Source organism: Pristis pectinata, chromosome 11 (genome assembly GCF_009764475.1).
Source record: "Pristis pectinata isolate sPriPec2 chromosome 11, sPriPec2.1.pri, whole genome shotgun sequence".
Classification (NCBI taxonomy): domain Eukaryota; kingdom Metazoa; phylum Chordata; class Chondrichthyes; order Rhinopristiformes; family Pristidae; genus Pristis; species Pristis pectinata.
The window spans coordinates 20387993-20532171 of NC_067415.1; the positions used below are offsets into that span (position 1 = coordinate 20387993).

Here is a 144179-nt window from a genome sequence, read left to right on the forward strand (position 1 = left end):
CACACTTTTTAAAATTTGCCATGTTATTAAAATTCATGTTAATACCGACGGTTTCCATAGTGGAAACAATTGCCTGGACTACTGTCCCTAAGGATCAATCTAGAATCAATTGAACCATAAACTTTTTGATTAGAGTCGGTACATACATGCAGTTTGTCAGGAGTTAAGAGTAAAAATGAATTGCGAGATTGTTCTTTATGGATGTATTTATACAACATTTGCATAGTGATAATGTCTAGGTCTGCAAATAAAATAGGAAAAATGTAACTGTATCAGTTTGTACATAAAAACAATCACAATTAGCTGCTAACAATTCTGTTGGTTAACATCTGGTGACAACAGGAATTTTGCTCTGAAACTAGGATCTGGAAACATCAACATTATAATTTCTGCCAGTTTGCTGTCTTCATTAGAACCTAGAGTTAATGCAAAGCATCACTGTAGCTATGAGCCAACAGAGGTCCTAATGAGGAATGTTCATGGAGTAATAGGGCATTGTTTTCACCCTCCTGCAAAAATAGGGAATTCTTGAATGATTGACTAAGACATATTATGAGACAATGAACCACTGAGAGAATATCTGATTTGCCTTTTGCTATTCTGGTAGTAAAATTGTACAATAAGTGAGTATAACTGAAGTTATTCTTGTGGTATCAATGCTATTGGACATTATTAGGATGACTTTTGTGATGTTAAATCCAGTGGTCAAAAAAAAGCATGCCTAAACAGCCAAAGATTGACTGAAATTATATATAATGGATCCCTCATAATTTTGCTCATGGTACTATGCAACCTCTTGAAGACTACTCCTAGAATTAGTCAAATGTTTATTGATGCACCACAGAAGAATAAACCAATTTACCAATTTAAATTGCAGGTTGTAACTGCATGTAAACTTCAGGCAGCAGTTCTTTGACCAACTTTATCTTTAACATTTGAAGATTGTTATGCATCTGATAACAAAATGTAATATTTGAACTGAAAGCACACTGAATACAAAAGTTTTTTAGAGTCAGAACATGGAGATAGCCCCTTTGGCCCATCAAGTTCACACCAACCATGAAGAATCCATTTACACTAATCTCATTTATTCCCCCATATTCCAACCAACCTTCCCTAGATTATATCATTCATTTACACTGAGGCCAATTAACCTACCAACCCAAAATGTCTTTTTTTTAAAAATCTCTATTGTGTTCAGGTACAACATTATTTTTAAGTACAGAGATGTTGTACCACATTATAATGAATGAAACGTTATCATCCATGAATTGAATTAGGAATAATTGCAAAAAAAATAGTTAAAAAAGCTTGATGATAAAAAGCTCTAAGTTTACATTAAACTGATCTTCCAGGGAAAGCTGATTCCTATGTTTTTGGAATTACTAGTGATGGTGAAAACATGGGGATAATAAAATGGGATTAGTGCAGGATAAGGGTAGGTGGGTGCTTGATGGTGTTACGGATTAAGTTACTATTGGTGAATGTCCCTTTAAGACATAGTACAATTGTGTGTGTGTGTGTGTGTGTGTGTGTGTGTGTGTGTGTGTGTGTATGTGTGTGGTGGGGGGAGGGGGTGGGTGGCGTGATTACAACAACAGGAGATAAGGACGTGATGATGTTTTTGGAGCGGTCAGTCAGAGAGAGAGAGAGACCTGCCTGCTGGTCTCTGTATCAATGGATGAAAAACAATAACTCCGTCTGTTACTACAATCCACGTATGGATTTTTGGAATAATCCAGTGGAGTCCACTTTGTCGTTAACCTGTAGAAGGAAACAGGTATTTGTGTGGATGGCCACGTCTCGAATGCCTTTCGGGGTGGCAGATACTTCGGCAGAACAAAGGAATGGAGATCATCAGTGATTGAGTGTCATATGAGTTCCATTGTGGAACAGTTGGATTTCGTAATTACTCTCTATTTTCCCTCTACATTTCCTCTTCAGTAAACAGTGGCTTTGCAGAAGCCTTTGCTCACGTTTCACCTTACGGCTTGCTGAACTGAACTTTGAGAACTATTCCTGGACTTGGAGTTTGGGAATTTGCCACACACACACTGCGAGTTTAGTTTTGGGGTTAATGTTTAAGATCTAGCATTTTTACTTTTATTTTTCTTATTACCATAAGTAGTTATTAATAAAATAGTTTTAACACTTATACATGACTCGGTGTGTTTCTTTTGTTGCTGGTACGTGACAATGGTCAGCATGGACTTGGTGAGCTGAAGTGCTGTATGACTCTGTGGAAATATGTGGCAGCTACCAGGGGGTTTAAATTTGTCCTTTTTAGTTGCAGTAGGCATGTCATGCACCTGGACAGATTAAATCTGGAATTTTGAGATAAGCTGTCAATTGGTGAAAGTAAATTGCCTTTATAAAACAGCTGGAGCAGGTGACATTTTGTGCAGTAGGACTTGCCAGCATTTCCAGCTTCCCCAAGGTCCATGCAGACATCCATCAAGTGCCCATGCAGGCTCCCCTCAAAAACCTGAGGTTCTTCATCAATAGAAAGGGCTTCTTCTTCCTCAGTGTGCCGGTAATTGTTGAACATGAGACGAATTTTCTCATGGTCAATGCCATGCTTCCAGAGAGCTGGAACGACTCCTTCATCCTTATGGAATCTCCACAGCCTGGCATCTTCAGTAGACAGCACTGCAATGGGGCATGGATCCTGGTGAACAACAACAACCCATTACATCCATGCTATTGACACCATTGTGTACTCTCACCACCCCATTTAAGTGTTGATACAACAGCCACAAAACGCCCAGAAAAGAAGAGGATAATGCATCTGGGCTCCTAAAGATGAGATTCCATTGGATCTGGTGTGTTCACATTGTTTTAGTCTCCTGTGTGCTCCATAACCTGATTGACAGATGACAATAACTGATGCCTGAAGAAAACCGGCCAGTAGATTGGGCCAGGAAACATAAGATGAAGACCAGTAGAAGCATGGAATGACGATGACGACTCTGAGGCAGATTTTCCTTCCCAATCACAAAAGCTGAATCATCACACAGGGCAGGAAGGAGGCAGCATCTGGATACACTGTAAGAGATTCTCTTATGGAAACAAGAGTCACATAACAACCTCCACAATTACTGAGTTTCTCCACAAAAGAAGTGAATTTCTCCACATTCCTGTCGTAACCATCAACACTAAACACCAATAAACTGCCAAGAGACCCAAGATGCCTATGCAAAGTGTGAACAGGTGCATTGAAGAGGCAATTGTTTCAAGCCATTGAAATCCGTCCTCAATCAGCAATGGAGAACTCATGTTGAGTCTTGAGGTTCAGCTGAAGCTATTGAACCAATTGACCAATGCAAGATACACAATGGGAAACTGATGAAGTTTTAGGGGAAGAGGTGCCACGTTTTACTGATTTCAAACCAATCAGATATAATTCATTTGCTCTAACACTATATCTAGCACTTCCTCACTTCTGACTAACATTATCTTACCAGTGCATAGTAGCTTTAAATCCCAAGCAGAAATGAAGGCTCTTAGAAAAGAGACAGCATTGAGTTGGTGTTTTGCTTCACCAAGCTCCCTTGGTAATACCATTCAGCCTCTCACTGAAGTTTCTTCTTCAGAGAGTACCATTAGAAGTTGTACAGCAGACCAAGCAGGGAGAAGAATTCAAGGACAGGAATAGACTTTTCCATCAGAGGTCATACTCATTCATTGGCTGACTTATGTGGTAGGTATGACATCAGCCTTAATTATTTCACCCTCATGTGCAGCTCGGTTGTGAAGCAGCCCTTATTCATTGAAAAACATCCCTCCATGACTATCAGCAATCAACAATGACTTGAGCCATTTGACTTGAAATGTATGACATCAGCATCCTTACCCGGAGAGGCATCACTAGGAGTGCAGCAAGGTCATCAGTTGCAAGCCCACTGTGACTTCTCTCTGCACACTGCAAGATGTTAGAAAGTCCTCACTAAAAACACAATTACATGATTTGCAAGTACTTTAAGACAAAATGAAATCAAAGTATACACCAATGGAGCAACGAACAATCTGCTGGAGGAACTCAATGGGTTTAGCAGCATCTGTGCAAGGAAAGGAATTGTCAACATTTTGGGTTGAAACCCTGAATCAGGACCATCGATTATAACATTTAGTTTTCAAGTTGAGCACCTTAGTGCCCTTCCCATTAGTCTACCTTATGGATGGACTTTATTCACCTTGTTTACATTGCTTTCCCCCACCCCATGACTGTATCCTGTCTGCTGGAAGGTTGCTCCCTTTCTGCACATGTGTCCTTGATAACCCATGAGAAGGTCTTGCCTTAGGTGGGCTAGTTCCAGACTGCTGGCCCTAGTCAATTCAAGGAGCAATACTGGAAGGTTGATTGTGTGTGACCCACATGAGTGTGCTGCCTGAGAGGCCATGGGTTTGAAATGGTTGCCTCAGACGGTGAGATCAATGTCTTAAACATATCCATAGCTAAGTTCCCAAGGGACAGGGTAGACAATGGTGCAAAGATCTGCTGGTACCAAGACCAAACTACTCTTGATCCAACGTCTAGGCCTGAGCTGGCCAATGGACTCGAAACATTTGGTGCCTGCTCCCTACACCTTCACCCTTGTATTGGTGTGGTTGCATAGCCTTTTTTTTCCACCAAATTCATAGTGTTTTTCATGGGAAGGAGAACTAATTTGTTACTGGAGCTACATTCAACAATGTTTTAATGAACCAAAAAAGGTGAAGTCAAATTTCTAGGCCATTAACTCATATTCATCCCTTATGACTACCTTCATGGATATGATTACATTCCACAAAGGTAACAGGTTGAAGCCATTTCTTTAAAAAAGGCAATACTTGAATTCTGGAAGAAGTACCCATCCCTGAAGCTCAGTCAGCTTCACTTCTACCTTCCATTCCATATCTGTTCAATTCAGCTATGAAGGAGATCTGTTCTTGATGGATTCGCACACTTCAGTTATAAATTCATCAATAACTAAGAGCAGATCTGATTTCGTGAATATGTTGAAGAATATGGTCAAATGTATGATCCTAAGCAGTACCTGGAATAATGCAAGCATGATTCTTAGTTACAATGGGACTTACTCCTGGTCCTGGTTGGTTTTATTTTATCAGACATTATCGAATTTTGTCACATTGTGATTATTAATTGTTACATTGATATATTTGTAAATTAAACCTTAATTTGAAGAAATTACTGGAGTTTTTACCATAAATATTACAGTAGCTAAAATGGTTCGGGTTACACTGGAAATATCCATATTCTTGAGTGGGGGCTGCATAATTCACACCTCCCTCTCCTCTTCATACATCTTCCCACTGACACAACAGGACAAGAGTATTTTAAGTTTTTGTTTTGTTTATCATTTTTCCAAACAGACGTATCTAAAAGAGAGCATGTCTTATGAGGATAGGTTGAGTGAGCTAGGGCTTTTCTCTTTGGAGAGAAGGAGGATGAGAGGTGACTTGATAGAGGTGTACAAGATGATAAGAGGCATAGATCGAGTGGACGGTCAAAGACTTTTTCCCAGGTTGACAATGGCTAACATGAGGGGGCATAATTTTAAGGTGTTACGGACTCGGTGAATGTCCCTTTAAGATAGAGTAGTAGTTGTGTGTGTGTGTGTGTGTGTGTGTGTGTGTGTGTGTGTGTGTGTGTGTGTGTGTGTGTGTGTGTGTGTGTGTGGCGTGCTTACATCAACAGAAGATAAAGGACGTAATGACGTTGTTGGAGAAGTCAGTCGAAGTCGAAGAGGGAGAGAGAGAGAGAGAGAAAAGGGAGAGAGACACCAGCCTGCTAGTTTCTCTGTCGATGGATGAGAAACCATAACTGTGTCTGTTACTGCAATCCACGAATGGAAATTGGAAGTAATCCGGTGGAGTTCACTTTGTTGCTGACCTGTAGAAGGAAACAGGTATTTGTGTGGACGACCACGATTCAGATGCTTTTCGGGGTGAGGAATTCACTACCGAGTAAACACTGAGGTGTTGTTTGGGTTCCATCGTGGAACATTTGGATTTCATAATTACTCTCTATGTTCTCTCTACATCTACGTCTTATCTTCAGACAACGGTGGTTGTTGAAGAAGCCTTTACTCATGTTTTACCTTATGGCTTGCTGAACTGAACTTTAAGAACCATTCCTGGACTTGGAGTTTGGGACTTTGCCACACACACACGGAGAGTTTAGTTTTGGGGTTAATGTTCAAGGTTTAACATTTTCACTTCTAACATACTAACATTTTTACTTTTATTTTTTCTTATTATCGTAAGTAGTGATTAATAAAATAGTTTTTAACACTGAATCATGACTCAGTGTGTTTCTTTTGTTGCTGGTTCATAACAAAAGGGGGCTCGTCCGAGATTTGAACCCGGGACCTCTTGCTTTTGTTGCGAACCAGCAACAAAAGAAACACACTGAGTCATGATTCAGTGTTAAAAACTATTTTATTAATCACTACTTACGATAATAAGAAAAAATAGAAGTAAAAATGTTAGTATGTTAGAAGTAAAAATGTTAAACCTTGAACATTAACCCCAAAACTAAACTCTTTGTGTGCGTGTGACAAAGTCCCAAACTCCAAGTCCAGGAATGGTTCTTAAAGTTCAGTTCAGCAAGCCATAACGTAAAGCATGAGTAAAGGCTTCTTCAACAACCACCGTTGTCTGAAGATAAGATGTAGATGTAGAGCGAACATAGAGAGTAATTATGAAATCCAAATGTTCCACGATGGAACCCAAACAACACCTCAGTGTTTACTCGGTAGTGACTTCCTCACCCCGAAAAGCATCCGAATCGTGGTCGTCCACACAAATACCTGTTTCCTTCTACAGGTCAGCAACAAAGTGAACTCCACCGGATTACTTCCAATTTCCATTCGTGGATTGCAGTAACAGACACAGTTATGGTTTCTCATCCATCGACAGAGAAACTAGCAGGCTGGTGTCTCTCTCCCTTTTCTCTCTCTCTCTCCCTCTTCGACTTCGACTGACTTCTTCAACGACATCATTACGTCCTTTATCTTCTGTTGACGTAAGCACGCCCCACACACACACACACGCACGGTCACACTACTACTTTATCTTAAAGGGACATTCACCAAGTCTGTAACAAAGGTGATTGGAGGAAGGTATAGCTGGGATGTCAGAGGTAAGTTTTTTACACAGAGAGTGGTGGATGTGTGGAGCACACTGCTGGCAGAGGTGATGGAGGCAGATACATTAGGGACATTTAAGAGACTCAGGCACATGAATGATAGAAAAATGTGGGAGGGAAGGGTTAGATAGATCTTAGGGCAGGATAAAATATCGGTACAACATCGTGGGCCGAAGGGCCTGTCCTGTGCTGTAATATTCGAAGTTCTAAAAGATACTGCCGCTTCCTCCAAAGAGAAAACCAATTTCACACAATGACAGTGCTAATAGACTTACTGTCATCAAAGCCTTTACACTTCCTGATATCTGTCATGTTTATGAATCCAAATATGACTTGTTAGTTTTAACTACTAAATGAGAAGTCTTTTAAATTCAAACAGCCTCCCTCCACCCAAACATCTTCAAGCTATAATGCTTCTAATGCAGGAGGTGGAGTTTAGTTAATCGTTTGTGCAGAGATGCAGAGTCATTGAGTAGTTTCTTACTGTTTCCGTTTTTCCTATTGAACGATGAAACGATATTATCCATTACTACTGTCGCTCGTCCTTTCCTTTGGTTACCAATTGACCCTGGTCTACGCTCAATCCCTGGCACGTGATTCCCTCCTCACAATTCACATAAAAAGAAATCGCTTGTAGGGGGTGCTGTTTTACAATGGAGAAGTCCGGGGAGATGGATGTGGCTAACAAGCAGACAGGCAGTATTGCTCGGCTGAAAATGTCATGGGCAAACTGGAAGGCAAGAATCTTTCCTCTTCTTCGTGGATCGATGGGGGGGGGAGAAACACCAACCGGTTCATTTTTTTGTGGAGAACTGTTTTAACCCCTTTAATTGGATCACTTCCTTGGGGATAAATTGTATTGGCATTTACAAAGCCTTGCGTTCGTGTTACCAAATTAAACGTACGTGTTTTGATCATATTTTTCTTTTGTAAATGATGGATTATGTCTTCCCAAGAGGTACGGAAATGATAACTTTTTTCCGTTTATTTTTATCTGCCCAAATAGCATCATGTGTCCAATAAACTAATTTGAATTTGGTGTTGCTTATCAATGGTAGGAGAAGGTTAACTAAAGAGGAGTTCGCCTAGCATCTAACTGGTAAATAATTACTACCCTTCACCCCCCCCCCCTCAAAACACACGTACACACACTCTCTAAATAGCTTAAAAAAAGTAGTTATGAAAAGAAAGGTAAATCTCCTCCCCCAATGAAAATTTTGGCTGCAAATTCTGGTTTGAAATGCAACAGTGATTTATGACTTAATTGTATCTTGGTTATAAATTCACAATGTTTTGGTCTACTTTTAAACTTGTAGGTTTAATAAAATTAGAATCAGACAAAGGTGATGTACATTCTACTTGCATATTCAGTTCTAGAGTTAAATAGAAGACTGCACATTTTCTGGAAGTTATTAGTAGTTTATCATCTTGCTGCATGTGTATTTAATTTTTCAAGGTTTTGCTATATTAGTGGATTATAATAGCTTTAATTCTTCATTGCCTGTAGTGAACCTACAGCAATTCATCTAATTGTAAAGGTTGAGTTTATTGTCATGTGCACAAGTGCAGTTATGCACAGGTGCAATGAAAAACTTGCAGCATCACAGGCACACTGCATCATATAAGCAGCATTCAGAAGAAAAACAAATATAAATTGTGCACAGTCTTTGAGAAAGAGCACAACTGGAATAAAATGTCCATTTTAATGCAAAGTGACCATATTATTGCTAAATTGCAATGATTTGGGTTGTGCTGGTTGGTTCAAGAGCCAAATAGTTGAAAGGAAGTAGCTGTTCTTGAACATGAAGTAGCTTTTGATGTATCCTCCATTTTAATCCTGTTTTTTTGTAATATGTTTATTTGGTCTGAAAGCTCAAGCTACAAATTGTTGCAAGATATTAGTTTTTTTATATATTGCTTTATGATAGAATTCATTTTTTCAGGATGCAGGACTTGGTATAGTAGTGTTGTGGTTGTCCAACTTGCTTAGTAGTCTGTTCAAATCACAATATGGCAGTTTTTAAAATATAAAATAACTAATAAACTGCTTTATTAAAAAAGGCATAGTGTAGATGTTAAATTGTTCATCTATAAAAGCTTGTGGTGAATGATTTCCCTAAAGCAATTCCAGCATTACTGAGGCACGAGTCAGGAGTGTGATGGGAGGTGTTGCACTTGCCTGGTTGAGTGTGGCTCCAGGCTACTAGACATGTCTATGTCGGCATGACTTGTGCTCTGAGGTGGTAGTATTCCTGTAGTCACTTTGTCCTTATTGATGGGGATCTGTTGAAGTTCATGTTTTGATGCAGCACAGTCTGTTGATTGTACATGTTGAAGCAAGATTATTTTTCATACTCCTGGGATACGACATTGCTGCCTAGAACATCATGTACTACTTTCCCCTAACTGCCATTGAACTGAGTGGTCAGCTGGAAAGTTGGTAGTTAACCATATTTCTGAGTCTGGAGTAATGTGCAAGTGGGTTTTCTTCCTTCAGACACATTGGTGAACTAGATGCGCTTTTGTGATTAACTGGTGGTTTCAAGATCACTGATACTAACACCACTTTTATTGCAATTCCTTTTTTATAAATGTTTAAATTTAGTGTCATAGGATTTGAGCTCATCTCCAGCCCAATAGTCCAGTATTCGTAGGTTACTGGACCTGTAGGATAACCACAATGTCACTCGTCTGCTGATGGATGGGAATGAGACTTTTTTAAAACAAGGTAGTATGTAAGGTTCTACAAGAAGAAAAGAAAACAAAATTGACGAGGTTTGAAACTGAATTGAAGGGAGAAGTATTCACATTTTCAGTGTTCCTGTTAATCTCAAGTTGAGTTTCTGGTCCACATCCTCTCCATTATAGTTGCCTGTTCCACCTCCTGTAAAAGTTTCCTGTCTCTGGCTCTGTGTCAGCCTGTCTCTGTTACATTTATAAACGACAATATAAGATTGCTGATGTAACAGGCTTTTAAAAGCTTTTGCAGCTGCTTCTCTGTTGAGGAAGCTCTGTTCAGCAATCTTTACTGGCAGTAGACAAGCATTGCACTAGAAGTCTGGGTGAATTCTGAAGCATCTTAAGTAAGTAATTCATTAAATAAGAAAATAAAGGTGGAAGTCTCTAGTGTATGTGTCAATGAGTTGGAAAAAGTGTAGTCAAGCATAACTGATCACAGCTCTCCCACCTACTATCCACCCCTCCCCCAAACGAAAGGAAAAGCTTACTGTGGTGGGAGGTAGCTAAAATTGCGATTGAGCAGTTGTTTGAGATTTGATGAGGAAGTTTGGAAAAACTGTTGTGTCTGCAGTCCTTTGGAGAAACAAGACTAGTTTATGAAAGTGTCCAATAAGAGATTTCATTCCCAACCTTTGTCCTCCTAAAAGTCTGATTCCATTCAAGAGGCTGACTTAGTTTTAGTTGGAGACCTTCCTACAGGAATAACAATGAATAGTCCTATATTAGAAGCATAGATTCATTACGAGTTTTGAGATTATGAAATTTGTGATTTTGGCTGTGACTAAGATATTGGCAGGAACTCATTTGCTGAAAACACTTCAAACTGGGTAAGATTCTTAACATGTTTGTTCACCGCAGCTAATGTTTTCCAGCTGTTAATTTTTGCAATCTGTTTGTTTTTTTTTCCAAGAATGTTGGGGTCCAGCTTCAAACCACATTTTAAATTCCTGTTGTGTTTAAATGTGTGCTTGTCCCTAATTGGTGAAGAAATGAGTTGCAGCCAGAAGTATTGAGCTAAATGGGAATCAGAAAATTTACTCATCCCAGGACGTTTACTTCCTGGTCTTGATCTGCATAATAAGATTTTAAGTCCCTAAAAATGTGTAATTTTTTAATGCTTGCCTTTGGCTGGCTTGTGGCATAGATGTGGGTGATAAATTATCCTATCTCAGCATACTAACATTTGATGCTAGTAAGATTCTACTATGTTAATAAATGAATTTTATTTTGCTATTCATATTTAAGGCTCAGAGGAATGAAACTTTTTTCTTTAAATATTCATTTCCATATGGTATACATTATAATTGAGTTTTTCAGAGCTATTATCCACTTTAGCAACAGTATATTTAAGTTAGGTGTTGATTAATCATGAGTGTATCCTTCTTGCTGCTGTTTATCATTTCTCTGCATTGGAAGAATGTGGGAAATTGTCTCCTCCACTTTGGATTCCAGTTTGGTCTACAGTGAAGGCTTATTACTTCAGTATATTTTTGCACATCCCTCATTCTCTTAGCCACATGAATGATAGAAAAATGGAGGGCTATGTTGGAGGGAAGGGTTAGGTGGATCTTAGAGTAAGATAAAATATCAGCACAACATCATGGGCTGAAGGGCCTGTACTGTGCTGCAATGTTCTATGTTCTCCTATGAGCATCTCAGTTAACATCACTGAGGATGAAAACTGGCACTGTGTGCTGTCCTGATAAGGCAGACTGTTGGAAATTTGGTATTGTTTTGGATCTGTTTGGTGGTTGCTATGAATTGGAAATGCTCAACTGGGCAATTCTTCACTGATCTTGATTTAAATGCGGTTTTTGTAGAGATTGTGCATGCGTCCACTGAAGGTGTGGATTGTTCTCTGCACGGAAGAGTACATTGGAGATTGGACAAAGAGGCTTTAACTGCTGGTGGAGATTCTAAGGAGGAATAATGTCCTTTACCTTTGAAAAGTGTTCTCTGTCCTATTATTCATGGCTAGTCCAGCAAGAGCCCTGCTTACGACTTAGCACTTTGCTCCACCTTTTCAGTCATTAAGAGATGCAGCATGTGCTATTTTGATAGAATCTCCAGTGTTGAAATCTTGGCAGTTTTCCATGAATGCTCTAGGTGCATCCAGAGATCCTTCTCTTGGCACCAATAGACTCATGAACGTGAAATTGAGTGTCTTTGTAAATGGTACCTGGAATCTGTCAACACTGTTTACTCCAAAACAGCTGGTTGTTCCTGGGAGAGGGCTTTGGAAGATGAGGAAAGTCATCTCAAAGGGTCAGTTAACCCCCTCAATGAGGTGGTTGATCCTAGTTCAAGATTGTTTGTCACAACAAGTAAAGGAACAATGCTGTTTCTGAGTTATAACTTGGACTCTATCTCAGCCAACTCCAGCATTAGATGTCTTTAGCCTTTGAATATTCAGGTGAAAACTTGTACTGACTTGCAGGTCCCACTTTAGTGACAGTGTCTTCTGAGGCTATGAGTGCAAACTGCCTGAAGTTTGAACTGTCTTGATTTGACCATATTTAGCAATCCCATCCCACTTTCCCACCAGGATAGTTGATCCAAACACTGCAGCTGCCATCACTAAGTTGTCGCTCTCTTTTCCACCCCTGCCCCCCCCCCCACCCCCCACATTTTGCTTCCCCATTCCTGGTGCCACTTTGCTGTGTTTTGCACCACTACCACCTCTTCACAATTCTTGTCAAGAACCAGCCTTCCAAGCAGTGCAAGTATTAATCTTGAGCATATCCATCACCTCTGGACTGAACATGTTTTCATTTCTGGTGACATTAACTTGTTTCTGGGTCTCAAGCAAAGCCTGTAAATTCTGGAAGTCTCATTTTGACCTGAAACATTGCTTCTGTTTAATTTAAAATAGAAACAGAAAATGCTGGAAACATCTGTTAGGCAATGTCTGTGGAAAGAGTGTTATTGCTTTGGGTCAAATGCCCTTTGTTAGAATTGGGAAAAGAAGAAAACAAGGTAGTTTAAGTTGGTAAGTAGATGGGGAGGGGGGGGGGGGATGGATAGACTGAAGGGAATATCTCTGATCAGGTGAGGGCAGGATGGCCAGAGTGGAAAAACCATCTGGTTGATAGATTATTGAGAAACATAAAATGGGTCAGGGCTGTAGGAAATACCCATCTGATCAGGCAGTGCTAGTGGAGAGAAAAAAATGATTTAATATTACTGATTAACAGCCTGTTATGGAAGTGGCCAGTTCTGGTGTGTGTATATATAGAGATGGCATGTTAGTTGAAATTGTTGAACTGTATTGAATCCAGAAGGCTGTAAATAATCAAGTTTACATTGGGCTTCATTATGACTGTACTGGAGACCACAGAGAAGTGGGTCAGAGTGGGATGGATAATTGAAGTGACAGGTAGTTGGAAGTTCAGGGTCACCCTATAGGCTGAATGCCAGAGAGAACGGTCATCGCGTCTGGGTTCAGTTCTTTCAATGCAGAGGGGACTATATTGTTAACGGTACACTGGATTGAAAGATGTGCAAGTAAATCACCTTTCTGCTGCTGCCAAGGAGGCCCAATGTAAATGTGAGGAACAGCAGCTTATCTTCTGTGTAGGCAAGCTACAGCCTTCTGGACCCTATGGAATTCAACAATTTCAAGTAACTTTCTCTTATGTTTCTTATTTACTGTCTACTTCAAATTCCTTATTGCAGTTGTTCTGTGAATAAATGCTTCATGCAAAAACTCAATGAATTTTATCGTGAATTAACATCGTACCTGTAAGAATGAATGCAATTTTCACATTTGATTGTTTGAAACTCAAGTATAATGAGGTGTAGCTTTTGTTTGTTTTAGTTTTATAATTTTTCTTAATTTCAACCATGTGGTCTAAACAAGTGTGGGGGGAAAAACAGACTAATCTTTCAGTCAGTTTGAGGTGCATGTTATTGGAGCAGCATTTCCAGGTGAAACATTGTCTACCTATGAGCTTGCTTTCAAATAAAGATGATTTTAACTGAGAACTTTGAATGTAAAACTGGCTGCGGATCCTACATGAGCAGTTGGATTGTGAATACATTTTGATTCCCTGTTGAAGCAGGCTTTCTTTTTTTTAAAAAAATGCATAGATGTAAAATTAAAATGCTGGAAATAAACAGCAGATTTAGCACCAAACATAGGCTAAGTAAACGATGGACAATCAAATGTTAAACTCCTATTTTGAACTTTCTGTATGTATATCTTCTAACCCCTTTTGTTGTTCCCCTCAGGGTGACAACTGTGGAAATAACAAACTGGGCCTCAGTGACTCCAACATGTCAACTGTCCGATACAACCCTCGATTTGAGATTGAAGAAGATAGGTAAGGGCATTCTTTACTGCTTGCGCACAGGAAGCATGACTGGTTAAACTGTATTTCCTCCCTGAAACATCTACCGAGTCCTCAGCATGACAAATGGTCCCACCCCAGCTAATGACTACAGTAAATATGTCGAAGAAAGCATTTGACTAAGGTGGAGACTTTATCAGGGCATTGTATTGAAACACAATAAGGTGGCACTACTTTTGCTTTTGGATCATGAGTTTCACTGTTAGTTGATATTTTGGGCATAAGTCAATCCCTGCATGGTGATCCTCTGGTGACTTTTCTAGGTTCATTTTGCAAAGAAGGGACTTGTTTCGTCTTTCGGAGAGCATTTTAAATAGTTCTATCAGGAAAGTATCTTTAGATTTGAATGTTTAAAAATGTTGGGGAATGGGACTTGTCACATTTCCCCAAGAGCCATCATGGACCTGAGAGACTGAATGGCTGCCTTTTATGTTGTGAGAAATTAGTAAACTCTGTTAGATTTTTTTTAAATGAAAATGAAATGTCATTACATAGAATAGTCACAGCACAGGGAGGCCATTCAGACTGTTGTGCCCACACCAGCTCTACCAGAGAACTTGCCCCCTGACCTTTTTCTGTAGCCTAGCAATTTTTTGTCATGTGTTTATCCAATTCCCTCTTAAAGTCCACAATGGAACCTGTCTCCTTAATAATATTTGCAAAAGGCATTGTACCAAACAGTGTTAGTATACCTTGTGCTTTTTAAAAAAAAACTAAAGTAGAAGGCAAGTGCTGTCTTAAAACATTCTTCTTTCTGCTAATTTAACAGGAACCTAGTATATTTCTGGAATGAAACTTCTGTTTCTGGAAGACTTCACACCCCTGCATAAACTTCCCTCTCAGCCTTTTCTGCGTGTACCATGGGCCAGACTGAGATTCTCAATGACAAGAATTAAACCTATAACCATGCAGCAGTCATTTGTGTGTGTTATGGTGGCATTGGTTTGGCAAGAAAAGAAAACTTAACTGCTACAGGAATGGGTGAAGAAGGAAAAAGGCATGGTTAGTAAGTTTGCAGATGACATTGTGCTGTAGACAGGGAAGATGGTTATCAGGAATTAAAGGGATCTTGATCAGCTGGGTAAATGGACTGAGGAATGGCAAATGAAGTTTAATTCAGATAAGTGTGAGGTGTTGTACTTTGGATAGACAAATCAGGGTAGGACTTTCATAGTGAATGGTAGGACCCTGGGGAGTGTTGTAGAACTGAAGGATCTAGGAGTACAAGTACATGGTACCCTGAAAGTGGTGTCACAGTTAACAGGGTAGTGAAGAAGGCTTTTAGCATGCTGGCCTTCATAAGTCAAGGCATTGAGTACAGAAGTTGGGGTGCTATGTTGCAGTTGTGCAAGGTGTTGGTGAGGCTGCATTTGGAATATTGTATTCAGTTTTGGTCAGCCTGCTTTAGGAAAGATGCCATTAAGCTGGGAAGAGTACAGAAGAGATTTACAAGAACTCGAGGGACAAAGTTGTAGAGAGGTAGAGCAGGCTACAGCTTTATTGATTGGAGTGTAGGAGAATGAGGGGTGATCTAATAGAGGGGTATAAAATCATGGGGCATTGGTAGAGCATATGCACATTGTCATTTTCCCAGGGTTGGGGAATTGAGAACGAGAGGGGAGAGATTTAGTAGGGACTTGAGGGGCAACTGTCCAGAGGGTGGTCAGTATATGGAATGAGCTACCAGAGGAAGTGGTTGAGGCAGGTAAATTAACAGTTAAAACACTTGGACAGGTACATGAATAGGAAAGGATTGGAGGGTTGTGTGCCAAATGCTGGCAAATGGGATAGCTTAGATGGGCATCTTGGCCTGCATGGAACTGATGGGCCAAATGGCCTGTTTCCTTGCTGTATGACTCTAGAGACTAAAAAGGGGCCTTTAGTTGAACTTGCTATGAAACTAGTGTCACAAACTACTTTCTTTGAATTGTGGTTGAAGCTGTTTAATCTCTTGGTGTTTCACTCTGTTTAGAAATCGTAGGATTGGTCCGACACAGTTTGTCTTGGTTGCACTTTCTCACTTGAATTGATTTTGGGAAGTTTTTATTTGTTGAGACCGTCACCTGTCCACACTTGGCCAAACACAGAGCAGTTATTTTAACCTCTGCTGTTGTTCGGAACTGGACAAGCTGCCCAGTTTTTATGAACAACAAAAGCCACCTGATTAGTGTTTTTCCCCAAACTAAGTCCAACCCCTTACTGTTTATTGTACACCTGGTCTTGCTTAATTTGATGACTTGACTTGAGTGATTAAAGCACTCTATTGCGACCAAGAAACTTAAAAGGTGAGATTGTAATTCAAATCCTTTGTTGTGATGTGAATAAGAAATTGAGCTCGGCTGTATTGTTCTTGCCCTCATTTAATATGGATTGGCTTTAGTGTACTGAAAGTGTTCATGTTGCAGGTATCATGCTTTCCAGTTAGTTGTCATTGTAAAATGTTAGCATTGTAGCAAGTCTACTCAGTGTTGGCTTAGTAAAGAAAAATTGATCATCCCAAAGTTCTTCAGTATTTATTGCCTAAGATTTCAAATGTAGTTTACTAAATTGGTTTAAGTATTAAACTATGTGCAGTCCAATCTTGATATTCATCTCAAGCAAGATTGCTAGTAAAAATCCATTGTAAACAAAGATACCAAGTGTTTTTTTTAAAAAGAACTTATTTGAAAGTTTAAGTCTTCACTCTATAGTGTGTGTCCAAAGAAATTCTCAATTTATAAGCACAAGTATCCTTCCTTGACCACAAGTTTTATCCTGGCCATGTACTTTTGAGAGTGCTGTAGCCATTAATTTTAAAGTATTTATTTACAGTATAGAATGGCAGGAACAATGCTTTTGCATTTCTGATTGTTATTCTTCTGCAGTTTCAGTGATGACATGGAAACCAAAGTGCAAATAGATGATGGAAAAATGGAATGTGTTGGACCAGACACCTGGTACAAGTAAGTGTGAGTTTTAATCTGTGACGAAATGTGGTCCTTGAAGTTCTTTGTTTCTTCTTGGAATGTTGTTAATTATTGTAAACCTTTTAATGCTCTAATGATGAGACAATTTAATGAAGGAAGCTAAAAGGAATTGCAAAAATCCTCAAGTTCTTGCTGTACAGCAAGCAAAGCTTCTCGATGTATGTAATGGGAAGAAATTGATAGGAGAAAGCAGTGGGTGACTGAGAATTTTGGTGAGAATACATAATGAACTTAGTCAAGTATTTACTATTGAGTTGCATTATTGATAAGTTAAGAAACATGCATGAAGAGGAAGTGGGTTGAATGTGATTTTGGTGTCTTTGTATAGCTTCCTGTCTAAATTGTCTTGGACTATGATTGGTAGCATGGCACAGCATTACACTAAATTTAAGAGCACTCTTGACTGCTTCACTGTTAGATTTGAAAGTTCATCAGCATCTAGAATCTCCAAAACAAAGATGCTGATACAACTACAGGTTGAGTTTTTGTCCAATGTTGATTTGTTACATGTAGATCCCTCTGTTAAGTCCAGGAAGCTTTACTATAACTGGGTAACAGCTACATTTTTAGATGAAAATCATGTAGCCAGTTAATAAATCAGAGCTTAGTCAAAATCATCAAATGCCTGTTTTAGTTATTTAAGGTTACAGGTTGTTTCTGTTGCAATTTACAATCATCAGACAATTATCTGGAGTTAACTTCAGTTCCCCTCTCCAAAACCTACCCATCAATAGATGATTAAAAAAAGAAAAGTTTGTATTGCCTTTCACAACCTTGGGACACAAATGCTTTACGACTAATTAGTTATTCTTTTGGGAGTGTATTCACTGTTGTAGCATAATTATTTGTGGCTGCTGCATTTGTGTTTTCTGTTTAGCGCTGTTTGTTGAAGGACAAACATTGAGCAAATCACTGGAGACAACTGCCCTGCTTCTCTTTGAAATAGTGCTATGGGTTCCTTTTTATTCCTTCAAGGACATGAATGTCAGCACTTCTGACTGCACATGTACCCTTCTTGCTTTTGTGTACGAGTCTCTGGACTCTTTGAACCCATTATCTTTTATAGTACTTCTAAATCCCAGTTGACATGCATAGAACAGATTTGAGCCTTCAATAGATGGACGATAGAGACTAAATCTCCTTGAGGCATGTGGGGGATTGCTGCTTAATGTAAAGTGTGTGCATTGCTGTCTCACTTCTGGTAATGGCCTGGACACCTGTCAACAGATGGTTCTGGTGGACATAAATTGGTGCTTCGGCAGTATCTGTTTAGTCCTTCCTGTAATGTACCAGACCTTGTATGTGGATAGTTGTTGCTGTACTTAAATATTTGGATTGTGTTCAATCCAGCTCACTGCAGAGCTATTCCTGTGACTACATATATTGTGCCCACCCCCTCCACCTGCAGGTTGGTTGTCCTCAAAGCTTGTCTACTGCTTGCTGCTGTCAGAGGTCTCTGACAGAGGCATTCAAAAACAAATTTCAAATTTAAAAATCTTAATTTTAAAAATTCATAAACACACTTGATAGAAATTAACTAGAATCATTAAGCAATATAAACAGCACAAGCCACCTGCCTGCCCTTTTACAATCCAGGTCAACAACTCCATTTGGATTAATGGGACTGTGCTATATATACCAGCCAAGCTGGCAGGTTAGATGCAAAGTGCATGCACCCACTTCTGCTCAGCACATCTGATCATTGTCCTAGGGCTCTGCTTGAAGGGCAAGTCAGATGTGCAGGTATTTGATCTCTAGTTTGTCCCTGGCTTCTACATTGCAATCACATCCACAGAAACTGAGTTGTGTTGACCTGCACACTGCAACTTGCTGGAAGACCATTTAAAAAAAAAACTTGCTGGCTAGCAAGCACAAGCAGCATGACCCAGTTCATTATAACAAGCTACTGGAAGAAATTCCTTGTCTGCTGGTGGCCAGTCACTTATTTTCTTTGAGATAAAAGTACAGCTTGTGGCATGCAAATACCCATAATGCAGTTTTCCACTTCACCCACTTTTCCTCACCATCACCCATCTGGTACAGGAATGTGCTCACTTTGGCAATATTTTCCCTCCTTTGTACTGAGTGATGGGTCAGTTTTGCTCCCTAATGCAACAGTACCTGGTTTTGTTTCACACAAGTCTGCATAGCAAGTCTTGGATCTGACCAGAGTTACTAACTGCCTCACAGTTGCATGCCCAGCAGTCTGAACCATGATTGAAAAGCTTTGGGTTGCATTTTCAATGCCACAAATTTACCCTGTATTGCAGTTTGTCATTGGAAAAATAATGCCCCTTAAGTGGGGTTCCGAAACAAGGAGCTTTATAGAAATGTAATAAAGAAAAGGAGCTGGAGTAGGCCCTTGGGGCCTGTTCCACCTTTAAAAGTGATCATATCTAGTCACCCATTTCAATGTCCTTCTCCCACATTCTCCCCATATCCTTTGATATCTCTAGCATTAAGGAATACATCTACCTCCTCCTTGAAAATATTTAGTGACTTGGTCTCTGTTGCCCTTCTGTGGCAGAGAACTGGAAAACAAATAAAATTGCAGATGCTGGAATCTGAAACAAAAACAGAAAATGCTGGATGAACTCGACTAGTGAAGCAGCATCTTGGAAAAAGGAACCAGTTAATGTCCATGGACTCTTCCTCAGGACTAGGGGAAGAGTGGAGGGCTTAGTTTTCAAAACTGAGCTTGGGGGAGGTGTAAGGTGCAAGGCAAGAGGTTGAGAATTTTATTGGTTCACCATCTTCAGGTGGGGAAAAAAATCTCCTGATCTCTGTTCTAAATGTCCTGCACCACATACTAAGGCTGTAATCCCAATAATCCCAGGTTCTGGGCTCCCCAGCTGTGTGGAATGGCCTCTCTGCATCCAATCTCTCAATCCTGTTAGAACTTTATAGGTTTCTCAGTTTCCCCTCTCATTCATCTAATCTCCAGAGTATATAGGCCCAATCAACTTAATATCTCCTCGTATGTCAGTTCTGTCATCACAGGAATTGCTCTGGTAAACTTCATGGCATTCCCTTCATTGGCAAGAACACCCTTCCTAGGATAAGGAAGCCAAAACTCCATGTGAGGTTTCACCAGTGCCCTGCATTGCTGCAGCAAGACATCCTTGCTCCTGTACTCAAATCCCCTTGCAATTAAGGACAACATATCATTGCTTACCTAGCTGCTTAGTGTACCTGAACACTTGCTTTCAATGACTGGTGTACAAGGACACCCAGGAATTGTTGTACTCCCTCCTTTCCCAATCTATTACCATTCAGAAAAGCACCTGGCTTTCTGTTTTGACAACCAAAGTGGATAAACTCTCATTTATCCACTTTCTACATCATCTGACATGCATTTGCCCTCTCAACCAATTTGTCTAAAGCACATTAAGGCCTCTTTGCATCTTTCTCACAGCTAATGTCCCTCCCACAACCCTGTTCCCCTAATTTTGTCATCTCTGAGCAGACATTACATTTAGTTCCTTCCTCCAACTCATTGATTATAGCTTGTCAGTAGCTAATGCCCAAACAGCAATCAATGCAGAACCTCACTAGTCACTGCACTCCAGAAACAGACCAGTTTGTTCCTATGGTTTCCTTTCTGCCAACTAATTCTTAATCTATGCTATTATATTACACTTAATCCCTTGTGCTTTAATTTAGCACACTAACCTCATGAAGCACCTTATAAGGCTTCTGAAAGTCCAAATGCACCATGTCCACTGCTTCTCCCTTATTCTACCTATTATATGCTCAGGAAAAAACTCCAGTAGATTTGTTGGTCATGATTTTCCTTTCGTAAACACATGCTGACTTTGTTCAATCATGTTAATACTTTCCAAGTGTACTATTATTGCACATTTTATAATGGATTCCAGCATTTTTCCATTACTGATTTTTTTTTAGGTTTACTAGTCTGTAATTCCCTAAGTAGTGGGCTTTCATTTGCCACTTGCTGATCTGTAGGAAGGTGGCTACCATTGCATTCATTATTTCAGGGCCATGTTCTTTGTTGCTCCGGGATGTAGATTATCAGGCCCTGGGGAATTGTTGGCTTGTAGCCCCATGAATTTCCTTAACACTATTTCTTTACTAATATAGATTTCTTAACTAATTTGTAATCACCTGAAATCATTCTCCCCCCCCCCCCCCCCCCCAAACCAAAAGGAATTGACAAAAGAGACGGTGGCACTCTGTATATTACAGAGACAAATCAACATCCAGTCTCAAGCTTTGTATGTTTTTCCAGCATCTTGAGACAACCACTAATATATCCGACCAGTAGTCAACTGTTTGGGTGGTAAGATTGCAAGATGCCTTGAACATTATACTATTCTGTAAAATAAATGCTACAATACATTCAGGAAAAAACTCTTACATTGCTGCCTGACAACATACCATTGATAAAGACTGTGCAGTGTTCCCCTATTTTCGGAATTTCTTTGGGTGAGCATCCTATTGTTGCTATGATTACCGTGCGGCAAGAGTATTTTCCTTTCTTGTGATCTTAAGTCTGCCTCTTCCCTACTCCTTGACAGATGAGGGAAAACTGGCACAACATCAAGGCCCTGCATTGTGGCCCATGACTAACATTTGCAGTTCCACCAGATTTGAGTAACAACTTTAATGTCACTGCTGGTGGGATGATGTGATTACAGTATGAAAACTTTTTTTAAGAGGATGGAGCAAGTAGTCTCTGAATACTTTTAAATATGAGTTTGATAAGTTCTTGAAAACCATGGATGAAAGTTCCTGGGTAATAATGGGAATGTGGAGTTGAGGTTTTGATCAGATTGGATCTTATTGAATGGCAGACTAGGCTTGAGGGATTAAGTAGCCTACTTTGTGTTCATATGGAAGCTCAATACTAACCAATGGACTCCCTCAAAATTATTCCACTATCCTTGATTTCTCTTTGTCTATATTGATCCTGGATTCCAAAAGACTGGATGCTAGACATTGGCTAGTAATGATACCTTTGATAAAGGGACAGGAAATTTATTGAACTGCTTCCCTCCTTGAACTCCATCTTACCCCTCCCTTCCCAACCTCTTGTTCCAAGTCCATAACTCCTCGGTATTTGAAGGTTATTATTTTTAATTTGAATAGCTTCAGCATAATTTGGGTCACTAGACTTTTTAAAAAAAAATTAAACTAATGTATTGCAGGAAGGATTCCTATTTGTATATTTTTAAGCAACACAGGAGGACACCAGTCAATCAGGCAATGATCTCTGATCAATCCCACTCCCCCACTTATTTCCTGGTAACGTATACTCTCTCACATGCCCATTAACTCCCCTCTGATTCTCCTGCCAACTACACTGGGGGATAACTTAGTGGCTAATTAATCTACCAAGTGGAAGGTTTGTATATTGTGTCCAACACTTAAGACAACTGCCAATGTATCTGACCAGGTAGCCAACTGTTAGCATCTAGTCAACACTTGTGGAAATGTAGGAGGAATCTGGAGCACCTGGTTGGCAAACTTCATGGTCACAGGGAGAATGTGCAAACTCTACATAAACTGGTGTTGGTGTTCACAGTTCACTCTGGTGCTGGTGGGCTATTTTCCCAACATCATTTGTACCTGTAACGATGAAATCAAAGTCCATGAGCACACTTCTGACTTGCCCATTGAAATTGGTCAGAAGTTCGTGATGTACAACTTTAGTTCACTGTTGAAATAATGAGCAAATAACAGTCTGGAACCATACATGATCTAAAGGGTTCCTGCTGGGGCAAAGATTTTGTATTCACTGAGTCTCCCAGATTTATTTTCAAATGCTGCCCTTAGCACTAAAGGTCACAACATCTCTGCTTCTCTCTGGACAAGATTCTGCAGTTTGTGGTCATGAGGCTGTCATTGTGCACAGTTTTGGTTGTAACATGGAGAGCAATTGGTCTGCCCTATAACATGGGGGTGTCCAGTGGCTTTCTTGATCATATTTCTCCTTTCCCGCACCCCCCCCCCCCCACAACACACCCCCTCCTTCCCCATTTCTTATTTTCCCTCTTCATGGCTGTCTTTATGCTCCAAGTGAGGTTGCTATGGTGCTTGCATTTTAGCTGAGCTGACCTGCTTCCCAATGGGTGACCATTAAAGCTCCTCCAGGCTTGGTAAGCAGCTGCCATCTATAACTGCAAGTCTTGTTTCACTGCTGCTAAATGTGAGAAACCATGATGGTACACTCAAGGCATGCGTGTCCCAATTTTGTGATTTTATTTTTGTGCTTTGATATTGATTTGATTTCAAGGTAGATTTCTGCACCCATTTAGTGAAGCAAAACCAGGTGAAATCCAGGGTAATGCCTGGTACAGACAAAAGCAGGCAACACTCGGGTTTAAGTAATGACTGTGGAGAGAGAAATGGTGAATATTTAGTTAATAATTGATTTATCATATAACCAGTTATTTCCAGCACCTTTAGTTTTCATTTTAGATTTCCAGCATCAGCAACAATTTGCTTTAATAATCCAAAGAACATGGCATCAAATCCCACTTATTATTAACTGGAAATTATTAAATGAAATAACCATGATACTGTCTGCCACTTAAATACCCAGGTGATCCACTAGCATCCTTTTAGATAATATTTCTGCCTTTGATTAATTTGGCCTATAAGTGACTCCATTAATATCAGCGTAATTACTCCCCTCAGTGACTCAAAGCTTTGTCAGACTGGGCAACGAGGTCAGGTCTTGACAGCAGCAGTTGCACCCAAAGTATGATTAGCAAATGTAAACTGAATATTTATGCACATTTTGATTCATTTTTGGACAGTTTCAAGTTTTCTCTTGCTTTAATGCCTTATTTTTGATATAATTACATTTACTGGACTGAAGAAGTAATAAATTTATTTAAAATTTTCCATTTTGGAAATACATAGAATAGTACAGCACAATACAGGCCTTCAGCCCACAATGTTGTGCTGACCTTTAAACCTCACCTAAGACTATCTAACCCCTTCCTCCCACATATCCCTCTATATGCCTATCTAGTAATTCCTTGAATGTGACCAATGTACCTGCCTCCACCACTGCCCCAGGCAGTGCATTTCCATGCCCCAACCATTCTCTGGGTAAGGAACCTTCCTCTGATATCTCCCTTGAACTTCCCACCCATGCCCTCTTGTATTGAGAATTGGTGCTCTGGGAAAGAGGTGCTGGCTGTCCACTCTATCTATTCCTCTCAATATTTTGTACACCTCTATCATGTCTCTTCTCATCCTCCTCCCCAAAGAGTAAAGCCCTAGCTCCCTTAGTCTCTCCTCATGATGCATACACTCCAATCCAGGCAGCATACTGGTAAATCTCCTCTGCATCCTTTCCAATGCTTCCACATCCTTCCTATAATGAGGTGACCAGAACTGGCCACAGTACTCCAAGTGTGGTCTAACTGGAGTTTTATAGAGCTGCATCATTACCTTGCAGCTCCTAAACTCGATTCCTCAACTTATGAAAGCTAACACCCCATAAGCTTTCTTAACTACCCTATCCACCTGTGAGGCAACTTACACATTGCTTTGCAATTCTTTGTGTATCTTTTTCATGACTGAGGGCCTGACCCAGATATTTTGATGACAGATCTGGATTAAAATAAGTTTAAAAGTTTAAGATAGAGAAGATATCTTTATTAGTCACATGTACATCAAAACACACAGTGAAATGCATCTTTTTGCGTAGTGTTTTGGGGGCAGCCCGCAAGTGTCGCCACGCTTCTGGCCCCAACATAGCATGCCCACAACTTCCTAACCTGTACGTCTTTGGCAAGTGGGAGGAAACTGGAGCACCCGGAGGAAACCCACAGACACAGGGAGAACATTACTCATATTCATGCATATTACAGTTGAAAGTTTGTGGTTTAATAAGAATAGTTTTTTGACTAGATTAGCAGTGGTGAATGCTATTTAATGTATTATTTTGCTTGTATTATATAAATCTATAGGGTCTCTTTACTGGTTTAAGTGTTTATTCCTGCTCACATCCCCAAACTCCCACTTCAGCAAATGGTCTTCCTTTTAGAATTTGTATCAATGAATATTATGGACATAATTAATTACATGGAAGTAAAAACATTGCATGCAATAAAGTTGTCAGTGCTGTTCAACCAACACAGGACTGTGTTGAGATGAAGTTTGCTTATTATGTAAACAGAATTAGTGTATTTTAAACAGTGTTGAACCACTTCAATCTCATGGACTGATCTTCCAAATAAGGTATTACACTGTCTTATTAGTGCTGATCTTTGTAAATCTGGTCATTCTGTATATTCATTGGACTGAGAAGGACTTGTATGCTTCTCAAATACCCATGGAGGGGAAATGTCACTTTTGCCTAAAATGCATTTCTTGCCAGATGTCAGTTTTGAGTTATTGACTTTGTCACAGGGCAATTTTCCATCTATTTGACTTTCCTAAAATCATAGTGAAAGTTTGTAATAACAATATTTACTGCCCAACCCACAAACCTACTTCTGTGTTTAAGCACTGAACTACTGACCCACTTCAGTTGTAGAAGGAACCACAATTCTATCAATTGTACATGGTTAATATAGGCAACAGCAGGAAAACCACAGAATGACCAGTATTGTAAGGATAGGATCTTGATGTGAGCTACTGTTTAAAGCTGTATCCATTCTTCCTCCATGTCACCATTCCCTGCCCCAAACAACTTTTTAATATTTTTTTGAACATCTGTCTGCATGAATTGTTAGATGGGGTATTTTTGGAAAATATGCCTGTATGTATATTGCATGCATTGTTAGACAAGGTACTTTTAAGTTGCATTTTAACACTTGGATCATTTTGCTTAAGCAGCAAGTATTAAATTCTAGCTCAAAAGCTTAAATTGCTGGAAATACTGAATTGATCAGGCAACATCTTTGCACAGAGTAACCATTTTAAGGTCTGTCTTCAGACCATGCAGGTTGATAAGTTGTCATCTGAACTATAATGTTAACACTCTTGACCTGAGTATCTCCAACATTGTTCTTTCCATATTTCTTGAAACTGCATTACTTTGCTTTTATATCAAATTCTGGTATCTAAGAGTTGGCCAAGTCAAAAATAAAATTGACCCCTTGATGCTCCAGAAGTTATTTTATGGTTCAACCTTGAATTTGGCATGAGGTGTGTGATCATAAATTTGTGCTTCCCAAAGGTGTCAAAATCTTTAAGCTTGCCTTGCCTTCAAATTATTACAAATAACTGGTGTAATCATGGTTTCTAAGAACATTCAATTCTGTGAAATGGATTAAGGATTGCATTTTCCCTTGTGAAATAAATGATTAAAAATCTATTGTGAATGTGTGATGCAGGTTTGATTGTTCAGCAGAAACTAAGGTAGCAAGAAATGAGATTCAATGATGCAAATGGCATCAGATTTTGTATCTATTTAAGGTAAGCTGAGACTACCCAAGTTCCCAATCCTGGGAACATTATCTATTTAATGAAGTGTGGGTGTCAATGAAGTTGTTAGAACCTCATACTATGGGTCTGGTGCAGCAGTTAAATTGCCAGACAACTAATCCAGAGGCCTGGAACGACAATCTAGCAAAATAATGAGTAGTTTTGGTAATGATGATGGCAAGCTCTACCAGATTGTTATCAAAAGCAGTGTCTTCCATAGGAAGAAATTTGCTCAACTCTCACAATCTGGTTAATGTGCATCTTCAGATCAGTTCCAAGTGGTTGAATCTTAAATGGCCTTTGCAATGGTCTAACAAACCCCTCCATTGTAAATGGCCACTGAAAGAGGGGTAATTAATGTGGATAATAAATGATGGCTTTGTCAGCTGCACCCTGATCCTTAAATGAATAGAGGTGATTTGAGAGTGCAGTTTTACAACTATTCTCAGAGATAACTTGGCAGGTGGTAATGCATGTATTCTACTAGAATAGCATGTGATACAATAATTATATTGTTTTGTTGCAGTCAGATCAAGAAAATAATTGCACCTTATGTAATGTCCTTCTGGTTTAGGTAAGTGGACCATCTGTCATGTACAATCACTGTCTTGAAATTAATAATATCTGCATGCACATCATCCATATTTAAATATTGAGATTTTTAGGAAACTTTGTAAAGCTGACTTGAATTGATAGAATAAAAAACAGAAAATGCTGGAAATACTTGGGACAGGCCATACCTTTGACCTGAAACAGTAACTCTTTCTCTTCAGATGTGACCTGATCTGTGTATTTCAAGCACTTTGTTTTTATTTTAGGTTTCCAGCATTTGCAGGTTTTTTGATTTCCATTGAATTAATAGAAGTAGGTAATTGTTGAAGCATTCAAATCGACATAAACTATTGTAATCGTTTTGCATCTGGATATCAAATTTGTATGTTTTGTATACTTAAATATTTCGTTTACCTTTATTAATTTAACATTATCTTTGGTGAAGCTATGATGTTATGGAACATTTTTGTAACAAATTACTTGAAAATCCAAAGAAGTGATCTAATGTTACACTTCACTTTTAAAGAAGTCAGAAAATAAAGTGCTTAATATCTTTTTCATCGTTTGGCACTTTTTCAACAATAGGCCAAATGCAGGCAACTCAGACTAGCTCAGTTAGGCCACTTGGTTGGCATGGATAAGTTGGGCCAAAGTGCCTGTTTTCTGTACTGCATAAATCTGACTCTAACAACATTGTTTAACTCTGTATTTACTACCAAGGCTATTCACAGAAGTTTTGCCAAACACTAATCTGCAGGTATTAACATTAACAGTATTTTAATTTTTTAAAATTTTATTTACAGCGTGGTAACAGGTCCTTCTGGCCCAACGAGTCTGTGCTGCCCATTTTAAACCCCCAAATTAACCTACCTGTACGTCTTTAGAATGTGAGATAGCTTGATGGGCTGGGTGAATTTTTTTTTTTTTTTTTTGTTACAGATTTTCTAGTTTTAAAAGGAGTGAGAGGTAAAAGATTTAAAGTTTTGTGATTGGGAATGGTTGTGGAAGGGGGTCTAACAATTGAAACCATGTCCACCAGGGTTGGGAGTGATGAAAATCAGATGTGCAAGAGGCCACCCTTGTAGAATGTGAGAAATCTGGAAGGGAAGGTATATTGATGGAGGATGTTGAGGAATTGGGGAGTTTGAAGCCATGGATGGCAATGAGGGTTTTTAGATATTGTCAGAGCATGGTGATCATGGATTTGTGCATACCTCTGTTGTGGGAAAAGGTTCGTTTGGGTCTTAAAGATGAAGACTCTGGACACAGTCTTTGGATCTTAAAACGTTTAATCACAAAGGCAAATGGGACAGAATGAATGGGAATGGGTGCACACTCGTACACAAGCAGGAGATCGTGAATGTGGGGGAAATTGCAACAAGGGTTGTGTCCTCACACCTACTGGGGTGCCCCTGAACCTCATGGCAGTGCCCACTCTTACCAATGGTCTCTTCAGCATTATTCCATGATTCCTGGGGCAGTCGAGAGGGACAGAGCCAGGAACATGTGACACTTATAGTGCTGGAAGGCTGGGTGGAGCCAGACCAGGTAATTCAAAACAGGCCAATGGTTTGGGTCAAGGACAAAGGTGTTTATCAAAGCCAATGGTCAGGTATGCCCAGGAACAAAGTGCTCACCGAGGCCATCCTTAGGTTTATACCTAATGGGTGGGGTGGAGCCAAACCTTGATTGACAGTGGTGTCACTTCTGACCCAATGAGCAATGCTGTCCTCTGACCAGAGGGGTCAGTGTCGTCACTGTCACATGACAACCTCCAGAAGTGAGGGATGAATGGGACTTCCTACAGATTGGAATATGGGAAGAATGTTGTATTATCTCAAGTTTAATTCCTCTAGTCTTGTGCTTGCTGACCAGTGCTAAATTGGCTGAACTATGGTTTATTTCATTGATTTTAACAAATCTGTTGAGTTGGCAATCTGTGCTGTTGGGAAAAGATACTTCTGAGCTTTATCACTAGTAATTGCAGCAGGCACATTGTGGTGATACTAGTGCTAACTAACTAAAAGTTCCTATGGGTTCATTGTTGGTTTGAAGTTAATTAGGTGGCATCAGAAATAATTGTATTTTAGAACCTGGCTAATATTTGGGTGACTGCATAATTCTAGATTAATCTCATTCACATTGCCTTGACACACCTGGCCAATTTATGGCATTCCCAAGTATATTAATTTGTTGTGCAAAACATTATTTACTAATTGTGCACTTTAGTGTTGTATGGACAGATTTATTTTTGGTTGAATGCAATGTTACAATCATCTCTAGAGAATGAATAATTTGTCAACCTTCAATGAAGGGTGCATTTTTTTCTTGGGCATCTAAACTGATTTAAATAGGATTAGTGACAAAGTTCAAGTCAGTGGTTTCCCTACCATTGCAAGGCAGTTGAGCACCAAATACTTCATCCATCAATGGAAATTTGAGCTTCAAAATTTACAATGAGGAGCAAATGAACAGTGGCCTGTAAGAAGTTAAGATCAAACTATTTGTGGGAAAACAGGTCTAGATTAGTAAAGCATGCCCTCCACCCACCATTTAGCATAATATTGCTGAAATATTTCTTCTTCCATCTTCCCATCTCCACCTCTTCACAACATAGTGAAGCCCTCACCCATGCTTTAATTAGATTCAGATGGACACTGCTATCCTGCCTACCGATCTACTTCTCAGTTACAGTAAACTCAACTTGTATATTGATAAACTTGAAGCATGGAAGGAGGCAATCTGGGTCACTGTACCAATCTGGGCCATCTATGTTAATCTTGTAAAACTCCGGTAAATCAAGTTCTGGTCATTTGGAAATCCTGATAGTTTGGCACCTGGCGCAAGAAGTAATGTTTCATGCACCTGCTTTCATCTTGCTGTGGCCTTTCAACTTGCCTGGTTCACTGGATGATTTATTATCATACTGTAACATCTTAGTGATTTAACATTGAGGCATTAAGAGAAATAACATTCAATTATACAGAAAACCTGCCTATCTAGCCAAAGTTTCTAACATGCTGGATTATCAGTGTTATTGTACTCTGCTTTTAATGCACTTTGCAAATCCCTCATGGGGAAAAAATGGAATGTGATCAGTTCATTTTACCTTTTTGTTTCTTAGCAGGATTTTGGTATCGTACTTATAATTGTTGATGTTGTTCTTGTAATTGTGGATTTGTCAACTGCAAATAAAAGTAAGCCCTTCAGACATGGAATTGTAGGTGTGTCGTTGGCTATATCTTTCTTCTTCGTTATTGATGTTCTCCTTCGAATCTTTGTGGAAGGGTAAGGAGTTTAAAAATAATAGCTCTTAATGTTTAAGACTTAATAATGGAAGTAACCTTCACCAAATGATATTGGACCAAATCAGTTATAAAAATTAAATTCCTACATAATCACTGCATTCCCTCAATCTAATGTCCATTTCACTGTACTCCACAACGTTTCCCTTTTAGTCCAATAACAAGAGTTCAAGGTCTATTTCATGGCTTTTACATTAAAGAAATCATCACCTGTTGTCCATTATTTGACAAGCTTTGGGCATAGCCTCCTTCAGTGAGATATTCATTCATTGTGGTGTAGCTTCAGCTCCCTATTGTGTTATCGTGAAGTGATCAGAATTTGAAAAGGCTAGGGATAGAAAATTCAAGAGTGTAGAGCAATATTTGTGTATGTAGTGGACAATTATCAGAATGCTAGTCACACACTTCATTCACAATTGTTCCTGGGTCTTCCCTAATAAAATGTGCCAGGCAACCAGACATGCACAGCGGCACCCAACAGCACGCAGAGTGACTGAATGGCATTTCTGGAATTTAATTTGTGTGAGTGGCCAGGAATTGGCATGGACTAGTGACAAATGAGGTCTGTTGTAGCAATCTGTAAAGGAGACCTGTTTAAGCAAGTCCAAGGTTTTGGGGTCGAGTGTTTGGAATTATCCGCACCATATTGCGCTGACCTGTTTATGTCCAATTATAGTGAATGAAGACCTGAGCTCTAATTCATCCCCTCATGAGAAGAGCTAAATATACTTCATCTCATTCTGCATGCTGATAACCCAGGTTTCTTCATCACTGACTCAGTGAACGAATCAAAAATTATGTTCCAAAATCTATATTTTATAGTTTTGTTTTTTTGAAACAGAATAGTGGGGGGAAAACTTCCAAACTCCTTCCTGTCAGATTGGGAAGAGGCTATGAAGATGTGGAGAAATGCAGCTTTATAGATTTCACATTAAGCTTCATAAAATGTTATGCGAACTGAAATTTACAAACGTGGAGCTTCCACTATGATTTGCATATTCAATCTGTGTATTTCAGGTTCCGTGTGTATTTTCATTCCAAGCTTAACATTTTGGATGCTGTTATTGTGGTCGTGACCCAGGTTATTACAATGGTGTATGCCTTTTCTGATTTGAGCGGAGCAACTCTCATTCCCAGGTATAGTGATGTAAAGTGATAATCTATTGAAATCAAAATATTCTGGTGTTAAGCTAGATATAGGCATGCCTCTAATTTGAAAACTTGAACTTAAAATGTTCTAAACAAGCTTTCCTTAAACAAGGAGATGTTCTTCTTTATACCCTGAGCTTCAGCACCAAGTGTTAATTTAAGAACTTCCTTTGCATCCCCTTGATGTTAAAAAGTTCTTTACAGCCCATTGAAGTACTCTTGAAAATGGTCATAGATGTGAAGTAGAAAAGCTCAGCAAACAGCAAAGTCCTTAATATTAAAAAAAACATTAGGATAATGAGCAGAGAGTCTTCGATTTTGATGGGAAGATGATTCCCATGCTGTAGTTCAGAATAGTGCCACATGGTCACTTAAAGTGAGGAACCTGGTGGGTCATTCAAGATGTTATCTGGAAGATTGTGTGTCTTCCAGTAATGCAACACACTGCCTCAGTAATGCATTGGAGTGTCAGCCTAGATTTTTCTGCTCGTGTTTCTGGAGCAGAAGTTGAATTCCCAGCCTCCTGTTTGTGAAGCAAGTGTGCTGACACGTACAACTGGGCAGTGCAGATGGAGCAGCTTATTGATAATGTCATAACTGTTAATTCTGCTACTTTGATCACCAGTTGCAGACTGTCTCATCCCAATGAAAACTATACTCAAGAAATTGACTCTTTTGTCAATTGTATGGTTGAAGTGAGGAAGAAGTGGAGAAAGAAAGCAACAGCTTTAACTTAAAACATTCCTCTTACTTGCATCTTTATGGTAATTAATGAAACCAGCCACTTTTAATATTTGAAGATTTTTGCAGCACAAAGGACCAACTAGCCCAACAAGTCGTGCTCTGCATTAGTGTGCTATCCTTTTTTAGCATTTCTCGTATTCCCATATTCTCTACAACATGAAAGGAATTGGTCATTGAATCTAAACCAGTTCTTGGAGCAATCCCATCAATCCTGTTTCCCCCATTTATTTTCCTGTAATCTATTCTCTCATGTGCCCACCAACTCCAACCTGATTCTCCAACCATCCACCTACCCTAGGCCCAATTAACTTGCCAACCAGCATGTCTTTGAGATGTGGGAGGAAACTGGAGCACCAGGGAAAAATCACATAGTGAAAGGGAGAATGTGCAAATTCCACACTGCACCAGAGACCAGGATTGACGGCATTGGGACAGCTGCCCTACCTGCACTACCTACAGCACCACTGTGACACTTGCTGTGTTAATCCCAAACAATATATCATACTCATTCTCATTAACAGCACTTTGAGGGTCAGGATCAAGCTCAAGCCATTGCCTGCCATGCCACCCATGTCCTTAAATGCAGCTGTGCACATCATTTCAACATCTGGCTATACCACAAAGTTCCTATCTGGTTAGAAGTTTCTCCTCAATTGATTGTTGCATTTGACAGTTACCGTTTTGCACTTTTGCTCCAGAAATGAACTCCATTGCTTTTCTGTTTTTTTTGTGTACTTGAGTCACTCAGGCTAGTGAGCAGGTAGCAGAATGGTCTGTTCCTCTCCTTCAACCCCTTTGTGTTCCCCAAAGATCACTGACGTTCAGTAACAGCTGAGAATTTGGCTGTGATAACTTGACCACCTGTATTCAGTCACAAAAAAACTAGGCCATTTATATGTATTAATGAGAAATTGTTTGTACAGCAAAAAAATATAGATCATGTTTAGGCAGTCTTTAAGTGTTTGGCTTACTAAGTACAACAGAATATTACTTAATGCTGTATCTCTTTTAATTTAGAAGATGATAAATTTTGGATTTTTAATGTGGATAATTCCAGTAATAAACTTTGTTCCTCAGGGTGGTTACGGTCTTTCGAGTTCTTCGAGTTGTCATCTTGGTTAGAATTTTCAGGCTTGCCTCACAGAAAAAGCATCTTGAAAAGGCCACAAGAAGAATGGTGAGTTTTGCCACAGGAAAGACTCTCAGATGCTGTGACAGAGGCTTGGGTCCCTTTATGGTGCGGTCATTGTACCTGGATTACTAAGCTTGTATTTCTTGGTCAACTGTTTATTTTCCTTTGACTAACAGTTCTATAAGCATATTACAGTTTGTAAATCATGTTATGGAGTAATCCATCTTTGGGTAGGGACTCAATTAATCTAAATAAATGTTGACCATTAACATTTTATCATTTAAATTTTTAATAGTGGTTATAAAAGTTATAGATTATCAATCCCTAAATTATCAATAAGGGAGAAGCTCCAGTAGGTTATCAAAGACAAGTAGCCCTGACTGCAAAGTTTTGAATTAACTAAAATTAACTAAATTTTAGTGTGGATAAGGTTGCCTAGAAACAGTGATCAGTGAGTGGTTCTGGTCTGGAGGAGTGCTGGGTGCCAGTCTGTAATGCTGTTGGAGATAAAAATAGCTTGATTTTGCTGCTTGTATTTGATCTGCCCTTTCCTCCCATCCTCTCTCAGCCTGGCTACTTTACTGTGTTTGGTTTCTTCCCTGGATTTGCTTGGATGGTAAGAGTCCTTTGGTTGAGCTAATTAGGGGGGAAAGTCTTCAATGTTAGAGTAGAACTCGTGGAAGGCAAATTGTATCTATTCATTTAACAAACTACTCATTGTAGAATGTGATTGTTTTTTGGATGGAATATTTGTTATACTTTGCTTATGCTCCCTTAATGCATAGATGAAGGCCACTTAGCCCATTGAGTCAATGCAGGTTCTCAGGGCAAACCTATTGATCCCATTCCTGTAAATTACTCGCATGCCCATCAACTCTGATTCTTTCACCATCCACCTCTACCAGGGGTAACTTCCCCTCGCTAGTTCACCTGCCAATCAGCATATCTTGGGATGTGGGAAGAAACTGGAGTACTAGGGAAGCCCATGATAATCACATGTGAACTCCACACATGCAGCACCAGAGGTTAGGATTGAACTGGTGGTGTTGGAACTGTGAGGCAACAGCATGGTGTTGCACTATTGTGCTACCCTGATGGGAACTTGGCTACTTTGATCTTTCAATAGGATCCTGGTTGCAGCAATCAAGTATATGGATGTAGTTTTGTTTTGCTTGCTGTTTTTTTTTCCCTCCCTTGCATGGGAGATGTCTGTTTTAATTTAATCAAATCCTTTACTGAAAATAGCAGCAACTTGAAGACACTAATAAATAATGAAAATGTGCTTCTTCCTTTAAGTTAGAGGACTGTTTTTGTGAGCTTGTGTAAAACATGAAATCTTTAGTTTTCTAAATATCTCTACAAAAGCAATTGTACTAAAGGGCTTTCTGTCTAAATACAGAGCACAATACCTGAGCTATCATTCAACCTTCCAGAATTTGTCCTGCTTTAAGGCAACCTATTTTTTTTGATTCCATCATAAAATGAACAAATACAAAGTTCAGCCATAAACATGGATCATATGCCATTTTTCACATTGCCTTTCTGTGGTAGCTTAACTTGGGAGCAAAGCTACTGGGGCAACTGTATTAAAGAGACTAAAAACTTGCTACCTAGATTGTCATTTAAGTCTTGCTGAATTGGTAAGACTAGTGTCTTTAGGAAGCCTGGATAAATGACTGTATATGAAAAGTGGATTTTTCAAGTTTGGTTATGGCAAGCTCCGACAAACTTTTTTTTGATGCTTGGAAAGAAATGTATTATGGTGATTCTGTTAGTGATAGTTCACAACTATTTTGTTTTCTTGATAGAAACTGATGTTATGCATTAATTTTGGAGTAGGCCCAAACACACCTTTGGCTGCTTCATCAGTGAAGTTCCTTCCATCATAAGGTCAGAAGTGGGGATGTTTGCTACTGATTGCAAATAAAGTTGAAAGTTGTGCAGTCATCAGCAAATGAAGCAGCTTGTTCCTTCATGCAACAAGAACTAGACAGCATTCAAGCATGGGCTAATAAGTGGCAAGTGACATTCATGCCACAAAGTGGCAGGAAATGACCACCTTCTCCAATAATATAACCATCTACCTCTGATATGGCTGTTACCTTTTTGGGTTCACCACCACCAATATCCTGGGAGTCACCATTGTCCAGAAACTCAAGTGCACCAGCCACAAGTGCTGTGGCTATAAAAGCAGGTCAGGGGTTGTGTATTCTGGGGATGACAACTTGCCTCCTTGCATGCCAATTCCTTTCTGCTATCTAACAAGTCGTGAGTGTTCCTGGAATACTGAGTTGCTGGCATTGTACTCATCCAGGCAAGTACAAAGTTCAACACTATCCAGGAAAGGGCAGCTCATTTGATTGGCACCCATCAACCACTTGTAAACATTCATTCACTCCACTGCTGGCACACAATGGCTGCAGTATGTACCATCTACAAAATGCACTGAGCTTTCTTGTGTAGGCTACACTGACAGCCAAGCCCACAACCTCTCTTACAGGGAAAGACTAGGACAGCAGGTACATGGTAGCATCACCTGCAGTTTCCCCTCCAATTTGTACGCCCATCCTGTCTCACTGGCTCTAAATCCTGAAGCTCCCTCCCCAACAGCACAATGGGTGCACCTTCATAAGAAAGTAGCTCACCACTACCTACTTGGGGCAATTATAGGTGAGCAATAAATATTGGTGTTGTCAGATACCGAATAAAACACAAACCTTGATAACATGAGACTTCATTAAGGCATATCTAATCATCAAATAATCTTTATTTAATTATTTATTAACAATTAAATTAAATGGTGGTTATTAAATTACTTCATTTGCTTCTAAGAAATTATTTGACCTGTTGCATCTGCTTTGCTGTTGGCTTATCACTGGAACTATATAATGTTCATGCATTTTTGTTTATGGATATGGAGAGGAGGGAGAGAGAGAGAGATATCTATAAACCTGTATTTTTCTCAGCTGCTTTTGCATTTCTCCCAACAATTAACTTGCTGGCTTGAAATTCAGAAGCATACAGGTCTTTGACCATCATTAACTCTGTGCTGTCTTGTGGATTCATGACTACAGAACTAGCCTAACTGAATATATTTTCTATGCAAAGTGGCAGACCTCAACCCACAACCATCCCAGAAAATACTATAAACACTAGTGGGGCAGTTAGAACATGGAGTAAAATAATGCAACTAACATTCAAGTGAAGACCTTCCAGAAAATGTTTGTTTGCTTAAGTAAAAGCAGTACAAGTAATGTCATTTTATTATGCTGCATAAGTAGATGATTGATGAAACACTTTACTTGCAGGTGTCTGAAAATAAAAGGCGCTATCAAAAGGATGGATTTGACTTGGACCTTACTTACATTACTGGTTTGTAAAACTTCTCACATTCTGCTCTGAATCTGTAGTTAATGGAAGGAGGGAGATCAGCCTTTTACCTTGGCTGTTGGTTTGAGACCAGCTGTTGCTTATTCATCCCAGGAATGAATCCCCCTTCCTTTATGGGGGGAGGTTGATTTTCCCAGAGTGATGCATGTGAAGTTGAAGATGTGGAGACTGATTAATTACTCTGGATTGCTAACATTTTTTGTTTGTTTCATGGTGGTAACGTGACAGCTATCTACTGAGTGTATTAAGTTCTAATATTGGACTTGTGTGCTGTTTGCAGATCGGGTCATTGCCATGTCATTCCCCTCCTCTGGAAAGCAGTCATTATACAGAAATCCAATTGAGGTATAGTAAATGATTCTTAATGAAAGTGTAATATTCTTAACATTGGAAGAATATGCCCATCTTGTTTGCTGGGCCAGCAAACTAACATTACCTCATGTTCATGTTCTGGATTTGCTGGTGTTTTATCTTGTCAGATTAAAGGTTCTATAATGCAGCAATATTAAGCAAACGTTTAAGAACTGACATGAGTATAGAGTAACTGGTTCCATTTTGTACATGTGGTTGAAAATATTGTGCACTGTTTTGCAACCTGATCATGGTGGAAAGATAGTTTATTGGCATGATAATGCTCTGAAGCCTATCCCAACATCTTTATCTCTAGTCGTGTTAAAGTGCTTCCTAACCAATGCAGTACTTCAGCATAGACACTGTTGTAATGCACACAACAATACATACATGCCAAGTGTGTACACAATAAAAGGATTTCCATTAGCAAATCTAAAGATATTTGATTACCAAATATATCCATTTTAATTAGATCTGGCTAGGTGAGCTTCATCAACTTCACCAATTTAGCACCAAAAAGAACAGCCTTGCTGAAATCCGATTGAGGTGGAAAATTGTTCCATGTGTAGAGTTGGGGAGTTATAACCTTTAAGGCCATGTAGAAGGAACTTTCGTGCCTTTAATGAACTATGCCCAGTTTGAGAGCTTTAATGCTTAAAAGCTTTGAGCACAAATGAGCCCCCAAAACTAAAATGCATCTGAAAGGGTATCCAACTAAATTGAGAAGTTGTTGATACAAAAATCTTTGGCAAAATCCTTCAGTGTCAGTGATTAACTTTTAAATTGCACCTTTAATGTTCAGTCATTTAGAACCCTCTCAAATAAATGGAAGTGGAAGATAAAGCACCACAATATAAATAAACCCACCTATGTATGTGGTGCATATATGGAACAGGCTGCCAGAGGAAACTGTAGAGGCAGGTACAATTACAATGTTTAAAGGGCATTCAGGCAGGTACCTGGATAATAAAGGTTTTGAGGGATATGGGACAAATGAAGGCGAGTGGGACTAACTCAGATGGACATCTTGGTTGGTATGGGTGCTATAACTCTGAGACTTAAAATCACCACCATGTAAACATGATTTGGTCTTGGAATGGCATGCTTGGAAATTGGAAAGGAGATTATATATTTAAAAAAAATTTTAAGGCTCATGGAGAACTATATTCCTTGTTTGGGGGTTGAGTGGAAGGATCATGGTGGAGGTGAGAAAGAATAGCTGCATTTTCGGCAATCATTCTTTTAATTATTCCTAATAAATCAAGAGATATGGAGTCTGCTCAGTCACTTCTGTGGAACATTTCAATTTTATATTTTCACAAGGTATGTGAATTTTTACAGTGTAGGGTAGAGTTCTTTTATTGCATTGAGAACCTCTAAAACGTACAGTGCTGCCTCAGCATTGCAAAATCCTACTTTCTTGCCTGTAGGATTGATGCTTTGATATACTATAGCTTGCTAGAAATCATACTTGCATGTTAGACAGATTGGATGAAATAATTTTTCTCAACAATTGACTGTATTTATCATTAGCATGGAAGTTCAAGTCTCAAAGCTTTTGGTTTTCGTCAGACATGTCTGTTGAAGACCCATTTTTTCAAAATGAAGAATGTAGAGCATGGTACTCCCAAGTTTTTCATTATTTCAGCTCACTTCAGTTAGTCGTCTGATTTGTTTTTTTTTGGAATTATTTACCCATACTGTGAGTGACTCTCACTTAGTTCACATTCTGGTGAGAGTTCTTTCTATCTGCTGATCTTTAGATTTTATAAAGCTGGTATCTTGCAGTGAGTTCAATCTTCAAAGATGGACACTTTGTTATCAAAATCAGTGTGTATCTGTTTCATTTGAAGAGGAGTTTTTCCAACTTATCTAACCAAAAGTATTGTTTGGATGCTTGTACAAGTTCCCATCCTCACTTATTTTTAGATGACTTCTATGTTGAGAATTTCATAAATCAATTTTTTTAGATGGTGAAGATGACTGACGTGTGGCCTTGACTAAAACATGTTTGTGGTATGGAAAGTTTTATGCTACGAAGAGCTAAGTGCTTAAACAAGGAGCTAATAAAATTAAAGTGCTTTGTGTTGGTGGTAATATACTGGTGTAGATTGGTTGATGGGCTGAAAATGGAGAGTAGGAACATAAACAAGTTCATGTTTTGGTTTGGTGGTTGTGACCAGTAGGGGAGTCACCTGGGATTGGTGCTGGGGCTCCAGTTGTTCAATGTATGTCAGTGATTTGGATGAGAAGGTAAACTTTTGTTGATAGTCAGTAAACAGTCTGGACTGAAGGCAGAGAGGCTAAGTGAATCAGAAAGGACCTGGTAAATGGACTATAATGTGGACAAATGTGAGGTTATTCAGTTCAGGAGAGAAGAGAGCAGAGGAAAGACGCTGGTGTTCAGAGGGACAAGAATGTCCTTGTATCTGAATCACTGAAAGTTAATGGACAGGTCCAGTAAGCAATCTGAAAGTCAGACACTACACTGGCCTGTATTGCAAGAGTATTTGAGTACACAAGCAGAGATGTTGCTCCATTCATATAGAGCCCTGGTGAGACTGCATTTAAAATTTGTATCTGTTTATTTATCTGATCACTCAACTTGGGGGAAGGGCACACTTGCAATGAAGAGAGTTGCAGCAAAGTTTCACCAAACTCTGTGGAATGGCAGTTCCTTGTATGAGGAAAGGTTAAGGAGATCAGGCCTCGAGTTGAGAATGAGAAAGGCTTGACAGAGCTGAAGGCTTGGTGTTCCCTCTAGTTGGTGTGTCTAGATCAAAAACCCAAAATAAGGTTTTGGCCATTCAGGATGGATGAGAAATTTCTTCACCCTTTGGAATTGTCTACATGAGAGCTGTGAAGACTCGATTGAGTATATTCAGAATGCACATTTTTGGATATCAGGGACATGGAATTAGTGTAAAAGATCAGCCATGTTCTCTCGAATGGTGGAGCAGGTGTGACGGTTCAGATGTGCTGCTTCTATTTTTTTGTGCTTTAATTGTGACTGTATTAATTGGCATTGGAATAAGGTGGCTCAATGTTTAATCTAAATTGTTGTGCTAAGCAGTGAGGCTGTGCTCCAGTGTTTGATCTAGAAAAGATGTGTATTCTCTTGAGCTGCTAAATTTATATTTTATTATTGTTCCTCTCATCTTTCCTCCCCCTCCCCCTACTCTAAGCTTTCTGAATTGTGCCATCTCAAGTTGGTGCAGTGCATGTTTATGAAAAAATTACTGAAGAGATGTACACAAAGCAATTTTGTATTTTGAAACACGCTGGCAGTGAATGAGGTTGCTGTCTAAACAAAACCTATGCTGGTCATAACTGAGAAGTCTCAAATTTTGGCATCTCGAGGAAAGGGGTAGGGGGTGGGAATACCTGTCAGACCTTTCTGCATTTATTTGGAAATGAGCATGTTAAACCCCAAAATACCTTTGATACACTTTTGAGCTCAGACAGTGGCATTTGTATTTATAAACTCTCGGGTGGGGATGGGAGTGAACAAAAGTATATTTTTGGTAAATTGGTTTATCATTGTCGCATGTACTGAGGTACAGTGAAAAACTGTTTTGCATGCCATCCATACAGATCATTTCATCATATCAGTACATTGAAGTAGTACAAGGGGAAAAACAATAACAGAATGCAGAATAAAGAAAGGCAATGCAGGCAGACAATAAGGTGCAAGGCTGTGATTAGATTGTGATGCCAAGACCCCATCTTATACAAGGGGGAACTGTTCAATAGTCTTACAACAGTGGGATAGAAGCTGTCTTTGAGCCTGGTGGTATGTGCTTTCAGACTTTTGTATCTTCTGCCTGATGGGAGGGGGAGGAGAGGAATGTCTGGGGTAGGTGGGTTATGAAGTTGGTGATAAATATTTCAAAGATTTTGATTTGTGCAATTGCAAAAGCAAAATGAACTTTTTAAATGGTCATCTTCTCAAATGTGGATCTGAAATTGATTTCTCTTGATTTTTACATTGCTCTCCTCTCCATCTAATTTGCTCACTAGATGGTGCACTAAGCTGTATGTCCTCCTGGGTCATTCTGGTTCTAGGCAGAAGTATGTATTCGCAAGCAGTTAAGTTTCCAGCAAGGTCTTGTTGTGCAAGACTGTACTATGTTAATGCAGCAGCTGTCTCAATTTAAAATTTGCAAATGATAGCCAAGATATCTTTGTACACTCAACTTTACTGCTGGAGTAACTCAACAGCATTCCTAACCTTGCCATCTTCAATTGCTTGCTCAGTAATCTTCCTGATGTCAAGAGGTTGGGAATGAGCCTGTTTGCTCAGGTTTTGTTTAAGCTCTAGTCATGGCTCTAATAAGAAATCAACTCGTTACCATTCATAAGTCATGAACAAATCTATTCAGGTAATGGCCATCTTCAAATAAAACTGCTTAAATCTCTTGATATTCAATGGCAACATCCTCTGTTGCCATTTGACCAGCAGTTTAATGGGACCAGCTATATCTTGACCAGTTCATTTAATACCTCTCCATCTTCACTAGACACCTTGATGCCATTTAGGACTAAACAGTTTTAGTTTCCTCTGCCCCTGAACACTCCTTGCTGTTTTGGCTGTAGTGCACTGTAAACTCCTGAATGCACTGCAGTAAACCTGCACTGCAGGTTTATTTCAACATACCCTTCCAGTCTTGCAGCAAGATTGAAGAGTAGTGGTGTCAAATGAGCACAATCACCTGCAAGTTCCTTTCTGGATCACATATCATTGCCACCTTGTACATGCCTAACTTCCTTTGCCTAAAATTCCCTGTATAACATCCTAAGAATTGTTTAAAAACTGGTGGAAAAGTCCCAGAACCATCTATGGTGAAAGTAGGACTGGCATTAAGGACAAGCTGATGGCATTCTTTGCATCACAAAAATGTTCTGTGCAAAGTACATCTAACCTGTGTGTGCTTTGTGGCATAAATAGTGTCTATATTTGGAATTAGTTTTCACATGAGTCACACATTTATGATGAAGGATAGAATGCTGCTTTCATGATTGTGGTACTTGTGCAACCTGTGACCCCCAAAGTGGATTTGGGCTCTGAGAGACTTGCCACTTCAATCCACCAACTCAAAGAAAGTGACTTGGAAATTTACTGAAATGGTCCCAAGTGTAACACTTGTGTGTCTGTCTTTGAAATCATTGCTGCAAAAAGTTTTAATTGTTTAGTGGGTATCCTGTCATCCAAGCAATCAATCATTTTTACATATCAATCAGTCAGAGCTTAAATGATGACCATCTTGTATTAGTGTTATGGATGTGGATCTCTAGGATTTTTTCCTTTCCTCTTGATGTCAGCATTAAAAGGTTATTTAGCACCAGAATATTTGCAGGCTTGTTTTATATTTTTACCTTCAAACAATATATTTACTCCTTTTGTATCCTCTTCAATAATTTTAATCCTCATGGCTGGTTATTGCAAAGAAGTAACATGCTTTGGCATATGTTGCTTAGGTGTAAAGTTCTACTTGCACTATTAATGATGATTTGGTAGCTTGCCATCCTCTCCAGGAAGTAGCTCTAGAAGAATTTTGGTAACTTCTGAGCTCCATTTTTCCATGTTGCATTTTATTTCCACTTGCTCTGTTGCCTAAAATAAAAGCAGAAACTGCTGAGAATGCTCAGCAGGTCTGTTGGGAGAGCAACAGTTAACATTTCAGGTTGGTGACCCTAAAGAATTCTGATAAAGGGTCACAGATGCTGCCTTATCCGTGAACTATTTCCTACATTTGCATTGTTTTGTGTTTCTAATGACTGCCCTGCTCTCTAGTTGGGATCTGATGCCTTGTTTTGCTCTGAGATCAGGGTTTGTGATATCCCATTGAAGCATATTTTTGTTTGTTGAAATGCATTGTGAAGTTTGTGTTTGGATGTTGGCCCACCTTATGAAGTGCTTAATAAAGTCAAAATGGTAATCTTTGGAGTATGACTGGGCAGTAAGCAGGAGTTCCAGCTGTGTATCCACTTGAGTTTTTGAATTTGACATTCCTATTTTAAGGCTGTCCAAAGTCTGTCCTTGGTTTCTCCAAAGAGGATTTGTGGATCTCTGACTTATGAATATTTGCAAAGTAGGTCATTTTGCTTGAACCTAAAGAATTTGAGATAAATGGAGTTTACCCTCTACTTGCAAAACACATCACAATGGAAGATAGGACATATGTCATTAATTTCTCTCAACTCTTCCACTTTAGCTGTGTTGAAAAGGGATTTTTTTTTTAAAGTCGGGGTATTGTCCTGTTCTAACTTTAGTATAAGGGGTAGTTGGTGGTATAAGCAACTTCAAGTGCTTTAATACATTTTTTCCAATGTGGACCTGTTTGTCATTGGGTTTGCATGGAGCTTGAATAAAGAATGTGATTAATCAAAGCTTCATACTGACTTAATGAAGTGAAAAATCAATTACTACTTTTTCCCCTCTGGAGAAATAGTGGTCTTTATTGTTTTGTAAAAAGTGCTTAAACTTGACTAACAAGATTGAAGAATGTACTAGACTCCTGGGAAATGAATTAAATTCCAAACCTTTACATTTTTTTTTAAAGAACTGGATTAATGCTTCAGCAAGTAGCTGGGATATCTATTGCATGATCCCTGACTTTGAGCACCTAACTTGCTTTTTAAGTTTTCATTCTCAAATACAGGAAGTCCCCGGATTATGAACGAGTTCAGTTTGAGTGGTCGTAAGGTGAATTTGTATGCAAGTCGGAACAGTTACATACAGTTCACATCTAGCGTCAATTAGTCCTAAATCACTACAAGCTTCAGTTATTTATTGCTATATACTAAGATCCAAATGGAATTTTGATTCCAGTCTCATTAATTCCACACATAATATAAAGCTATCTTAAGTGCAGCATAACTTGTTATTGCTGGGACACATGAAGACTGTCATCAGTCTTGTGTTTGGTGTCATTCATTACAGTACAGTACTGTGGAGGTACAGTTACCACATTGAGTGAATTTTGTGTATTTTCCGATTGACGGACAAAATCAACTTAAGGATGTCTGTAGAAATGGACCCTGGTCATTACCCGGGGATGACCTGTCGGGGGAGAGCGAGCGCTAGAGATAGAGAGAAGTAGCGATAGATATGGTGGGTGGGGGTAGCGGGAGAGGGGGTTGGTGGAGGGATGTTTACTGACCATTCATGGCATCCCTCATTCGGAACTCCTCAAACATCCCTGCCCCGAAATAGCAGTACAGACTGTAACACATGAAATCCATGATCCAGCCGTTTGTCACCTCCATCACCTGGAAAAAGTCAACACTGACAAGCAAACCATTCTGCGCCCAATTCCGCACCACCTTCCTGCCGTTCATAAGTACGGGCGTTCGTAACCTGGGGACTTTCTGTAGTGGGTCAGATCTTATTGATATCTTATCCTTGCATGTATTTCATCACCTCCACTGGAATAGAATTCTTTCAGATGACGTGGATAACAGTGACCTTTTGTTCATGTTTATAGGTGTTGTACACATTGTCTCCTGCTGTTTGATCCAGAACACCAGGTTATTGTTGTTTTTCCACTGCCATAACCACAGTAATGGTACTGCTCCAAGTGAGCACCATCCCAAGAACTGAATGCAAAATTAAGCTGACTGCTCCATTGTCAGAAATGCTATTAGAACAATATTATATTAAAGCTGGTCTTGGTGGATATAAAATATTATATAGCATTTTCATTATTTTCAGACAGCCAGAAGTTTTCTTTCTATATCCCAGGTAGCATAAAAGGCAAAGTAATGCTAATGCTAAGAATCTGAAATCTAAGCTGAAAATGCTGAAAGTACTTGGTGGTGAGAGAAGCTGTTGATGTTTCCAGTCAAATCCCCTTTGGGTCATTTTCGCCCATTAACTAATGTTGCCACAAAACTAATAGCTGGTCATTTGTTTCTCGTAACCTGTGCAAAGTGGCTCCTGCAATGTAAAGGTGATTGCAATAGGGGGAAAAAATCTATTGACCGCAACAGGAGACAAAACTCTTCCCTCTAACCCCCAACCTAATAGTGGCTCAATTTTCTCAATTGGAACTGTGTAAGGAAAGTCTGCTTGTGATAATGGATATTACATATTTTGGTTGTTTCAAGGATCTAACAGCATAAACTCATGTAGAGTAAATTTTATTTTTGCCTTCTGTAAAGAAATAAAACACACATCTAGTTTCCACATGTAATTCAACCATGGAAATTGTGACCACCATTTTATAAATATAATTGACTTTTTACCTATTGTAGTCATTGGCTTTGGAAAAAGTACTTGGAAATTGCCTATTGTAGTCATTGGCTTTAGAAAAAGTGCTTGGAAAGAATGTAATTTTATTTTGGGTATTACCAAAATAAAATAACTTTGACATTTCATTAATTCAAATATGATCCAATAGGTTTTATAATAAAATTTATTCTGCATATACTGACTTGGTCATTATTCTTTAATTTCAATAGTAAATTATTAGTTTACAATAAGGTTGAGCATATTCTCAAACATTGTAGATATATTTTTAATTGGGGTCACTAATATTACATCTGTTTACAGGAAGTTGCAAGATTTTTTGACACCAAGCACAAAGATCACTATAAAGTCTATAACCTATGCAGTGAGTATATTTGTTTTTAAGAGGGATGCTTGGAAAATGGGAATTGAACGCAATGGGGTGGTGGGGGCAAAATGTGTGGGTTGTTTAAAAGAAAAATTAGGGATTCTAAATAATAGCTAGGAAAACTGTCCTAGTTTTTGATATGCTGATATAAAAAGATATGTAATGTTTGGAGATGGAACTTAATGGTATGAAACACATTTTTCACACTTGTCATGTACAAGTGACTAATTACCATATTGATCAACTTGTATCTGAACTTGTCCACTTCCCTAAACTGGTCTATATAGGTAATGTATAAACGTGTTCATTTGTTTAGAGTTGGAAGGAAAAATCAAGTTTTGACCCTGGGACATTTTAAATTTATAATGTGATTAGATGGAACTCTGAAAATCCAAAGTATCGTCACCATTTGAGATTAGAGGGTGGTGGATGTGCTTGGGTAATCTACTCAGACTTCTATGTAAATACAGCATAACATCGCCCTCTAGCACTGGAGGAAAAGCAGCAATATTTTGGCAACATTTACCTGCAAGCTTCCCCCTAAGTAGCACATTCTATCTCTGAAATATTGATATTCCTTCATTATCCGTTAATCTTGTAGACCTTCCTTCCTATCACCCTTGCGGGAGCCCAATCAGATCAATAGCTCCACTATTCTTGGTTGAGGCTTCTTATAGTCATCTGGTAAATTGAATCTGCAACAAACATGGCCTTGACAGTGTCACCCGCATCCTGAGAGCAAATATTTTTAAACAAAATAGAATGAACAATGAGCTGACTTGATACTACTAAGATATGAAGGGTCAATTTAGCACTGATCTGTGTTGTCAGGATGAAATGTTTAGTATAATCACTTTCTGGTTTGATCACAAATAAAATAAACACACAGTAAACAGAATTACAGTCAAAACTCCTGGATGTTATAACAAAATGGGATATTTAAACAATTTAACATAGTCACCATGTCACTATTTTCTTATCATTTTACAGTATTTCTTAAGTGTCTTTAATTTGTCTTCAATTCACTTGAGTTCCAATTTCTTGTTTGCAAAAACATGCAAATAAGCTGATTTTACTTTATACTGCTATGGTCACTGAAGTGAAATAGCACACCAGCACGTCAAATTTTACTTTTGCAGTGGCATGTACCTCTACAGCTTAGCTTAGTTCAGAGAATTTTATAGACAGCCGATTACACCAAGATACTGATGCATATGCTTGTATGGATTTATTAAGTTCCAAGGAACTGAAAAAACACTTTGCATCTTTGCAAAGCATTTCTTTGATAATCTGCAAATTTCCAATATTCTGTATGAGACTGAAAAATCAATCTAGATTCTGCCAGAAGCATGCCAGTTTCAGCAACTGAAATTCCAGACTGACCCCTAATCTGAAGGGGATTCATTCTGCTTAAACTACAAGATTTTTCACACCACTTTAGAAATGAGTCATTCATTCTGAAGGAGCAGAATGAGGAGGTTAAATGCGTGGTTAAGGGATTGGAGTAAGGAGCAGGGATTCAGTTTTCTGGATCACTGGGGCCTCTTGGGGCAGGTATGATGTGTTCAAAGAGGACGGATTGCACTTGAATCCCAGGGGGACCAACATACTGGCGGGGAGGTTTGCTAAGGCTACTGGGGAGAGTTTAAACTAGAATTGTCGGGGGGTGGGATCTGTACTGGAGAGACTGGGGAAGAGGTGTTTGGCTCTCACGTAGAGGAGGCTAGGAGTAAGTACCATAAGCAGGTGATAGAGAAGGGACATGTTCAGACAGACTTGAGGTGTGTCTATTTTAATGCAAGGAGTGTTGTGAACAAGGCGGATGAGCTTAGAGCTTGGATCGATACTTGGAGCTATGATGTGCTGGCCATTACGGTGACTTGGATGGCTCCGGGGCTGGAATGGTTGATTCAAGTGCCGGGTTTTAGATGTTTCAGGAAGGACAGGGAGGGAGGCAAGAGGTGGGGGAGTGGCACTGTTGATCAGAGTGTCACAGCTGCAGAAAAGGTGGATGTTGTGGTGGGATTGTCTACGGAGTCTCTGTGGGTGGAGGTTAGGAACAGGAAGGGGTAGATAACTGTGCTGGGTGTTTTTATAGGCAGCCCAATAGTAACAGGGTTATTGAGGAGCATGTAGGGAAACAGATCCAAGAAAGGTGTGAGAATAACAGTTGTTGTGATGGGGGATTTTAATTTCCCAAACATCGATTGGCATCTCCAGACAGTGAGGGGTTTAGATGGGATGGAGTTTGTTAGGTGTGTTCAGGAAGGGTTCTTGACGCAGTATGTAGATAGACTTACAAGAGGCTGTGCTTGATTTGGTACTGGGAAATGAACCTGGTCAGGTGTAGATCTCTCAATGGGTGAACATTTTGGTGATAGTGATCATAATTCTATCTCCTTTACATTAGCACTGGAGAGAGAGGAACAGACAGGCTAAGGTGGTCTTGAAGTAAAGGGAATTATGAGGCTCTCGGGCAGGAAATTGGAAGATTAAATTGGGAACAGATGTTCTCTGGGAAAAGTACGGAAGAAATGTAGCAAATATTCAGGGGGGTTTTATGTGGAGCTTTGCTTGGCATATTCTGATGAGACTGGGGGGTCATGATAGGATACAGGAACCGTGATGTACGAAGGCTATAATAAATCTAGTCAAAAAGAAAAGAATACAAAAGGTACAGAGCTAGGTAATGTTAGATCTGGAGTGCAAAGCTAAAAGGAAGGAACTTAGAGATTAGGAGAGCCAGAAGGGGACATGAGAAGGCCTTGGCGGGCAGGATTAAGGAAAACCCCAAGGCGTTCTACAAGTATGTGAAGAGTAAGAGGATGAGATGTGAAAGGATAGGGCCTATCAAGTGCAGCAGTGGGAAAGTGTATATGGATCCGCAAGAAATAGCGGAGGTACTTAATGAATACTTTACCTCAGTATTCACCACGGTAAGAGATCCGGGGGATTGTGGTGGGGACTTGCAGTGGCCTGAAAAGCTTGAGCATGTAGATATTAGAAAAGAGGTGGTGCTGAAACTTTTGGAAAGCATCAAGTTAGATAAGTCGCTGGGATCAGATGAGATGTACCCCAGGTTGCTGTGGGAGGCGAGGGAGGAGATTGCAGAGCCTCTGATCTTTGCATCGTTGATGGAGACGGGAAAGGTTCCTGAAGTTTGGAGGGTTGCGGATGTTGTTCCCTTATTCAAGAAGGGGAGTAGGGATAGCCCAGGAAATTATAGACCGGTGAGTCTTACCTCAATGGTTGGTAAGCTAATGGAGAAGATCCTGAGGGGCAGGATTTATGAACATTTGGAGAGGTATAAAATGATTAGAAATAGTCAGCATGGCTTGTCAAGGGCAGGTCCTGTCTTACGAGCCTGATTGAAATTTTGAGGATGTGACTAAACACATCGATGAAGGGAGAGCAGTAGATGTATATGGATTTCAGCAAGGCATTTGATAAGGTACCCCATGCAAGGCTTATGGAGAAGGTGAGGAGACATGGGATCCAAGGGGACATTGCAGTGTGGATCCAGAACTGGCTGGCCCACAGAAGGCAAAGAGTGGTTTGTTGAAGGGTCGTATTCTGAGTGGAGGTCAGTGACCAGTGGTGTACCTCGGGGATCTGTTCTGGGACCCTTACTCTGTGACTTTTATGAACGACCTGGATGAGGAAGTGGAGGGGTGGGTTAGTAAGTTTGCAGATGACATGAAGGTTGGGGGTGTTGTGGATAATTTGGAGGGCTGTTAGAGGGACACAGATAGGATGCAGAGTTGGGCTGAGAAGTGGCAGATGCAATTCAACCCAGATAAGTGTGAAGTGGTTCATTTTGGTAGGTCAAATATGTTGGCGGAACATATTATGAATGGTAGGACTCGGCAGTGTGGAAGATCAGAAGGATCTTGGGGTCTGAGTCCATAGGATGCTTAAAATGGCTGCGCAGGTTGACTCTGTGGTTAAGAAGGCATATGGTGTATTGTCCTTCAATCGGGGAATTGAATTTAGGAGCCGTGAGGTATTGTTGCAGCTATATAGGTCCCTGGTCAGACCCCACTTGGAGTATTGTGCTCAGTTCTGGTCGCCTCACTACAGGAAAGATGTGGAAGCCATAGAAGGTGCAGAGGAGATTTACAAGGATGCTGCCTGGAATGTGGAGCCTGCCTTATGAAAGCAGGTTGAGGGAACTCTGCCTTTCTGCCTTGGAGAGACTGATGATGAGGGGGGACCTGATAGAGGTGTATAAGATGAGAGGTATTGATCAGGTAGATAGTCAGAGGCTTTTCCCCAGGGCTGAATTGGTGGCCACAAGAGGACATAGGTTTAAGGTACTGGGGAGTAGATATAGAGAAGTCGGGGATAAGTGTTTTTTACTCAGTGGTGAGTGCATGGAATGGGCTGCTGGCAATGGTGGTGGAGGCGGATACGACAGTCTCTTTCAAGAGACTGTCAGATAGGTACATGGAGCTGAGTGAAATAGAGGGCTATGGGTAAGCCTAGTAATTTCCAGGGAAGGGACATGTTTGGCACAGCTTTGTGGGCTGAAGGGCCTGAATTGTGCTGTAGTTTTTCTGTTCTAAATACACTAAGATGTCTCTCGATGGGTCCCTGTTAACAAAGGTTGATCTTGTCTACTTCCCCAGCCTGAAGTGTTATTTAGAAACACTTGTTTCTAATGGACTGTTCATACTGTCAGAAAATGCTGGGAGTATTCAGGAACTCGAGCCACAACTGGGAAGAGAAACAAATTTAACGTTTTAGGTTGAAGACCTCTCATCAGAATGGCATTGCCCACATCCTGAGAACAAATTTTTGAATAAAGCAAAACCAATAACACGCTAATTTTTTTTTTGAAACTGCTGAGATGAAGGGTCATCTGAAACATAACTGTTTTTCTTCCCACAGATCCAGCCTGACCTGCTGGGTATTTCCAGCACTTTGTTTTTAGATGTCCAGCATCTACAGTTTTTTATTTTCATATTCATAATATCATTGGGATGCTAACTTGCAGAGTTTGTAGTTCAGATACTTGTATTCTGTTGAGACTACCAAGAATGCAGTGACCGAAAATCTTTCTACCACCAAAATGCCAAGCTTCTAATAAATGAGAATACAAATCACTTTTATTATTAAACTTTAGTATCTTGGGGTATATAACTTTTGAGTTGTGGGGGTGTGGTAAGAAAAGATGCATCTTGTGGGGGGGAAAAACATGTAGTACCATGCTATATAATAAACCACTATTGCAGGTACCAATAAAATGAAAAAATGCATGGGCAACCTTAAAGCTGGCAGAATAAGTGTTATTTGGAATACAGCTAATTCTAGTAAACTGATCTGTTTCCTTGTGTGATTTGTGAATTCAGGTTTACGGGCTATTGTTTCTTGCTATTACTTTTGGTTCAAAGTTGTGTAGCATTTGATTTAATGACTCAAAACTCCATGAAGCTCACTAAAGGTCTTAAGAGTTATTGTTTTTCAATAATTAGCATCAATAATAGGATTCCATCTAGATTAATTGTTCAGTCTTTTTTAAAACACAAGGATTATTTTCAAATAATTTGTTGAATAAGAGACTAACTAATTGTTTCATCATAAATGTACAGCAAAAAGGAAGAATAAAGCTCATCTGCTTACAGAGAGTTAATACCAGTTAATCTAATAATTTTCTATATCCATTTCTAACTGAGACATTTCTTTACCAGGTGAAAAAGGCTACAACCCAAGATTTTTTCATTACAGAGTGGAAAGAGTTTTCATTGATGACCACAACGTGCCTGCTCTGGAGTAAGTTTATTTTTGTCTCTAAGGTGACTGAACAACCATTGCTGTCTAGTACAAAATTTAAAAGTTGTGATGTTTTATGTATCAGGGACATGCTGAAATTTACAGCTAATGTTCGGGATTGGATGGCGGCTGATGAGAAAAATGTTATAGCAATTCATTGCAAAGGTGGTAAAGGTAGGAGACTTTCTGGCTTTGACATTTTGTGTGTAATTCAGACCATTTTACTGAAGGTGATCAAATTAAAAAGTTAATGGATTAATCTCAAATTTAAAAGGTAATAGACTCTAGTTTCTTGAATCTCTGTTACATGGTGCTTCCATTGTAACTGGACGGGGGTGGAGGATGTTAGTAGATTCATATGGTGAGGATCACATATTTTGGGCTTTAGATCATCTAGATCTCCAACTCTGCTCCTGGACTCATCTGAAACAGTACATCATTTGAAATAATAACACACAATGCTAGAAAAACTCAGCAAAGGGAAACAGTCAACCCTTTAGAACTGGGACAGAGATACAAGTTGGATTTCAGTAGAAGAGAAGGTGGGGGAGCAATGTGTAGGACAAAGAGGGTGTCTGTGATAGGATGAGTCAAAGTGGCTTAATGGGAACAGTTATCAGCACATTTAAGCATGTAGGTTAAGAAAATCTGAGCCAACATGATGTAACAATGGAAAATGCTGGATAAACTAAGCAGCATCTGTGCAAAGAGACAGTTAACAGTTAGCTGGAGCTGCTTAGTTTTTCTAGTATATTCTGTTTTTTGTTTCAGATTTCCAGCAACAGTAGTATTTTTATTTTAATTTGCTTTGAAATAATAAACCTGCTTTGAAGAGCAGGAATATGAAAAGAACAGTCTTGAAATGTACACATTTTACCACCTCAAACCTACTGACACTTCAGTGAAATCATATTTCAGATTTCCACAATCTGTAGGGTTTATTTGTTTTCATGAACTATGAACCAAAATTCTGGAAAGACTCAGCAGTTCAAGCTGCATCTGTAAAAAGAGAACCATGGTTAACATTTCAGGTCAAAGACCTTTTATCAGGACTTGTATGCAGCAGTGTTCTGCACACTGGTATTATGTGAGTTTGGTTCATTTTATCCACTAATGTGTTTGTAACAAAAAATAGTGTGGAATAGGGTCTTCTACCTTGCACGTTCATTCACCAATGATAATACAAATTGAAGTAAATCTGGTCATAGCAAAGATGGGAGAGGGAAAGCCTAGGAATACCAATATGAGCACTGGTATTGGCAGTTGGAGCAGGGTGCTAGTATTTCAGTATTTATTGAGAAGAGTATCAAGATGAATGATGTTTAAAAAAAAATATGCCGGCTGTTTTGGCCTGAGGGGAGGAGAGTGTCATGGGTTGAAGGAGATGGAGAATGAGAAGATGAATGGGAATGTTTTAAAAAAAAATGGAAAATGTCAGTAGACTATCTGAAATCATGGGGTGTTGTGTGAGCTGAATTTTATTACATGGAGGGATGTGTGGCTAGCATGTGATTGAATGAGGGTACTTTGGGGGGGGTTGGTAAGGGTTATTTGAAAGTCTAAATATTACTAGTTGAGATCTGAAAGTCTCATAATGAAGAGTAAACTCAATGGGAGTTACTCTGCAAGATCAGCTGACAGAGTATAATTAAAGTGAAATGTTGGTTCAAACTTGGAAGTGCTGCTTGAGAAATTCAAAATTTTCTTGTTGGGCAGCCCACTTTACAATTTCCAATTTGCCTCCAAAAAGAAATCTAAAGAAACAAGTAGAATAGTTGAATGTTCAGTTAACTGAAAGCAAGTTCTATGCCACAGATGCAGTTGAAATGGTAATTTTGCAGGAATAAGGAGTAGTGAGGAAAAAATGAATTTAAATTGTCTCTAATCATATCTTAATCTCATTAAACTGCTTTTCAATTTACTTTAAATAATGCACTTGGACTATAATGGAAGGGGTACTTTCATTTATGCAGTGGCTTTTATCTCTGGATGCCCAAGTCCTTTTGTCAATTAACAATTTTTCTAATGTTACTATTCTAATATAGACAGGAAGTACCTTGAGCACAAGTTTCAGCAAACAGTGCTGCTCTTATTTGTACAATGGAATGTTTTCTACCCAATCAGGAAGCTGAATGGGATCTCAGTTTCATATCATCATGTGCAAAAGATGAATCACTAACAGTTGAGTCCTTCCATTACAATGGAACATCAATCTAGATTTTCCAAGGCTCAGAAGTAAGATATGAACATGTTGCATTCACTAACAGAAGATTACAAGAGACCTGTGTCATGATCCACAGGTCGTGCTATTGTTTAACCTGAGACCTTTTCCAATCCATTTGACTTCTGAATTGTAAGGATTTGAAGCCTTTTGGTCTATCATGTCTTGGGTTTGAGCTGCCCTCCAGAAAATTGAAGACACAATTTAAGTTGTCTGTTCAGGGAAATGGTGCAATGAAAGGGTTAGAGGTAAAAGAAAGGATACTGTTCTGGGTAGTCTTGGAATAGTTTGGTTGATCAGCACTTGTATTGCTATGAGGTTGGAGCAGGGTGGGTGGCTGTCCAAACCATATTGGCTGATGCAACTCAATGCCACTTAACAGGAAAGACTACAAGTCTTGCAGAATCAGCTAATGGTATCATTAAAGTGGAAATATATTGGTTAGAGCTTGGGGGGAAAAAAAAATTGCCTTCAATGCCATTTAGAGACTGACTGGGGAAGTGTTGGTGGTATAGTGCTGAAAGATGAATGAATATTCAAACCTTGCAGGTTTCAAGCAGCTTGGAGCGTAATTCAAATGAGACAAGTGTCAGATGCAAGAGCTTTCCTTGACCTCTTCAAAAAATGAAAAGGCAAGATAGCAGTTACTTAATGAGTAATTCTGTAAATTTCCAAACAGTTTTGTAATCAGGAACAGCATTCTACTCTGCTGGTCCTGGATTAAGGTAAATTTCCAAAAAGGAGAACCTAATGTCATGGTATTGGCACATATTTCAACAGAGTGTAGTTTAGTAAAATATTTGTTTATTCATTAATGATTTACCAGTGGCTTCAAAAGCTGAATGCTGTACAATTCTGCAGTTCTGGTTCAGAAGGGTTTGGTGCCTACAGTTGAATTTGGATTTCTAATCTGAGTTTTAACTAGTGGGGTATCAATGTCAAAATGCACAAATACCTCATTAATGCCAAGAGTCTATAAAAGAAATCAAGTATGGGCCAAATTATAATGTTCACCAGCATTGCTGGAGGGGGCATATAAAGAACATGAATGAGGAAATGATGTGGTGGTGTTTTCATTATTTTAAAAATTTTATTGGTCTTATTCTCTTCCTGAAACCTGACTTGTAACTTGATTAAACAATACTAGGATTTCAATGTCAATATTCTGTGTTTGCATTCTGACTTCTACCACCTGAGACTGCTTTAAAATTAAGGAAGTTCTTCTATAGGTAATGGTCAGAAATTAGGTCAAATAGTGAAGGAAAATATCTGATTGAAAACAGGATGTTTGGAATACTCACCAGGTTGGTCTAGAATCTGTGGCAAGATGTTGCATGTGAACAAATTGTCTAACATTGTCAGAATGTGGGTTAATTGACCCAGAAAGCTTCTACAGAGATGAAATTTGTGTCAGGCATCAGAAGTAATAAATATTGTTAATTTTCTGACGTTAAGTGGCCAATGGAGGTTGCTGTTTGAGTTCATGATTATTCTGAGACCTCTAGAAATATTATAAAAAGATAAAATTGGTAAAGAAGATCTTTTATTTCAGAAAGTTCTTAAACCCATTGAAAAGATTTACAAATGCTGCAATTAGTATCAAAAGCTAAATTAAGTATTACGGGGGGAAAAAAGTGAGGGAAAAGCATGAATTGATCTAATGGAGAACTTTTTCAGAAATGGGCAATGATAGACAATGGAAAGATATGGCATACGAGTGAACATGGAGGAATTTTTTTTTGTAATTAAGGTTAGGAGTACTGCTGCAAAGTGTAATTTCATATTCCTCTAACTTATGAAATTAGGTTTTTCATGTGTTCAAGTTTTAGACATGGGAATTTGACTCCCAAAAATTTTTCCACCTGCTGCAAATTGTGCTGATCTGTGTTGAAGGTTTGAAGACATTGACTACTCATTGCAGAGGGACATTATTGGGGGTTAATTTTCATTCCCTAACAAGGGGTCATACTTGCAGCTTAATGTAAATTGGGGGATTGGTGTTGAACTCAATCCATGCTCCCAGATCACATCACGTTAACATTCAGAAATTTAACATGCAAGCCCTAGCCTTATTGAAGTTAATACTGATTTGCAAATGACCACTTGGATATTCTTATCTGGGGTTTCAACATATTTAAGGCTCTGGAAAATTATAATTAAGAAACATTAATCTGGAACATTGACATTTGTTACTGTTTTGGGGAAGAAACAAGATGCCTTTTGGTTACTGGTGGGGTGTTGACATATAGGGTGGGGGAGGGAGAAAATGGGCAGTTAAGGTTTGATTTTTTGGAATCTTTAGCTTCTGTTTGGTTCACATTAATCCATTAACTCATAAATTGAGTGCAGGGCTATCTTGATTTTTGTTTAAACTTCTGGTTTTATCATTCTTGCTCTGAGTCGCGATGACTTGGGAAAGCCAGTTTTGGTAATTGGTGTTAAAGTACATTCCAGGATGTCTCCATGTTTAAGGTTACCTTTTACCTTTGCTTTTTTTTAGGCAGGACAGGAACAATGGTCTGTACCTGGTTGATTGACAGTGATCAATTTGAGAATGCAAAGGTACACCTTTTTTAATTATATGGCAGTTGAAACTTTTTTTAAGACTTGGATTAGATATTGAGATTCTCTTTTACAATGTGCTTGAAGGTTGGCATCTAAGCTCCAATTACATTGAAGACTAGAATCTTGCAGTAATATTTTTTCCCCACAGGAAAGTTTGGATTACTTTGGGGAAAGAAGAACCGACACAAGTGTCAGCTCAAAATTTCAGGGGGTGGAAACTCCCTCCCAGGTAATATCATCTTGTTTTATTGTGCCGACCTTTACAGTGGGTTTGGGTTTGATTCCTTAATGCATTGGAATATCTGGTATTTTACACTGAGTTTTCAATAAATTAAACATTTCAAATCAATTTACTGGATTATCTCTCGAATCTTCAATGTAAGCAATTGTTTAGATTGATATTGGTACCAAATTTTAAATCCACTTAAGTTTATGCAGCCCTGGTTATAACACTAATTAAATGATTTGTACACAAGACAAAACCATAATTTGGTCTCCTAAATTTGCATGTTATAGATGTACATATATCTTTTATAACAAAGTAATGCTGGGAGTTTCCTAACAAAAAGGGGGAATTGTACTCTGTACTGCATCTAAAGGAGGGATGCTTAAATTTTTTTCTTCCTTATAGAGCAGATATGTTGGCTATTATGAAGTAATGAAAAATGAGTACAAACGACAACCTCCACCTCCGAAGAAACTAAAAATGAAAAGCATCAGAATTTATTCAATTCATGGTAAGCCATTTTAATAATGCAAACTTGGCTTAGCTAATGGTGGCCTTTAAAACTTGAAGATACGGGCTTGGGACTTGAGCATGTCAAGGTGCTTCTGTTATTTAAACATTAACTGAGGACAAGTTTGCCTTGAATTCAACTCTTATCAGGTATCCCATATCTATTCTTTATATGTAACTAAATTCTATTGTTTATAACAATATGAAATGTGTGCTTCATCTGAGAATTTGTTTTTAACGTCAGAACTGTACTATTTAGGTGGAACTGAACAATGGAATGCACCTGATGATGAACAATGTAAGAACCCAAAAGTAAATTCCCAAGTTGAAAGGGACATTGCAAGTCGAGAGTTGTCAGAAATATTACATACATGCAAAGTGCTTTAGAGCCACTGAAGTACTTTCAAAACATAGTTGCTATTATAGAGCAAATGCAGGAACCAGTTTATGCACTACAAGCTCCCACACCAATATACTGACCAGATAATCTGTAGTTTGTAGTAATATAGGTCATAGAGAAGACAGCAATTTTAACATTTTATATTATAATGCAGTAAAAAAAATTTGCTAATTTCAAAATAACCATTTCTTTTTAAAAATATTTGTTAACTTTGTTTCAACATTGAAACTATCTAGGTTATTAAGTGTGATTACTGGTCATTTGCCATTGTTCCACAGAATTACCAGATGCTGAGCACAGGTAGGCTCATTTATGGAACCCACACATAATGTGAAAATGGGAAGTCAGCTGGAGATCAGATGCTGGTGTCTGATCTTCTAATTCACTGCTGCACTTGGCTGGCATTTCTAGATGCTTGGCTCAGCATTGAGACTGGGAGACAGTGCAGATATGCTGAGTTGAGGGGCTGATACATTTCACATACAGCCCCTCAGCTTTGTACATAGTATGAGCCCTTTCATTTGAATGGAGTCACTAACCTTAACTGGAAAAAAAGTGGGTTGGTTAGTTTAGTTCTTAGAAGTCAGTTTAAAACTAAGTAAAATTTACTTAAAGCAAATTTTTAAAAAAATGAATAATTTAAATTCATTTGATCTGTTTTTAAACTGCTTTGACAAGTTAGTAGTGAGACCTGGAGGCTATTTAGACCCACAGGGCCACAATGCAAGGGCATCTGTGGAAATAGGGTGGGCAGCAGGCATGAGGAGTGGGCTAAATTAGGCAAGATCTAGGCCAATATTTTTAAGAGCTATGTGATTTCATCTAATTTAACTTATTAATATTTTCCATTTCAAGATAACATGGAGTGGATCATTTATTTCAATCCTACCTTCAATAAATCTACAAGTTAAAATGTGTGTAATAATATAAATCATAGAAGTTATGTCAGGCAAAAGAGATGTGGGGATATCCTAACAGTTTACCTCAACAACACTCATAATTTGTATTGCTCACACTACTCTTCCTTGTGGCTCAGGTAGAATGAAAAGAGTCTGATTTCCTTCCATCAAACAAAATTACAATTATTTTTGTTAAATATTGATAGGGGAATAAGTATTTGCCAGTATAATAGATACCTTTATTCTTGTTTGAAATGGTACTGTGGGATTATTTTTCAATCCACTGGCCACTTGTCTCGAGCTACTGACAATCCCAGCAGTATTAGCATGGATTGGTGCATGGCCAAAGTGATCCAGTCCATTATGGGACAAATGACCTGATGTGAACAATCATTTACAAGGTATAACTGAGCAGAAAATTGACTTGTAATCAGTAGACCTACATGGAAACATCTTTGGGATTTAAATACAATTCAAATCTAACAGGCATGCAGGCATAGTTGAAAATAATTTTGAGGAAGAACTTTATGCAGTATTCAATGTGTTGGCAAAAGTGTGTCAAAGGGTAACTTGCACTGGAATGGGAAAAGTAAGAAGTGGAGAGAACTGCAGAAAGTGAAATGGGTGGCTTGTTTTCCCCAAAGATGAGTCTTAGTTTTAGCTTGAATGTCTGGAGACCAGTTTGTATGCAATTCACAATCACTTGATGCTCAGATCATTACCAGCTACTGCCTCTGCTTTTGAAAGAGCCAGTTCCCAAATATGCTGAGTTCCAATAATTCCATAGTCTTGCTGTTTCTGGCTCTGAATAAACTGTACACTTTATTGTACTGTCCTTGAGCTTTCCATCTCCATAGCACAAAACCCGATTGTATCTTCCTGATTCTATCTACAAAAGGAAAAGAGCAATTTATGTACTCTTCCAATGCTGCCTTTTAACAACAAGGGAATTGACAATGACTTTTCATGTTAGCTTGTTCCAAGTGCATTTTTTTTAAATTGATATCTTAAACTGTTAACCTGTAGCTTGCCTACCAGCTCTGCAGTATACTAATAAAGATCTATAGCAGTTACTTCAAACTGATGGTATTCAAGAGAAACATAAATGAGAAAAAGGTTAGATTCTGGAACATTCTTATGCAAAAATGTATAGGAAAATTATTTTTGCTTGACGATGCAGAATTGTAAATCTCAAAGTTAAGCAGTCTATTAACATTAGCTATTTTTTTAAGATTACAACCTTAGTTGAGATGTCTTTGATGTGCAAGGTGACTAGTCATGTCGTCTCCAGTGTGCACCACTGAAGCTAGTGCCATGCTGCAGTTAGTAATGCCAAACCAACACTAGGGGATTGGACAAAGGCAGAAAGCAGCAAGAGTTGTGGCTGGAACACCTATCAAAAAGTGACAGGTTGTGATGGAGCAATTAAGCCTCTCAATTGTCTGGCAGTGCAATGCTAATGAGCTACAGAAGTATTATCTTGCTATTCAGGAATTGGAATTTTATGCAATGGGATGGAAATGTCACAAACATTAGGAAGGTGTGAAATGCCAGAAGTTTGTTTGGATGAGAAGGATTTAACATTCAGTAATGAGAAAAGAACATGAAGCTAAATTGTGAAGACATGAGACTGCTGATGCTGGAATCTGGAGCAACAAAGAATCTGCTGGAGGAACTCAACGGGTCGAGCAGCATCTGTGGGAGGAAAGGAATTGCCAACATTATGGGTCAAAACCCTGTATCAGGACTGCTTGTTTGTGAAGACACAAAGATCTATGGAGGGGAATGAACAGTTGATGTTTTGGGCTGAGGCCCTTCATCAGGACTTGAGGGTTCCTGACCTGCTGAGCTCCTCCAGCAATTTTTGTGTTGCTTGTTTGTGAAGACTGTGCCAATTTCAGCATTTGCCATGATTCCTCTGGAAAACAGATTACAACATGTAGCATCTATGCATGTAGTTAAATGCGCTGAAATCCAAAGGTGCTGGTCAGAGCCGATCTGCACTATTGCAATCACAGATTCAATCAGTCACAATTTGGTGTAAACTTCAACGATTGAACTATTCTTGTAGAACTTGCTAAGCACTGTAGAATGATGATATGTAAATGAGTTTCTAATAGCATGCTAATTACTGCTGAAGAAATTTTGTTTCATTTTCTTGCTTTGTTCCATGTGTGACCAAATCCATGTTCTTTTCTGTAAGAAGTTTTACAAGTTGTTTTTAATAACTGCTGCTTTTTACTTCCTGATTTGTTGACAATCTGGTCTAATTAGCTGGCAGTTTAGCCAGACTGATAACATTGTTCCTGGTTAGCGCCCCTCCCCGAAACAAAAGAGCCATACTTGATGTCGGATATGCAAAAAAAAGTGTCATAGACAGTTTAATTTTTACTGGGCTGCTTTTTTTTCTGATGTTGCATTGTTAACGAAATCTGGACTATTATCTCAAAACTCTACATTCTAAAGTTTTATGGTGGGTGCCCAGATGGACAGAGTATTACTTCTATTGTACTCAATTTACCAATCTACAAACTCCTGAGTGACTTGGTTAATTAACTTTTTGATTGGGAGCCATCCCAGAGGCACCATCGTGGCTGCAATTCCTTCTCAAATTTTTCATAATTTCCAAGGTTGAATGGATTGACAGTGTTTTCACTCTAGTTGAGTGAAGTTTTTGGGATGCTCAATACCCGCATTTGGTGAGGTTGGGTTGGGACTGGTGGAGGGGAAGCTGATGTACTATCTCTCTAGGCTTGGTGTTTTTTGTTTTGAGGCCTTCAACATCTGTAGTTAAAGATTTTAGAAACCAGTAGCACACATCTCATTTGATATGCAAACTTGAATGACCTTAAGAATTATCAAGCCTGCAATGACTGATATTTATCTATGATTCTTACAAAAGTATAAAATATTCCTCCCCATTTCTTCTTCCCCACACCCCCCCCCCCCCCAACACAGGTGTTGGTAGGAACAATGGCAGTGACTTGAAAGTTGAAATAATTGTGAAGAAGGTGCTTGTATTTCAGTGTGTTTGTGCAACACAGGAAAACTGTAAGGTAAGTACCCAATGATTAGCAAAAGATCAGTTTAATACCATTGCTTTCATTCCAAATAACAGTGAAATGTTTTAATGCTTCAAACTTAAATTCAAGTTAACAGCAGAACATCAACTTATAATTTTGCCATCATTTTGCATGTATTCAAGTTCAAATGTGATATAACTTACTTTGACTGTTGCCATGTTGAGTATATTAGATAATCTGATGCAAAATGGGACAATTATAGTGGAACAGTTAGTCTTCCCAATATGTGCTCAACATGAGGTGGTTTCCATTAGCAAAGAACTTCTATTTTAGAGCAACCAAGGATAAGCAAAACAGAAGGCCACATACTGAGATGATGGCAGGCTGCCTTTGATCCCTAGAGTTCTAGCAACGATGCTCCATTGTGTAGCATAAGGAGTGTCAGTAACAGTGAAGGAATGGTGTGTGACTTTGCAGGGCAGATTTAGGGTGCATCATGTCTGCTCTGTACCATTTGGCATAGATGCAATGTATCCAAAATGATAAACAGCAGGAAAAGACAAATTGCCGCATTAAGCTTGCCCTATGCCATAATCACCAAACCATCATGACTACAACAAATGCTTGCCGCTCTTCCCTCCATCCTAGTAGGCAAGTAAGAGGCAGAAATAGAAAGAAGTAGGGGAAAAAAAACACTGAACTAATGGGGGTGAGAAAGGGGAGAGAAATGCACCGAGATTCTTTAATACTCTTGGGTGATTGAAAGGCATCCTAAAGATCACAAGACCAAGTCATTTGCTTTTGATTCAGACTCTGCTCCAGTCAGAAACTGGTTATGTTCGTTGAAAACATGAAGTAAATCAGCATCTAACATACTAACTGCCAATATTTTTGGGGGATCCTCTGTTCTCTTGGAGAATAGTTTTGGTTTATTTGCGTATAATTTAAATGTGTTCTCTGCCCTCAATCTGCTAACTGGAACCATCATCAATAAAGATATAACCTAGATTGTTAATAATTTTAGATCTGTCAGTCACCTTCTAAATTACATTGACCTTCGTGTAGCTAGGGTTCTTAACTACAGTACTGGAGTTGCAAATGTTACACACTAGAATATTCACTGAGTATCCTTCACTTTCCAGTCTTTTATGTAATCATTTGATGAAACAGCTGAATGTTCTGAGGAACTCTCCTGAGCCTCCAATAATTACCATTATCTTCGTGTTTCAGATGTAATCCTCATAATCTTTGCATTGACTGTCTACCTAACCCAAGAGCTCTGATTTTTCAAGGTTTGCTTTGCTCTGCTGTTACACTGACTTGTGTAAATACCAAGATGAAAGCTGTGATGAAGCATAGAGCAAAAGAGTGCTACTGCAACTCCACGTTGCTCAAAAGCCTGCTGCTGTTTTCTTGGTCAGTGGGCAGGTTGTGATGAGTGGATATTGTCTATGAGCAATGTTGATGGTCATATCAATTAATTTGATTGGCTCACTGCCATTTTTTCAAGGGTAGCTGGGGATGGAAAGTAAAATGCCCATGTCTTGGAGGGGGGAAAAAAGGTGCTGGAGTGATTTTTGGTCAGTTTGAACCTGCTTTTTGTGGGTAGTTGCATCTGGGCAATTGTCACGTTATTGGGCAGATGAAGGATGCTTGCTAAACTGAAACTTGGCTTGAAGGAGACTCTAACCTGGATGCAAAAGTGCTAGCAAAATTTGGTTAATGCAAACCAAAGAAAAATGTTTGGTGTTTCATCCAAAATGCCAGAAGATAGCAGACATTAGAGATCCTTCTGTTAGTAACAGAAGTGTTCATCGTTGCCACTAGGCAATCTAGCCCCTAAAATAAATAGATAAATTCAAATCATTGTAAAACATCAACAATGGAGTTCTAGCATGCAGTACATGCTTTGATAGTGCTTATACCTTTTGGTTCAAAAAGAATCAACGTGTGTATGTCCACAATTTTTAGTGGAATAGGAAAGTGGGAACCTGAAGATTGAGGACCATTGGCCTGGATGTATCTTGAAAGATAAAGTTGTTATTTTTTTTTCTTGAACTGATTATACCATGCAGTGGCAAAGGGCTACTTTAACCAGCATTGATCCTGGTCAGCAAGCAGTTGACTTGGATTGAGGTCATAGATGAGTTGAGCAGATAAATCTGGATCACAAGAAATAAAGGAACAGCTGGCCATTTGGCCCCCTTAAATCTGCTCTGCCAGTAAGGTCATGATTGATCCCACTTTGCTGCTTGATCTCAAACCTCATTAGTGTCCAAAAGCACATTGTGCAGCCTTGAATATACTTGATCACTGACAACATCCAGATAGCAACAAGGTAGTAAATTCTAACTATTTCCTCTAGTCAGTCCTAAATTGGCAACCTTTTCTGAAACTATGACCCCCTGGTTCTGGACCTTCCACAGAGAAAATGACTTCTCAGCATCTATCCTGTCAATCCCCTTCAGAATATTGCTCATCTCCATGGGATCACCTTTTACTGTTTCAAACTTGTAGGCAAAGCTTCCTTGACAATTTTTTAAAACCCAGCCTTATCCCACTAATCAGTCTCAAATCTTATGATGTGCTGATACAAGGGAAAGTAAGTTTTTTTTTCTGATATGGAGACCAAAACTACTAATAGTACTCCAGATGACTCGCCTATGCCCTGTAAAATCTCAAAGGTTTCCTCTCTCTTGTGCTGAATCCTTTGTAATATCAGCTAACATACCATTGCCCTCTTTATTTCTGTTTGCGGTAGCTTTGTATATACTTTCTCTATCTCAGATCATAAGGTCTCCTTTTCTCTATACAAGTAAAACACCTAAAATTTAACATCCAGTTTTCCCAAACAGATGCCAGTCATGCTTTCATGGGATCATGCTTCCTAAAGGTATGTCCAATCCTTGAGGTGCTTCAGCAATAATGGTAATCAAGGCAGCCATTCGTCTAACTTGGACTTTCCAGTGGCCATTCTAATTTGAGCTTTGGATGTTCAAACCACTTTAGATCTAATGCCCTCTGGTCACTGAAATGTAGTCTCTCATTACCAATGACTTGCTGAACATCTCCATGGGCCAATTGAGATATTGCTGAGGGATTGAAATTGTATTTGTCATGGGTAAGCATTGGAGATTTTTTCTGCCAAAAGGGTAGTAGTTAACCTAAGGTTCTTGCAACAATCCACTGATTTCATGGATATTCCATCTTATTGTGGGATAGATTGTAAATTTTAAAATGAATAGGCTCCTTGCTGTGAGAAAATGATGAATGGAAGCTAACTGCTTGTTCTAAACATGGACCATGTTGAGGGCTGAATTCCAGAGATGGTAAGAATGACTGTCTCTGGCATCAAGGCAGCATTTGACCAAGTTGTCGTCATGGAGCCATGGTAACAGAAGTAAATGGGCATCAAGGGGAAAACACTCCAATGGTTGGAGATGTTAGAAGTCGATCATCCCAGATCAGAACATCTCTGCAGAAGTTCCTAAGGGCAGTGTTCTCGGCTCAACCATTTTCATCTGCTTCGTCAATATTCTTCCGTTATAACATTCAGAAGTAGTGATGTGGTGAGATTTGGAGCAAAGTGGTCCTGGTGAAACCCAAACTGGGCATCAGTGAGCAAGTGCTACTTGATCACACTACTGATGGCATTTTACATCACTTTCTGCATGTATTTGCAAATACTTCAGCCTAGTCTTTAGCACATATAGGCCAGAATGCTATCATTGAGGGTTGGCATGTTCTTGGAGTCTCCTCTTCCTTTTAATTGTATAATTGTCCACCACATCTGAAGTGACACACTGGTTGTGAGATTGCTTAATGTTGTCTATTGCATTATAACCTTGTGGGAAGTACAATGAAGAAATAGTTGAAGATGGTGGGACCAAGGACACTCCTCAGGAACTCCTGCAGTGGCATGGGGTTGGTATATTGAACCAGGGTTGATCCACTGACCAGATAGTAATGGTAAAATGAGTAATATGCCAGACCATGAGATTAGATTGCGGCAATATACTTTTTTTTTGCTGTTGCTAATCGCAGCACCATTTTGCAGCTCATAACCAGGCACCTAGATCTGTTCTAAGTCTATCCTATTTAGCTAACCGCTGTCACAATAAAATGGAGCATGGCCACAAAATTAGTGGCTTGTTGTAAGTACCTGTTGGACTCTACTGTCCTTTTTGCAAAAATTCTTTCATGCTTATACACGACCTAAATACAATTTCAGATCCAGAACAATATGGTTGACTCTTAATTGCCCCATGGAAATGCCCAGCAAGGCATCTGGTTCTAGGGCAGTTGGGAATGAGTAATAAATATCAGTCTTGTTATTAACTCTCGCTGTAATGAAGGCATAAATATGCTCCTAGTCTCCAATATAGTGTTGTGTAGCTTTGAAAATGGGAAGACTGGGCAGGTGGAAATGGGTGAGAGGTAGAAGTTCAAAAAGGGAAATGAGGGAAGCAACGAGCATCAGAATGAAGACAGAATTGTAAAGGACAAATTATAATGTGCAATTAGTTCCAGGATGGTTTCGGCAGTGCTCGTACTCCAGGGAGAGGTGGAAAGAGGAGAAAAGGGCTGTCATTGGGTTTGGCTTCAGCTTGGCAGAATTGCCCATCTTTAAGAGACTGTCCATGATGTTGACTGCAAGTACAGAGGAAGAGAACAAATGGGTGGTGGGAAGAATTCCCTCCTGAGGGGAAGGAACCTTCTCTATTGAACATGGAAAAAGCATGGTTGGTCTGCTGAACTTTTGAAGGTATATTGAAATGATGGAGAAATAGTTTAAATGCTGCTAATGCATGGATTGTACTCTGAATCTTTTTTGAATTCTTTTTTCTGCTGTATAGTTTTACCACTTCCTGTCTCCAATGACTCTTCTGATCATCACTTTTCTTTTCATTGCTCATATTCCAGCTTTGAACTCCAGGTTTTGCACGAAGATAGGCAGCTATCCCAAATTGTAACTAAACATTTGTACTGTGGCATGAAGTTAATTATGCATTTTACAAATCCCTGTATTTAATATATTTTTGTGTACAGCTGTTCTTTGATGCTGGGAGTAACTCTGCAATAATTAGCTTGGAGAATGGGCCTGAAGTGAGTGGTGATGTTAAAGTCAGATTTGAATCTAATGGGGTAAGTTCATTATTTTTTTTTTTAAAAATTGTAGAAGAATCTATGTATTTAAAATAAAACTTACTTTTTTTTCCTTCTATTTAGGGCCTACCTAAAGGTTATGACGACTGTCCATTCTACTTTTGGTTCAACACATCATTCATTGTAAATAATAGGTACAGTCCAATTTTTTAATAAAAGACCAGTTAATACTGGGCATAAAGATGCAAGCTAGCCAATTGGTCTTGTACATGGTAATTTATGACAAGTTGTGCATTTTGTTTGTCACCTTTTGAAATTACTTTCCAAATTCCAGGTTTGAAGACTTAAACTCATTGTGCAGGTAGACAAATGTATGCTTCATCATTCTCTGGCAAGTGTGCTCAATTGGGAGGAAAAAACCCAAATTGCACCCTAAATCTAGCATTGGTTATTTCCTGACAATTTGATATAATGCTTGTCATAAGTATCTGGTATCTTCCAGCTGGGGAAGAGGTGGGGAGAAAAGTTCACCCCTTTAAAACAAGACACTATATTTGTTTTGAGGTGTTGGAATTTCTTTGTTTTATTGGTAGCATGACTTCAATCCAGATTCCACGTTTTGTCATAATGCAGAACAACCAACCAAAGTTAAACTTTTATCTTCATAGTTTATGGAATTCTGCATTGATTTTAGAGGATGCTTTGAGTCTCAAACTATACCATTGAAATGCATTAATTTTTTCAGCATGGATTTGTAAGTGAGAAGTTTGTAAAAATATTGGTTTGTTTTGAGAGTTAAATGTGGGTTTGTCCCAGTTGCAGAGCAAATGTTCTTTTAAAATGACTAGTAGCACTTGTATTTGTCTCAAGGGCAAACCCTTGTCAAAAAATCCTTCAAACTAAAAAGTGAGCATGAATAAATCTCTGCTCAGTAGTCACAGCTGTAGCACCTCAAGTAGTTCCTGCTCAAATTTTGACAAAGCTACACTATTTCATTTTTGTGATGTATTTATTATGTATTTCAGGCTCTGCTTGTCCAGGGATGAACTTGACAACCCACACAAGCCAAAAACCTGGAAAATCTACAGTGAAAAATTTGCAGTTGAGGTGAATTTTGATGATCCTGATTCCAGTTAATCTAGTACCACAGGAACAGAATAAGCAGAGAATGACTCCAGGCAGTCTGTAATGTAAATATTATTTTGGGAGTCTGGTACTGCCTTCAGTGGGGAGGAGGGGAGAGACAATATTGTGGGAACTTCTACTTGCTGCAAGATATTCCAGTTTAAAAACTTTTTTGTACTGAAAGGAAAAACTGTTGGAAAATGGTCAAAGTCATTGTTCTGGTGTGGCAGTGTACTCTCTTAATGTCGAACCTTTTTCAGCCTATTTTTCCTTAAGATTGCCAGTGTTGTATTTACCTCAAAGAGGGTTGATTATCAGTGATCCCAGGACTGGATTAGACTTTTTTAAAAAAAGAACTTTGATATTTTTACTTGTCCAGTGCTTTCTTTCTCTGACAGAATATGAACAATCAGCAATGTTACAACAGCATTAATAAATGCAATTTCCCCCTGTCCCATACCCTTTAAGCTGATTTTAAAAAAATGTTATGATTTGTCCTCTACTACTTCAGTAGCCTGAATGTATTTAACCATCATTGTGCAGTATTCAGGCAAAAGATTACAACCACAGCACTGCACCTGTGGATGGGAAAGGAACAAGAGGCCTGCACAGCACAGGCAGCAATGTAATTATCCTATTAAGTGATCTAACTGTTCATATCTGCTTAATGAAGTGGTATTTCTGTCTGCTACAAACCTTGAGCCTAGGTCACTTTCAATGGAACTGTGTACATTTCCTGTCTGATTTCTAGCACACTAAAACATGATTGTAGTATGGGTGGTAATGTTTGTTCAACTGTTATAAAATGCATCTATCACTGTAGAGTTCTTGAATTTCTCAATAAATAGTAAAATGCTGATTTCCTAGTTTGAGATTCCTCCTAGCCATTGTAGCAGATATTAGCTGATGTTTTCTTAATAGAATTGACATGTGATATTGTAACTTGGTAATGTTTACAGAAGGGTAAAAGGATCCAGTTCCTGCTCTTTTCCTACATAAGTAGATGCTACATTTGGGAAGTAGGACAAGTGTAATAGGTATGTGTAATTTTTTTTTGAATGAAGTGACATAGTTGTGCTTTTCAATGCCAAACTGTATTAGGCATCTTACTTGCCTGAACTAGAGCTTTGTAGTGTAAATTCCACTTTACACTTGATCATTCCCAACATCTAAGGAAAAACTGGAAGTCTCATTGTGTGATTTAGGGATTCTATGAAATTTATTAGCAGCAGTATACACACAATCCTAACTATAAAATAAAGACCTTGACCACACATCATCCTACTACTTTAATAGCATTCATTTTGAAAATCAGTGAGGAATGGCAGCTTCCACAATCAGACAAGTGTGGCAAAATAACTCTAGCTCATTGTTACCCACCCCTGTGTCTTATTTCTTAATACAAATTGACATCGTTGCTCTTCCAACTTGATTTGTGGTATTGGATCTTTGGGCTCCTCCCCTTGAGTCCACAGAAAAAAGGCTTCTCAGAATTTGAAAATATATTGAATCTTTACAAAATGTCAACTTTGGCAGTAATTAAGTATTTCAAATTTAAGTTGCTTTTGCATGAATCCAGTTCCTGCCAAGAAATTCCTTGCACTGCCACTTCCATGTAGAATACAAAATATCCAGTTTTAATTTCTAGATGGGCCCTAAATTCAACTTATTGCAGCACAATCAAATTCCTGGGAGTAAGGCTTCAGTCATTCCCTGACTGCACTTCAGTTACTCATGTAGTCCATCATAGCTTTTCTACTCAGTTCATAGGCCAGAAATAGTGCACCGTTGGCAGGGAATGCACGTATCATTGTTGGTGTTAATCCAGAATATATTGCTTTAATACCTGGGGGCAAAGAAAAACATCTTTTACAAGTGAGAAATAACACATTTTGATGCTGATACATATTTAAGATTATGCAAGTAAGTTTCACCATGTTCTGATTCTAAGTGGCTGCCCTCTTAAATAACTAGTGTGTATATCCTACAACTAAAGCAAAGTCTCTTGGCATCTGTCACTCCCTTGAGCTCCTCTCATTGAGATATACCTGTTATTTGTACAGTAGCTCCATAGTCTTAGTTCTCATTGGTGGTTAATACTTCAGCCCAAGAATGTAATCCCCAGTTTTGGTTTCTACGATCCAAGCAAGACATTTCTATTGTCCCCAACCCTTCCAATGAAGGCCAACATTATTTGCCTCCCTAATCAGTATTTCAGGAACTCTTCCCACCCTTGTACACTGACATTCAGCTTGATGTTTTTGTTCTTCCCAAAGTGCATAATCTAATTTTCCTACCATATTTTTCTACCACTAACCATTCATGTTAAGCTGTTTCCTTTATTTTGACTTTTCATCCACTTGATCTCACTTTCTCTTAGGATCTTTGGCAAATCTGATTAGCTTTGTTGAAGTTAATAAATTTCAGCTAGTTGAAGGCCTAAGACTGCTCAACTTAGCACATGGTTAGCAATGGGATGCTAACCTGAAAACCACCTGCTTAGACCTACTGTTTAAACTATATCTATGCTGTATACTCCAAACTTGTACTCTTATTTTGTATACCAATCTTCTGCAGTACCTTATCAAATTACTTTTTGGGGGGGGGGGGGGGGAGGGAGGAGGATAGGGAGTAAAGTAATAAATATAGATCTCATTCATCGGTTTCCCCCTTAGCCACCCACAGTTAAAATGTCATGCTCTTCATTTTCCCTTCATAAAAGAATCTGCCTGACCATTTGATTTTCTAAAATGCCCTGTTACCACCACCATTTTACTGATGGATGTCAAGCTAACTGGTCTATAGTTAGCTAGTAGGGTTAAGGAAAACCCCAAGGCCTTTTTCATGTACATGAAGGGTAGGAGCATGGCTAGGGTAAAGGTAGGTCTGATTAAAGACAAAGGTGGGAGAATGCGCCTGGAGGCGGCGGAAGTGGGAGAAGTTCTCAATGAATACTTCTCTTCGGTATTCACCAAGGAGAGGGGTCTTGGTGATGCGGAAGGGATTGCTGGTAAGGGTAATGTTCGAGGTTGTAGATATCAAGAGAGGATGTGTTGAAGTTGTTAAATAATATCAAGACAGATAAGTCTCCAGGGCCTGACGGGATTTTCCCCAGGCTGCTTCGAGAGGTGAGGGAGGAGATTGTTGAACTGCTGGTAAGGATCTTTGAGTCCTCGTCCTCCACGGGGAGGGTGGCGAATGTTGTCCCCTTGTTCAAAAAAGGTAGTAGGGATAGTCCAGGGAATTAGACTGGTGAGTCTCATGTCTGTGGTGAGTAAGCTGTTAGAAAGGATTCTAAGGGATAGGATCTATGAACACCTAGAGAATCATGGACTGATTAGGGACAGCCGGCATGGCTTTGTAAAGGGAAGATCTTGCCTCAAGCCTGAGTTCTTTGAGGAGGTGACGAGGAAGACTGATGAGGGTAGTGCGGTGGATGTGGTCTACGTGGATTTTAGTAAGGCATTTGATCAGGTTCCTCATGGTAGGCTTCTTCAGAAGGTCAGAGCCAAGGGATCCAGGGAAGCTTGGCTGTGCGGATTTAGGAATTGGCTTGCCTGTAAAAGTAGAAGGTTGTTGTGGAGGGAGTGCCCTCTGATTGGAGGGCAGTGACTAGTGGTGTCCTACAGGGATCGGTTCTGGGACCTCTACTTTGATATTTATAGATGACTTAGATGAGGGGGTGGAAGGCTGGGTTAGTAAGTTTGCGGACAACACTAAGATCGGCAGTGTTGTGGATAGTGTGGAGGGCTGTTGGAGCTTACAAAGGGATATTGATAGGATGCAGAGCTGGGCTGACAAGTGGCAGATAGTTCAATCTGGAGAAGTGCGAGGTGGTACACTTTGGAAGGACAAACTCCAGGGCAGAGTACAGGGTAAATGGTAAGGTACTTGGCAGTGTAGAGGAGCAGAGGGATCTGGGGGGGGTTCATATTCACAGTTCACTGAAAGTTGTCTCAGGTGGATAGAGCAGTTAAGGCGGCCTATGGGATGTTAGCTTTCATAAATCGTGGGATTGAGTTTAAGAGCTGTGAAGTGATGATGCAGCTCTACAAAACTCTAGTTAGACCACACTTAGAGTACTGTGTTCAGTTCTGGTCACTGCATTATAGGAAGGATGTGGAGGCGTTGGAGAGGGTGCAGAGGAGACTTACCAGGATGCTGCCTAGATTAGAACGTATGGAATAAGAGGAGAGGCTTAAGGTGCTAGGGCTTTATTCACTGGAAAGGAGGATGAGAGGAGACATGATAGAGGTATATAAAATATTGAGAGGAATAGATAGTAGACAGTCAGCGCCTCCTTCCCAGGGACCAATGCTCAAGATGAGGGCATGGCTTTAAGGTTATGGGTGGGAGGTTCAGGGGAGATGTCAGAGGGAGGTTTTTCACCCAGAGAGTGGTTGGTGCATGGAATGCACTGCCTGGGGTGGTGGTGGAGGCAGATACATTGGACAGGTTCAAGCGTTTGTTGGATAGGCATATGGAGGAATGTGAGAGAGGGATATGCGGAAAGAAAGGGTTAGATAGTGTGAGAGTGGTTTGATGGACGGCACAACATGGTGGGCTGAAGGGCCTGTTTTGTGCTGTATGGTTCTATGGTTAAATCTTAAAGAGCAATGTCTCCATTTGCTCTTTTCAACTTACTGGAAAATCACTTCCATGCTACTTTTAGAACCCTGCAATGCATCCAATCTATTTCTAGGGATTTATCTGGTTTTAGTCCCCTTAATTACTCCTTTATTAACAGGTGAAAGTAAAGTTTCTCACTGTTACTGGAACCTTTGTTCTTCCACTTCATATTTGCTGCACTACAAATAAGTGTTAATATTTCATTTCTTCCCCAGTGATACTTCTGACTTGGATTTTGTTTTTAAAGTACTCTTACATTAATGTAGAAGTTTTTAATTGTCATAGTAATTGACAATTTTCATTCACCATTTGTTTGGGCATGTGTTTAAGGAAGCAGAAACATTTCAGGCTTGCTCCTCTTGGCAGTGATGCCAATCTCTAATTGCCTGTCAGCAGTGGAAGGATCACTTCAGTGGCCCAATGGAAAGCATTTGTTGAGAATTAATGTTTCCTTAAAACCACAGGCAAACCAATAGTTTTTCATTCAAAGGGCAATCATTCCTTGTGCCTACATATGTGTGAAAGTATAGTTTCTGACAATTTTGAACTGCATACAAAATTCTGACTATCTCATGAGTACTAAATACAATGTCTAAAAGAGCCCATTCCCTGGCTGGGAACTTGCTGTTCCAGCAAACTGCCAAATTCAATGAATATCCTCCCAGCATTGGCTGATTTTGATATTTTTTCCCCCAGTCTGTGAAGGTTAAGGCCTTTTATTGCATTAATTTTGCTACTAGTTCTTTTGTATTGCTGTTTAGGGAGCATGTACATCACTAACCAGCACTTGTCCTTACCTGATACAGATTTGTTCTATGTCAAAAAACATTCCTTGCTCCTGTTCCTGCCCTTGCCGTCCTTTATTATGAATGCTGCACCCTTTCTTTCTCCTTCCCCTCCTATATCCCCTCTGCTACTGTGATGGTGTCACATAGCAAAGGAACAAGCCCTTCAACCCAACCAGTCTATGCTGACCAGGATGCCTACCTAAGCTAGTCCCATGTCTGTTTGGCCCACATCCCTCCAAACCTTTCCTATCCATGTGCCTGTCAAAGTGTCTTGAATATTGTTAAATGTACCTGCCTCAACCACTTCCTTCTGCAGCTCATTCCACAGACAGACCACCCTTTTGTTTTTAGAAAGATGGTTGCCCCTCTGGTTCCTATTAAATCACTCCCCACACCTTAAACCTAGTTTTTGATTCCCCAACCCTGGAAAAAATTATGCATTGACCCCATCTTTGCCCTTCATGATTTTATACACCTAAGATCTAAATCTCATTCTCCTACATGCTATTAAAGTCCTAGCCTGCTTGCCCTATCTATAACTATCCCTCAAGTCCCAGCAACATCCTCAAATCTTTTCTGCACTCTTTCCAGCTTGATGGTATCTTTCCTAAAGCAGGGTGACACAAACAGAATACAATAATCCAAATGTGGTGTCATTAACACCTTGTACAACTGCAATATAACATCCCAACTTCTATACTTGGTATCCTGACTACTGAAAGCCAGTGTGCTGAAAGTCACCTTCACCACCCTGACTACCCATGATGCACTTTCAGGGAACCATGTACTTGTACTCCTAGGTCCCTCTGTTCTACAACACTCCCGAGGGGCCCAACTGTTCACTGTGAAAGTCCTACCCTCATTTGCCTTCCAAAAAATGCAACACCTCACTTATCTGAATTAAACTCCACTTGCCATTCCTTTGCCCACTTACTCTGCAGATCAAGATCCTGTTGCAATTGATACCATCTTCACTGTCTATGACACCTATTTTAGTTATATCTACAAACTTGCTAACTGTGCCTTGTACATTCTCATCCAAAATGTTGATATAGATGACAAATACTAATGGGCCTCATGCCACCCCCAAGGCACACCTAGTCATAGGCCTCCAGTTCTGTCCAAGTGGTAAGTGCCCATGAATTTATGGAGATGAAGTGTGGTGACATCTATCAAAAGCCCATTTGAATGTGCCTGTGTTTATTTATATTGTTAAAAGTGCTTCATCTTATTTTGCTCATTACCCAAACTAATGCTTCCTCTCATGACCTGATCAGCCATGGTTCTGGCCAGCTCTTTCCACCTAGTACAAGTATGTCCCTTGAATTGAAACCCTTTTCTCTCACACCATTTGAGCTATGTCTGGGCTTCAAGTAAAAATCTGCTATCAATGTTTTCTTGTGTGGACCATAACTATTAGCTACTCCCAGGTGTTGACCTTGACCAGGCAGCCACTACAACCCTTGAGACAGCTCAGGTGAATATTATTTATCCCTCCCAACTATACCACTTCAATTCTGGTCCTTCCCCTTACTTGAATAGTTTCTAGGAGATGTGAGAATATCTAGGAGAACATCTGCATGGTACAAGTATGCACAGGTAACAGATGGCCAAAATCAAAAGGCTCCTGCCTATATCCTCAATGTAGTGCATGGAAAAAATTATCCACGAAGCAAATGTATACTTAGGGCTATCACCTAACTTGTATAACAAGTATGCATTTGCTTCTTGGATCACAATCCAGTTAACTTCAATGCACTGTAATATCTGCAACCAGCTCAGTGGATGAGGTATTCCTTCAAAATGCAAACAATTTACTGTGCTGTATAACTGATTCTGTAATGGGACCTTTGTCCATACTGACATTTTAATGACAAGTGCCTGTTGGAGATCTCTAGTCTCTTGCCTCCCACATGTTGGTAACACCTAACCACCTAGCTGTCTTGCCCAATTTAATTGGGTTGATTTAAGCTGAATGTTTAAAGACATACTAACACTATAACATTACAAGTGCTGTATACACTCAGCAGGTTAGGCACATCAATGGAATCTGTGGAAGGAAAAACTGTCAATGTTCCAGAACCCTTCATCAGAACTGAGGAGATAACTGCAAGTTTTCAGTAAGAGAGGGTGGAGGGATGTGCAAACTAAAGGAAAGATCTGACAGGATAAGCTTAATGGGGACAGTTACCAGCACATTAAGCTTCATTGTGTAATGTATTGTAAATGGTGAGGGTGTGGGATACACTAGACTATATTAATAGAATGAGGGAAAAACTGAACCAATACTATGACAGGCAGAAATGGCCACTTCTGCAATGGTATGCTTAAAGCTGAAGAACTATCAAGTCCAGAAGGCTGCCATGGGCCAGATGCAAGATGGTGTTTGACCATTGCCTGTATCCTCTTGCACTTGAAGGCTCAAGTGGGGAGTAGAACTGCAAATTTAAAGTGGTAGATAACCAGAAGCTCAGGGTTACTATGCAATACACATGCTCCACAAAATAACATCACTCAATTTGCATTTGGTTTCTCCCATGTAGAGTGAACACGTGCAAATATTGGATTGGAAGTGAATCACTGCTTCAGCTGGAAGGACTGTTTCCATTCCTGGATGGTGGAAAGGGGAGAGATGAAAGTGCAGGTGTTGCATGGCAATGTGCCAGATGAGACAATGGATGGTGGGGACAAATGCAGACCAGGGAGTTGCAAGGGGAGTGATCTCTATTAAATGTTGGAGGGAAAAGGAACTGTCTGATGGTGGGAGTCTTGTTGAAGCTAGCAGAAACTACAAAAGGATTGTGTTGAAAAGTGGCTAATAGTACGGAGGACACAGACCAGGCAAAGTAGTGTAGTGGTTAGCATAACGCTATTACAGTGCCAGCAACCTGGGTTCAATTCCAGCCACTGTCTGTAAGGAGTTTGTATATTCTCCGTGTGTCTGCGTGGGTTTCCTCCAGGTGTTCCGGTTTCCTCCTACATTCCAAAGATGTACAGGTTAGGAAGTTGTGGGCATGCTATGTTGGCACCAGAAGTGTGGCAACACTTGCAGGCTGCCCCTAGAACACTATGCAAAAGATGCATTTCAGTGTTTCAATGTACATGTGACTAATAAAGATATCTAACTGTTCTTGCACTGAACAGGAGGTCAAAAGGTTCTGAACATTATGGTAGAAGGGAAGCCACAGTTCAGGAGAAAGACATTTCAGAAGCATCTCTGCTGAAGGTCTGAGTAAATGTGACAGATGGGGCAAGAGAGAATGGAATGGGTTCCTTACAGGAAATGGGGTGGGAGGAGGTATTCCAGTCATTCCAACCCCCACCTACAGTTCTGACATATGATCCCAGATACTGCCTGACCTGAGTTTCTAGCATTTTCTGTTTTTGTTCTGAGTTTCCAACATCTGCATTTTTCTTTTTGATTTCCATTTACTATAACATTATACAGTACCTGCACAATTCACCAAGTACTGGAAGTACAAACTAGTATCTTCATCTTGTGCACTAGATTCCCCTGCTAGCCAAATACCTGATATTTCAAAGTCCATTCACTTTTGTAGGAACAACTTCTCATGGTAGTGAATCTCTGCAATTCTCCACCTTGACCTTTTGTGGAGGCTAGATTTTTGAGTGGCTGAGTGATCTATTCGTGATATTTTGTGTTGGTCTCAGCTTTTACCTTGAGAGGAAGGCAATGTGCTGCTTTGTCATCATCAACATCAAAATGTACCCTGATCAAATGAACTGCTGCTTCCTATTTTGCTGTGGGCTGTACATACTGTGCCAGTTTCTGTGACCAACTAAGTACAGAGCCATTCCACATTTCAGTCTGGTACATACACATTGGACCTTTCCTAAATCATTTCAAACCTCCATTCTGTATGCACATATCTCCCACCACCACATCTACCACAGCTTCAAGCCAGAGAAAAAGAGGAATTAAATAGTGTCCATTCAAATCCATATAATTTCACAATGAATTGCCACCGATTCCAGTACAAGCTTGCAGTGTAAACTTTATGCATGAACAGCTATGCCAATCTGAGGTGTAGTAACTAGGCTGTAGAGGTAAGAGCTAGTTTGCACATTGGAACATAAACAGATTCAATCGCAGCTACCCTGCTTAGACCTCTCCAAAGATAAACACCCCCACTCTCAAATTCTTAAATATTGCCACTAGTTGTACTTTGGTGTGAGGTGATAGAAAATTGGAGGGGAGAGCAGTACTAATCAAAAGGTTATGGAAAGGGCAAGCAACCCAACTGCAGACATTTGGAAATAACTGGTTTTATATGAAAACCTATAAGAGTTATGAGAGTACCTCAAGCCCTTAGCACTTAAGTGGATCAACCAAAGCGAGATGTTTTAGGTAAGGTGTGTGGGGAGGGGGGAGAAATTGGTATAGAGGAAGTTATATATCATTAACAAATTTTGTACTTGCCTTCCTTCATAAGAATATTTCGGAATGTACTAAGGAAACCAGCTTGTTGCCCAGCCATTGAGAGAACTTGTATACGTGATTTCACACAGTCAATTGGATAAACAGCAATCCACAAGCAGGCACCTCCAAAACCACCGCTCACCATCAAGGGTATAGGACCTTTACAAATATAAATTAATGTTGGTTACTTCATACAGCATTAACTCCAAAAATCACTCTTCATTCACATATTCAACTATTCAGATTACTTTGTTTGCATTAGCAGAAAGTGAAAGCAGATGAAAAAACACCAAGTAAGAGATTGAAATAGAATAAATGGCATGTTATAAAACTGTGTGTTTTGTACTCCATGTTTTCTATCCTGGGCTTGCTCACCATATAACTGCAGAGTGACAAGGTATTTTTTTTAAAAAAGGTGAAGCCAGTGAATCATTCCATAGATGTTGGCCTTGCTGGCAATTCACTCTCTCACATTTTAAAGACTATAAACTTGCCCTGCCATAGATTCTCCATCCTATCACCCTGTAGATGCTCCAGTATTTTTCTAATTTATAGAGCAAAAGAGAGGCATTTCAACATACTGCACAGAATTTTGACGATTTTCAGAAAGTTATGTAGCATCAAAGGACAACCATCCTCCTTCCACATTTTTTCCTTTATTAAATTTGATTCATGGACTACTGCAATTTGGTCAAGGTAATATTTTACTTTGCTACCTACAGGTTTTTAAAATCCAGTTTGATACTTCTGATACATTAAGGCAATTCGCAGCTGGACTAAATGATATTCCAAGCTTGGTACAGTTAGTATTTTGGAATGATACATGCTTTGCACTTCTGCAATAGAATGGAGAAATTTAAAACCATCTCTACTGCAGGGCAAGTTTATAGTCTTTATTTTAAAATATTAAGTATCAGAGCTAGAATCCAGACATTTTCAATTGCTGCTTAGCTGAAAGTTTGTATGGAGTGGGGGAGAAAAAAAATAAGGATAAGGAATGGGGTGGGGCCAAAGGGAGAAAGTTTTAAAAATTGTACTTTGGAAATAAAAATGATAAGTAAACTAGTTAATTAAGGGGAGTAAAATTGATAGCATAGCTTGAGAAAGCTAAGGTTTCACTGCCATCTTCCACAGACTGTTCCTTGAAGTTGTGATGTTAGAAAGCCATCCATCTGATCCACCATACTGTGCAAGTGTAATAAAACAAAAAATGACATGCTTAATTGGATCAGCACAAGATGGGATTTTCTTACTTTCACATCAACAGTAAAGATAGTTTCCCGCAATAACATAGGCCCTGGTAAAAATCGCACCTGGACTACTGGGTACATTTGGTCTCCCCACAAAAGGGGAGGATTACACTTCTGATTAGAGTGCAATGGAGGTGCACCAGAAGGATTTTTGGAATAGGGGTTTTGAACTACAAAACATTAAAGAAACCTGAGCAAATACTCTCAACGAAACTGATAGATGGTCCTGGCTGGAATGTGCAGAACCAGAAGCAAAAGTATCAAAAATGAGGGGGGGGGGGGGGGGGGGGTGGAATAAGAGGGCAGCAGCCATTCCAGACTAAGATTGGAATAAATATACTTTCCAACCAGAGGGTAGAGAAATTTTTGGATTTCTCTACCCAGGAGGAGTATGGAGGTCAGTCAGCAAGTGTATTCAAAGTAGAGGTTGATAGACTTTTGGATATTAGGGGAAATGAAGTTATATATAGGAGAGTGCAGGAAAATGGTACCAAGGGTAAAGATCAGGCACAATCTTACTGAATGGCAGAGCAAGCACAGGCAGTGACTCCTGATGCTATTTCTTACAAGAAGCCAAGTCAGCAGCTTGGCCTTTGGACCAAGTATTTGCTGACAGATTTTCCACTTGTACCGGCCCCTTGTTTGGGGAGGCAGTGGGGCCGAAACACAGACAGATGAGGACAACTGCAGAATCACTTGGGGGGGGGGGGGGGGGGGGGAGGGGCAGTGACAGGTGAAATCTAGAAATATAAATGTACATCATTTTTAAAAAGACCAAATTTCTAGTGTGAACCACTTATATTCAAATATTTCAATTCCCCCATTTCAGGCTTTCAAAGTCTTCAAAATCTTTTTTAAATTCTAAAATGGGATGTCTCCAATAAGCTGAATGGCTTCATCATCCACTTGAGACAGCAGTTAAGAGTCAACCACGTAAGAGTCAGAGGACAGATTGAACGTAGCTTGAAGGGTTCAGATCAGCTTTGCAACTTGTGCTGACTGTGATAACCTTAATATATAGTGTCCACATCAAACTGTCAGAATTTTTTTTCTGGGACTAACATCAATTCATGTTAATTTTCTAGGTTTGGTGTACATGGTGTGGGCCAATATGTAGGCAACAGTAAACATTACGCAATGTATCTGACAGCTTGGTTTTCTATAGTCTTAGATTGATCATTTGACTGCAAGATTTATTTGCCATATTTTCAACAGGATCCCAGAGATGAGTGGAAATGGAGGTGGTGGTTCTATCTGAGGCACATGTGAAAAATAATACCTCTACAATCCTGGAATAAAAGCATGGGAGTTTTCATGTCTAACTCTGAAACACCCCTAATCTGAAAAAGGAATGTTTGTACTGAGGATGGTGTCCTTGCTTCCCATTTGCTTCAGGTACTTACCTAGATCAGGGTGGTGTCTGTGACAGGGTGAGCTCTCATTAATGTGGAGGCAAGGTCATAACTTCCAAAACTAGAACCTGATCCAAGAATGTTCATTGAGGAGAATGTGGACATTTTCCCTTTATCATTGATACACCAATTTGATCCCACAAAAATTATTTATTTTCTTTGATACATTAGGAAAGCACTAGCCCATTTTGAGTCACAAACTCCAACCCCAAAGCCATCAGGTCCAGTAATCTTCAGAGGACGTGCCAGTGGCATTAAGTGGTCACAGTTGTGACCACTTAATGCCACCCGTTTCAGGAAACCTCAGACGTTTCATTATTGTAGTGTCGCAAAGGAACGATGCTCCTCCTTCCAAATTTATGAAGGATCATTCACAATAATACAAATATTACTGTAAAATTCAGCCTTTGTGTCAGAATAATGACTACAAAGTGCAATAGGACACTTTGGAAGTTCTGTGCAACATACAAAAATAGTTAAGAACAGCAACAGATGATTTCACTCAGCTTCAGGCTTCAGTTCTATTCTGTTTAATAAACATTGCTTCCCATTTGCTCAGCTGCTTACCTAGATCAGCTTTTGGTCTGGCCTGCACGAGTGAAAAGAGTACGGCTCAGTTCATAACCACCAACGAAGAAAAAGTAGCCAGGCATTTTCCCTCACTAAGTGCTCGACAGACCTTGGTACATGCCAAGAGGGCCATCAGTTTTCAGAACGTTCTGATCACCGCCAAACAGTACTACAAAAGGAGAAAAGTGCACATGTTAAAGGACTACCTGGGTTAATGATGGCAGTGTCATCAGTAGCTACAGCAGGATTCAGACATGCAGTTTCACTGCTGAACATCACACAGTAAAAAAAAAAGCACAGTAGGTTTAATCCCAAACGACGTCGTTTTTAAATAAATAGGCAACTTGATCTCCTCCTCTTACCAATGAAGACTGTCAAAATTGCTCCAAGTAGAAAGACCAATCCTCCGTTATATATAGCAACCCCTACAGTATTTTCTGTCGATCTTCCCAACAGTTAAGGAAATTAGAACTTGTTCTCAATTCTCATCACTCCACAGTATCGCACCAAGATCCATAGGATTGACAAATGAAAGTTTCAAAATAATAATGAGTAATATTAGCCTAACTCTTCCCATGGAATTAATGCTATGGGTGCCGTCTTTGTGGGAGTTGCACATGGGTTTCCTCCCCACATCCAAGAAATCAAGTTAGTCAGTTAATTGACCACTGCAAATTGCCCCTAGAGTGCAGGTAAGGGGTGGAATCTGGAGGAGAGGAGCTGATGAGAATAAAAAATAGGATAATGTAAATGGCTGGTAATGGTTGATGCTGACTTGTGGGCTGAAAGTCCCATTTTGTGCCGTGTCTCTATTTTCTATGTACTCTAGGAATACAATAAGCTTTTAAAAGGGCACTAGTTTTTCAAACAGCACGAATATACAAACATATCTGTCTGATGGATTTTTTTTTAAAATAGAGCAGCTCACAGCTTCTAGTCAGTATTTCAAAATCTTAACTTCCAAAAACCTCAAAAGTTAAAAGTAAACTGTGCAATTAATTCTCTACCCCAGAGCATTGTGAAGGCTAGATCCTTAAAGAGGAAATAGATACATTTTTGAAAATCAGGGAATTAATGGCATGGGAAATTGACAACGAGATGAAGCCTGGCCAACTTGTCCATGATGCTGAATGGCAGGCCGGTTTAAGAGGCTGAGTGGCCTACTTCTGCTCCTATTTTCTACGTTCCAGACTCCACATGGAATTTGCGTGAAAGAATTGCTCTGGTGACTGTGGCAAAAATCAAGTTTATGAAGATTTCCTCCACTTGCACCTTTGAATAAAACCTTTAAAATGTGTCATTATAGGGACTTCAGGAATTTCTCAACTGCTTAGCATAAAATCCACGGTGGTTACAGTGGTTAGAGTAGGTAGCACTGCTGCCTCACAGTTCCATCAACCAGGTTTTCAGCCTCAACTTCCATGTTGACTGTGGATGTTTGGCACATTCTCTGTGACCATTTCCCCCCACAACCCAAAGACATGAAAACTGGTAGGTAACTTGATGCTGTAAAATTTTCCACTAGTGAAAGTAAACGGTAGGATAATCTGGGGAGTTCATGTACATGCCATAGACTGATGGGCCAAATGGTCTCCTTCCTTGTAATAACAGGACATGTCACAGTAACCTTTTTTAAATGGCTGTGGAGAAACAGCACAACTATATGCTAATTGGCATCAAGCAAAGAATACTTCTCACAAACAAGGAAGTTATTTTTTCCCTCCACTCCCCCCACACAAATCAAAGGCCTGGGTCAATCAGTTCCACCGCACTGGCATCGGCAACATGAAGTAGCTTTACAAAAATGCAAGCAACAATATGCTGCACTGATAGACATGAAAATACAAGCAGAGTCCTCACTGGGATTTAGTGTTTGAGTTAAGCTCATGGTGTGGGAGGGAGAAAGGACAGTAAGGGGGGGGGGGGGGGGGCAAAAACAATCAGTGTGTGATTTGAGTTTACTCATGAGAGTATAAAGGACAGTCCATTCTTAAAGATTCTCATTTTATCTTGCAGCAGCATGAAGGGCAAATCTTATTCTATTAAAATTGGGATTTCCTAATGCGCACAGCGTGTAATGTGGTTGTCTGCCTGATCCGATATACGATTTGGTAAATCTTCCCCAAAACTGTGTTCTGGTGCAATTTAGATTTCACATTACTAAGTAAATGTAGTGCAATGTGGAAAAAAAACAACCCTAGCTTTGAAACATTTAGACTGGAGGCTGCACAAAGGAAAACATTTCTCTTGCTCTCTTCACCACTATCCCCAAACAGCTTCCTACCAAACCCTCTTTGGATCATAAAGGTCACAAAGCATGCCACTGTTAAAACTTTATCCTGGTTACCGTATGCAAACATTGTTTTATAACCAACAGAATGACAGGACTTAAATTGACCTCAGTATGGGGAAAAGAGTCAGGGTTGCACAAGGCATCTTTCCCCAGTTTCTAAGATGAATTTGCTTATTTGTTACTTGGACAAAATCCTCAAAAGAAGCCATTTTCCTCTCTGTAATTGCTGGCAAGATCTCTTGTCCATGTCTTTTACCTTGGTCCAGCATCCACAAACAAAAGGGCAGGCTGACAAGTCACTTGCAAGTTTTTGACACCACTATTCATTAATCACTAAGTGACAAGGCCTACCTGCACATACTTACTAATACTGTACTTCATAAGGAGTGCCCCGAGTAGGAGTATTATCTACACAATGCAGTTTATGTGACAGTATTGCCAAAACTACAAGCTTACACTGGACACTCAAACCCATCCTTTCATCTCAGGGTACATTGTTTTATAGTCTGAATACAGATCCCACCCAAAATTTAACTAAGATCAGTGACAGAAGTGGAAATCAGATTTAACCTTGGCTAAATCTAAATTTTATGCAAACTATAAAATAGAAAGCTACAAGTCACATATTTGCCACACTTCGAAGGAATTGGAGCTATGTATTCTGATGATTTTATAAAAAACACATCTTTAAACAATCTAATTTGACTTTAATAAACAAAATGCTGGAAATACTCAGGTCAGGCAGCACAAGAAAGCAGATAAACACCATTAATGTTTCAGGTCAAATTTCTCATTACAACTGCCCAATCTTTTAAAAAGAAAGTTGCATTTCTTTCTCTACAGATATTGTTGAGCTGTTAGTCCTTCCAGCAACTTCCATTTCATTTCAGATTTCCAGCATCTGCAGTAGTTTGCTTCCCGGCCAGCTTTAATCCACATACACCGCTTCCCACAGAGACAGTATTGTTTAAGAGTAAATTGAGCTTTCTCGTGATGTAATAATAAAATGGATGTACCTGGGGTGTCCTTCTGCAAGTTTTCCTGAAGTTTTCATTTCATGCATTGCTTGAAGGCGACACTTGACCAGCTCTGTTGGGCAGATGGCCAATGAGGCGAAGACAGAGGCAAATGAGCCAGATGCAGCTTTCTGTATATCACTGAAATGGCAGATAAACCAATAATGAAAGAATAGTGGGAAAATGTCAACAGTTGGAAGTGCTGACCCAGTATTCCCTACACCTTCCAACAGAGGTGCCTCTAGAGTGCAAGCTTTTTGCTAATCATGCTTAATATCTCTAAATTATTTTTTATACATATAAAAACACTAAAAATTTATGAATCTTCCCTCCTTTATCCATAATTGCTCTTCTCATTCAATAGCAGGATGAAAGACCTTTATAAAACATTAGCAAATCAACATTAAAGACCATCACTTAGTTCTAGTATCAGAAACATCTTACCAGCAAGCAACTCCAAAAAATTTAACAACAGCGGGGTACTGGTGACATTTAATATTTATCTACACAAGAAATGCACGAAGAATTCTTTATTGAAATACACAAAGGAGGAATTATTACTTCTTTGAGAGCAAACTACACATAGATCATGTTTTACATGGGTTTTCAAATACTTTGGGAGTTTGCAAAGAAAAATTATTTACCAGCAAGAAATTATTTCATGCCTTGTGTCAGAATGAATTTAGCATCAATAGCAAAGAGTTTTTATTTTAAATATAAATGTTAACTCAATAAGTTGAAATTAGAACAATGAGGAACTGGGAGTAATTATGAAGTTTCCAGATTGATTTTATTTAGTGGGTGTATTTAGTTGGTTGTACCTCTCATACGTGTGAGGGGCAGAGCTCAGAGACTGCACTAAACATGATAATTTGTCTAATGGCCCTCTTCCCCCCCCCCCCCCCCCCCCCACAAAGATCTTATTTAATTTTCATGTGCTGGGGTTAAAGTGATCATCCATTCATTCCAGGGTTATGCTGCACAGACAACAGCTGATGTGGGCAAAATGTGTGGCAGTAACAAAAATTCACAACATACAGGATGAGAAACCTCCCCTGCAGCATTTTCATGGCTGCAGTAATCCTTTTGGGGTTAAGTGACCAATTCTGCTAGCATTTTGTTCACATTAATAATTATGCCTACAAATTAAAATACTCAACCTGACTAGGGCCCAGCTTATTACAATTTACCTTGAAGGAATACAACCTACTGACAATTTTATTCTGGTTTGCTTGTCTACAACTTTTGCAGGTGAGAGGGTGGGTGGGAAAATTCCTCTGCAGATTTCTGCCCGGAGTGCTTTCAGCACAAGACCTTTGACTACTTTCACTCCCATCTTCCTTCACAGCAGTTCTTTGCAATGTGAAAAACATGAGATTAGCAACTCAGCTGAGTAACGAAGTCAACCCACATCCAGCTCCCAATCACGCAATGCAGCGGAGCACATTACCCATTGTCATTTGAACTTCCTCCTTTCTCCTTCTTACTTAATCATTCTTGGAATGATTTTCTTGTGACTTGCTGGAGTCCATTTTAGGTTTAAAGTGAATTTACACCCAATACCAGTAATAATTCATTAAACAATAAGACCGAGGCTTACCAATAACTGAATTCAATGAGTTATTAAGTAACAATCACCTGAGCTCAGCTTTGCTGTCCATTCCAGATAGACTCCTCACTACTCTTTGGCAAAACCCGTAAGACAGGAACAGCACAGCATTCTCTGATATATTGAGCCATTAGGGCAGGAGAGTGTCCTTGGTAGAATCCCCGAATGCCACGTTCTTTGTAAGTCTTTACAGCACAGTCAACACATTTTTGTACATGTAGGGGGGAAGGTCTGCTCTTCACTTTTACAGTATCAAAAGGTTGCCCCGAATAAACACAAGCAACTCCACCTGCAGATCATAACGTGTGTAAAACTTAATAAATAACCACAATACATCTCTGCTTTTGCCTTGCTACAACAGTCATTGGAAACTGTTCTAGGCAACCTGTAGCTGGATTTATCCCCTCAACTGCCACCTCCCCACTCTAGATGAACCCTGTTGGGCTTAAGAGGCTTACTAATAAGTAGACAAGGACCATACTTTAGAGTAAAATGCAATTACATGGACTGTTCGCTACCCATTATCCAATTTCTGATGGCTGGAAACAGAAGAAACAATATATTTTTAAAATATTCCAACCATCATGCAGGACCATTGGATAAAATATACACGGCACAAAGTGCTGAAGCCATGCAGTGGGAGAACTTGCAGTGCGCTCACATGCTTTGTTACAGTAGAGTGAGCATTGTGCAACGAGGCATTGAATAAAGACCACACACAACAACATCCAACCCACCACTCCCATCTCTCAAGATGGGTAGATAATTCAAGGAAGAGAGCTGTAAATGTGTCTCTTTTAAAAAACGATATTGGTTTTACATCACAGTTTTTCAAGTGGGAGAAAGGTCTGGAACTTCACAACCAAGGGATATACAAAGTGCTTTAAAGTCGGTGACACCCCTCCTAAACTGTGCCTGGTAATGCATGCATGAAGCCATTTTCTTTAAGTCACCCGATGCTCTATTACCCATTGCCCCCGATGTGAGTCGGATGGCAGCTTGCACAGCTGGCATGTAGTGTTGTTTTCTTTTCCAGCGACATGTTGGCCTTTGATTTAATAAATGGATTATTTGTTCAATAAAATCCAAAGATGGCTTGCTAGGGAAAAGAAAAATAAAAAGAGGGAATGATCAATAAACTATTCATGACTTTGGCTGAAGCAACAGTGCAATAAACTCAGCCATTTTAACATTCCTATTCAGATGTCACACCGACACTACGAGACCCAACTTACTAATGCAGGAACATTTCCAAGGTACTGACGGCATAAAATGCTTGCCGCCTAAAAAGTTTAAGAATATAAATGGGGGATGGCAATGTTTTGTTAGCTAATTTTGGCACACTCCAGTATCACAGAAGCCAGAACTCACTCAGCTGATCACAGGATTCGAGTCCGACTTGACCATTGTGACCAGAGACCATCCTCTACCTTCTGAGCAAAATGTAAATTGGAGGCAACCATCCAATGAATTAAAGCCTATGGAAATTCAGGATCTCACATAGGGTGCAAGAGTCATCCAATTTACCACACAAAATGTGGAAGTTACAGGGAATCAGCTGAAGTGAGTATCACCAACATATCAAGGATCTTTTGTCATGTTAAAATTTCCATGTATATTTGGTTTTATAAGCAGTATATTTAAAACAAACTTACAGCATTTATATTTCCAGAAGCTTTTTAATCAGTTTCTCTCAATTATTTACTACAACAAATATGAAGAGGTGACCCACAGCTAGTATCTGTACAAATCAATTCTGCCTGACGCCAATGTTAAGGAGTAGATGCAATGCCCTTGGCCTACGCCACCTCACGTCCATATACACCAAATACATGAATGAGGGCATTAGGATTGAGCCTTGTAAAAGGTAATGATTAAACAAGTTATCTAGGAGATTAGTTCCTTTGCTTGCGTCTTTCCTCTACGAAACTGATGTTAGGTAACCCCCCCCCCCCCCCCCCCCCCCCCCCCCCCCCCCCCCCCCCCCCCCCCGATTTTCAAAATTTGGAAATTGCTGGTGAATTTTGTTTTTCACTCTTCTTTAAAGAATGAAGATTATAATTGAAACTAAACAAAAGGATTTTTCAGCTTTATTTGCCTGTGGAACTATGTTCACATATTTGCAAATACAGACAAAATACAGGATACAAATGTTACACCAGCAACCAAGAATAAATGGGAGAATTTAGCATTCACTGCTGAAGAGTGGTCAGTTACATGGCAGATATATTCACTAAAAAAAAGGGAAATTGCCCCGCTTCCAGTTTAAAAAAAACTCCAAATACCACAAGTAAACTTTACCCAAAAGGTGGTTGATATACTAGAGATGCAATAGAGTTAGCTTTGGGTTCATTCCAGCAGAGACCAATCCACGTTTCACAAAAGAACTTGTGTAGCTGGTTCTGTGTAGCTACTGCAAGTCAAAACAACTAGAATCGGTACATTAGACAAGATATCTTTATTAGTCACGTACATCGAAACATACAGTAAGATGCATCTTTTGCGTTGCGTGTTCTGTGGGCAGCCCGCAAGCGTCGCCATGTTTCCGGCGCCAACATAGCATGCCACAACTTCCTAACCCGTACGTCTTTGGAATGTGGAAGGAAACTGGAGCACCCGGAGGAAACCCACGCAGACCTGGGGAGAACGTACAAACTTCTTACAGACAGTGGCTGGAATTGAACCCGGGTTCAATTCTGGCCACTGTAAGGAGCTTGTACGTGCTCCCCAGTGTTTGCGTGGGTTTCCTCCGGGCGCTGTAATAGCATTACGCTAACTGCTACACTACCGTTATATAGATACAAAGTTTTTAATGTTTCCAATATAGATTGTTTCACAAACATTCAACGATAAAACTTTCATTTGTATAAAATTCAGAAAAACATCCATCGGAGCTAGACACATTGATACCAAGCCACAGAAGCAATCACCAGCATAAAGACAGATAACGAATGCTTTAAGAAGCCTTAATAGAGAAACAGTGTTTAGGGAGGGAATTCCAGTGCTCAAGACCAAAGCATCCAAAACTTGGCAAGCAACAATGAGATATTGAAAACAGAAATGAGGAAAAGGCCAGAGTTCATGAGGATGAAGTTGCCGGAGATGGGAAGGGCAAGACTAAGAGGAATTTAAAAAGCAAGAACATTTTTTAAAACTGAAATACTTTAGATGAAAGTGCAGTCCAGCAAGCACAGGGGATGGTGATTGGAGAAAAAGTTCTGGTACAGGCTGCAAGGGTTTAGCTGAGTGCAAGTTTATTTAGGGTGGAAAAAAGAGACTAGTCAGGAGACATTGGAATAGTTAAACCTGGAGTTAACGAAGACTTAGATGAGGGTTTCAGCAGTAGGAATGGATTCTGAATTGGAGTCAGGTGCTGTTACATAAGTGGAAAGACCTGGAGTGGGATGAATGAGCAAATTCATCTGGGCGGGGGGGAAGGGGGCAGGTCAAACATCAAGATTCAATTTTTATAGAGGATTGATGACAGATTTGAAAGTGGTGTCGAGAGAGTTGGGAGATTGAAGACCCAAAGTAAATAAGGACAAGCAAATCAACCACAGAACCAGTGGCTTTGTGCTCAAAGGTTCAGATGGAATGCATTCAAAAGGGCAGGTGGAGAGTCTCATGGACAAGCTGGGTCTGGAGGGCATGAGATGGGATAGAATCTGGAGGAAAACAAGGCCTAGTACTGTAGTGGCACTGCAGCAAACAGAGGAAGAAAGGGTTTGTGATGGAGAAGGGAAGTTGGGGTTATCTTTGAATAATGAAGTAGAAAGGAACCAGACACTTTAACACTAATGTGGCAAAAGTGAGATCCCTCCATCTTTATTTAAAACTTTGTATTCAGCATGGTAACAGGCCCTTCTAGCCCACACTGCCCATTTAAACCCATGTTAACCTACCCATAAGTCTTTGGAATGTGGGAGGAAACCAGAGGAAACCCATGCAGGCATGGGGAGGACGTACAAACTCCTTACATCTTTTTGATTATTTCCCCAAACCTGATTGAGGGACTTGGAGATGAAGGTGGAGAGCCACTTTCTCAAATCACCATTGCATTTAGTCCAGAGCAGTCTTACAGTTAGTTTGAGATCGAAACATTGCCGAAAACCACATTAACCTGGCTGATATGAATATTCAGCAATTTAACCATGCACTGATGCTGCACCCAAATTTCCTCACAATCTCAGCACTTATTCTTCAGTGTCAGCAAAATAAAAAGGGGGAGGGGGTTCCAACAGAAAGTTACAGCCAAAGTTCCTCAGTCCTTTTCACCAATTGAGTAAATTGCCACATAACCCTCCTCCTTTCATTAACATGACCCCTTTCAGGAGACAGACATCAGTTTTAAATGTGTGTCTAGACACAGTTCACCTATTGAGCGTAAATGAAGCTTTAGTAAAATTGCTCAAAAGAGAGACTGGAAATATTCTTACTCCACTTAATATGCTACGAGTGGAACCAGTAGAAATTTAAGCACAACATAACACAAACTGATTTCCACTGGGATTTAGCTCCATTTCATTTTTTAAATGAGCTCCTATACCTTTCAGATCCACCCAATTATTAGAACATGAATGCAGGGAACAATGAGACAAAGATAATGGAAAGAGATTTAGTCCACTTTGGTTATGAAGGTCTTGCTCTGTTGATCACTTAGAGTTTCCATGACCACAAGCTACTGCTCAGTGGTAGCAGTAAAATCTGCAGCCTTCTGTTGCCTGGATTAGGGTTCTGCTCCAGGGACTTGAACACCCAACCTAGGCTGACACTCCAGTGCAGACAACATCCTGAGAGACAAGGTCCCAAATGCTCTCTGGGAAGGAAGCAGAGGATCCCACAGTATTTTTCAATAGATCAGGAATATTCACCTAGGCCAATATTTACATCACTCATTAATAGGCAACTTGGTCATTACCTCATTGTCTCTGTGGAACCCAGCTATTACAATTGGCTATTGGGATTCCCTCTACCACATTTGAATGACAACTCAATGCTAAAACTGCTAAAATGAACTCAAAGCAAAAAAGAAGGTACCCAAATGATTTCTTCCTCTTCCCCACAAATCCTAGGTTTACAAGAACAAGTTTGTTAAAAACTTTCCAGCTCAGCACCCCTATTTTGATGTTAGTGTTTTATGTTCTGGGCTCAGTTGCATTTATTAGCAGATTACTGCTTTGGACTTGCACATAGCTTTTGGTAGTAGTTCAATCAAGTGGTCCAAAGGTTACTGTTATAGGCCCAGAATTTTTACTTGTGATGTCCAAGTTCTTGTCATTCTTCTAAAGCCTGCAGTAACAATGAATGTGCAGACACGACGTTAATGTGAAACCGTGGAAGCTGCTGTAGGACATGCTATGCTCCTCTGCAGACTGCTGCTGCAGCCTCAGTTGATGCAATCAATGCAATTTGCTAAATCAAATGCAACTTTTAAAAAGTCCAATGATTTTTGATAGAAATAATAGTGCAGACATTAAGCATTTAAATTAAGATTTTAAAATGGTATACCAAGGCTTAATTACTGGTGGACAGCCTCTACTAATTGTGCGTATAGTGTCAGTCCCTCAGAAAAAGACAAATTACATACTTCTTTAAAGAACTTCATTTTCATGATTTATATTGCAGCTTGTACTTTTATTCTGCATCTTAAAAAGTTACTTAACGTGTATTTTTATTTCAATTGGCTGGGATGAAATTCTTCAATCTGGCTTGGTGTTCATCACTGTTGCTGGAAATCGCATCAGAAAAAAAAAGGACACACACACACACAAAGTTGCCAAATCTCTGTGGGAAGCTTTTAATCCAGACCACCTGCAAGCGTCATTGCTCCTTTGTTGCTGACCACTTAACCTGGGCCATTCTGATTACATTTAGTTCAACATTTTCTAATGGTAGCACGGCAAAGGCCTCATACAACAAAAACTATTCTTGTATAATACTTAATATAGATTTTTACTACTTCATCCTTTGAGGGTGCTTCCCTGACATCCAACTTCTTTAAAATAGCTCGTGTGTGTATTAGAACAATGTGTACTTCAGTCAAGGGGTTCTCTGGATAAATACACACGTTCATGCTTGCTGTTTTAGTATCCAGCTCATTATCCAAATCTTGTATTTCACACCCCCCCCCCCCCAAAACTGGATGATGCAAGGAAATACAAGGTTCAATAAGTGCTTCACGAAAACTTTGTACAGCAACTTTCCCCATTTAAAAAAAACATTACAAGTTGCAACTTTTCCCAATGACCCATTACGCCAAATTCTCTGACTTTTGGGTTGTTACCCAAGTTCTGGTTAAATGGAGTAAAATGGATACTTTAGTTTGGAATTCCCCCTTCCCCAGACCAATTTAGCAAGGTAATCAACTTACAGCCAGCAAATTGCCAATGGTAGATTTAACTTTTAAATTAATCTTTTCACAGTATAGACTGCAGAAATAGATAGTGAAGCAGATTTTGGGGGAGGTAGCATCACAAAGAAATCCCAGGGTTTAAATGTGGTTACGCTAAGGAAAAGGGGAGCAGGTGCTACTGTGTGTAGATATCTCTTTTTTTTTGTTTTGGCATTTGCTAAAAAGGCCAGCCAGTTTTGGCTTGCCAGCCTGTTAATACAAATACATGATTCACTAATTAGATTGTGCAAATGATCAACAATTGAATACAAGGAGTTCATTACCTGGTCTATCTGATTATTGTAGTTCTTTTGGCCAGTGAGGTACAACTTGCCTCAGCAGGCCCAAAAGGAGATATTATATTAAACTTACAGCAGTGGAAGAAATCATTCAGCCTAACTGGTCCAGACTGGTGATTCTGCTCCACCTGAGGCTCCTCCAACTCACGTCAGCATTTCATGGAGTCACACTGCACAGAAACACACTCTTCGCCCTACCGAGTCTGCGCCAACATTGATCCCATTTTTTGTTCAACTCTCCCCACAACAACTCCTCCAGATTCTACCACTCACTTACATATTTGGGGCAACTTACAGTGGCCAAATAACCTACCAACCTTCAACGCCTTTGGGACGTGGGAGGAAACTGAAGCACCCAGAGCAAACCTATGCAGTCACAGGAAGAACATGCAAACTCCATACAGCTCAGAATTGACCGGTGTTGCTGCAGCATTAAGGCAGCAGCTCTACTAGTTATGCCACTGTGCCACCCTTTCCATTCCTTCCCCAGTCGCTGTACCTATGCAGCTTCTCTTCACGTGGGTTTCTTCCAGAATGCCAGTAGAACCTTTACAACCACTGGACCCATCAAGTGTTTAGTTATATTTTCACCATGTTTTTCTCACCAAGACAAGATTTAAGAAGAAGCGAGATTCTGAAATAGGAAGCCCAATCACAGTGGGAAGCTGTAGATTTATCCAGAAGGGAATAAAGCTTGGCAAAGCAACAGGTGAAGTCATCAGGAATTCCTTAACCAACATACAAACTATCCTCACACAAGATACGAGAAATATTTTAAATAATTTGTAGACTTAAGGCAGAGACACACCAGCAGATCTGGATCTGCACAAGACCATTATTGAATATAAAATGCATCTTATTTGCGTTTAACATAATTACACTTCAGAGGATGAGGCAGCATGACTCAATGTTAAGCATAGCACCAGGACAAGGTGGGATATGCTATTCATCTCCTCTGCTTGCAGTGGTATGTTCTACGTTTTAACACATTGAGTAAGGAAATTTCCATGACAAATATTCTGGTCTTATGTTACCGGACCAATGTAACTCAAATCACTATGTCTAGTTACACATATATTGGCTGTTTTCTCCATTCCCAGACTCATCTTCCTTTCTCTTATCCACTCCCTGATAAATCTCAGGTTATCATGCCTCCTTTGATTAACCCTGTAATGGATACTCTCCCCTCAAATCCCTGGTCCAAGCCTTCAATACTCCCTTGATCTTCCTATTCACTCATTGTTGTTCCAGACTTTGTTTCCTCTCAGAAAAGTCTGCATCTCTTGGTAACCTCAGGATATTCATTGCTGGCAAGTCAAATACCCCATCTTACACTTCACTCACCACATAAACTATCATCCTGGCTGTGGGGCAGTGGACACCTTCCACTTCAATGTTGCCCTCCTCCACTGGCTACATTCTCTCCCATTGCCCCACCCAAACTACTGAAGTGGCAGAGTGGCTCTTATCACCAAACCTCGACAAGCCCTTCTACTCTCAAGCATCCTGCCTTGTCCGACCGTTCAATTCTCACTTAAGACCCCCCATTCTCTTGAATCCAGCCAAACACAGTGCCACATTTCTCATTGTTTTCTTTCCCTCTCAGCACTGAGTGACTGCTTGTCGTCAGCAATTTTAACTGCCATCTGTGCCTTTGTTAATTCCAGGCTTGATTACTCCAGTGCTCTTCTGGACGGTCTCAGATTCCACCCCAAGTAAACTGGAGGTCATCCAAAATTCTGCCACCCTGTCTTAACTTGAACCAAGTCCCATTCACCTGATCCACACTGGCCCCCCATCCAGCAAAAACTCTATTTTAAGATTCTTATCCTTGTTTTCCTTCCATGTCCTTGCCCCTCCTTACTTCTACAACCTCTCTGGCAAATACAACCTTCAGATCCTGGCAGTTCTGATCTCCTCAATCACACCTACTGTGGGAAGAAGTGTTGACGCAGTTGCTATTAGTTCCTTCAGCCACCAAGCTCTAGAAATTCCACTCAGTAAAACTTAGAGTTTCAACCTTCTGCTTCCTCCTTTAAAATGCTCCTTGAACCTACAACTTCCACTGGGCTTTTGGTCATCTGTCCTGACATCCCATGCAGCTATGCTCAAAACATCAGTTTTATTTGATGTTGTGCTTACAAAGCACCTTGGGATATATTAATATAGCAACTTTCAACAGATTAGTGAATTCTTCATTAGATCTATGAGAGACTATCTTACATTTGTTACCTCTAGCTTTGGACTTTCCCCCATTAGAAATCCTTATCGACCCATCAAACTCCTTCAGAATTTGAAAGATTTTTATTAGGTTATCCACTGGCCACTTGTTTTCCTCAAGAAGGGATCAATCATGGCAAATCTTTTCTGCACCTTCTACAGTGCCTCTCTATCCATTTCCTTTTATTTAAATATAGGAGACCTGTTCTACATTCATTACTTCAAGGGTAATACAAAGACAGTTCATTATAAGTTATCAAAAGTTCTTTGCTTTTCAATTCTATGCACTTTAGAACTGAAATTCTTGGTTCAGCAACCTGTGCTGCCATTTTCAATGATTTCTTAATCTGCGTCCCCAAGTTGCTTATTCCTGGTTTTGCCTTATTTCCACCCCTCTACAAGGTACAGACTCTCTTATTCCTCCTCCTAAGTGCAACTTGAGACAAGTCCTGCTCACTACAATAAAATACAAAAAGGACTTTTCTTTAAAGCACCAGTTAACTATTCTTGCAACTAAAATTCTGTATTTTGTAGCAAAGTAATGGAAGATACAACATCCCTTTCAGTACAGGAATAAAAAATGTGTACTTTTATTGTCCGCTACCATTTTCATCAAAAAAAGTGGAATCCTAGTCTTGGTAATGGCTGGTTGCTCGGTAACCTTTGTCGTCAACACAACTTACTTAGCACCTTCGTAAAAGAAACAAAGCATCACGCAACAAATCCAACACTAAAAACTGCTTGAGATATTTGGGAAGATGACTGAAAAAAACTTAATCAATGGGTAGGTCTTAAGCAGGCTCTTCAGGGACAAAAGATAACATACAAATTTAAGGAGGAATTCAAAACTTTAGCACCTTGGAGACTGAAGATCTCGTAGAGGGCAGATTGATCAAACTCGGGCAACAACAGTCAGAATTGGAGCAGTCTGGATACCTGACAGAAGCAAGAGGTCATCAACGGGGAGGACTAAACGAATTCAAATAACAGGTCAAAAATTTGAAAACTGAGGCATTGCTCAAGCTGAGAGCAACACCAACCAGCAAGCCCAAGGTGAAAAGTGAACAGGATTTCTTGAGAGTCAGGTCCCGGGAAGCAAAGGTTTGGATGACATCAAGTTTAGCAGGGGTAGGATCTGGTGGACAGACAGAAGTGTTGAGAGTAGGCCAAGTCTGGGAGGGAACAAAAGGGATGAATCAACTTCCACTGGATCAATCAATGCAGGGTGGTGTTATGGCCATAGTAAATTCAGTCTTAATGGATGTGGTGATTTGGAGCTCATTTCATGCTCAAGTATAACACAAAGATTTTGAACAAATTGCTTCAACCTTAGCCAATTGTCAGGGAGACTGTTTTTTTTAAAATAAGAACATTCTGTGCTCATCAAGTCCTGAATGATGTACAAACAGTCCAACAATTCAGAGACAGAGATGCTATACTTTTGAATGTTTTGGCAAAAGATGATAAATAACTGAAAAATTGAGATCTTTAACATGGGTTCCTGGGGATACCAGAGATTAATGGTCAATGAATGGAGAGAGAAACAGTTCCAGGCCCTTGCTCTGGTTGGAAGTGGGACAATTGAAAATATGCATTGAAGGAGGATGATGTGATCAAAACTGCAGACAAGGCATCAAGGAGGACAGCTTACCCTCTCAGTCACTTAAGACATTTGTGACTTTGATACATCTAACCACAAGTTTTTAAAGATTTAGATAGTGAGAATGCTGTGTTTATTAATAACATTTTCCAAAAAAATGGTTAGTTTGCAACTACTGGTGACAATCAAACTTCACAGATGCTTAAATAAAACTATTTCATTAAACATTTAATTAAAAAAAAAAACACTGGCAGACAAGCCACTCAGTTGTCTGAAAAACTTTTGTATGCCACATTTGACGATTTCTATCTGTAATAGCAATGAATTAATGAAAGAATTCCAATAAGCTGGAGTTCCTTCCCATCACATCTGGCTATCAACAACTGTTTCCACTTAGAAAGTTTATTTGGAGCAATAGACATATCAATACCATTTCAACATCCTCCTCTGCCCATCCATGGACTGCAAGAAAGGATTCTACTTCTTAAGGATCACTAGCACTGGCAGCAGAGCTTTGCAGTACACAGGTCGACTCAAACAGCTGATGTAGTGAGGGAGTAGGCCCTCCATTTCAGAGTCGCATTATGGCAAGACAGATGTGTTTTGATCCCATCATATCCTAACTGAAAAGCAGCAGAAAAATTAATCACACTTGAAGTGGCAGTTGCAAGGTAGACAAACACAGCAGCCAATATGCACACAGGCAAGGTCTCAACGGATGCTTTCTATTGCACAAGGTGAATACCAAGATGGATCTGAAGTTCCCTACTTAAACATAGAAAATTGCTTTCAATGCTGATCAGAGCTTATACCATTAATGAAGGAAACATGCCAGAGCAGTTTCACAATCTGCCTGCTCATCTTTGTAGGACAACACCTGAAAATATCCTACTCCCAAACTAAAAACAAAATTGCTTCAAATGCTAGTTTATCACCTCAAATTTCAGCACTCATTGGCAAATCACTTTAGTATTTCTTTCTCCAAGTTTACATTTCTTTAGTCATGAAAGCAGGTGTGCAGATGTCTCTAACACATCTGAATCAATAAATGAAGACTTCAAAAAGCTATGAAAAGACTCCAAACTACTTCAGACACTTTGTATTGTTACAAACCATTTACCTGGACCCCTCTCCACCCTCCCCAATCATTTGCTCAACTCCACTGCAGTGGTCTTGCCTTCTGCTACATATTCTTGATTATTTCTCAAAGACAAAACAACAACAACGTGAAGGAGAAAAATGACAGCAAAGACAGACAGTGGAATTGAACATCAGGATTATTTCCTTCTAGAATTGGAACAATCAAGTAACCTTGAACTATTGCTGTGCCTTTTCCACAGGCTCTCTTTACTTGATGTTCCACACTAACCCACCGGGATTCAGGAGTAAACTCTTTACAATACTTAGCTCCCAAAGAAACACCACACAACGTCACTGCAGTCAATTCAGCAACGACTTGCATTCTTACTTTTTGCTAAAGTGTGACTTTAAGCAGCATTTTCTGAAATATTCAGACTTCAGAAACAACTACCACCTAAACATTTCAAGGTGCTCGCTCAAGCATGGCAAAGCCACGATTCGTTTCTTAATCCTAACTTTAGCAGCACCTCACACGATTTACGTTCCAATTATATATCCCACCACATATTGAATTTGAAAGTCCATAATCTTTAAAAATAAATCGACATTAGAAAATAATCACCACGGCTTCCTTATGACTCTGATAACGCAGCAATCAAAACATCATTTACGCAGCCAGCTGGCACTAATGGGAGAAGACACCGGCACACACACGTGGCCAGATCACATTCAGCTTGCTTTTTCATAAGAAGCAGAGCTGCAAAGTTCACTGGCCTCCATTCCTCCCCACACATTCCACACACTCCTTACTCTGTCGGAGCGTCCAGCAGCTACACCTTGTTGCAAAAGCCCACACTCCGAACATATTCCACTCAATGGGGAGGGCGCTCGAGCGACAGGCGCTACACAAATGCAAGTCTTTCTACACAGAGCAAGTTCCGGCTCTTTCTCCGCCTCCTCCGCGCTGACATCACAAGGCGTCAAATGAAGAAAAAACCTTCGGGATTTAGTGAGGACGGTTATTGTTTCATCTGAGATCCAAGCAACCAATAATAAGGCTGTCTGGTCCATATACCTCCCCCTATACCAATTGCACAAGTAGAGCGAAAATCCTACCAAATAGTATGGCTGAACCAGAATAAATAATAAACCAGCGAGATCAAGTTGCATTTAATTATTTTGCATTTAATTATTTTGCATTTAATTATTTTGCATTTATTATTTTGCATTTTATTATTTTGCATTTTATTATTTTGCACTGTTTTTCGTTGTTGGTTGAGCAGAATTATTTGTTGCATTCATCTCAAATTTGAAAGCCTTTGTAGAATCCGGAAAGAGCATCGCGTTAGTGGTGTATTTAAAATACCTTTCACCAACTCTGAAAACCAAACGTATTATCTGGCCGCATGAGAGCTCAATGGGAATCGGTCTAAGCTTTGAGCCTCACTTCCGTGCCTGGGAGGTTGCACGCCGGCCGCTACAGACTTAAAGGAGCGAGATATTTATAGACTTAGCCACATCATATTTCTTTGTGGAAATGTTGCCAGTTTGCTGTATTGAAGTAAGCATTGCTGTATTTCAAAATAACACCCAGATATTTATTTCCGCGTGGAGGCTCCAAAGAACTGACACTACATATTTAGACGCTGAAAGTGACGGCGCTCCACTTACATTTAGGTCTCCTTCGACTTCTTAAATCCCGGTGGTTTATTCCTCTGCTTTATGGTTGGGTTTAACTCGACAATTGAAGGCTGTGCGGGCGAGCAGAACACCTTTCGCCAGTTCGGACCTCGCCGATGGAAGGAGGAGGTTTCGCAGGACACCAACCTATCCCCAGTCCTCGGTTCTAATGGATTGTGAAAATTGTAGATTGCACGCTAAGTAAAAATAATAAAAAGGCCGAACGGAATTGCTATCTTTGCTAAACGGACGTGATACAACACACTATTTCATTGTATTATTTGCCTGAAATCGGACATTTTCAGGTTGAGGAATATTATTTCTACAGATCTGCGATCCCTCGGGGGGGTTTCTTTTATCGTCCACTTTTGAAAACCCAAGCTCATACTATGAGCTTCCATCCATCAATCAATCCATGATAAATTTGCACATGGTAGGCTGCTCTGGAGGGTTAGATGGCAAGGCATCTGGGGAGAGCTGCCTAATTGGATACACAATTGGATTGATAGTTGAAAGCAGAGGTGATAGTGGAAGGATGTTTCTCAGACTGGAGGCCTGTGACTAGTGGTGTGCCTCAGGGGTCGGTGCTGGGCCCATTGTTTGTCGTCAATATCAATGATTTGGATGAGAATGTACAAGGCATGGATGGTAAATTTGCAGATGACACCAAAATAGGTGGTATTGAAGACAATGAAAAAGGTTATCAAGAATTACAGTGGGATCTTAATCAGCTGGGTAAGAGGGCTGAGGAATGGCAGATGGAGTTTAATTCAGATAAGCCGCAGACAGTTGGAGACGGGTAGTAGTTAGTGAGAGCTGAAGATTCAAGGGTGTATTTTTTGAAGGAAAAGGCTTTATATGGGAACTGTGAAGAAAGGAACAACAGCTGAGGAGAGAGAAGTGTGGGGGCCAGGAAGGAAACTAGGGTGGTCAGCAATTCTGATGAGGCTAAGAAGCAGAAAATGGATGATTGTAAAGATGGGCATGGTCAGGGAATGAGGGGAGATGGAGAGAGCAGAAGAAAGTCTGACCTGGTGAGCTTACAGGAGGGCGGGAAGACTCAAAGGCAGCGAATTGGATAGCCTCCATCTTATTGACAAGGGAACTATAAAACAAATAGATGAAGGTAGAGCGGTGGATGTGGTGTATATGGTCTTCAGTAAGGTGTTTGACAAGATTCCCCATGGTAGGCTCATCCAGAAAGTCACGAGGCATGGGATCCATGGAGACTTGGCTGCATGGATTCGGAATTTGCTTGCCCAGAGAAGGCAGAGGGTGGTGGTAGATGGAGAATATTCTACCCTGCTCTTTGTGATTTTTATAAACGATTTGGATGAGGAAGTGGGATAGATTAGAAAATTTGTGGATGACACAAAGGTTGGAAGTGTTGTGGATAGTATAGAAGGTTGTCATAGGTTACAACAGGATATGGACAGGATGTAGAGTTGGGCGGAGAAGTGGCAGATGGAGTTCAGTCCGGAAAAATGTGAAGTGATACACTTCGGAAGAACGAACATGAAGGTAGAGGACAAGGTTAATGGCAGGATTCTGAGTAGTGTGCAGGAACAGAGAGATCTTGGGGTGCAAGTCCATAGATCCCTCAAAGTTGCTGCGCAAGTTGATAGGGTGGTTAAGAAGGCGAGTGGCATGTTGTCCTTCATTAGTCGGGGGAGTCAGTTCAAAAGCTGCGAGGTAATATTGCAGCTCTGTAAAACTCTGGTTAGACCACACTTAGAGTATTGTGTTCAGTTCTGGTCACCTCATTATAGGAAGGATGTGGAAGCTTTAGAGAGGGTGCAGAAGAAATTTACCAGGATGCCCCCTGGATTATAGAACGTGTCTTAAGAGTAGAGGTTGAGTGAGCTAGGGCTTTTACCTTTGGAGTGACACAGGATGAGAGGTGACTTGATAGAGGTGTATAAGATTATGAGGGGCATAGGTAAAGTGGACAGCCAGCACCTTTTCCCCAGGGTGGCAATAGCCAATACCAGAGGGCATCCGCTTAAGGTCAGAGAAGGAAAGTTTGGGGGAGATGTCAGAGGTAGGTTCTTTACACAGAGAGTGGTGGGTGCCTGGAACACACTACTGGAGGTGGTGGTAGAGGCTGATACAATAGGAATATTTAAAAGGCTCTTAGATAGTCACATTGAAGTAAGAAAAATGGAGGGTTATGGGTGTGCAGGAGGGAAGGGTTAGATTGATCATATAGTTCAGCACAACATCGTGGGCTGAAAGGCCTGTACTGTGCTGTACTGTTCTATGTTCTATGAACTCCCACTGTTGTTAGGAGAAGAAGATGGATTTGTGGTGGAGAACAGAAACTGGGTTTTATGTTTGAACCCCATGATCTATCATAGAATCAGGAGTAGTTTCAACAGAGGACAGCAGGAAAGAATGAAGCTTTATGTGATCCAGCTAGATAGGACAGTAACTGGATATTCATCACAAACCTTCATATCTGTGTTCCCTGAATATTAAGCAGGAGAAGTGAAGGTTTTACCAAACAGTATGTTACCAGGAGAATAAGTACAAAATTTGGTATTGGTTTATTATTGTCACTTGTACCAAGGTACAGTGAAAAACTTGTCTTGCATACTGATTGTACAGGTCAATTCATTACACAGTGCAGTTACATTGGGTTAGTACAGAGTGCATTGATGTAGTACAGGTAAAAACAATAACAGTACAGAGTAAAGTGTCACAGCTACAGAGAAAGTGCAGTGCAATAAGGTGCAAGGTCACAACAAGGTAGATTGTGAGGTCATAGTCCATCTCATCGTATAAGGAAACCATTCAATAGTCTTATCACAGTGGGGTAGAAGCTGTTCTTAAGTCTGGTGGTACGGGAATCGAAGGTGGAGGTGAGGGCTTGATTGAGCAGATTGGTAGCAACAGAAGCAGATTGAAGACCCAAGGACTTCTTAATTAGAGGAGTTTTTTATTTCCAGGATTGGATGAAGAAATTAGTGGAGTTTAGGGAATGAAGGAGGATGTTGGGGGAGAGAGATATGAAGTAATCACGAATAATTTTATTTGTGCTTGACACAGTGGGAGAAGCAAGGCACATGCAATGATCTCTGTGAGAATGGATATTGTGGATAAGGATTGGGAAATTTATGTGGAGGGAGAAGTTGAAGATTAATGAATTCAGTAAAGAGACTCTGGAGTTGAGGTGGAGGTTTAAATCACCAAAGATGAAAGGTTTCTCTGTCCAGAGGCTGAGGGGGGAATGCAGTAAAGATATCTCAGTGAGAAATTTGTGAGCGCAGTTGATAACAGGAGAAAATAACAGGCAAAATTGACACATGTTGAAGTGCTCAAAATAGGAGAAAGTTTCAGCAGAGTAGAAAGGGCAGCAGAGGTGTAATTTGCTGATTAGAGTCACAGCCATGACAGTAGTTTTCCTATTCAATTGGTAGATCAAATACCAAAAGGAAAAGGGGATTTCATTAATGGGAAAGGAGTCACAATTTCACACCCAGGAAATCGTCAATGGCCATGATGAAATCATCTCTTGAATGGAAAGGTCCTCGATCATTAATGAATGAATGTTTTAGAGTGAATTGTGGAGAGGGGAAGTGATAGCTGATCCTCTGTAGTCTCTTGTGTTTCCCTCCGGCAAATTCTGTTGGGTTAGCATTGGGAAGGATAAATTGGCTAAGAGGGAGGTTTGCAAAACTAATTCCTATTAAGCAGTTCAGGAGATGATAGGAAAGATCACATGGGTTTACTGCTGGGTAAGCAGCAATGAGTGCTTCAATTTGTTCTTTGGAGAACTTAAGAGAAGCATGAAGAGATTTTGTAGGCTTAGCTAAGAGGGAGTGAAAATTTGGATGACAGCAAATATGTTGGAAAATCAATGACTGAGAAAGAGATTTGGGATAGCAGAGTACTAGACAGGAAGAATCAAATGGTGTGTGATGTTGAGATAGGCTGAAGAGAAAAATAAGGATAGCAAAGGGGGAAATAAAAGTGAAGGAATAGCAGTCAGGGTGTGCACACAAATGAAACCAGTGAAAGTACAATTACGTGGATGTGTTCGCATTGCAAGATTTGGTTAGCTGTGTTCTGGTAGTAAACAGGAAATAGAGAAGAGAATTAGGAGAGACTATTAAAGATTCAGAGGTCCCGTGGTGAGATAAAACTGACGTTAGTTGGGAGAGTCTTCTGTAGCATAAATAAGACAATACTGCTATCAACTTTTTAAATGCATTTTAGCAATCCTAGCATCGCTGGCAAGGCTGGCATTTATTGCCCATTTCTAAATGCCCTTGGAGAAGGTGGTGGTGAGCCACCTACTTGACCAGCTGCTGTCCTTCTGGTGATGGTGCTGTTGGAGGTGAATTTAGATCCAGTGATGATGAAGAACCAGCAATTTATTTCCAAATCATGGTGATGTGTGGCTTGGCTGTGGACCAATAACCTAATTACTGACACTTGACCTCTGCCATCAAGAAGGCACTCGTAACACGGATGTTACAAGTGTCAGTAATTAGGTTATTGGTGACAAACTACCTCTTGATTGCATTGTTGATGACCATTTCCATCACTTTGCTGATGATAGTAGAATATTTGTGGAGCAATTAATGGATTGGATTTGACCTGCTATTTCTGTTCAGTCACATCTGGATAATGTTCACATTATTGGCCAGATGCCAGTGTTGTAAGTATGCTGGAACAGCTTGGCTGGAGACCCAGTTAGTTCTGGAGCACACATCATCATTTCTACAGTAGGGATGTTGTATGGTTCCACATCCTTCGTTGTATCCAGTGCTTGCAGCCATTTCTTAATATCACAGTTAGTGAATCAAATTGGCTGGAAACTGGCTTCTGCGATGGTGGGGATCTCGGAAGCAAGCTAAGGTAGCTCATCTAATCAGCACTTCTAGCTGAACACATCTGCATATACTTCAGCCTTTTCTATAGCACTCACCTGCTGGGTTTTGCCATCTTGGGATGGGGTTGTTCTTGGAACCTCCTCCCATTAGCTGCTAAATTGTCCACACCATTCAAGACTAGATGTGGTAAAACTGCAGAGTTTTTATCTGATCTGTTTGCTGTAGGATTGTTTAGCTCTGTTTCTTGCATGCTTTGCTGTTTAGCATGCAGTAGTCCTGTATTGCAGTTTCATGTAGTTGTCACCTCAGTGTGCCTGATGCTACTTCCAGCAAGCCCGTCTGCACTCATTTAACCAGAGTTGATCCCCAAGTTTGATAGTAATGACAGCACAAGGGTATGCTGGGCATTGAGGTTACAGGTTGCGGTGGTGTATAGAACATAGAACATTACAGCACAGTACAGGCCCTTTGGCCCACAATGTTGTGCTAACATTTTATCCTGCTCTAAGATCTATCTAACCCTTTCCTCCCACATAGCCCTCATTTCCCTATCATTCGTGTGTCTATCTAAGAGTCTCTTAAATGTCCCTAATGTATCTGCCCCCACAACCTCTGCTGGCAGTGTGTTCCACACACCCACCACTCTCTGTGTAAAAAAAAAAGCACTTACCCCTGACATCCCCCTTATACCTTCCTCCAATCACCTTAAAATTATGTCCCCTCGTATTAGCCATTGTCGCCCTGGGGAAAAAGTCTCTGACTATCCAGTCAACCTATGCCTCTTACCATCTTGTACACCTCTATCAAGTCACCTCTCATCCTCCTTCTCTCCAAAGAGAAAAGCCCTAGCTTGCTCAACCTATCCTCATAAGACATGTTCTCCAATCCAGGCAACATCCCGGTAAATCTCCCCTGCACCCTCTCTAAAGCTGCCACATCCTTTCTATAATGAGGCAACCAGAACAACACAATACTCCAAGTGTGGTCTCACTAGAGTTCTATAGAGCTACAATATTACCTCGTGGCTCTTGAACTCAATACCCCGACTAGTGAAGGTCAACACACCATATGCCTTCTTAAACTTCTGCGATTGCTGACGGTCCGTAGAGACTGATAGATACCTGGTTTTGCGGAGCCAGATCTGTTTGAGTCTGTTTTATTTTGCATGTTTGTACTGCAACACAGTGTAGAGGAGGATGTCCTCAGTGTGAAGAAGGACTTTGCCTCTGTAAGAACTGTGCAGTGATCACTTCTACCAATGCTTTCATGGACTGGTGCATCTACCACAGGTAGATTGGCAAGTACAAGGTCAAGTAGGCCTGTCCCTCATGTTGGTTCACTCACAACCTATTGCAGACACTGTCTGGCAGCTATGCCCTTCAGGACTCGGCTAGCTCAGTCTGTGGTGGTGCTACCAAGCTACCCTTGGTGATGGACATTGATGTTCCCCACACAGAGTATATTCTGTGCCCTTGTAATTTTCAGTGCTGTTCAATCTGGAGGACTCTGATTCATCAGCTGAGGGAAGACAGTAAGTGGTAATTAGAAGCAAGTTCCTTTGCCCATGTTCAGTCCCATGCCATGTGACTTCTTGGCTGCTGGAGTCAACGTTGAGGACTCCAATGGCTGTTTCTTCCATCTATTTACCACCACGCCACCATCTCTGGTGGCTGTGTCTTGCAGGTGGGACAGGTCATATCCAGGGACTGTGCTGGGGGAGTCTGGCATATTGTTTGTTAAGTACGATTCTGTGAGAATGACCACGTCAGGTTGTTGGTTGAGCTGGAGACAAGAGACTGCGGATGCTGGAATCCGGAGCAACACCCAAAATGCTGGAGAAACTCAGTGGGCCAGGCAGCATCTATGGAGGGAAATGGACTGTCGACGTTTCAGGTTGAGACCCTAGATGAAGGGCCTCGACCTGAAACGATGACTGTCCATTTCCCTCCATAGATGCTGCCTGACCCGCTGATTTCCTCCAGTATTTTGTGTGTTGCTTGACATTTGTTGGACAGCCCTCCCCATTCAGACACCAATCCCCATATGTTTGCAAGGAGGACTTTGCAAGGTCATCTGGGCTGGGAGCAACTGTGATTTGTCTGAATTTGGTGCCTCAGTCAATGCCAGATGATCCAGCCTGGTACCAGAGCTATTATGATAAAAATGCAAAATATTGGGTTGGACTATTAAATACTTTGAGAACAAGTGTGCTTTGTTGTGCCAAATTAGGGAGGAAGTCAAAAGTTTAAACTTCTCGGGAGCATTATTTTTGATTGGGTGGCTCAGTAAGATAATTCCTGAAATAGACTTGACTATTGGCATTGAAAGGAGCAGATTTAAATTAGTAATATTAAGAGGTATTTCTGAAACATATTTGTTCAGTTAAGATATTTCTTTGTCATTGGTCTATGTTATTCATTGTTTTTCTTATTAAGTTTTTAAAAAAATTATAATTAGCAAGTTAATTAGTCAGAGGCAACTCTTTTGATAACCCTATAAGAAAAAACATATTAGTTTTGCTCTTTCTTACCGCCATTAAGATTAGTTTAAAATTGAAAGACCTGCAAACAAACTATGAGCAGGGATTGTTTGAGATAATGTAACTATTGCAAACAATTAAGTGAGGACAGGGTAAGATTGCTGTCCTGTTGATCTTGTTTTCCAATGAACTATTCGAATGTTGGCATTTATTTTAAAAAAACATAACAGTTTAAGGATACATTTCAACAATACTCAGAACTTTATCTGAAATGCAGCAAAACTGCAGACATTGGAGATCTGAAATAAAGATCCTGAAGAAGAGTCCTGACCCAAAACGTTGACCACCTGCTTTTCTCCATGGACGCTGCCTGGCCTGCTGAGCTCCTCCAGCATCATAGTGTTTTTCATCTAGATTCCAGCATCTGTCATCCTTTGTTTCTCTGCAGATATTGGAGATCTGAAATAAAAATATGAAATGCTGGATATACTCAACACGTCAGCAGCACTTGTGGAGAAAGCAAGAGTTATCATTTCATCAGAATTAGGAAAAGATAGAAAAAAATACATTTTAAATGGCAGAACAAGAATAGGGTTGGAAAGAACAAAGGCAATATCTGTGATGGGGTGGAGATTCAAGAGAGAATGAATGTCACACATTGGTGTTGGCAGAGACAGGAAGAGAAGCCTTGTTAACAGCAGCTAAAGTGTCAGGAGGACATGCAAGTAGAGGGGGATGAATGGAGGAGAGAAACAAAATGAAAATAAACTGCAGTTGCTGGTGATCTGAAATGCAGGAAGCATTCAGCAAGTCAGATAGGATCTGTGGAAGAGAGAAACAGATGAAGACACTTCATCGGATCTGAGAAGGATGGGGGGGGGGGTGAAATGCAATGCTGCGATTGTGAGAAACTGAACACAGCAGTTGCTGGAAATCTGAATTAAAAAAGAACGCTGGAAAAGCCTGCCCAGTCAGGCAGCATCTGTGGAGAAGGAAAAACTGAGTTAACTTTACAAGTTGATGATCTTTGATCAGACAAACTGGAAAGGCTGGTCATCTGATGAAATTGTTAAATTCAATGTTGAGTCTCAAGGGCTATACCAAGCTTGAGGAACAGCATCTTATCCTTCATTTAGGCATGATAAGTGAAGCAATTGTTAAATTTTAATTCAAAGATTGTATTTTAAGAGATGGGGAAAAGGTCTGTACATGGAGTTAGGTTACAAATCAGCCATGATCTGTTTAAGAATGGCTGTTTAACAGTGGAATAAAAAGGTTATTCCTGTTCCTATGATTCTAAATTCCTACAATCTTACAGTGATTAGGATAACATTCCCAGTTAGCTAATCCGGATATCTGTTTGTAATTAAAAGTGAGTGAAGGTAATCCCATGTGTTTGCTACAGATTAGGGCTAAAACCACATTGTGAATAACTGCATGAAGAAATCGGAAAGATCATTATAAAGGGGATTTTAATCAGGATTACAAGACAACAACGAGGAACATAACTTTAAAAGGAAATGAAACAAGTATTTAAATCATTAGATTAGGGGTTGTAGTTTGAAGCTTCAACTGAGAGCAAAAACCTTTAAAACATACCAGAGAGCACTCAAGAAAAATAGGTACCAAAGACTGGTAAGCACTGATTAAGCATGTCTCTAAATGGATTAAAAGCCGAGACAAAGAAAAACAAGCAAATAAACACAATTGATAGCCATTGGGGCTAAGGCAAAGAAGAATACAGAAAACAACAACATAAAATTGAAAAGGGCCAACAGAGGCAAAAGAGGAAACCAAAGATCATCATGTATAGAAACCAAATGCAACCGTGAGAAACCGGTACCAAAACTGAAAGAGGGTCATCAAAAGTTTGAGAGTACAAACTAAATTGAAGGTGGGTTTAAAAGAAAGACTTAGAATTGTGGAACACCACTCAGGATAATCCAAAGTGCTTTACAGCCGATGAAGTAATTGTCTGACTCATCATGGTTGTAATTTGGGAAATCATATAGTTCAAGTTCAAGTTATACTTTATTGTCATTCATCCATATGCTGTAAAACACATGGAGGAATGAAATGCCGTTTCCCCCAGACTCTCACAATAGAGGACATACATAGAACAGAGAACATACAATAAAGCAGACAGAAAAATTGTGCAAGCACAAATAGTGCAAAAATACAAAATTAGTGCAAGGTTAGTGCAAAACCAAACTGGACAAAGAAAATACAGAACTCAGTGTATTGCACTAAATGTATAAACATGTTCAGCAGCAGCCAAAGTTCTTCTGCGCCGTTGTGCAAACCAGGACTTTTGACGCGGCATTTGTCTGAGGGTATTCAGGGTATTCAGGAGCCTGACAGCCTGGGGGAGAAAACTGTTGTACAGTCTAGTAGTTCTGGCCTGGATGCTCCGGTACCACTTGCCAGACAGCAGTGGGACAAATAGGTCATGGGAGGGATGAGAGGGGTCATCTATGATTCTGCAGGCCTTGCGGGTGCATCTTGTGTTGTAGCTAATTTGCATCCAGAAAGATCTCCCAAAATGGCCAGAAGATTTCTCCCTTTAGTGATGTAAGTTGAGGAACAAATATTGGTCCAGTCTCTGGCAATATGTCCCTGGCTCTTTGAAATCACAGATCTTTCGCGTGCACCCAAGGGCATAGACAGGAGGTCATGGCTTTAATGTCTCCATTGATTGACAATTTCTCCCTCACTACTTCAACAGCCTTCCAAGCATGGTCTGGTCAAGGTGCTATAGAACTTCAATACTGAGCTGGATCAAGCTGATGGCTAGTGACTGGCTGCCTGCAGTCCGCATGTCAGCATGTATTATCCTTACTTCCATACTGCACTCTGCACTGGAAGTCAGGTGCACGTGCATTTGAGCTCTTGCTGTAGTCTTGGTCTTATTTACTGTGGCCAGGTGTGATCCCATAAAGAACTCAACTGAGGGTTCTGGTACATTTTGCACATGGCCCCTTGGATTTACCCCAGACACAGGTGGTGTATCTAGGGCAGTTCCATTCTTCTGAATAGTCACCGAAATGCTTGGAAAAGGTATGTCAAGTTCAGCAGTTTGTTTTCATTACTTTATTTTAGTTCATATTAATATTTCAATACATTTACATAATGTGAAAGTTTAAATTATTTTTAACTATTTTTAATATTTTAAAGTTACTTAAATATATTTCAATTGTTTCTAAATGCCTCTGATCATCAGAAACATTTAGAAACAGTTGAAAAGGCTTTTGATAACATAGGTATCAATATAGTACGGGGGCTGCACTTCAGTTTATAATGCTTGAAGCCTAGCCATAACTTGCAAACAGTGAGCCCTCATAGATGTCGGGAGACAAGCAGCTATAAAAGCAAGTGCAACTGGGCCACCCCATGGGAAGAGAAAGGAAGGTGCAGGCTGGGTTGAACATGATCTAGAACATAGCTTCCCTGTCTAATCCAATCTCCTAGGTATTGCCTCCAGTGCCTGCACTCTTTCTAGTTCTAGCAACTTGTGTAGCAACCTATTAATAACTTATGGAATAGAAATATAGGTCTTAAATGGGAACAATGGAAGGAAATTTTAAAGGCTGCCCTATGATGCCTGAAAGATATCCAGCCTGTCGGGCCATTTCTCAGGCCTTCAAATCAACCACCTAAAATAGGTATTATTCCAGTTAGCTATGTAAGTGAGAGGCTTTGCACCTATTTTAGGCCAATCCCACCTTGCCCCCATCACCTCCATCACCTTGTTTTGGGCAGAAATTGGATGAGAAGATCAGATTTTGGCAACTCAGATAGAACTTAACATTTCAAGTCAATAACATTAACCAAAAGTGCTTTAATTAACTAAGTCGAGATTTGTAAGAAGAAGAAGAATTGATGTAATTTGAAACTAGAATAGCCATCCAGGACATGCCCTCTTCTCGTTACTACCATCAGGGAGAAGGTACAGGAGCCTGAAGACCCACACTTAACAGTTGACGAACAGCTTCTTCCCCTCCGCCATCAGATTTCTGAATGGTCCATGAACCCATAAACTCTACCTCGTTATCCTCTTCTGCACCATTTTATTTTTTTTTGGTAGCTTTTATGTCTTGCACCGTACAGCTGTGCCAATACAACAAATTTCACGACATACATCAGTGATAATAAACCTAATTCTGATTCTGATTTGTAGAAGGTTTAACACTCAACCCCAGTAAAGCAATTTGGCCAAGGGATTCTAGTTGTCTGTCTTTTTGTAAATCTTAAAGTCAAACTCCCATAAGGGACAGAATAGCTGGAAAGATTAACTCCCTACGATTTTTTTCTGACAGTAGACCCATTTTCTATCCCTTCCTCTCATAATTCATCTGCCCACTTATTACCTTCTGTTCTTTGGTCCTTGTCTATAAGACCCTGAATGGTATTCCCTCCTCTTTTTGTGTCTGGGGGAAATCTCCAAACACCTCGGGTATTAAAGCAAATAGAATCAACTTCTTTTTCTCCTTTTCTATGTTCCTCTATTCAAGTCTATACCTTGCAATATATTTCTTAACACCATCCTCCCTGAGTTTGGTCATATGGAACCCATATGTGATTCACAAATGCACGGTTTCTGGAGAATTTTATCCCAGTCTGCGAAGGGACTGTTACCTGCGGATGCCCAATCTGTTGAGAAAAATGTATTTTCAGAACACAGATATTTTTAAACTCCTTTAGTATTGACTGTGGTAGGATACCCTGGATAGAGGTTAGAATAGACAGGGAACCAGTGACCAAGACCCAAAAGCAGTATTGCTTCCCACAAAAGATAGCAAATGACTTGAAAAATTGAGTCCCTAGACTGTCAAGGGAGTCTACAGTGGCTGTCCATCCAAATGAAGATAAAAAGTGGAAGGCCTGAACACTGACTCTGCTGTAGTCAGAGGTGGAAATGGCTTGAGAAGGCTCAATCTGATTACCCATGGAATGTTTATACAGAGAAACCTCTTTAAGAGACAGAAGTGTTAGAAAAGTTCAGTTCCCGCAGATTTGTAAATAATCTGTAGGAACCTAGTCTCTCTAATCTTTCTGTTCCTTTTTAAGTTCTGAATTTTAAATTTCCAACATGACTAGTGACTGGAATCTTTAAGCAAATAGCTTTGTTGAGGTTGTGCATTATAGCTTTTACAAATATTATCCATGTTCTTCCCAATATTACAAATTATTAAAACTACTTCTAAACCCTGTGGCTAAACCTCTTCCATATTTAAATTCCCAGCACCATATTCCATTATCCACTCAGAAATAGATTTGCTGGTTTAGTAGAATTTCTAGTCACCATTATTTGTCTTGAAGGACAAAGTCCCAACTTGGTCATCAAAAGCTATAATACTTCAGCTGCTATTTATGAGAGGTAATTTTAGTTGATAAAAATGCTGTGGATCTAGGAGGAACAATGGTGTTCTCCTGACCCCAAGTGATAGGGTACTCCCTCACATCACTCCTTCACCTTTTGAGGTGTAAAACTTAAGAAACAAAGTATTCTCCAACTGATTCAGTCCGTAAATAATTCCCAGAAGCAATCTTTTAGTAAAGTATTCTATTCAAAGAAAGTGGCATATGTGGACTTTAGGAGGGTGATAGAACAAGTAGAACAAACTAGGAGTTTATCTTTGGTGAAATCAGGTTTACAAGATGGCATCAAGAACAGGAACAATAGGGCAAGAGTTCAAGGAAAATTGTTAGGATGGCAGAAAGTGGGAAGTGGTGTCTTTCAAGAAATAAAATTGGGATCATAATTGACCATAAGACATAGGAGCAGATTTAGCCCATTCGGCCCATCGAGTCTGCTCCACCATTTGATCATGGCTAACTTATGTTTCCCTCTCAACCCCATTCTCCTGGCTTCTCCCTGTAACCTTTGGCACCCTTACTAATCAAGAATCTATCAACCTCCGCCTTAAATATACCCAATGACTTGGCCTCCACAGCTGTCTGTGGCAATGTATTCCATTGATTCACCACCGTCTGGCTAAAGAAATTCCTCCTCATCTCTGTTCTAAAGGGACGTCCTTCTATTCTGAGGCTGTGCCCTCTGGTCCTAGACTCTCCCACTACTGGAAACATCCTCTCCACGTCCACTCTGTCCAGGCCTTTCAATATTCAGTAGGCTTCAACGAGATCCACCCCGCCCCCCCCATTCTTCTAAACTCCAGCGAGTACAGGCCGAGAGCCATCAAGCATTCCTCATACATTAACCCTTTCACCTCCAGAATTATCCTTGTAAACTTTCTCTGGACACTCTCCAGTGCCAGCACATCCTTCCTTAGATATGAGGCCCAAACCTGCTCACAATACTCCAAATGTGGTCTGACCAACACCTTAAAGCCTCAGCATTACATCTTTGCTTTTATATTCTAGTCCTCTCGAAATGAATTCTAACATTGCTTTTGCCTTCCTTACTACTGACTCAACCTGCAAGTTAACCTTTAGTGAATCCTGCACTGGGACTACCAAGTCCCTTTGCACCTCTGATTTCTTAATTCTCTCCCCACTTAGAAAATAGTCTACACCTTTATTCTACCAAAGTGCATGACACTACACTTCCCTATGCTGCGTTCCATTTGCCACTTTGCCCATTCTCCCAATCTGTCCAAGTCCTTCTGCAGATTTCCTGCTTCCTCAACACTACCTGCCCCTCCACCTATCTTTGTATCATCCGCGAACTGGTCCACAAATCCATCAATTCCATCATCTAGATCATTAACATGTAATGTGAAAAGTAGCGGACCCAACACCGACCCCTACGGAACACCACTAGTCACTAGCAGCCAACCAGAGAAGACCCCCTTTATCCCCACGCTTTGCCTTCTGCCAGTCAGCCAATCTTCTATCCATGCTAGTACCTCTCCTTTAATGCCATGGGCTCCTGTCTTGTTTAGCAGCCTCATATGCAGCACCTTGTCAAAGGCCTTCTGAAAATCCAAGTAAACAACATCCACTGATTCTCCTTTGTCTATCCTGCCTGTTACTTCCTCAAAGAATTCCAACAGATTTGTCAGGCAAGGAAACCTTGAGGAAACCATGCTGACTTCTGCTTATTTTATAATGTGCTTCCAAGTACCCTGAAACCTCATCCTTAATTATGGACTCTTAACATCTGAGCTGCCTATAATTTCCTGTCTTTTGCCTCCCTCCCTTCTTAAACAATGGAGTGACATTTGTGATTTTCCAGTCCTCTGGAACTATTCCTGACTCTAGTGATTCTACTACTAATGCCTCCATAATCTCTTCAGCTACCTCTCTCAGAGCCCTAGGGTGTAGTCTGTTCAGTCCAGGTGACTTATCCACCTTGAGACCCTTCGGCTTCCCAAGCACCTTCTCCTTAGTAATAGCTAATAGCGACTATGCTCACTTCTGCCCCCTGACTCCCTTGAATTTCTGGCATGTTGCTGGTGTCTTCCACAGTGAAAATTGACTCAAAATACTTATTCAATATGTCCGCCATTTCTTTGTTCCCCATTACTACTTCTCCAGCGTCATTTTCCAGCCGTCTGATGTCCACTCTTGGCTCTTTTACTATTTATATATCTGAAAAAATCTTTTGGAATCCTCTTTTATATTATTGGCTAGCTTACCTTCATATTTCATCTTTTCTCCCCTTATTGCTTTTTTAGTTGCCTTCTGTTAGTTTTTAAAAGCTTCCCAATCCTCTAGCTTCCTGCTAATTTTTGCATTATTGTATGTCCTCTCTTTTGTTTTTATGCTGTCTTTGATTTCCCTTGTCAATTGTTTTACATAAATCATATTCTCACAACAAAATGGGCATATTTCATAATAAATAGGTAAATTTTTATGCAACTTCCTGACCAACATGAAAAATTTGATATAGGGATGTGGAATTGTTACTTAGCTTATTTCCAGTTATTACATTATAAATTCACTGTCTGAAATTGTTTCTACAAATGAGAAGGGTTTAATTCCTTCATTGTTATCACATTGCCTGACAATTTTACAACTTGCCAATTAGCACACTACAAGATAAACATCTGTACAAGATGCAACAAAGCCTAAGAGGTTACTAAATTAAAACAGAAGATGCTGGAAATACACAAACTCTTAAAATAAAAAAAACACTGTTGTTGCTAGAAATCTGAAATGAAGGAGAAAGTGCTGGAAACACTCAAGAGATCAGGCCACATCTGTGGAAAGGGAAACAGAATTAACACTTCAGGTTCTGATGAAGGGTCTCAGACCTGAAATGTTGGCTCTGCTTCTATTGCCACAGATGCTGCCTGACCTGCTAAGTATTTCCAGCATTTGCTGTTTTTATTTTAATTTCCTAGCATTTGCAATATTTTGTCTTCAGGTTGCTGAAAGATGATTATGTTGCTCCTCTTCTAGATCTGCAAAACAAACCATCATCAGGGACTTTTGCAATAGTCCAGAACTCTATTCTATCAGAACCATATTTATTGATGCTCTGTATATATTGTGTTCTGAATCAAAACTCCCTTTAATCCTCCCTTTTAATTTCCTTGATCATAGTAATTATTTATGCTCCTTATGTGATTACTTTTCCTGTACAGGTAAGTGCTACAGTAACCTCCAAAAGAATTGAGGTATGGAGGATAATATTCTGGCAGTTGTGTTGGCGGCTCTCTGTGCTAATCTCTTCTGAAATACTTAAAATTCTCTTACTGATTCTCTTTGTGGATTGATTAAGGAGCCAACCAAGCTGAAGTACACAACTCAAATTATAATCAGATTGCTGCATGATTAAGTCCCTCTCTGGTTCAGAAACAGCTTAGAAAATAATTCTTTGAGAGAAATGAGGCAGTGTAATGCAAAGTTCTGGTTTGTAAACCTTTACTTAATTATGTCCCTACATATTCAGGATGATTTATAATAAATCTGAATGATTATTCTGTTTCTTGTTGTCGAGCTTCTAGTTTGAGTGTTTTTTCAGGTTGAGTTACTGGAGCACAAGATAGAATCACAGGAAATATATGATGAAGGAGGAGAGTTTGGCGTTTTGTGTTCATAATAGTTGGGAAAAAAACTTAATCCCACTTCTACCACAAGGCCATAACTCTGTAGGTTATGGTTCTTTAAGTATACATGCCTTTTATACGTGGTGAGTGTTTCTTCTCGACCACTCTTTCAGGCAATAAGTTCCAGAGCCTAACAAATGTCCAGGTAAAAAATAGAACTGTCTCATCTCAACTCTAATCCTTCTACCAATTACCTAAATCTATGCCCTCATTTTTGACCACTGTGCTGAGGGAAATTGGTTATCCCTGTCTTGATCCATCATAATTTTATACATCTCATTTAAGTCTCCACTCAGCCTCTTCTGTTCCAAAGAAACAATCCCAACCTCTCTAATCCTTTCCTTACAGCTAAAATGTAACAGTCCTGGCAAAGTCTTCACAAATCCCCCTTGCATGCTCCCTAATGCTATGATATATTTCTTGTAATGTGAGCTGTCCACAGGACTAAAAGTGCAGTTTGAATAATGTTATTTACATTTCCAGCATAATCACCTGATGTTGTAATGCCATGCCTAGGAAAGGTCTCGGCCCTAAACGTCAGCTATTTATTTCCCTCCATAGATGCTGCCTGACCTGCTGAGTTCCTCCAGCACTTATTTGTGTATTGTTCCAGATTCCAGCATCTGCAGAGTTTCTTGTGTCTCCTAGGAAATAATATGTTATTTATATATTTTGTTTCAGGATGTGAGCATCACTAACAAGTTCAGTCTTTCTTGGCCATCCCTAATAGTAGATTCTCCCAGTCTACATTTGCCAGGTCCTGTCTTATTTTAAGGAATTTGGCCCCAAATTAAGACCTTTATTCCTGGTCCATCCCTTCTTTTTCCATAACCTTTCTGAATATATGCAGAGTTATGGTTATGATCTCCAAAATACTCCCTCCCTGACACTCCCTCTATTTTACCGGCTACATTCCCCAAGATAAGGTCCAATAATGCTCCTTCCCTCATTGGTCTACCTACACAGTGTGTCAAAAACTCTCCTGGACACACCTCTGAGCTTCTTACTCCAAGGCAATCTCAGGTAGTATTTTTATTACATCTCTCTGCTATTTGCCTGCATTATCTGTTCCTTTATCTTCTGTTGTCAGTTGGGAGGTCTGTAATACACCCCCAGTAAAGTGACGACAACCTTCTTATTTCATAATCTCTACCCACCTGACCTCACCTGAGGAGCCTTCTAGGATATCCTCCCTCAAAACTGAAGTAATGCATTCCTTGACTAACCGTGCAATGCCACTTCTTCGTTTACTTCCTTCTCTTTCTGCCTGAAAATTCTATATTTAGGATACTGAGTTGCCAGTCCTCCCCATCTTTCAACCACGTCTCAGTGATAGCAACAGTATCGTAGTTCCATGTGTTAATTAAAGCTTTCAGTTCATCTACCTTGCTAGTTAAATTCCTTGCATTTGTGTTCCCCTCATGTGCATTTACCCACCTGCTCTGCCTGCTGGACTTGCTAACTTTTTCTCCTCTAGGTGACAGTACTTCGCTATCGGAACAACCACTGTGAACCCCATTCCCTTGCCTTCTCAGTTTAAACTTTCCCAAACAGCACTAGCAAATCTCCCCACAAGGATGTTGGTCCCATTCTTGTTTAGTTCTTGGTGTTCAATCAAAATCACCTTATTGATCTGTCATGGTACCTCTAATGATCTGCAGATACAGACCCCAAGACTGCTCTGTTTCCCCATAACTCCCAGTACCCTCTAATTTATTGTACATTAGTCATAGAATCATTTAGCATCCAAACAGGCCCACTAATCATCATACACCCATTTACACTGACCAACATTAATGCCATCTTATTCTTCCTACGTTCCAATCAGCAAACCCCCTCCCCATGCCCCGAATTCTACCATCATCTATACACTAGGAGCAACTTACATTAGCCAATTTACTTACTGACCTGCATATCTTTGGGATGTGGGAGAAAACTGGAGCACCTGGAGGAAACCCACATGGTCACAGGGAAAACATGCAGATTCCACACAGACAGCACCAAGAAGCTGGGTCACTGGACCTGTGAGGCAATGGCTCTACCAACTGTTCCATGTGCCACCCAAATATTCCCTAGCTTTTTGCACCCCACACTAAATTGAAAAGTAAAAATCTGCAGATACTTTAGATCTAAAATAAAATAAACAATACTGGAAATGCTCAGATAGCATCTGTGGAGGGAGAAACACAGTTAATGTTTTAAGTTGATGACCTTTTCCCGCAACTGGGAAAATTTAGAAAACGCTTCCAATGTTATTTCCAATATCTCTCTCCATAGATGCTGCCTGACCTGCTGAGTAGTTCCAGCATTTTCTATTTTTATTGCACCTCACCTGACACTACTTGCATTGAATTCCAGTTACCACTGACTGACTCTGTGGAGTTTGCATGTTCTTCTTGTGATCACATGGGTTTCTGTCAGGTGCTCCCATTTATTTCCACATCCCAAAGACGTGCTGGTAAGTTATGCAATCGACCAGACATCGACATCTTCCTGCAGTCTGAAATTTCCCCATCCATACGGTCAATTTTTGTATCATCTGTAAACTTCTTTGTCATGCCCCTACAATTAAACCTAAATCTTCAATATATACCACAAAAAGCAAGGGGCCAAGTCACAAGCCCTGTAGAACCCCACTGGTAACAGCCTTCCAATCACAAAAACCCTTTCAAACTATAACCTCTGCTACTTGCCATTTTAACAAATTTGGAACCTATTTTCCATTTTCCATTGGATAGCATGGGCTTGTTTATTGAACAGCCTGCCAATGTGGGACCTTGGGAAAAGCCTTGCTAAAAATCCATCTAGACTACCTCAAATGCATGCCCTCATCAACCCACCTTGTCAACCCCTCAAAAAATAATATGACATCCCCTTAACAGATCTGTGCTGATGTCATTAATAATGCTTTTCTAAATGAAATTTTGTACACTTCCTGGGAATTGATTCCAAATGTTAATTGTTACACGGGAAGTGCTGTGGAAATGGTGAAGAGGAAGAATTGGGACAATCTCCTTTTCTTATTCTAGCTACCTCAAATGTTTTTTGAAAACTCAGATCCAGATACGCAGTGTCTGTGGGTGCAGGGATGTACGTGGATAAGGTCTGGAGAATCTGAGTTGGGAGGGATGAAGTTGAATACTGCTGGTGGGGACGACCTACCAGGGACATGTTGTAGTGGTCGCGTCTCTGGCACTGAGACTGGACCCTCAGCTCAGAAAGGAAAGAGGGAAAAGAGGAGAGCAGTAGTGATAGGGGATTTGATAGTTAGGGGGACAGATTGGAGGTTCTGTGGGAAAGATCGAGAATCCTGGATGGTCTGTTGCCTCCCTGGTGCCAGGGTCCGCGATATCTCAGATCGAGTTATCGATTATTCTCAGGAGGGAGAGTGAGCAGCCAGATGTCGTGGTCCATGTAGGGACCAATGACGTGGATAGGAAGGAGGAGGAGGTCCTGCAAAGAGAGTATAGAAAATTAGGTGCAAAGCTGAAGGACAGGACCTCCAAGGTTGCAATCTCAGGATTGCTATCCGTGCCACGTGCTTATGAGGCTCAAAATAGGAGGATCATGCAGCTAAATACGTGGCTAAGGAGATGGTGCAGGAGGGAGGGCTTCATGTTTCTGGACAATTGGGGTTTGTTCCAGGGAAGGTGGGACCTGTTCCAACGGGACAGCTTGCACCTGAACTGGAGGGGGACTAACATACTTGCGGGTAGGTTTGCTAGTGCTGCTCTGGAGGAGGGTTTAAACTAGATTTGTAGGGGGAGGGAACCAGAGTGTTAGGGCAGATAGTGAAGTGGAGGAGGTTAAAGGTCATGTGAGGACAGCATGTTCTGATGGAAATCAGAGGTTTGTACGTGATAGAAATGTTCTCAGGTGCATCTATTTCAATGCAAGGAGTATTGTTGGTAAGGCAGATGAGCTTAGGGTGTGGATTGGCACATGGGATTACGACATTATTGCTATTAGTGAGACTTGGTTGAAGGAGGGGCAGGACTGGCAGCTTAATGTTCCGTGATTCCATTGTTTCAGATGTGATAGAGGAGGAGGGATGAAAGGGGCAGGTGTGGCATTACTAGTCAGGGAAAATATTGCAGCGGTGCGTAGACAGGACAGCCCGGAGGGCTCGTCTACAGAGGCCATATAGGTGGAGCTGAGGAACGGGAAATGTGTGACCACACTAATAGGGTTGTATTATAGACCGCCCAGTAGTCAGCGAGAATTGGAGGAGCAAATCTGTAGAGAGATAGCAGACAGATGTAAGAAACAGAAAGTTGTAATAGTAGGGGATTTTAACTTTCCACATATTGACTGGGACTCCCACACTGTGAAAGGGCTGGATGGCTTGCAGTTTGTCAAATGTGTTCAGGAAAGTTTTCTAAATCAATATATAGAGGCACCAACGAGAGAGAATGCAATACTTGATCTCCTATTAGGGAACCAGACAGGTCAGGTGACAGAAGTATGTGTAGGTGAACGTTTTGGGTCCAGTGACCATAATGTCATTAGTTTCAAGTTAATTATGGATAAGGATAGGTCTGGTCCTCGAGTTGAGGTTCTAAATTGGAGAAAGGCCAATTTTGTGGAAATGAGAAAGGATTTAGGAAGAGTGGATTGGAATAAGTTGTTTTCTGGCAAGGATGTGTTCAGTAGGTGGAAGGCCTTCAAAGGCGAAATTTTGAGAGTGCAGAGTTTGCATGTTTCTGCCAGGATTAAAGGCAAAGCTAACAAGCATAGGGAACCTTGGTTTTCAAGGGATATCGGCGATCTGGTTAAGAAAAAGAGAGAGGTGTATAGCGGGTAAAGGCAACTAGGAACAAATGAGGTACTTGAAGAGTATAGAAAATGTAAGAAAATACTAAAAAAGGAAATCAGGAAAGCAAAAAGAAGACATGAGGTTGCTCTGGCAGATAATGTGAAGGTAAACCCGAAGGGTTTCTACAAGTATATTAAGGGTAAAAGGATAGTAAGGGATAAAATTGGTCCCCTAGAAGATCAGAGTGGTTGGCTAGGTGTGGAGCCTCAGGAGATGGGGGAGATCTTAAACAGTTTTTTTTGCATCGGTATTTACTCAGGAAACTGGCATAGTGGATATGGAAGGAAGGGTAACAAGCAGTAGTGTTAAGGAACATATAGAGGTTAAAGAGGAGGAGGTGCTTGCTGCCTTACAGCAAATAAAGGTAGATAAATCCCCTGGGCCTGACATGATATTTCCTCGGACCTTGAGAGAGACTAGTGTAGAAATTGCAGGGGCCCTGGCAGATATATTTAAGATGTCCTTAGCCACGGTGCAGTGCCGGAGGACTGGAGGGTAGCTCATGTTGTTCCATTGTTTAAAAAAGGCTCTAAAAGTAAACCAGGTAATTACAGGCAGGTGAGCCTGACATCAGTAGTAGGTAAATTATTGGAAGGTGTTCTGAGAGATCGGGTATGCAGGTATTTGGACAGCCAAGGGCTGATTAAGGACAGTCAGCATGGCTTAGTGTGTGGTAGATCGTGTTTAACGAATCTTTTAGTGTTTTTCGAAGAGGTTACCAAGAAAGTAGATGAAGAAAAGGCTGTGGATGTTGTATACATGGACTTTAGTAAGGCCTTTGACAAGGTCCCACATGAGAGGTTAGTTCAGAAGGTTCATACACTAGGTATCCATGGCAAGGTTGTAAACTGGATTTGAAATTGGCTGTGTGGGAGAAGACAGAGAGTGGTAGTGGATGGTTGTTTCTCAGACTGGAGGCCTGTGGATAGTGATGTGCCTCAGGGATCTGTGCTGGGGCCGTTGTTGTTTGTTGTCTATGTCCATGATCTAGATGATAATGTGGCAAATTGGATCAGCAAGTTTGCTGATGACACTAAGATTGGAGGCATTGTGGACAGTGAAGAAGACTTTCAAAGCTTGCAGAGGGATCTGGACCAACTGGAAAAGTGGGCCAGAAAATGGCAGATGGAATTTAATGCAGACAAGTGTGAGGTGTTGCATTTTGGAAGGACAAATCAAGGTAGGACATACACAGTAAATGGTAGGGCACTGAGGAGTGCGGAGGAACAAAGGGATCTGGGAGTTCAGATACATAATTCCCTGAAAGTGGCGTCACAGGTAGACAGGGTTGTAAAGAAGGCTTTTGGCATCCTGGCATTCATAAATCAAAGTATTGAGTATAGGAGTTGGGATGTTATGGTGAGGTTGTATAAGACATGAGTGAGGCCAAATTTGGAGTATTGCGTGAAGTTCTGGTCAACTAACTACAGGAAGGATATCAGTAAGATTGAAAGAGTGCAGAGGAGGTTTACTAGAATGTTGCCGGGTCTTCAAGAGTTGAGTTACAGGGAAAGATTGAACAGGTTAGGACTTTATTCCTTGGAACGCAGAAGAATGAGGGGAGATTTGATAGAGGTTTACAAAATTATGAGGGGTATAGACAGAGTAAATGCGAGTAGGCTCTTTCTGCCTAGATTAGGAGAGAGAAGTATGAGAGGACATGGCTTTAGGGTGAAAGGGGAAAGATTTAGGGAGAACTTTTTCACTCAGAGAGTGGTGGGAGTGTGGAACGAGCTGCCATCTGACGTGAATGGGGCTCAATCTTAAGTTTTAAGAATAAATTGGATAGATACATGGATGGGAGAGGTCTGGAGGGTTATGGACTGGGTGCAGGTCAATGGGACTAGCGGAATAAAGTTTCGGCACAGACTAGAAGGGCCGAATGGCCTGTTTTCTGTGCTGTAGTTCTATGGTTGTAAGTTCTGAAATTAGAAATGGTCTGAAATTTTTAGTGTCTCCTGTTTGGAATGTTCTGAAATTAGGGAGTTGGAGTTGTGAAATTGGAGATGGTGGAAATTGGAGTTTCCAAATCCTGCAGTGTTTGAAACTTTGTGGATTCTACAATCGTTTCTCTGAATTTTAGGGGAAGCTGAAATCAGGACATGGCCTGCAATCAGTGAGTTCTTAAACCTGGGGATGAGGCACCTGAAACCAGGGTTCTCTGAACTGAGACTTCTTTTAACCAGAGGATATCTGAAATTGGTTGGGCTTGAGACGAAACCGGGGATGAGAGCAACACTGGAAGAATGGGATAGAAGGTGACACTCACTGGGGAATAGTGGTATAAAGCAACACAGCAGTGGAGAAATGTCCTGCAGGTAAATATGATGTGACATTATCATGGCTAAATGTTGCATAATCAAACCTAACAAGCAAGTATTCAAGAATACATCAGAGCAGACTTGGCAACCATGAGAGTAGGTATGCATTCCAACTTTAATTTGCAATTCTGTATATCCATTTAAATCACATTATTTATCCAAATAAAACAATTCCAGGCTGAGACTCAATTTTATCCTGACAATGCTCAAAAACAGAAATAATAATTCCATTTCCTAAAGGTGCTTTTTGTTTCTACGAAGAAGGGCATAGACTGATCATTTGAGAGTGAAGTGATGTTGTGCTGCGAAGCCGGAACTACTGGCTGGCTACTTGTTGTCTGGGGGGAAGCGGCTTCAGCGTTGCACAGGTGAAGGGCTGTGCTGCAAGCACTTGGTCCCCGGGTCCGCGATGCAGAGGGCGGCTGTGGCGGTGCTGAGACGTGCGGCGGCCAGGCCCGGGGAGGCGGCGGCTGGTCGGCGACAGCGCTGCATGTGAGCTGGGAATGGGGTGGGGGGAGGACGGGGCGAGGAGGGGGAGGGTGTGGGGGGGGGTGGAAGAGGGATAGGAGGAAACAGGAGTGAGGAAGAGATGGGGCGGGGATGGTGGGAGGGGAGTACAGGGTGGGAAGAGATGAAGAGGGAGAAAGAAGGGAGGGGAGCAAAACAGGGAGGGAGGGGAGGAATGAAGGCAAGGGATAGGAGATATTTTGGAGCTGGATAGTCATAGTGATGAAGAGGAATATGGGAATTGTAGCTCAAAATGGTTTGACTTGAGTGAGGTTCAGCTTCAGATTATAGCCAGGATGGATGACCAGAAATGAAGATGTCATAATATGGTGTTATAAGGGAGGAAACTAGCAACCATGGATCCAACATTGGTATCATCCTCAGCTGAACGCTTCATTTTGTTTTTGCTACCTCGAGACTTGCCCACTCCAGCACACTGCTGACCAATCATCTTCCATTCTGTGAGCTTCATCACATTGTGTTCAATCATCCACTCTCCACTGGTTGACCTGGATTGGCTCTAAGTCAAGCAAAGCGAAAAAATCATAACTGTTTGTAACCTTCTCCAGCCTACGATTCTCCTGTAATTCTATTTTGCTGGTTTGTTCATCTTTGCCCCAGTGTTGATGGTTGTGCCTTTAACTATCATGGCCATCACCAACAAATGTCCTTCTTAAGTTGTTTCTGCACTTCACCTTTTGGAGATGCTCCCTAAAATCTTTCTGGTCCGATGGGGTCTTTTAAGAGACTGTTGGATAGGTAAGTGGAGCTGAGAAAAATAGAGGGCTATGGGTAAGCCTAGTAATTTCTAGGGTAGGGACATGTTCGGCACAGCTTTGTGGGCTGAAGGGCCTGAATTGTGCTGTAGTTTTTCTATGTTTCTAATATCCCTTGTGACTCAGTGTCAAATTTTGTATAACAATATTCTTGTGAAGCACTTTGGGACATTTTACTACAATGAATATGTTATATAAATATAATATCTTCCTGGATGAAATTTTAATACTACTGTGGAATACCATTACTGCAATAGTTCAGGAAAGCCCATCACTGCTGAGATTACAACAACTAAGGATAATGAATGCATTTCCATTTTGGACTGATACAAACTGACATCTTTTAAAGGCAAGCAATTAACGTTTGTTGAAAAGTGATTAAGGGTTGGAGATACATTAAGGCAAAAAAAAATATTTTTTTTTACAGAAGGAAACTGCTTTACCTTAATAACGATTATGGTGTCTAATATCAGCTGATAAGTAATTGACCTGAAGCATTACCTTATTAAAAATATTGCCTGTTTTACTTAAAATGTCTAGCATTTTCAGTCTTTTATTTTAGGTTTCCATCATCTGCAATATTGCTGGGATGAGTGACCCTTTCTTACAGTTGAGTAGCATAGGGTCCCCAAAATACACCTGAACTGCTAAATGGCAGACTTGATCTCACTTGTCATCTGAAAGATTGTGCTTTCAGTGCTGCCCTCTCTGTCAGTGTTATAAGACATAAGATATAGGAGCAGAATTAGGCCATTCAGCCCATCCAGTCTGCTCCACCATTCAATCATGGCTGATTTTTTTTCAACCCCATTGTCCCACCTTCTCCCTGTGACCCTTAACAGTCAAGAATCTATCAATCTCTGCCTTAAATATACCCAATGACTTGGCCTCCACAGCCCTCTGTGGCAACAGATTCACCACCCTCTGTCTGAGGAAATTCCTCCTCATCTCAGTTTTATAGGGACATCCCTTTATTCTGAGGCTGTGCCCTCAGACCCTAGACTCTCCGACCAATGGAAACATCCTCTCCACATCCACTCTATCCAGGCCTTTCAGTGTCCAGTAGGTTTCAATGAGATCCTTCCTCATCCTTCTGAACTCAGTCGAGTTCAGGCCCAGAGACATCAAACACTCCTCATACGTTAAGCCTTTCATTCCTGAGATCATTCTTGTGAACCTCCTCTGGACTGTCTCCAGGGCCAGCATATTCCTCCTTAGACATGGGGCCAAAATTGCTGGTACTATTCCGGATATGGTCTGACCAACACCTTATAAAGCCAGAGCAATACATCCTTGCTTTTATATCCTAGTTCTCTTGATATAAGTGCTAATATTGCATTTGCCGTCTTTACTACTGACTCAACCAGTGTGTGCCAGAGCATCAAGCTGGGTCATTGTGCTTTGAACGTTAAAATACATTTGAAATACATTCTGATGACTTCATTCTTATATTAGAAATAAATTGGTGTTACTTTTCTTCGCAATATAACATTTTCATATGCAGTTTGAAGTGAGATTTGTCAAAAAAAGGGAACTTGACCAGCTGGAGAATTTATTGTATAACTTGACTTTGACATCCAATTTTTTTAATGACTAATAGCTATGTTTTGAGAGTAATGCAGTTCAGCTGTGTTTAGGCAAACGAATGAAGTGTTGCTGAAAAAAAAAAGTTGGTGTAGCGGCCCGTACTCACGGAACTCAAACTGCCATTGGCGGCCGTGCGGTAGCACGTTGTAGACTAACTGCGGGGCAGGCCTTCCGGCAGAAACCTTACGTCACGTCCGCCGGAGAGGCTCTTGGGTACTTTTGCATGCGCGTGCGTTTTGCTTCTCTCAGTAAAGTGTGCTCTGGTTCAGCCTCCACGTCTCTGAGTTTTCCTTTTAGCAGCGTGCCGCGTTGGCTACATTGGGATAATAACTGTTGAAACTGGTTATAGTTATTCTGTCTCTTTTAGTTTGTGCTTGCTGACTGGAACAGGCCGAAGACACATCTTCACTGGTTCTGCAGTGCTCAGAAACGATAATGAAGTACAGCAGGTTACTTCTCCAGAACCGCAGGAAACTGCAGAAAAAAAGGAAGCTGCTCCACGAGGGAAAAATGATTTGTTGAACCTAATCGGCGGTATGAAAGTGGAAATCAGCAGCAAGAAGAAGTTCCAAGCCCTGAGGAAAGAGCGACTAAAGGAGAAAACAAAAGCTGAGCCAGAAAGCATGGAAAGCACAACCAGCATGTTTCAGCAGGCCACCGAAGAAATTGAAAATCAACGGTAATGCAAAAAAATGCACTAGAAGCCCATAAAAGACCATGAATTTAAAATTGACGTTATAAATAAGGAGTGAGTCTTATTTACACACTGACAACCTAGTGTTTTCAGAGTTGAAAGACTGAACATTGTCAAATTGTTGATGTTTGCCTGGTTATGATGTAGCTGCGAGGTTAACAGGTTATGATCTAACATGGAGATATCTGAAGTTATGTTGACTACTTTAAATATATTTTAAATAGTCTGCTCAGGCGCAAGAGCTTACAAGTTTACTGTGTGGGAGAATGGCATACTGGTGTTATGGTGCAATGAAAACTCAGCCATTGTTACCTTCTGGTTCCATAAATACTGGCTTGTGGTACCTCATCCAAACATAAGCCTTGCAGTGTTGGTGGACTAACAGCAGTTAAGATGTTGCAACCCAGTTCTGTGATTATTTAATGCCCATGTATGGCCTATCAAGTATAATTTGGCCAATAGATTTTGAGAGGTAATGCAATTGGTGAGAACAAACAAGGCAAGAGAATACACAAACAGTCAGAAGTGTATAGGGACAGAGGGATCTTGGAAATTCTTGCAAATGGCATGATAGGTGGATAGGTGGTTAAAAAGGCACGACCTTTGGCTGCACCAACAACCCTGAATAATCATTCCCTCCATCATCACGCACAGTGGCTGCAGAGTGTACCATCTACAAAATGCATTGCAGTTGCTTGCATCAGCTACTCTGACAGCACCCCATAAATGTGCAGCCTCTGCCACCAAGAAGAACAAGGGTAACAGGCGCACGCAAACACCATCACCTGCAGGTTCCCTTCCAAATTGCACAATTTGTGAATATATAGTTATTCCTTCATCGCCAATGGGTCTAAAACCTGGAACTTACTACCCACTGAGGGAGACCTTCATCAGAACGGACTGCAGGGATTCAAGAAGGCAATTAGGAATTGGCAATAAATGCTAGCCTTGCATGTGACAACAAATGCTGAAGAATGAATAAATAAAAAATGCAATGAGGCCATGTTCAAATTGTACAAAAGAACACTATTGGCCAAAGCCAGAATATTGTGTATTGTTTCGTTCACCAAGTTACAGTGTGAATATGATGGCGTTAGAGTGGGTACAGAGGAGGTTTACGAGAAGGTTGCAAGGGCTTGAGAATAGTTAATAGGAGAAACTTACTAGTTGAGGCCAGTTTTCTCTGCAACAAAGGGGAATTGAAGTACAATTGAGGTTCACAAAATTTATAAGAGGTCTAGGCTGGGTGAATATGTAGAATCTATTTCCCTTAGAGAGGCTAGTAACCAAGTGTAAGAATTAGGGGAGTTCAGGGAAAAGAAAATCCAACAAAAGTGTGGTTGGGGTCTGTGTGAAAAGGTGGTGGAAGCACAAACCCTCATCACATTTAAAAAGTACATGGAGGAGAGTTTGGGAGTGGGATTAGCCTAAATAGCTCTTGATTTTGGTTGCATGGATGATGTGTAAAATGGCCCTTTGCTGATACTATTCAATAATTCCATGAGTGAACAAGAACCATGGCTAATATTTTCCTCCCTTATTGAGATGCAGAGGCCAGTTGTAGCACTAAAGCTGCTACTCAGTTGGGATCAGAAATTAAGTCTTTCAAGGCAAGAGGTTTAAGAGAGTAACATTTAAAGATTTGAAAGGTTTACATGGGTATATTGTTGTCATTGTTGATTTGTTACTAATTAGTTTATGTTTGCAATTTTGTTTTAGTAACGAGACATTAAATCCGGACCTTGTTGCAGCAGCTTCAGCAGTTGCATCTTCTATGCCCCATAACAAGGGACAGATTGAGTCTGAACTGCTTAAACAGCTCAGAAAGCACGAATCAGAAACTGAAGCGCAGAAAAATGGAGATGTTAGCAACATTGGGTAAGTTAAGTGTCAATATCGTCACATTAGATAATTGTGCCTAGCAAAGTAATTTGTAAATGGTATGTGAAGTTTGAGCTTAATTCAAATTGGTTTTCATAATCTATCTCACCACCACAATGTGCACAGTATTCCCTGCTTCCAAGGTTTCTCAAATTCAATCTTAAGCCAGCTATAAGACTGTATGACTGTAGCCTCTGTTTCCACTTGCATAAAAACAAAGGTTGGTCATCTCCTAGAGCACTGGTAGGAACTCTGCTTGTATGGGCCCATCTCATAGATATCTAACCCCCCCCTTTGTTGTAAATTGTGAGTTCAGTGGCTGTGTTATAATTTTTACAATTTGATTCCAAAGATTAAATGTTAAATAAAATGTTATAGGCTTTTTAAATTGCTGTATAAAATATTTAAATTTGTAATCGTGAAATGATCAGATTTTAATTTGCAGACATTTGTATAGATGATAAGTTTGACTGAATCTGTATTTTTAAATTTTTTATCCTCAAATTGCTTGGAAGATTTAAAATTCATATATTTAAAAAAAAACAAGCTTATCTGTTTAGTTATTATATTTTCAAGTTCTATCCTATTTTCTTACTGAATGGAGAGTTTTATTATGTAATAACAGAATGCAAATAAGTTGTTGAAGGAAAGACAAATCAAGAGTAATTTTATGAAGACTATAATTAAAATTAGTTTAAATATTAAATTAGATTATTAAATAAAAGGGCAACACTGCAACCAAAATTATTTCCATTGATTGGTGGTTCCTAAAGAGCAGAACAAAAACAGAAGAGTCAACAATTTGTTTCCAAGAGAATGCAGATTGCATTGAATATAAATGATGTTTGGGAACAAAAGGGTCCTTTAAATTTCGTGTGAAAAATATAGATACATCAGATTAAAATCAAGAAGACCTTTTTGACTTCCTGTTAATAGCCAGCCCTGAGAGGTTGTTGTGAAATGGAGTCAAGTGCCCCCACATCAAGGACAAAGTCACAGTTGAGGAAGTCTTCAAAATATTCCTTCCAGCGGGTGTTGACTGCCTCTTTGTTACTAATGACTTCACCCCCATTCCTGCCTCTCATTGGGGTGGGGCCTTGGCTTTTGGGGCCATAGCTGGATTTTACAGTGCCAAAGAAATGATGCTTGTCATGGGTGTTGGTGAGCCTCCTGCACTCTCTCCATTCATCATCTATTCTTCAGTTTTCTGCACAACCTTAATCTTACCTTAATTCCTTAATTCCAGTACAGATGAGATTGTATAGACAAATAGTAGCAAACTGCACATATCCTTTCTGTGTCATGACTTCTATCTTCTTTAAAAAAAATAGAAGGGGGCTGGAAGCAGGTTTCCTGTCCTCTCAATAATATGTTATATCACCAAACAGTCTTGGAAGCATGAGATAAATTGTACATTTAAAAAAGAAGTTGAAAACAATCCCACTTAAAATAATGAGGCTTGATAAAGCCTACCCACATTTCACCACAAATATTGTCCCAGAGTATGTTGTTTAAATTGGAGGTTTAAGTGATACTGACCTGCTGCCAGTAGATGTCCCTGTTGGTAGCCTATGAGAGGGATTTCCTTAAAGTGTTACAATGCCCAGAAATGTACTTGGCTTTTTTCCAGCAGTTCAGTAGAGAACATTGGTGAGGTGCTCTTTCCAGTCAGTTTGTCTCTGATTTCTGCACCTGCATAGAAGCAATGTACCTGGCTCCAGGGGGCCAGGTACATTGCTCATGGACAAAAGTAATAAATTTACTTAAAACACATTGAAATGCTATAAATTAAAAGCATGAAGGTAAAGTTATACCAAAAAAAAATTACCTGCACTTGCTGGTTCAACCAAGACCAGTGATCTACATAGGCTATTAGCACTTCCCCATTTATTTAATTGGTGTGGCCAACCTTAATTGATGAGGTTAGTCAGGTAAACGTTTTACTTAATTGTCATGCTTTTAATTAACGGTAGCATTCAAATGTTTAACTAAATTTGCTATTTTAATCTTTTTTTTAGTAATTGTTGCATTTAATTGTTTAAATCGATTTAATTGTTCTTAAATGTCTCTGATCCGTTCAATGGCATATAACAGCAGTGACCTTTCAAAAGGCAGTTCACGATGTGACCTCAGGTTCTGCAGCCTGGGGCTAGTCATTGTTGTGGATTGCTGTGCTATGCAGAACTGAGGCCAGAGGGCATTATGACCTGCTGAGAGGCTTCAAAAACTAAATTTAACCTCAGAAGTAATGTGGGCAGCAAGTGTAAGGAATGGGTTGGATCGTGCATGATAGGCCTCTATTGTCGTGGGGTGTGAACTGTACCAGTTGCAGCGCAGATCTCTCTTCGCAGTTTCCTTGCCTAAAGCCTGTTAGAATTGATTTGTCTTTTTTGCCCACAGTTGTAGCATCTACAAAGGAGAGAGAAATAAGGTTCAGTATTCTGTGAAAGGCATTGTGTGAAAAACATTCTGTATTCTGCAGAAAAACGGTTACACTACAAAAGTGTGTTTTAGTGCTTTTTTAGATATTGATTATACCAACAAACCACACCAAATTGATTTATTTTAGCATTGCAAGCTGGTAATAACTAAGAAACCCCACCTTTTTAACAAAACTCTGAAATGTCATAATAAAAAGTTTCAATAGGATATCTACATTAATTGGCACATTTGCTTTTCAAAAGATTTTTCTTAAAGTTGCACAGATAGATTTTCTGTAAGAGAGGAAGAGGTATGACAATTAAAAAAAACACTTCAAAACTTAGCTGCTTTTAATTTTATAGTGACTCAGATTACTTATTAAAGCAGAGTCCAATTTGACATATGCTAAATACAATCTCCAGTACATTATTAATGGTTTAGTGAAGATCAGTTATGTGCACCTCAGTAGATAATGCCATGACCTGATTTATTTGACCATCTGCCACCAATAGTGCACTCAAAAACAACAACTAGATAGCTAATCCTGGTCAGACCAGATTGTAGCATCTTAAAACCACGTGACAGAGCAAATTAACGTATGCAACCTAAAAGACCCCTCAGGAGCAATTTTTCTCTTTAGGAATCAATGCATCCTAAAGCTGTCTCCACAAATGTATTAGTTCAATTTGTCTACTTCCTTCAAAAACAAATCGAAGAACTTTTTTTTGGCATGCCATCTTGCACTATTAATAATGATAAATAATTAAAAAGATGAGCTTCATTTCTGAAAATTTAAAATAAACATCCACGTGGCATACATTAGCTTTAGCAGAAATTTGCAGCAGTGAGGTGATTTTTGTAGGGGAAAATGTTACCCTCAGGAAGTGAACTCAGTGAAGAACTGCATTTAGAGAATCTCAGTAGAAAACAGCAGTGGTAATCTGGGGCTTCAGATTGCCTTGCAAGCAGATCTTGGGGAAGCAGGACTAATGACCACCAGATCTTCAAACCATCCAGCTTGTACATTGTCTTCTAGCTTAATTGCTCTTACAATTATAACCCTTCCAAATCACTTTGGCATAGTTCCTTTCCTTAATCATGCATTTTTCTTTGATTTTTTTTTGAAAGACAGACATTTCCTTACAGATATTTGAACAAGTATTTTCTGATCCCAGATTGTAAAGAAGAAAGAAAGAGACCGACCAGGATTATTGCACAGAGAGTCAGCATGGGCTTAATGAGCCAAATGGCTCATTTATAAAGAAGTTGTACTTGTGTGGTATCTTTCATGACCTCAAGATACGGCTAAGCACATTCCTGGCAATAAATCGCTTTTGCAGAGTAGTTTCTATTCTAATTTAAAGATAGGCAGTAGCTAGTTTGACCCCATTAAATAAGTGAGATAAATGACTGTTTGAATGGTGTCGGTGAAGGAATACTGGGAAACAGAACAGCCCCTCTTTATGTCTATCTGAGAAGGCCAATGGAGCCTCAGTTTAATGTACAATCCAAATGTTGGCATCCCTGACAGCTCGGTATTCCCTCAGTATATATTGTGAAATTGTGATAAAATCCATGCTTGTGGCTAGAGCCCACAGGTTTCTGAATCAGAAACGGAAGTTATAACAACCAATCAACAGCCAATGCCCAAGCATTTTCCACAGTACTTCCTCTACAAGAACACAATGGCACTATTATCAATGAATAGATCATAACATTGGCCTTGGTAAATATAAAACATTAGAGACAGTGTCTGGACTTGTGCTTAGAAACACATGGAGGTCCAATTAGGTTCTAGCTAGTCTTAGAGTTATTAAACATCCCAAAGGTCTGAATGTTTATTTCAAATCTTAAGGATGTTTTTATTTTTGTGACTAACTAGTTAATTTGCATGTGGAAACATTATCAACTCACGCTGGGATTAGCAACCTATGACGTTACAACAGTGGAAAATAATGAAACAACCAAGTAAAGGAATGTCTATGCAGAATAAAGTGCTGACAAATCCTTTATGCTGTTTTACTATTTTTTGACTACTACAAATTTTCTGTTTGTGTGGATTGTAAAGAATACAAACCTCTAGACCTTCAGCTGAGCTGGAAGCATTTAGTACCTTCTGAATACTCATTACTGGGAAGCAAACCAAGACAGGTATTTGAAAGAATCATTTCAAATAATAATTAACAAATTTTGTGAAACTGAAAATTGTAATGGTTCCATTTGCTGTTTATTGTTTAACACTGTTCAATAATAATGATAAAATTGTGATAGAACAGCTGGTTGAATCTTTATTTGTTTGGATATGCACTACAGTTTAAAAATATCAAGAACATAGCCTCCCTTGTGCAAAAGTTTCTATCTGGCTTGGTTGCAGCTGAAGAAGCTGTTTGGATGAATGCAGTCTGAAGCAACGTTTGCTTTGTTTCATCAGTTGCTCAACCAAATCCTGTTAAATGTGATGAGGGTTTCTGTCTCTGTCATCCTTGCCAGCAGTGATTTCCAGAACCCCACCAATTCTTTGGGTGAGAACATTTTTCTACACTTTATCAACCTATGACCTTAAATCTATGCCTTCTTCACCCTCGAGTTATTGACACCTCCACCAGGTGAAAGAAGTCATCCAATTTGTTATATCTTGATCCCTATAGTTTTATACATTCTCAATTAAATCTCCTCAATCTTCTCTGTCCTAAACCAGCCTAGACAGTCTTTTCTCATAACTAAACTTCTTCAGACCTTGCACATTCCTAGATCTACTCTGTACTAACTTCTCTACTGCCAGATCTCTTTTGCAATGAGCCAACTAGAACAATAGGCAGTACAGTTGTAACATGTCGTCTTACTAGAGTTTTGTTCAAATCTACCAAACTCCTGTATGCTTTGTTTAACTGGACTGCCACCTTCATGCATCAGTGGATATGCATTCCAAGGTTCCTCTGTTCCCTATGCTTATTGGTATCATTATTTTTAAGCACACTTTTCCCCTTTTAAGTGTATAATCTCACACTCTTTTAGGTTGAATTCCATTTGCCACTTTTCTATTTGTGTAAACAATCCATCAGTACCTTTTTGGATTTCAGTTTTCTTCCTCACTTTCAACCTGAAGGCCAAGTCTTCTGACATCTGTAAGCTTTCTACCTCTTTCTGCCTCTTGTATCTCCATGTAAGACATTATTATGTACCAGAAAAAGCAAGTGACCTAAACCTACAGAATCCCCGTGCCTACCAGTGACTAAACCTACTACATATATATAAAAATGTGCTTATCAAAACATCTTATTACACCACTTAGGTGCATCATCCTGCCTTTTTAACTTGTTTCCTTGCTAGTTATATTTTCCATATAACTGTTGCATGCTGGGTTTATTTAAAAGCTGGATCCTGATCTCTATAGTATAGCGTTTCCTTTGTTACTTATTTTCTAACAGTGACACAAAATTTAGCAACCTATTCAATTTATTTGTTCTTCTGTTGTTATTCAAATCCTAGAATTAGGTAAATTCTGAGGAAACAACAAATCATTTTCTTTGGGATCAGTGGTAAAGCTGCTTAACTCTTTTTGTTGACCCTAGCTGTTAATTGTTATCAAGAATCCCATAATTTTCATTTGTAAGGCCTATAATTCAAATTTTAGGGTTGAAATAAGCAAAAAGCATATCTGAACTTGTTAAAATGAAAACATTGAACTGTGTTGATTTCAGTAATATTATTGCAAACATGAAGATTGGGAAACGTCCTGGTGCACGGGCTGGGTTCAGACCTGCCAATCAAATCCGTTTTGATGAAGATGGGCAAGGATATGTTACTCACCGAGGTGTTACCAGTGAATTTAATGCACTGAAGAAGAGGTATTTTTTGTTAATCATTTTTATTGTACAGGCTTTTATGAAACCTTGCAAAGGTCTATCTTGAGCAGTTGTGTTAAGATTATTCATTTTCTGTCTTATTCCCAGAGAGGTTAAAAGAGTGTGTGTTATTCTTGGGAAGGAGAGAAGAGATGAAAATGGATGACTATTATTTTTAGGTTAAATAATCAAATTTACAATGAAATTCCTCTTAATGTTTTAAAAAACATTCCTCTTAGTTGTTTTAAAAAAAACAACTAAGTACTGCTGCATACTTGGGTAGGAGAAAGGACTCTAGGAATGATTAGTTCTGAATCTTTGCCCCAAATGGCTGAAAGAGGAAAAGGTTGTCAAGCCCCTTGTGTCTATTGTGCAATTCAATTAGACCATGGCTGATCTGTATCTCCTGCTTTTTACCCACCATTTTTCTGTGTACTTTGATTCCCTTCCATATTGAAAATATGGTCTTAAACATTTCAGTTGAACCAGCACTTAATTTTGAGGTGTGCTTCCTGATCAATTATTCTTCTACATATTGATTGACTCCTTTTATCACCTATCCAACATTACTGCTGAAACTTCCAAAATCAATCAAATATAAGTCAAGATTTTGCAGCCTGCCTTCATGACTTAACTTGGTGCTGGCTGAGGGGAGGCACAGTGGCGCAGCTGGCAGAGCCATCGCCTCACAGCTCCAGTGACCCTGAGTTTGATCCTGACCTCGGATGCTGTCTGTGTGGAGTTTGCACATTCTGCCTGTGACCGCATGGGTTTCCTCAGGGTGTTCTGGTTTCCTCCCACGTCACAAAGACTTGTGGGTTGATGGGTTAATTGGCTGCTGTGAATTGTACATTAGTGTGTGGGTTGAATCTGGAAGGAGTTGATGGAAATGCCGGGGGGTGGGGAGTAAAATGGGATTAGTGTAAGTGCATGCTTGGTGATCGGCACATACTCTGTGGGCCAAAGGACCTGTTTTAATGTTGTATCACTCTCTATGTTCCTCTGATACTTTGATGAATTCACCCTTTGTGCTAGTCTAGGCCAATACATCCTTCCTGAGGAACAATGCCCAAAATTAAACAGTGCATAAAGATACTATTCCTGTGTGCATATTTTGGTTGAATCAGAATTATAATCTCTGATGTATGACGTGAAATTTATTGTTTTGTTGCCTCTTATAATAAGGTCCTCTCCAGAAACTTGGCCACGTACCTAAGCTGGTATTTCAGTGCTGTGTCGATTGAGTACTGCACTGTAGAAGTAACTTTATTAAAAATCAGTTAGGACCTTAAGTAAAAAATGACTGGCTCTGTTCAACGTAGAGCAGGTAAATTAACCAGATGTGGCCAACATTATCAACAAAATACACCATTAAACAAGGTAGCTGTTGTATTTGCCTCTGTTGCACTGAAAACAGCTCAAAGATATTTCATGTTGAAGTTCCCTGAGAAATGGAATCTTGAGAATGTGAAAGGCACTAAGTGAATGTTTTCTTTTTTCTCCCTGTAATTTTTGTCTTTTGAGCAACTGAAGAGAGTAAATTTTCAGAGATAGTAGACTTGAAGCCACATGTTTTTGTTTAAAGTCAGCAAGCTAAAGCAACTTCAAAACAACACCTACTTTACCTAAATGTTTACCTAAATGGATGTTTGTTAAAAATCAACATAAAACACACATTTTTTTTATATTTAGGAAGGGTCTTTATACTGGGAAGAAGTTAAACATTTTTCCTGCACGTGCTGAATCAGAAAACGTACCAGAAACTGGTTTGTTGCATTTTTCTTGCATTATTTTTCATATTTATTATTAGCAATGCTTGACCATTTTAGAACATGAAAATTTTGAGTTTAACTGATGAGATATTATCAGGCACGTATTCCTTCCTGTCTAATCATGTTGCCACTAATGGGTCTGTTGCATTTCCTCACCAGAAGGTTGAATAAAAATACAGAAATACTGGTGTAGTAGGACACTTACATCTGCATAGTTGTTCCACGAGTCTTATTTATGCATCAGCAAGATCTTTCTGAATTGCTCTTCCTTTCCATGTTTATGAGTTGCCCGTAAGTGTGTTCCAGATTCACTTTAGACTGAAATTTTGTGCATGCTCAGGATTTTCTTGTTTATAGGTATGTTTCTGATTATCAATAATCTCTGATGGGATGGAGAGAGAGGAAAGTTTGAGAGAATATTAACCATGCTGGCCTCTATGACCAAAGGATAACTGGATTTGTGACCAGACCAAATGTACAACTGTACCAGGGCATTGAGTATAGAAGCTGAGATGTTATGAGCAGTTGTGTAAGACGTTGGTGAGGCCACATTTGGAACATTGTGTTCAGTTTTCATCACTCTGCTATAGGAAAGATACCATTAAGTTGTACATCTCCTCTGGACTCTTTCCAAGGATGTTGCTGGCACTTGAGGGACTGAGTTATGGAGAGAAGTTGGGACTTCATTCATTGGAATGTAGGAGAATGAGGGATGATCTTATAAGGGTGTATAAAATCATGAGGGTGAATGCGCACAGTCTTTTTCCCCGGGTTGGGGAATCAACCAGAGGGCATCGGTTTAAGGTGAGAGGGGAGAGATTTAATAAGAACCTGAGGGGCAACTTTTTTACCTAGAGAGCAGTTAGTATTTGGGTTGAGCTGCCAGAGGAAGAGGTTGAGGCAGGAACATTACCAACATTTAAAATGCCTCGGACAGGTACTTGGATAGGAAAGGTTTAGAGGGATGTGGACCAAATGCAATCAAAAGGGTCTAGCTTAGCTGGGAATCTTGGCCGGCATGGACCAGTTGGGCCTAAGAGCCTGTTTCCATGCTCTATGACTCTAACCAGTGTGAATGGCTTTTAACTTCATTTACAACAGCATCCAAGATAAGTGAGACGTGAGTGAAATGACCCCAGACTTCTCTGATTCACTTCCTCCATATCAGATTTAATGTTAAGTCAGAATTGAAGAACAGTTGTTAGAAGGTAGATCAGCCCTATCTTATGTCTGATGATCATCTGATTTGTAGTAGTGGATATTTATTTTAGCTGATGGTAAGCTTTAAATATAGCAATAAAATGATTCTTTTTCCTTGTTATAATTGAGAGAATGTAGATCAAGGTACTTACCCATACCAAAGTAATATATTTTTGCCAACAGTTCCATTCCCTATCCGGAATTGAAGCTGATTGTTTAGTCTTTGTATCCTATTCAACATGTCTAGTAGCAGCATATCTTCTCCGTCACAGTTTCCACTTCCACATTGTAAGGTTGCTTGTCTGTATCACAGCATCAACTCATTTACTAGTGAAATCTTCATTCCTTAACCTCCTCCAGACCTGAGTGATTTTGGTCAGTATCTCATCCATCCTCCTTGCAGGTAGTCCAGCACCTTCCTGCATACTTATTAGACTAAATCCCAAATCCATAACTTTCAAGTTTCCTGACATAGTGGGTTCCACTCTTTCAATACTCCAATTTAAGAATCCTATGGGGCAGGAAGCCAGAGTAGAGGAGGTTAGAGAGAAAGGGAAGAGGAAGGCCGTGGAAGAATTTAGAAATGAGGATGAGAATCTTATAATCAAGGCATTGCTAGATCAACAAGGCCAGGATTAGTGGGCAAGTCTGAACATTGGATGAATCCAAATGTATATAAGGTAGAAATGAGAGCTTGGCCAAGATAGCATTTTCAGTTCTGGAAAAAAAATAAAAGAATGTTTAGGGTTTCTATGGCAGACAGGTTGTGGTTTATAGATTTAACTGTTGTGGTGGGTTGCTCTTCTCTCCAGTGACCCCAGGTTACAAGTCAAAGACAATATATTAAAATAATAATGCACCTTCTAAACATCTGCACGATGTAGAGATAAAGATAAAAGTATTTTTGGTAATTGTCTCAAATTAGAGAGTAATATCTCTGTTCATCTGATAATTTGATGAAATTGCATTTTTACTAGTGGCACAGCCATCACTATGGGATATCGAGTTGGCCAATAAAATAGCGGCTGTTTCTGAACAATTGCCTCGAAATGGGTTTGAGGAGATGATCCAATGGACAAAGGAAGGAAAACTCTGGCAGTTTCCTGTCAACAATGAGGCTGGTACGTTTTTTATAATAGAAGATTATGAGAGTTTCATTTCACAAAGTGATCATCTTAACATTTTTTAACTTTAGGTATCAATAACTTTTGTTCAATTTGATAACTAGTTAGTTTTCAAATTCATAATGGTGTTTCAGGACTTGAAGAAGAGGAAGCTGTGGAATTCCATGAGCACATATATCTGGAGAAGCATTTGCATGGGTTCCCAGAGGAAGGACCAGTACGCCATTTCATGGAGCTAGTCATCAACGGGTTAAGTAAGAATCCATATTTAACGATACAACAAAAGATTGAACATATCGATTGGTTTCGCCAATATTTCCAGGAAAAGCAAGATATTCTGAATGAAAGCGAGGTGTATATTAACTGAAATAATGATTATAAATTTCAACTTGGTAGAATGGACATTCACTTTTTATAACACCATAAAAGATTTACAGTCCTGTTGTGCTGTAAGTTGGTTACCATAAATCTTCTTTCTAGCTGGGTATTTCTGTCTGGAGAAAGTGCATGTGAATTCATGTTGTATAAAGTTCATATATTGATGGAAAGCAATATTAATGAAAGAAGCAATATTAACAAAAGAATATGGGAACCCTTTGGATGTTCCAGACTGTTTTCCACCTAGTAAAGTACCTTTTGAAGTGTTATCACCACTCAATGTAAAAATAAATCTAAATACAATATCTTTATGCGTTCTTTTGCTCATCAGATTTACTTCAGTGAAGTATTATAAACTCTAGTAATTTTGAGGTACCTCTCAGTGTTGCAAATACTGTTCTTATTTCTTCATCTTATGGAAAGTCACCACACTGAAATATATTCTTAGCATGTTCTCTTTCCCACTGAGACATTATAAAAGATTACAATTTTTTAATGAAAAAAATAAACTTTTAGTTATCTGCTCAAATAGACTTCTGCTATTGTGTTGTGGTAGAATCATTCAGTTTGTAAATTTTCATAAGGATACAGTTACTTGGCTTGAATATAATTATCTATCATGTAGGAAAATGTCACCCTGCCATTACAAGGTACTGCCGCGTGGTCTCCGTTGTCTTAACTTCTACACAATGTATGTAAATTGTTTTAAAAAAAGCTCAAAACCTAGTGTAAGTATTCAAAATCAAGAGGTCCTTGATGCTAGAGCAATAAAGTGTGGCTGTAACTTGAGATTGTAGATTTAAAATAACTGGCAATACAATTAGAGTGGGAAGAGAGAAATTTTTTCACATGCAGTTTTTAATATCTGGATTGTACCACCTAATAGCATGGTAGAATAAAATTCCATGGTAACCTTCAAAGGGCTGTTTGAGTATGTATCTGAAGGGAACCATTATCCAGGGTTATGAAAAAGAAACATAGGAATGGGGTGAATTGAACAGCTCTCCCTTAGAACTAACACAACTATGATGGATTGAATGGCCTCCAATGAAGCTATATCTGCAATATATTTAAAAAAAAAACACAATTCTGGAAATGCTGATAAGGTCAGATAGCATGAGTGGTCAGAACAGGCAAATTAACACTTCCGATGTAGACCCACTATTAGGATGATGACTGTTATCAGCTGAATTTTTAATTTGGGCGTCAAACACAACTGTAATAGGAAAATCTACTTGTATATTTGCTTTAATGTGGTCAAGTAGATTGGAAGCAAGTGTCTTAGAACTAAATGAAGTTCCATGAATGGATAAATAAAATGTCAAGTTGACTGAGTAATACTTCCCTCCAGACAGTACATTGTCTGTCTGGCAGGTGAACTCTGAACCTTCTGTCATTGTTCTGGATTAGCTGTGGCTGTCAGGAAGGCAGCTCCACCAGTGACCCGTGTAATGATGCTTTTTCCTACTTTGCTTTTGCATAGTGAATTGGTTTTGTTTCAATGCACAGACTGACATCTAGCATTGCATTGGACCAGAGGCAGGCACTGATTTTATAACTAGTTTTTGGGCTGTCACTGGTGTGTGGCATGATGCCTGGATTGCTTTTGTTTGTTCTGTCCTCATAGTATTACTCACCACATGGTGGAGCTGCAGTCTAATGAAATATTTTGGGAGACTAGGCTACAAAGGTAGTTTTTTAATTTCAGATAAGTTTTACTATACTGAATATACATTTTGAGGAATAAATGAGTGTGGAAAGGTTTTAATTCTGGTGTTATTTTTAGATTGAAGCAATATAGTAATGTATAAGCCCATGACATTTTTTACTTCTACAACACTTTTTATATTCAGAAAGTCTTAAATATTCTTTACAAAGTATAGGTCAAAACTCTATAACTTTTCACTATGAACTGGTTAAGAATCTCTTTCAATATAACCTATTTTCTAGATTCCTGTGAAGTGTATTAACTTTTATATTATGAAACCAGAGTGAAGGGCAAAATCAGTAATATAGGACATAAACAATGGGATACATATTGCTGACTTTATCATCATCATCATCGTCAATGTACCTGGAGCAGCTGCATCTGTCCATGACCTACAGACACCAAGGTAACATTTAATCGAATGTGGCATGAACGAGTTCTGGTAAAACTGGAGTCAATGGACATCAAAGGGAAACCATTCCAAAGGTTAGCGTCATACTTCGCACAAATCGTGGTTGTTGGCGGTCAGGCCCAGAACATAACTGCAGGAGTTCCTTGGCCCAGCTATTGAAATGGGTTTGAGTTGTTGCATGCAAGTTGTCACTTCTGTGTGTCTGAAGTAGGCACATCATCATGTCAATACTTTCACAATGCTGCCAAATTGGACCTCTGATTCAACCTGTATCACTTAAGCATGCCCATGGATCCTAGGATTCAGCAGCAAAAAGTACTATTATCTCACCACTCAACACCTGGTGAAAGATTGGCAGTAATACCTAAATTTACTATTGTAGTGGTACTCAAAATTTCCAAAGTCTTTAGGAACATTGAGGCTGAGATTTGGATGCTTTCTTTATCTTTAGCCAGACATTTTGCTGCCAAAGTCTTTGAAGAGGGTCTTCGATAGGAAGCTCCATTTATGAGGGTGTTTAAGGAGCAGTTCTCCTGCCACCTTGATGAGGAGTATTGTTTGTGGAGACTGCTTCAGTAAAGACTGTCTCGGATCTGCTACATGCTGCAACCACAACTGCTGTGTGATGCAAGTGCCTAATAACCATAGAAGATTTACCACGTGGGAGTAGGCCTTTTGCCCATTGTGTTTGTGTTGAACAAGGTCTATCCAATCTAATCCCACCTTAGAGTATTAAATCCATAGCCCTGCAGGTCACGGCCCTTGAAATACACTGTTTCAATATGAGGGCTTCTGTCTCTACTAGTTTTTTAAGACAAGTTCTAGAACTTTTCCTCAGTGCCCCTCTACTTCTTTACTAAGTACTCTAAATCAGCATCTGCAGTCTCTTGTGTATCTAACTGTAAAACACTTGGTTTTTGACCTCTCTGCTAAAGGAGAAAAGTCTTACCTATTTATCTAGATCCCTCTTAATTTTTTACACATCTGAATTAAGTCTCCCCTCAGCATCCTCTGATCCAAAGAAAACAACTCCAGCTCTTGCAATCTTTCATAGCTAATATTTTCCAGCCATGGCAATGTCTTCATAATTCATTCCTGCACACTGCAGAGCAATCACATTTTTCCTGTTATGTGACCAAAAATGTACCTTATGTATTAGCCTAACTAGTGTTGTCTGCAGCTCCAGCATAACTACTCTGGTCTTGTATTCTGTGCTTTGGTTAAAAAGGCATCCTGTATGCCTTTTTAAAGCTTTAAGTATCTGTGGACACACACTTCAACATCCCTCTGATCCTCACCACTCAGTATCTTTCCAGTTATTGTATTGCCCCTTTCCAAATGCATTAACTTGTATGTCTCTGGATTAAATTCTATTTGCCAATTTTCTGCACAATTGACCAATCTGAAGCTTTCCCCACTGTTAATCATACAACCACTTTTTATTTTTGTATCATGTGTAAGTTTGTTTATCCTGTCTCCATACATTTAGATCTAAACCACTAATATTTATCACAAAAAGCAAAGGAATGAGTACTGAGTCAGGTGGGAACTCACTGGTCACAACTTAGTGGCAAAGACACCCATCAACCATTGCCCTTTGCCTTCTGTCTCCTCAGCCAACTCACCCTTGGGTCAAATGAGCTTTAACTTTTTTGACCAACCTGTCTTGTCAAAAGCCTTGCTAGAATCCATGTGAACCACTCGTGTTGCCAGACAAGGTTGAAAAATTATAGTGAGAGACTTGGCAATTTCATCTCATTTCTTTTAACAGCCTGGAATATATTTCACCAGGAGCTGGTGATTTATTAATTTTCAAAGTTGATAATCCCCTTATTTCCTTTTGTAATATATTTATACCATCTTGCATTTCACCCTTGTTCCTCTTAACCGCAAAATCGCCAGCACCTCTTTTCTTGAAGACTTGTACTCATTAAGAACATTACCCACCTCCACCTTCACACACAGGTTATCCTTTTGATCCCTAATAGGCCAAATTCTTTCCTTTGTTATCCTACTCCTTCCTACTCTTGCTCATTATTAACTTATGTACATAAGATACTTTATACTGTTGCATTTTCTTTGGTTTTACTTGCCAGTAATTTTTCATAACCTCCCTTTGCTTTCCCAACTTCCCTTTTAATTTCACTGCCACTCTTCAGACTTTCAACTGTGTTAAGTACTTGGTGTCTGACATATGCTTCCCCATTTTTGAATATGCATTTTGCCAACCAGGGGGCTTTAGATTTAGTAGTTAGATATTTTTGTTTCTGGGAACATGTTTACCCTGAAATGCCTCCCATTGTTCTAGACTGATTTATCTTCAAGAAGCCATTTCAGATTGCCAGACTGCGCTCTCTCTAGTAAAGTTGACCTTACCCCAATTTAGAATCTTTCCTCTGATTTTTGTCTTTGACCTTCCATAATTATTTTAAATTTAACTGAATTGTGATCACTACCACAAAACTGCTCTCCAACTGAGATCTGCCTCAATGTCCTAAAACTGAATCCAAAGTTGCAACACAAGGGACTCGAGCAAAAAAGAAGACAAGCTGCTGGAGGAACTCGGTGGATCAGGCAGCATCTGCGGAGGCAAAGGGATGGTCAATGTTTCTGGTCAAGGTCCTGCATCAGGACTGTGAGTGTAAAAGGGCCAGTATAAAGAGATAAGCCCTGCTCTTGCTGGGCTTGCTACATACTGACTAAAAAACTCATGAATACATTTTGGAAATTCTGTGCCCTTGTATCCCAGTTGATGTTAGGATATTGAAGTCCCCCACAATTACTGCCCTAGTGCTTTTGCACTTGTCAGAAATTGCCCTTCTATCTCCCTCAGACTGTTTGAAGATTTATGTTGCACTTCCAGCAGTGTGATTGTCCCTTTTTAGTTTTTTAATTCAACCTCTTTAACCTCATTTGAGGATCCTTGTAACAAATCACTCACAGATGTGCTTGATTCTTCAACCAATATTGCCACCACCATCTACACTTCCCCCACTCTGTCTCATCTGAAAAGTCTGTCACTAGGAACATTAAGCTTCCAGTCTTCCCCTCCTTTAAATTATGTTTCCATAATAGCTATCATATCGTGTTTGTCAGCCAGTGCCTTCAACTTGTCTGTGTTATTCACTATCACCCTAGCATTAAGGTATATATCATTAAACACAGCTAGACTCATTTTCTGTCTGTTTTCTATCCTTTGTTTTCCATGCCTTTCAAACTCATTAATTTTCTGTCCAATTCTGTTTTTCTTCCTTCTGTGTTCAGCTTCTCATCCCGCTGCCACACTATTTTAATTTCTTGGCAGTGATTTTTGTTTTGCCTTTGGGGCTTTCTAAACTGTACCAGGGATATCAGAAACATATTTAAATTTGGACTGGGGAAGGGGGCGGGGTGTCTTTCTGTTTGACAAGAGCTAAGTGTATCTC

At 39.8% G+C, this 144179-nt stretch overlaps 3 protein-coding genes across 3 annotated transcripts; 2 read left to right on the forward strand and 1 right to left on the reverse strand.

Annotated features, from left to right (window-relative positions):
- The first annotated feature begins 28353 nt into the window (after nt 1-28353).
- On the forward strand, nt 28354-68869 carry LOC127576139 (phosphatidylinositol 3,4,5-trisphosphate 3-phosphatase TPTE2-like). The gene is made up of 16 exons (XM_052026527.1): nt 28354-28464; nt 30289-30452; nt 31487-31606; nt 33440-33539; nt 36803-36866; nt 37165-37229; nt 45790-45850; nt 51544-51625; nt 51711-51799; nt 56347-56408; nt 56560-56640; nt 57043-57148; nt 61405-61502; nt 66519-66614; nt 66699-66769; nt 67601-68869. The coding sequence occupies exons 1-16, from the start codon at nt 28354-28356 to the stop codon at nt 67710-67712; spliced, it is 1482 nt and encodes a 493-aa protein (XP_051882487.1). The 3' UTR covers nt 67713-68869.
- Nucleotides 68870-68976: 107 nt separating this feature from the next.
- Nucleotides 68977-86230, reverse strand: slc25a15a (solute carrier family 25 member 15a). Its single transcript, XM_052026528.1, is given in 9 exon segments — nt 68977-69546; nt 77559-77717; nt 80788-80816; nt 80818-80959; nt 83445-83458; nt 84100-84240; nt 85738-85832; nt 85834-85997; nt 86227-86230. Coding segments are annotated over 9 exon segments (870 nt in total). The 3' UTR covers nt 68977-69424.
- Nucleotides 86231-122807: 36577 nt separating this feature from the next.
- On the forward strand, nt 122808-138939 carry mrps31 (mitochondrial ribosomal protein S31). The gene is made up of 7 exons (XM_052026333.1): nt 122808-122941; nt 125687-125998; nt 127733-127891; nt 134017-134163; nt 135853-135926; nt 138110-138253; nt 138391-138939. The coding sequence occupies exons 1-7, from the start codon at nt 122859-122861 to the stop codon at nt 138621-138623; spliced, it is 1152 nt and encodes a 383-aa protein (XP_051882293.1). The 5' UTR covers nt 122808-122858; the 3' UTR covers nt 138624-138939.
- Nucleotides 138940-144179: the final 5240 nt, after the last annotated feature.

Coding starts and splice junctions, on each gene's coding strand:
- mrps31 (XM_052026333.1), top strand. CDS start 122,859: ATGCAGAGGGCGGCTGTGGCGGTGCTGAGACGTGCGGCGGCCAGGCCC. Junction 125,999..127,732: donor GAAGAAATTGAAAATCAACG/GTAATGCAAAAA, acceptor ATTTTGTTTTAG/TAACGAGACATTAAATCCGG. Junction 138,254..138,390: donor TCCTGTCAACAATGAGGCTG/GTACGTTTTTTA, acceptor ATGGTGTTTCAG/GACTTGAAGAAGAGGAAGCT.
- LOC127576139 (XM_052026527.1), top strand. CDS start 28,354: ATGGTGATCATGGATTTGTGCATACCTCTGTTGTGGGAAAAGGTTCGT. Junction 31,607..33,439: donor GGAGCAACTCTCATTCCCAG/GTATAGTGATGT, acceptor TTTGTTCCTCAG/GGTGGTTACGGTCTTTCGAG. Junction 57,149..61,404: donor CAGAATTTATTCAATTCATG/GTAAGCCATTTT, acceptor CCCCCAACACAG/GTGTTGGTAGGAACAATGGC.